The sequence below is a fragment of the Neovison vison genome, chromosome 4, assembly GCF_020171115.1.
Source record: "Neovison vison isolate M4711 chromosome 4, ASM_NN_V1, whole genome shotgun sequence".
Classification (NCBI taxonomy): Eukaryota; Metazoa; Chordata; class Mammalia; order Carnivora; family Mustelidae; genus Neogale; species Neogale vison.
This window is the reverse complement of record NC_058094.1, coordinates 86,254,901-86,399,079: the sequence shown is the minus strand read 5'-3', so window position 1 is coordinate 86,399,079 and position 144,179 is coordinate 86,254,901. Positions and strand designations below refer to the sequence as shown.

The following is a 144,179-nucleotide window of genomic DNA, read 5'->3' as shown; positions in this document are numbered from 1 at the left end:
TTGGATATCATCGTGATAAAAAGCTTTTGCAAAGGAAACAGTCAACAAAACTAAAAGGCATTCCTATGGATTGGGAGAAGATATTTTCAAATACCTTATCAGATAAATGGCTCATATCCAAAATCTACAAAGAACTTATCAAAATCAGTACCCCCAAACCAAAAAATCCAGTCATGAAATGGGCAAAAGACATGAAGAGACATTTCTCCAAGGAGCACCTATAAATGGCCAATAGACACATGAAAAGATACTGAACATCACTCACCAGCAGGGCAATACAAATCAAAACTGCAATGAGATTCCACTTCACAGTGATCAGAATGGCTAAAATGAACAACTCAGGGAAAAACAGATGATGGTAAGGTTGTGGAGGAAGAGGAACCTCTTACACTGTTGGTGGAAATGCAAGCTGGTGCAGCCAATCTGGAAAACAGTATGGAGGTTCCTTAAAGAATTAAAAATACAGCTATACTATGACTCATCAATTGCTCTATGAGGTATTTATCCAAAGTATACGAACATAGTGATTCAAAGGGGCACCCCACTGCATATAACAGCAATGTCCTCAACAGCCAACAGATGGAAATAGCCCCGATCCATCAACAGATGAATAAATAAAGAAATGGAGGGGGGAGCCTGGGTGGCTCAGTGGGTTAAGCCTTTGCCTTCAGCTCAGGTCATGGTCTCTGGATCCTGGGATTGAGCCACGCATTGGGCTCTCTGCTCAGGAAAGACCCTGCTTCCCCCTCTCTCTCTGCCTGCCTCTCTGACTACTTGTGATTTCTCTCTTTGTAAAATAAATTAAAAAAATCTTTTTTTTAAAAAAAGAAGATGTGAGATATATATATATATATAATCAATAACACTATTATACAGTCATCAAAAAGAATGAAATCTTGTCATGTGCAACAACATGAATGGAACTAGAGGGTATTATGTTAAGTGAAATAAGTCAGTCAGAGAAAGACAAATACCATATGATTTCACTCATATGTGGAATTTAAGAAAAAAAAAAGAAGAGGAACATAGGGGAAAGGAAGAAAAACTAAAACAAAATGAAAACAGAGAGGGAAGCATACCATAAGAGGTGCTGAACTCTAGGAAACAACCTGAGGGTTGCTGGAGGGAAGGTGGGTGATGGGAAGGGATAATTGGGTGATGGGCCTTCAGCAGCACTGGATATAATGAGCAGGACACTGGATATAATGCAACTGATGAATCACTAAATTCTACCTCTGAAACTAATAAAAGAAGAGTACTGGCTCCTACTGAATTATAGATAGGGGATTGCCTCCCTTCCTCATCTTCTTAATCCCCTGTGATCTGGAGTTTTGTTCTCACTATTCCCTGAAACTATTTTGCTAAGACTGCCAACAACTTCCTAGCTCCTTAATCAAATTGGAACTTGTTCATTCTCATGTCACTTGACTTTAAAGCAGTATCATTGCCACTCTCTACTTTCTGAAACATTCTCTTAACTTTCATGAAACTACACATTGGCTTTCTACCTCTCTGTTGTTTTCTGTCTCTTTGCTGTTACTCTCTTCCTATTCCTTAGATGCCAATTTTCTTTAGGATTTGTCTCTGAATTCTTTTCCTACTTTCTGTGTTCTTCACAATCTTCCCATATGACCCCATTCACTCTTTTTTTTTTTAAAGATTTTATTCATTTATTTTGACAGACAGAAATCATAAGTAGGTGGAGAGGCAGGCAGAGAGAGAGAGAGGAGGAAGCAGGCTCCCTGCTGAGCAGAGAGCCCGATGCAGGGCTTGATCCCGGAACCCTGGGATCATGACCTAAGCCGAAGGCAGAGGCATTAACCCACTGAGCCACCCAGGCGCCCCCACTCTTTTGTTTTAAATCCAATCTACACACTATATTTCCAGCACAAACTGTGCTTTTGAGCTCCAAACTATACCTCTAGCTGGAACTGGCCATCCTCATCATATGGTGTCATAAGCATCTCAAATTCAAAATATTAAGAATTAGACTCATTTTTCCTAAACCCAGATCATTTCTCCCTTCTCTACTCTACTCCCCATCCTCATGATTGGCAGCACCTTTTGTCCTTTCAGAAAACAGGAAATTGTCCTCATTTTGTATTTTATACTCAGTGGGAGATGAAGCCTTGCAAGTTCTTGTTACTAATGTCTCATGAACTGAATCTATTCTGTGTCATCTAATTTCAAACTCACTGTCTTAGTTTGGGCCACATTTTTAGGGTTTGGCTAGTGAAATAGTTTTTTTTTTTTTTTTTTTAAAGATTTTATTTATTTATTTGACAGAGAGAGATCACAAGTAGGCAGAGGCAGGCAGAGAGAGAGGAGGAAGCAGGCTCCCCGCTGAGCAGAGAGCCCCATGCGGGACTCGATCCCAGGACCCTGAGATCATGAACAATCTCCAGCCTTGTTTCTCTCTCTCAGTTTCAGAGGTAGAGTTTAGTGATTCATCAGGTGCTTATAACATCAAGTGCCCTCCTTAATGTCCATCACCCAGTTACCCCATTCTCCCTCTTGTTTCTCTTGAATATGTTGTATACTGTTGTATTGTGCTCCTTTTTTTCTCCCCCACACCAGTTAGAAGTGTTTCATTTTATTTTTTATTTCAAAGATTTTATTTATTTATTTGACAGACAGAGATCACAAGTAGGCAGAGAGGCAGGCAGAGAGAAAGTGGAGGAAGCAGGCTCCCTGCGGAGCAGAGATCCCAATGCAGGGCTTGATCCCAGAACCCTGGGATCACGACCTGAGCCGAAGGCAGAGGCTTTAACCCACTGAGCCACCCAGGTGTCCAGAAGTCTTTTATTTTAAAAATATGAAACAGGAGCACTGGATGTGGTGCAAAAATAATGAATACTGTTATGCTGAAAATAAATAATAAATAAATTTTAAAAAATATGAAACAAATGCAAAAAACCCTTTTAATGGAAGTCTGATTAAATTTAATATTAAAGTTTTCAAAAACCCATTGGAGAAAGTCAGCAGGTATGTTAAAGAAAAGCAGGAAACTGCTGACAAGTCTTTGGTGGAAAAGCAAGTTGCATAGGTATACAAGTTATCCTAATGATTACCAAGCTCAAATTTTGTTTTTCAAAAACAGGTCTTAATGTATACCGAGAAAACCATACAGACACACCCAACAGTGCAAAGATGTAACAATGAAGTTTAAGGATAGAGGAGAAGCCATATATGACAATACACACAAACAATCTATAAAATAAAATAAACCATTCAATCCTAGGAAAAAATGGGGAAACTTCATGAATGTAAAATACAAGGAACAAGGACTAACAACAAATGGAACTTTCCTAAATATTTCCCTATTGACTAACTAAAACACAAAATGATGACCATTAACAGGTAGTTTTCATATACAATATGCATGTAAATTACAGTAATTTTTTTTCTATTCAATTACCATTTCTTCCCTTTTCCTTTTCCCCTAATTTTCTCTAGCAACTTGTTTCCCTTGGTTTGATAAGTTGAATCCAAAAGGTTTGGAACCTAAAGTGAGTACCAACTTTTACTGGAATAGTACTTGGGAAATGCAACTCTAGAAAAGGCAAAATTCAATTTTTTTTTTTTACTTAATCTAATTTCTTTTCAGTATAACAGAATTCATTGTTTATGCACCACACCCAGTGCTCCATGCAATACTTGCCCTCCATAGTACCCACCACCAGGAACCCCCCAACTTCCCACCCCCCACCCCTTCAAAATCCTCAGATTGTTTTTCAGAGTCCATAGTCTCTCATGGTGCATCTCCTCCTTCAATTTCCCACAACTCCTTTCTCCTCTCCATCTCCCCATGTCCTCCATGTTAGTTCTTATGCTCCACAAATAAGCAAAACCATATGATAACTGACTCTCTCTGCTTGACTTACTTCACTCAGCATCATCTCTTCCAGTCCCGTCCATGTTGATACAAAAGTTGGATATTCATCCTTTCTGATGGAGGCATAATACTCCATAGTATATATGGACCACATCTTCCTTATCAATTCATCCATTGAAGGGCATCTTGGTCCTTTCCATAGTTTGGCAACCGTGGCCATTGCTGCTATGAACATTGGGGTACAGATGGCCCTTCTTTTCACTACATCTGTATCTTTGTGGTAAATACCCAGTAGTGCAATTGCAGGGTCATAGGGAAGCTCTATTTTTAATTTCTTAAGGAATCTCCACACTGTTCTCCAAATTGGCTGCACCAACTTGCATTCACACCAACAGTGTGAGGGGTTCCCCTTTCTCCACAACCTCTCCAACACACAAAACAGATAATCATGTCAAAAAATGGGCAGAAGACATGAACAGACACTTCTCCAATGAAGACATACATGAAAAAAATGTTCACCATCACTAGCCATCAGGGAGATTCAAATTAAAACCACACTGAGATACCACCTTACACCAGTTAGAATGGCCAAAATTAGAAGACAGGAAACAACTTGTGTTGGAGAAAAGGCAAATTTTAACTGAAGTGACTGGACAAAGTTGAACATTTGTTCTCAATGGAACAATGTCCTCTAGGTTAATCAGTAAGTTAATGGCTTCTCTTGGCTGGATCACATGACCCAGCTTGATACTGGCATGCTCCATGGTGAGGTACTGCAACGTTATGTGCGCAAATACCTAGCCACTTAAGCTTTCAATAAAACAAAGCATCATCTTATACCATTTCAGTAAAAAAAAAAAAATAAAATAAATACTGCTTTTTTATTGGTCTGCTTTGCCTCTTGAACTGGCTTGGAGTGTTGTTCATGACAGAAGACACAGGAGTTAATTAGTTAATTAGTTAGTACTCCACACTCCTTGGGCTTCAATACTTCCTACTCTTTAAGCCTCAGCACATTTTTGCTGAAATAATGGTATTCTTTGTTAACATCGTCATTGTCATGGGACCAATATCCCTGTGGACTGGAATGCTGTAAGCAGCTTTTTTTCTGATTTCTTCAAAATGCAACCAAGGTGGCTTTAGGCATGATGGGATCTTGAACTCTTTTTATTTTCATATTGATCAGTGCAATGCCCTCATTGATCATATCTGCTATGATTGGGAATGCCTGCATCAGAGACCAAAATGTCTGCAAGAACTGTATGTCTCTTCATTTGCTCTTTGGGAGTGTACTAATGAATATTGTAATAGTGGCATCACCTCCAGGGTATTCACAAGCCCCATCTATCTGTATTGGCACTGCAATGGGCATTCCAACATTTTTTGACCTTCCAACCACAACCACATTCTTCCCTAGGGTTGGGATGTCCATTCACTTAATTATTTCCCAGACACTCCATGGGACCACTGGTAACACATTTGCTCCACATTAATTACATAAAACCATCAGCATCTTTGGAGAAAACACTACTGCAGATGTTTCTTTCATCAGTATGTTCTGGAAGAGGCAGCTGAACAAGAAGGCCATCTACGTTATAATCATCATTTTTAAAATTATGTTCAGTTAGCCGATATATAATACCTCATTAGTTTTTGATGTAGTGTTCAATGATTCACAACAGGTTCTATGCAAACAAACAATAGATCAGAGGTTGAAAATTTGAGGCTGCTGGTGACTTTCAAAGCTTTTCTATGGAAAGAGGAAAACAAAATTCTTATTGGGGTGCATTGGGTAGAAGGGGAAAGCAAGAGATTATATACAATTGCTATCAGTCAGAGTTTTATCAAAGGAGCAGCCCCACTATCCATGATTTGGAATAAAAGATTCATTTTAAATAGTGCTTTGTGCACCTGCGGGAAGAGCTGAAAGCAAAGGTCTAAAAGAAAAGTCACTACTCAGGGTTTGCTCATGGGAGTAGTTGAGAAGTCTGGGTGATTCTGTCTCTGGGTTTAGTTGTAGGGCAAAAGTCAGCAGAAGTGCTCCATCCATTGAAGTTTCCAACTCCCTGCCTTCTCACTGACTATTTTCTAATCATCCTTTGAAATTCTATTCAGACATGGCCTCCCACAGGAGCCCTTCTGGAACCTACTGGCATACCTCTTCTGGCTCTGTTGATCATTTCTATGTGATTCTATGTGATTCCATGTACCTCTCCTGTGGGCATTTCCTGGTAGAGCTCCCAGCAGTTAGTAGGTGTCCCAAATATTTGTACAATTGACTTGAACTCTGTTTCTCCTGAGATCCTGAACTCCTTGAGGGCAGGAACTGTGCTCCCTCTCTAAATATTTGCTGACTCAATACAAGGATGGACAGTTGAGTGGATAAATGAGCAGGACCAGAAGTCTGAACACAGCCTGAAGGTTCCGAACTTTGTGTGTCCTGTATTTGTTATCTACTTCTTTTACTTATGCTAAATGACCTCTTTGGTGTTCACAGTTCATCCCTCTTCCTCAGCATTCTGAAACTTGGTGAACATGTTCACATTTGGCTCCTAATAGCCTTTGTAATATTATATATTTTAATTGTTTGTGCTTTGTCATCATTTTTCCTAGTTATTCTCATATGAAAGTCCCTCTCAATACTTTAATTGACTTCCTTGGGATACTTTCAGTTTTGATATACCTTTCTTAATGTGTAGTAACATGAAATGGTGTGGCATTATAGATGCAAATGCATGATAATATTATGCAAGCTTGAGATTTTGCTGCACATAAGTTATGGGGAGGCTTGTCAAAGGATTAACCTGTATATTAATCATGCTGAATATATATATTTAACTAAGGCAACCTATAGGGTACAGCCTGCTTAATGCTTAATGCCTCTCTAACCCTGCAGGGAGCAAAGGTGCATTCTTAGGCCCCTAAAATAGAATAGAAATAACCTCTCCGCTCACCTAATATTCCCTAATGGTTGCTCTTTGCACCCATTCTGATGTCATGAAGGAAACAAAGACCTCTTCTGTGATCCTGAGGTGCCAGATTGGCTGGGCAAAGACAAAGGGGCATTTTAAATAAAGGCTCCAGACATTTATTTAGCCTCAAAATTACTTCTCCAAATTTGCACATTGTGCAACACTGCAGATCTTCAAATGTATTTCTGTAATTGGCTCCAATATGTCTTATGTTTTAACTTTTCTTTTTGTCATGGGAAGGGAGTAGGGAAGGGATTAGTTGTCTTTTTTTCCCTTCCAGAGAACTGCCAAAATAATTTTGACTCTCCCAGATGAAGTAAGTTTTAAAATTGTGGTTCTCCTGAGGTTCATTTGGAAGAAGACACAGCAATTCTGAGAAACCAATGATGGGGGCTGCCAAGATGTTCCATTTCCTTGGCTGTGGCTTCTGTTTCCTTGCATCAAGGTCAGTGTGAGAACAAAACCACGGTTTTCGAGGGTTGGAGAGGCTTGTTCAAACACTTGTCCTTGCCCACCTCAAAGTCTCCTGCCTTGCATGGCAGTATTGCCTTAAACCCAGAGTTTAGGGTTTGTTGTGGAGGTTGGATCTTCACTTCCTCTTGCTCTTTCCCAGGCTCAGCCATTTCTACTGGCTGAGTTGCACCTGGGAAAATTGGGATACACACTTGGCTCAGGCTATTTTTGAGGTGTGCAGTTTCTAGGAAATTGGAGATTGCCATCTCATACCGTTCTGTGTCTCCATCCTGGGTTTTGAGATAAAGTATGAAGGGTTGGAGCAAAGGACTGAATAAGAATTATTCAGGGATTATATAAGAACCATAGAATTTCAGAGCTGTGAGTTCCTTTTAGACAGAATTGCAGAGAGGAAGGAGCAGAATTAACTGAATCAGACTGACCTGGGAGGCCTGGCACAATTTGACCATCAAGTGTTGACTCCTGAACTGTCAGCCTCTTCATAACTTTGGGAAGATTGGTAAAGTAGCAGTTTTTTGAAATGGAATTTTAGTGATGTACAGAGAAGAGGAGTGAGGTACAACAGCGTGTGCCACTTTTCCAAGCACTGCTTTACCAGAACCAGATGGTACAAATATTTAGCCTCTGAGTCTCACTTTAGTTGTTTGGGAAAGGGGTTGTTTGGGGTGGGGAATGAGATCATATGTTGAATGAAGACTGAAATGTAGCAGGTGGCTATAGTGAGTGCATACATTATTATCACCAGTTAGTACAGTCTTTATTTGAAAGATAAATGCACCAAAGCCCCCCAAATTTAGATGATTTGTCTAACAACACAGAGCATTAATGGCAGCATTTAATGGCAGCACAAGAACAGAGCCATTTTTCCTGACATTCAGAGGGGTACTTTTTACCATTTCACTACCCTGTAATCTTTTAGGTAAGCTCTCATGAGAAAGTAAAATGAAATGGTTTGAATAAAAGCTTTTCATGATTGTATTTTCGATATCAAAATACTTTTATGTGAAAATGAAAGATTTCATGGTTGAGCTTTCTGCAGGCTGGAGCCAAAGGGATGGTCTTTCTGCCTGCCCCGGTTCCCATGTCATCTGGGCACTTTCCCTATGAAACCATTTATAAACATTGCTCTATGTGAGTCCCTTAAGCTTGGTGCTAAAAACAAAGCATGAAAATTGCTGTCCCTGTCCCCAAGTTGTTCATTGCTTTTGGGGGAAGAAATTAGGAAGTAAATCAATGATATACAGTTTAATGAACTCTGTGATTGATGTTAGCCCAGAGGAAGGCACTTAATTAAGGTGAATGTGTTTAGGGTCATTGAGAGTCATCAGCCCTGCACTGAGCCTAGAAGGCTGGTAAGAGATGGGCAGAGGAGAGGGAGAGGTGTGGAGGTAGAAGGGAGAGACTAAGGGAAGTGCCAGGAAGAGCTAGAGGCCCTAAGGGAATGCTGATGAGTGTGAATGGAACCCTACAAGAACTGGAGGATTTCCCTTGGTGTGTATGTGTTTGTGACAACAATCACATATTATGTATGCATGTATGTATGTATGTTAGTCACCATAGAATATATCATTAGTTTTTGGTATAGTGTTCTCAGATTCATTGTTTACATATAAGACCCAATCATTCATGCAATACATGTCCTCCTTAATACCCACCACCAGGCTCACCCATCCCCCACCCTCCACCCCTCTAAACCCCTCAGTTTGTTCCTTGGAGTCCACAGTCTTTCACGGTTTTTTAAAGATTTTGTTTATTTGAGAGAGAGAGAGAGAATGAGTGGGGTGAGGGGGAGAGAGAGAGAGGAAGAGGCAGACTCTCCGCTAAGCAGGGATCCCAACAGAAGGTTTTATCTGAGGACCCTGGGATCATGACCTGAGCTGAAGGCAGATAGTTAACATACATAGCCACAGTGAGACACTCAGTCACCTCAACAATTTGCATTTTTGAAAGATTGTTGGCTCCTCTTGAGAGGCTAGATGGTCAGAGAGAAGGAGTGGAACTGAGGGACCTGAAAGTTATAGGGTCTCCAAAGTAGAATTGACTTAGGAGGGAAGAAGAGAGAAGACACTTGTGGCAGGCCTTGCTTGGGATCCTATGTGGAGAGAGGTCAGAGGAGGGCTCAGGTGACCCTCAAATTAGTGGCTCAGGCTCCCAGGCCAAGGGATGGCCCACAGTGAGACACAGAAGTCGGGTGGCTATAAAGCCCCACTTTCAGAAGGAGTTCAGGCTCCAAGGTGATATTGTCCTAAAATTAATAGATTTCTATTAATGGGATGATGGAATGTACTTGTGAGCAAAGGAATTTGGGGCTCTTCCTTGCTGACCCATTGGCAGACAGAGTTGACATGCCCCATGAACGCAGAATCTCAGTGGACCCACTCGAAGTGAGGACACAATAAGCACATTTTATCTATGACCCATGGCACCAGAGGCTACACTTGCTGATCAAATCAGAGCTTGCTGAGAACACAGAAAGAAAGCAATGAGGTTCCAGGAGACACAAATGACCAAGAAACTCTATCATATCATTGTTTGTGCTCTTCCCTGTATTTGGTGAAAATAGCATTGAAGGAAAGAGAAAGTCCTTCCTTACTCATCAGTAAGCCAAAGGTAGAGGGTTGGTAGAATGTACACATATCAAGAAGTACAATTAAAAGCAGTTCAATTTGTTTTGTGTAGTGTTGTCACAGAAACATGTAAGAATAAAGTACATGTGTACATACAAGTTACAAAATGTAAATTGTGTAATTTCTGTGATTCTACATATGAGTTAAATGCACCTGTATTTGCATTTAAAACTGGCATTCTATAACATAAAGATGAGTGGTAAAATTCATTCTAATAATTAAAAATTGTGCTTTTTTTTTTTTAACCTAGGACAGCTTTAAATAGGAAATAACAAACACATTTCATGTACATATTGGCCATCAGTATAGCTTCTTTGGAAAAAATGTCTGTTAAGTCCTTTGCCCATTTAAAAATCAGGTTATTTAATTTTGTTGTTTTTGTTGTCATTGAGTAGTATGAGTACAACTCATTTGGGGGTATTAAATCTTTATCAGATATTTGATTTGCAATTTTTTAAACCATTCTATAGGTCACTTATTCATTTTGTTGATGGTTTACTTTGAAGCATTTTAGTTTGATGTAGTCCCAACATGTTTTTTTAAAAATTATTATTTATTTATTTATTTTCAGAAAAACAGTATTCATTATTTTTTCACCACACCCAGTTCTCCATGCAAGCCGTGCCCTCTATAATACCCACCACCTGGTACCCCAACCTCTCACCCCCCCCGCCATCCCAACATGTTTATTTTTGTTTTTGTTGCTTGTGCTTTGGTATCATATCCAAAAAAATCATTGCCAAAACTAGTGTCATGATTTTAACCTATGTTTTCTTCTAGGAGTTTTAAGATATCAAGTCTTACATTTAAGTCTTTGATCCCCCATCCCCCTTTTTTTTAGGAAGGGATGGAAATAGGAAAGGAGGTAGAGAGAGAAAGAGAGAGAGAGAGAGCTGAGAGAGAGGGAGAGAAAGAATCTTAGGCAGGTTCCACACCTAGTGCAGAACTTGATGCAGAGCTTGATCTCACAACTCTGAGATCATGACCTGAGCCGAAATTAAGAACCAGGTGCTTAACTGATGGAGACACCTAGGCGTTGCAAGTCTTTAACCTATTTTAAGTTAACTTTTTTATGTGGTGTAATTTTATTCTTTTTCATTTGATATGGATATTCAGTTTCCCTAACACCACGTTAGAAAGGCTATCCTTTCTCCATCATGTCTTCTTGTCACCATTGTTAAAGATTAGTTGACCACATGTGTGTGGGTTTATTTCTGGGTTCCCTATTCTGTTGTATTGGTCTACATGTTTTTATGCCAGTACCATACTGTTTTGATTACTAAATTTTTGGAAAACAAATGGATAAAGATATATTTTTTTCCAGTCATATAAAAGGAGGAAATTCTGCTGTTTGCAACAACACAGATGAACTTGGAGGACATTATGCTAAGTGATATAAAGCAGACACAGAAAGACAAATTTTTAAGCTCACTTAAGGTAGAATATGAAAAAGTCTAATTCACAGAAGCAGAGAGAACAATGGTGATTGCAGTGAAGTGGCTGGGGGATGAGGGAAATGTGTACCAACTCTCAGTTATAGGAGGAGTAAGTTTTGAGGAGCTAATGAATAGCATGGTGGCTATTGTTGATAATTCTGTTATATTTGATCTTAAGTGTTCTCACTACACACAAAAATAATTATGAGGTGGTGATGGGTGATGGATGTGTTAATTAGCTTGACTATAGTAATCATTTCACAATATATATGTATATCAAGTCACCACAATGTACACTTCAAATACATATAATTTTGTTTGTCAGTTATATTTCAATAAAGCTGGATGAATATAGGAGAATGCTTAAAGTACACAAGCTACAAAGTTTTATAAATCTACAATGATGTCATACCATAGCACAATTAAAAAGTGTTTTTATGATTGTGAAATAATTATTATAAAGAACAAACATTATAGTTGACAGAAACTTCCTTCCCCTTCCCTTGAGTGATGATTAAACCCCCTGATCAATTCTTCTGTTCCTAACAGACTCAGTTGTGAAACTGGCGCCATAAGTTATTCCATGAAAAAATGGTTACCTGGGCAAATAATTTGGAAAATTCAGCTAGAAGTTTCCAATCTAGAAATTCAGTAACTCATTTTAAGCATCTGGGTTGAAAGTTAGGCCGAATTTCATTAAACCCAGGTTTTTTTCCGAGTTATTTGTCACAGGACTGTATTCCATTTTGTACCTGTGTTATCCTCTTAAGCTAGTGCTGAGTACACCTTGGGAAAAACCGTGGGCCTGATTTACCTCATGTGCTAGACCCCAAATTGCATGTTAACCCATTCACTCATTCATTCTATAAATAGTAATGGAATATATGCCCTGCACCAGGCCCTATACTTGACACTGGGAGTGCTACAGTCAGTGATGTAGGCATATTTTAATAGTATTACACTTATAGCCTTGTGCTCTCCAGGGATTAATAAATAATCAAAGTAAATCTACAATCAAAAACTTAGATAAGAGCTATGAGGAAACTGTTCTATAGTAATGTTCAAAAAAGGAAGTCAATGTGTAAAGGGGAGTCAGAGGAAGGTCTTGCAGGGAGAGAGAGCCTTCTGTGGTGAGAGAAGAAATGTGTACAGAGGCTGTGGATGGGAGGGAGTGCATTAGAGGCCAAATGACAGTAGCAGAGAGGACAAGGACAGTGGCACCTGGGATGTGGCACCTGGAAGGATAAGCACAGGGCCAACCAGGCCCACTGAATTCTTGCATGGCTGTTGGAAATTTTTGCCCTTTAAGAATCATGCTAATGAATAGGTCAGTACTTCGATTATGAGGAAGTGAATGAAGCACTTGCTTCAGGCACAAAATTTAAGAGGTATCAAAAACTGAGTAATCAAAATAAATAATGTAATATTTAAAGAAATCAATATTGATGCAAAAAGTCTCCTAAGATAGAGATGCCTAGGTGGTTCAGTCAGTTAAGTGTCTGTCTTTGGCTCAGGTCATGATCCCAGGGTCCTGGGATGGATCCCTGCATTGGACTTCTTGCTCAGCATGGAGTCTACTTCTCCTTCTCCCTCTGCCTACCACTTCCTCTGCCTGTGCTCTCTTTCTCTCTGACGAACAAAATCTTAAGAAATTACTTCTAAGATGAACAAACTATGAAAAGTCTAGCCATTTGTATGTCTTCTTTGGAGAAGTGTCTGCCACAACAACTTTCAAGACATGTCTCCAAAGGCAAAGGAAACAAAAGTGAAAATGAACTTTTGGGACTTCATCCAGATCAAAAGCTTCTGCACAGCAAAGGAAATAGTCAACAAAACAGAGAGGCAACCCACAGAATGGGAAAGGTATTCACAATTGACACTACAGACAAAGGGCTGATCTCCAAGATCTGTAAAGAACTCCTCAAACTCAACACTCAGAAAATAAATAATCATGTCAAAAAATGGGCAGACACAATCTGAGGGTTTTGAAGGGGCGGGGGGTGGGAGGTCGGGGTACCAGGTGGTGGGTATTATAGAGGGCACAGATTGCATGGAGCACTGGGTGTGGTGCAAAAATAATGAATACTGTTATGCTGAAAATAAATAAAAAATAAATTTTAAAAAATGGGCAGAAAACATGAACAGACACTTCTCTAAAGAAGATTTCAGAGGAGTCAAGATGGCGGAGAAGTAGCAGGCTGAGATGACATCAGGTAGCAGGAGATCAGCTAGATAGTTCATCAAACCATTCTGAACACCTGCAATTCCAACAGGAGATTGAAGGGAAGAAGAACAGTAATTCTAGAAACAGAAAATTGACCACTTTCTGAAAGGTAGGACCTGTGGAGAAGTGAATCCAAAGTGTCAGGAAGATAGACTGTGGTGGGAGGGGCTGGCTCCTGGCAAGTGGTGGAGCAATAGAGCACAAAATCAGAACTTTTAAAAGTCTGCTACACTGAGGGACATTGCTCCAGAGGCTAAGCTGGGGTGAAGCCCATGTGGGGACAGGGTGGTCTCAGGTCCCACGGGGTCACAGAAGGATTGGGGGTGTCTGAGTGTTACAGAGCCCACAGGCATTACAACAGGGAAGCCGGCTACAGAGATGGAACCAAGGAGTGAGCACTCTGCTCTGTGAGCTGAGGCCCCACAAGATCTGGGGAGACCCTCCTGGAAGAGTGCAGGGATCTGCAGGGTTTGGAGACTCTGGGCAGGGCTGTGTGCCAGAGACAGCAATGCTTGGTCACAGGGTGGGTGAGCTTGGAGCATGGCCAGAAGCCAGGGAGAAGGGAGTGATTGAGCACTTTTCTCTGAGGGTGCACTGAGGAGTGGGGCCCCAAGCTCTCAACTCCTCTGGGCCAGAGATTGGGAGGTTGCTCTTTTCATTCCTGTCCTCCAGAGCTCTGTGGAAAAGGTTCAGGGAAGAAAACTCCCGAAAGCAAACCCGAGTGGATTACTTAGCCCAGCCCCCGTAAGGGCGGTGCAATTCTGACACTTGAGAATCACTACAACAGGCCCCTCCCCCAGAAGATCAGCAAGAAATCCAGTCAAGACCAAGTTCACTTACCAAGAACAGCAGAATTCCAGAGGAGGAGAAAGCAAAGCACGGAATTCATGGCTTTCTCCCCATGATTCTTTACTCCTGCAAAGTTAATTAATTCTTTTAAATTTTTTCTTAGGGTAAAAATTTTTTAAACCTTTACTCTCCCTTTTTAACGTTTTTTAAACTAGTTTATCTTAGCAATACCTTTCATAAAAAAACATTTTTGGGCCTTCATTATTATAGTCAGTTATTATAGTCATATATATCCTTCATTGATCTAACTTTATTTTTTGTATACACATAGGGTTTTTTTCTTCTAGAAGAATTTCGGATACAACTTCTAATAGATCAAAATATACCCTAAATCTAGCACAGGGTTTTGTTCCAGTCTTCAGCCTGAGCAACTTCTCTCCACTTTATTTTTTTTTTTTCCAACTTATTTATTTTCAGAAAACATTATTCATTATTTTTTCACCACACCCAGTGCTCCATGCAAGCCATGCCCTCTATAATACCCACCACCTGGTACCCCAACCTCCCACCCCCCCGCCACTTCAAACCCCTCAGACTGTTTTTCAGAGTCCATAGTCTCTCATGGTTCACCTCCCCTTCCAATTTACCCAAATTCCCTACTCCTCTCTAATGCCCCTTGTCCTCCATGCTATTTGTTATGCTCCACAAATAAGTGAAACCATATGATAATTGACTCTCTCTGCTTGACTTCTTTCACTCAGCATAATCTCTTCCAGTCCCGTCCATGTTGCTACAAAAGTTGGGTATTCATCCTTTCTGATGGAGGCATAATACTCCATAGTGTATATGGACCACATCTTCCTTTGTTTTTTTTTTTTTTGAGATTTTATTTTATTTATTTTTTTTCCAATTTATTTATTTTCAGAAAAACAGTATTCATTATTCTTTCACCACACCCAGTGCTCCATGCAAACCGTGCCCTCTACAATACCCACCACCTGGTACCCCAACCTCCCACCCCCCCCGCCACTTCAAACACCTCAGATTGTTTTTCAGAGTCCATAGTCTCTCATGGTTCACCTCCCCTTCCAATTTACCCAAATTCCCTACTCCTCTCTAACACCCCTTGTCCTCCATGCTATTTGTTATGCTCCACAAATAAGTGAAACCATAGATAATTGACTCTCTCTGCTTGACTTCTTTCACTCAGCATAATCTCTTCCAGTCCCGTCCATATTGCTACAAAAGATGGGTATTCATCCTTTCTGATGGAGGCATAATACTCCATAGTGTATATGGACCACATATTCCTTATCCATTCATCCGTTGAAGGTTATCTTGGTTCTTTCCATAGTTTGGCTACTGTGGCCATTGCTGCTATAAACATTGGGGTACAGATGGCCCTTCTTTTCACAACATCTGTATCTTTGGGGTAAATACCCAGGAGTGCAATTGCAGGGTCGTAGGGAAGCTCTATTTTTAATTTCTTGAGGAATCTCCACACTGTTCTCCAAAGAGGCTGCACCAACTTGCATTCCCACCAACAGTGTAAGAGGGTTCCTCTTTCTCCACATCCTCTCCAACACATGTTGTTTCCTGTTTTGTTAATTTTGGCCATTCTAACTGGTGTAAGGAGATATCTCAATGTGGTTTTAATTTGAATCTCCCTGAGGGCTAATGATGATGAGCATTTTTTCATGTGTCTGATAGCCATTTGTATTTCTTGATTGGAGAAGTGTCTCTTCATATCTTCTGCCCATTTTTTGATGTGTTTGTCTGTTTCGTGTGGGTTGAGTTTGAGGAGTTCATTATAGATCCTGGATATCAACCTTTTGTCTGTACTGTCATTTGCAAATATCTTCTCCCATTCCGTGGGTTGCCTCTTTGTTTTTTTGACTGTTTCCTTTGCTGTGCAGAAGCTTTTGATTTTGATGAAGTCCCAGAAGTTTATTTTCGCTTTTGTTTCCTTTGCCTTTGGAGACGTATCTTGAAAGAAGTTGCTGTGGCTGATATCAAAGAGATTACTGCCTATGTTCTCCTCTAAGATTCTGATGGATTCCTGTCTCACGTTGAGGTATTTTATCCATTTTGAGTTGATCTTTGTGTACGGTGTGAGAGAATGGTCGAGTTTCATTCTTCTACATATAGCTGTCCAGTTTTCCCAGCACCATTTATTGAAGAGACTGTCTTTTTTCCACTGTATATTTTTTCCTGTTTTATCGAAGATTAATTGACCATAGAGTTGAGGGTCCATATCTGGGCTCACTACTCTGTTCCACTGGTCTATGTGTCTGTTTTTATGCCAGTACCATGCTGTCTTGGTGATCACAGCTTTGTAATAAAGCTTGACATCAGGTGAGGTGATGCCGCCAGCTTTATTTTTGTTTTTCAACATTTCCTTAGCGATTCGGGGTCTCTTCTGATTCCATACAAATTTTAGGATTATTTGCTCCAGCTCTTTGAAGAATGCCGGTGGAATTTTGATTGGAATGGCATTAAAAGTATAGATTGCTCTAGGCAGTATAGACATTTTAACAATGTTTATTCTTCCGATCCAAGAGCATGGAATGGTCTTCCATCTTTTTGTGTCTTCTTCAATTTCTTTCATGAGTGTTCTATAGTTCCTCAAGTACAGATCCTTTACCTCTTTAGTTAGGTTTATTCCCAGGTATCTTATGGTTCTTGGTGCTATAGTAAATGGAATCGATTCTCTAATTTCCCTTTCTGTATTTTCATTGTTAGTGTATAAGAAAGCCACTGGTTTCTGCACATTGACTTTGTATCCTGCCACGCTGCTGAATTGCTGTATGAGTTCTAGTAGTTTGGGGGTGGAGTCTTTTGGGTTTTCCATATAAAGAATCATGTCATCTGCGAAGAGAGAGAGTTTGACTTCTTCATTACCAATTTGGATACCTTTTATTTCTCTCTGTTGTCTGATTGCTGTTGCTAGGACTTCTAATACTATGTTGAACAAGAGTGGTGAAAGTGGGCATCCTTGTCTTGTTCCTGATCTCAATGGGAAGGCTGCAAGCTTTTTCCCATTGAGGATGATATTTGCTGTGGGTCTTTCATAGATAGATTTGATGAGGTTCAGGAATGTTCCCTCTATCCCTATACTTTGAAGCGTTTTAATCAGGAACGGATGTTGGATTTTGTCAAATGCTTTTTCTGCATCAATTGAGAGGACCATGTGGTTCTTCTCTCTTCTCATATTAATTTGTTGTATCACATTGATTGATTTGCGAATGTTGAACCATCCTTGTAGCCCAGGGATGAATCCCACCTGATCATGGTGGATAATCTTTTGAATGTGCTGTTGGATCCTGTTGGCTAGGATCTTGTTGAGAATCTTAGCATCCATATTCATCAGTGATATTGGTCTGAAATTCTCCTTTTTGTTATGGTCCTTGCCTGGTTTGGGGATCAGGGTAATGCTGGCTTCATAGAAAGAGTCTGGAAGTTTTCCTTCTGCTTCAATTTTTTGAAACAGCTTCAGGAGAATAGGTGTTATTTCTTCTTTGAAGGTTTGGTAGAATTCCCCAGGGAATCCGTCAGGTCCTGGGCTCTTGTTTTTTGGGAGGTTTTTGATCACTGATTCAATCTCGTTATTAGATATCGGTCTATTCAGGTTGTCGATTTCTTCCTGGCTCAATGTTGGTAGTTTATATTTTTCCAGGAATGCATCCATTTCATCTAGGTTGATAAGCCTATTGGCATATAACTGTTCATAATAACTTCTGATGATTGTTTCTACTTCCTTGGCGTTAGTTGTGATCTCTCCCTTTTCATTGATAATTTTATGAATTTGGGATTTCTCTCTTTTCTTTCGGATTAGTGTAGCCAGTGGCTTATCGATCTTATTGATTCTTTCAAAAAACCCGCTTTTAGTTTCATTGATACGATCTACTGTATCTCTGGTTTCTCCCTCATTGATCTCAGCTCTAATCTTGATGATTTCCCTTCTTATGTGTGGAGTTGGTTTGATTTGTTGTTGATCCTCCAGTTCTTTAAGGTGTAGAGACAGCTGGTGTGTTCTAGATTTTTCAATTTTTTTGAGCGAGGCTTGGATGGCTATATATTTTCCCCTTAGGACCGCCTTTGCTGTATCCCATAGGTTTTGGACCGAAGTGTCTTCATTCTCATTGGTTTCCATGAATTGTTTCTGTTCTTCTTTGATCTCCTGGTTGATCCAAGCATTCTTAAGCAAGGTGGTCTTTAGCTTCCAGGTGTTTGAGTTCCTTCGGGACTTTTCCTTGTGATTGAGCTCCAGTTTCAAAGCATTGTGATCTGAGAATATGCAGGGAATCATCTCAGTCTTTTGGTATCGGCTGAGTCCTGATTTGTGACCCAGTATGTGGTCTATTCTGGAGAAGGTTCCGTGTGCACTTGAGAAGAATGAGTATTCTGCTGTTTTAGGGTGGAATGTTCTGTATATATCTATGAGGTCCATCTGGTCCAATGTGTCATTCAATGCTCTTGTTTCTTTATTGATTTTCTGCTTCGATGATCGAATTCTGAAAGAGGCATGTTAAGATCTCCTACGATTAGTGTATTCATATCAATATGACTCTTTATCTTGATTAACAGTTTTCTTAAGTAATTGGCTGCTCCCATATTGGGAGCATAGATATTTACAATTGTTAGATCCTCTTGGTGGATAGTCCCTTTAAGCATTATGTAGTGTCCTTCTGTATCTCTGACTACAGTCTTTAGTTTGAAGTCTAATTTATCTGATATGAGAATCCCTACCCCAGCCTTCTTTTGAGTCCCATTGGCATGAAAGATGCTTCTCCACCCCTTCACTTTCAGTCTGCGTGTATCTTTAGGTTCAAAATGGGTCTCTTGTAGACAGCATATGGATGGGTCCTGTCGTTTTATCCAAACTGCAACCCTGTGCCGTTTTACGGGTGCATTTAGGCCATTCACATTGAGAGTGATTATTGATAGATACGTTTTTATTGACATCGAGTTACCTTTGAAGTCTTTCTTTCTGTAGACCGTCTCTATATTTCTGTTCAATGCTATTCTTGGGATTTTTCCTCTTTTATAGAACCCCCCTTAATATTTCCTGCAGTGTCGGCTTGGTGGTTGCATTGTCTTTTAAGCCTTGCCGGTCTTGGAAACTCTTTATCTCTCCATCCATTTTGAATGTCAGTCTTGCTGGATAAAGTATTCTTGGCTGCATGTTCTTCTCATTTAGTGCCCTGAATATATCTTGCCAGCCTCTTCTGGCTTGCCAGGTCTCTGTGGACAGGTCTGATGGGCTTCCCTCTGTAAGTAAGGAGCCTCTTTGCCCTTGCGGCTTTCAAGAGATTATACCTACAATTATAATTCCTCAATTTGACTATCAGGTGTTGTGGTGTTTTTTTGGAATGTATAATCTTGGGTGGATACCGTTCAGCCTCTAGTACATGAACGCTGGTTTCATTCGCGAGATTCGGAAAATTTTCATGAAGGACTTGTTCCACGATATCTTCTAGACTTCTTTCTTTCTTCTCCCCTTCAGGAATTCCAATAATTCTGACGTTGGAACGCTTCATGGCATCATTTATTTCCCTGATTCTGCTTTCGTGGGATCTAAGCTGTTTGTTCCAGGCTTCCTCCTGATCCTTTCTCTCTATCTGTTTGTCTTCCAGATCACTAATTCTATCTTCTTTCTCAGTTACCCTAGCTTTGAGAGAGTTTAGATTAGATTGGAACTCATTGAGAGCATTGTGGACCTCCTCCCTGGTATCTTTGAGCTCCGCCCTAACATTGTGAATATCCTGTCTGGTCACTTTCAGTTTGGCCCTAATCAATTCTGTTTGGTCATCCATGGCTTTCTCCAACCTAGCTATTGCCTGGATAATTGTTAGCCTGAATTCTCTTTCGGACATATTGTCTATGTTGATATCCGTTAGCTCTGTTGCAGAAGGTCCATCCTCTGTATTTTTCTTCTGTTGGGCATTCCTCCTCCTAGTCATTTTGGTGGGAGAAGACTGAACAGATGTAGCTGGATGTATCAACTCTGGTGCAGTCAAGGTGCACCCTGGAACACTTCTGAGCAATCAGGATTCCCCACCCAAACGAGAGACAAAAGAAAAGAAAAAGGTAAAGAAGAAAAAGGAAAAGAAAAAGAAAAAAAAAAGAGAGAGAGAGACAGGAAAGAAAGGGAAGATGAAAGAGAAGGTTCAGCCCAGATGGGCCCCAAGGTAAGATTTATGAAGTAGAGAAACAAAAAGAGATAAAAAGACTGATACAATTATATGGCAAGAGAAAGAAAAAAAATATATATGCAAATAAAGAAAGAACCTCGTTAAAAAGAACCACAAGTGTAAAATTTATATGCTATCAGGACAAACTCAAAAAACACAGAAACACTGGTGAAAGAAGATGGGAGAATTCTTATAAATTCTCAGTGTGTGCGAGGAAGGTTGTTTTGATTCTTCCTGGATGTATCTTGATATCTTTGGTAAAGGACTCAACTTTCGAAAGATAAAGGGGATTAAAAATTGGTTTACCTATAGGGGTAGTATTGATTGGGGAAAGGGGATTACTTTGAAGTTAACTCTATATGAATATTAGAGGATAAAAATAAAAAGGAATATACTAGACTAAACTAAACTAAAATTTTAAAAAAAGGAATTCAAAAAATAAAAATGCAAAAGAAAAACATAGGTGTATGTATCAAAAAGTTCAGGTTAGAAAGGTATTATGGAATTTGATGTACCGTACAGCTCGCTGTGATGGTAAATAGGTTAAAAAAATTACCTATGTGTAAAAAAAAAAAAAATATATATATATATATATATATATATATATATATATATGAACTGGAATAGTGGAAAAGAGTGAATAATACAAGTTTTCCTATGAAGTAGTGGTGGTTCTCTTGTAGTCCTTTTTTTTGTCTTTCTTGGTTTGTTTTCTGGGGGAGGGGCCTGCCACGTGGGTTGTCAGTCAATGATGTTTCCTGAGTTGAGTCCCCCCGCCCCCCTCAAGGGGGTGGGCTCTGGGGAAACTGGTTTTTTTCAGGCTTTTGTTCTCTGGCGGTTTTTTTTGCTTGTTCACTTTTTTCCCTCTCACCTTGACCGCCTTTGATGGTTTTTGTAGTATTAGAAGAAATCAAACCGCACCCTGATCTCCGTCTCAGAGAGAAGCCTCAGTCTGGGTGCAGAAGCTGAATAAATTCCCCCTTGGCCGCTGGCAGCGCAGGTTCCAAGTTGCAGACCCTGGGGGCGCAGGATCTTTTGCTCTTCCCCAAAGCCAAGGCAGTGGCAGCTGTCTGGGAGCTCCCGACCACCAGAGAGGTTCCAAGCAGCGATCACACAACTGAGGTTTTGCCGCCAGCCCGGGCTGGGAATGCCCAGATTGCACGCACCTCTTTTCAGAGGTGGCTGTGGGTCAGGTGCGCGTCTGGGGCACTGAGAACGGGTTGCTGGTCCGTAAGCCCCTGGCTGGGCTTTTGCCCGCCTCTGTCTGGGGAAGAGTTTCGCGCGCCCGTGGCTTAGGCTTTGAAACAATGGCGCGGGTCAAGGAGCGCCCGCCGGGCCTCAGTAACCCAGGGGAGCTCGAGGGATGTGCGCACGCATCTCAAGCTTTGTGGTAGGGCTAGCGCGCGTTCTGCAGATTGGTGCAGCTCCCATCCCCTCACAGGAGCCGGAACCCCCGCGCTCTGGGGCGCGCTGGCGGCTTAGGGACCAGGAGCCGGTTTCTCCGCCGCACACTCTCTGCCTCAGCACCGGGGAGGCCGTCTGGGACCGGGGACTTAAGCCCCTGTCCCTAGCCGCCCCGATTCCCACAATTTGCCCCCGCGATCCTTTGCTCTTTTGGAGTGCTTTCAACCAGTCTCCAAGTTAATGCTGGTCCCCAGACGCAGGGCACTCTCGCTCGTATTGGGGTATTACTTTCCCACTGGTCGCCACTGGTGGCTCCCTCCCCCTTTTGTTTATCTTCTGGTATCAGTCCGCCGTTCCCATTCCGCTTTACCTGCTCACTGGCATCTTCTGCCCCTGTAGAGATCCAGACGTGTATAATTCTGATCTCAGGCTGATTTCATGGGTGATCGGAGTTCTTTGGTAGGTAATCAGCTCACTTTGGGGTACCAGCTGAAAAGACACCTCTTCCTACTACCCCGCCATCTTGTCCCCCCCTCCTCTCCACTTTCTTTTACTTTATTTTCTCAAACTTATCAACTCTCTTTTTAGAAATTAAAAAAATTTCTTTTCATCTTTATAGTCATAGTCCATCCCTTCATCATGTTTCCCTTATTTTGTGTATATACATATATTTATATACATATACATGTATATATATTTTTTCATTCTTTAAAATTTTAAGAGGTAGTTTCTTCTAATAGAGCAAAATACTCCCAGAATTAAGAGGGTGACTCTGTTCTATTCACCAGCCTAATATATATATTTTCTTTTTATATTTTTTCTTTTCAAAATTCTTTTCCCTCAACTTCTTTTTACCTCCTTTCTTCCCCCCACAATTTGGGGTCTCTTCTGATTTGGTTAAAACTCATTTTCCTGGAGTCTTTGCCACCCTTTCAGTATTTTATTCACTCCTTCATATATTGTTATCTGGATAAAATGACAAGGTGTAAAAACTCACCACAAAAAAAAAAGAACAAGAGGCAGTACCAAAGGCTAGGGAGCTAATCAATATGGATATTGGTAATATGTCAGATCTAGAATTCAGAATGACGATCCTCAAGTTGCTAGCCAGGCTCAAACAAGGCATGGAATATATTAGAGAAACCGTGTCTGGAGGAATAAAAGCCTTTTTGGAGAAATACAAGAACAAAATTCTAACCAAGTTGAAATAAAAAAAGCTATTAATGAGGTACAATAAAAAAATGGAGGCTCTTCTTGGATAAATGAGGCAGAAGAGAGAATTAGTGATATGGAAAACCAAATGACAGAGAATAAAGAAGCTGAGTGAAAGAGAGACAAACAACTACTACCACGAGGGGAGAATTCAAGAGATAAGTGACACCATAAGATGAAACAATATTAGAATAATTGGGATTCCAGAAGAAGAAGAAAGAGAGAGGGGAGCAGAAGGTATATTGGAGAGAATTATTGTAGAGAATTTCCCTAATATGGCAAAGGCAACAATCATAAAAATCCAGGAAGTGCAGAGAACCTCCCTCAAAACCAATAAGAATAAGTCCATACCCTGTCATCTGATAGTAAAATTTACAAGTCTTAGTGAGAAAGAGAAAATCCTGAAAACAGCCTGGGACAATAAGTCTGTAACATATAATGGTAAAAATATTAGATTGGTAGTGGAATTATCCACAGAGACCTGGCAGACCAGAGAGAACTGGCATGATATATTCAGAGCACTAAACAAGAAAACCGTGCAGCCAAGAACACTATATCCAGCCAGGCTATCATTGAAAATAAAAGGAGAGATTAAAAAGCTTCCAGGACAAACAAAAACTAATAGAATTTATAAACACCAAACCAGCTCTACAGGAAATATTGAAAGGGAGAGCCTAAAAGAGAGAGAGCAAAGAGAGAGCCTAAAAATAGTAGACCAGAAAGGAACAGAGACAATATACAGTAACAGTCACCTTACAGGCAATACAATGGCACTAAATTCATATCTCTCAATAGTTACCCTGAATGTTAATGGGATAAATGCCCTAATCAAAAGACACAGGGTATCAGAATGGATTAAAAAAACAAGACCCATCAATATGCTGCCTACAAGAAACTCATTTTAGACCCGAAGACACCTCCAGATTTAAAGTGAGGGGGTAGAAAACAATTTACCACGCTAATAGACATCAAAGGAAAGCTGGGATGGCAATCCTTATATCAGAACAATTAGATTTTAAGCCAAAGACTATAATAAGATAAGAGAAAAGACACGACACTATATCATACTCAAAGCGTCTGTGCAACAAGAAGCTCTAACAATTTTAAATATCTATGCACCTAACATGGGAGCAGAAAACTACATAAACCAATTAATAACAAAATTAAAGAAACACATTGACAATAATACAGTAATAGTACGGAACTTTAACACCCCTCTAACTGAAACAGACAGATCATCTAAGCAAAAGAACAACAAGGAAATAAAGACTTTAAGTGATACACTGGACCAGATGGAATCACAGATATATTCAGAACATTTCATCCCAAAGCAACAGAATACACTCTTCTCTAATGCACATGGAACATTCTCCAGAATAGATCACATCTTGGGTCATAAATCAGGTCTCAACCAGTACCAAAAGATTGGGATCATTCCCTGCATATTTTCAGACGACAGTGCTCTGAAGCTAGAACTCAATCACAAGAGGAAACTTGGAAAGAACCCAAACACATGGAAACTAAACAGCATCCTTCTAAAGAATGAATGGGTCAACCAGGAAATTAAAGAAGAATTGAAAAAATTCATGGAAACAAATGAAAATGAAAACACAATGGTTCAAAATCTGTGGGATATAGCAAAGGCGGTCCTGAGAGGAAAATATATAGTGATACAAGCCTTTCTCAAGAAAAAAGAAAGGTCTAAATACACAACCTAACCTTACACCTAAAGGAACTAGAGAAAGAACATCAAAGAAAGCCTAAACCCAGCAGGAGAAGAGAAATAATAAAGATCAGAGCAGAAATCAATGAAATAGAAACCAAAAAAAAAAAAAAAAAAAAAAGAACAAGTCAATGAAACAAGGAGCTGGTTGTTTGAAAGAATTAATAAGATTGATAAAAACCTGGCCACACTTATCGAAAAGAAAAGAGAAAGGACCCAAATAAATAAAATCATGAAAGAAAGAGGAGAGATCACAACCAACACCAAAGAAATGCAAACAATTTTAAGAACATATTATGAGCAACTATATGTCAGCAAATATGACAATCTGGAAGAAATGGATGCATTCCTAGAGACATATAAACTACCACAACTGAACCAGGAAGAAATAGAAAACCTGAATAGACCCATAACCAGTAAGGAGATTGAAGCCATCATCAAAAATCTCCCAACAACAAGATCCCAGGGCCAGATGGTTTCCCACGGGAATTAATTCTACCAAACATTTAAAGAAGAATTAATTCCCATTTTCCTGAAACTGTTCCAAAAAAATAGAAATGAAAGGGAAATTTCCAAACTCATTTTATGAGGCCAACATTACCTTGATCACAGAACCAGGCAAGGATCCCATCCAAAAAGAGAATTAGAGAACAATATCCTAGATGAACACAGATGCGAACATTCTCACCAAAATACTGGCCAATAAGATCCAACAGTACATTAAAAGGATTATATACCACGACCAAGTGGGATTTATTCCAGGGTTGCAAGGTTGGTTCAACATCCACAAATCAATTGATGTGATACAATACATTAATAAAAGAAAGAACAAGAACCATATGATACTGTCAATAGATGCTGAAAAAGCATTTGACAAAGTACAGCATTCTGTCCTGATCAAAGCTCTTCAAAGTGTAGGGATACAGGGTACGTACCTCAATATCATCAGCCATCAATGAAAACCCACAGCAAATATCATTCTCAATGGAGAAAAACTGAGAGCTTTTCCACTAAGGTCAGGAACATGGCAGGCTGTCTATTATCAGCACTGCTATTCATCGTAGTACTAGAAGTCCTAGCCTCAGCAATCAGACAACAAAAAGAAATTAAAGGTGTCCTAATCGGCAAAGAAGTCAAACTATCACTCTTTGCAGATGACATGATACTATATGTGGAAAACCCAAAAAACTCCACTCCAAATCTGCTAGAACTCATATAGGAATTCAGTAAAGTGTCAGGATATAAAATCAATGCACAGAAATCAGTTGCATTTCTTTACACCAACAACAAGACAAAAGAAAGAGAAATTAAGGAGTCAATTCCATTTACAATTGCACCCAAAACCATAAGATACCTAGGAATAAACCTAATCAAAGAGGCAAAGAATCTATACTCAGAAAATTATTAAGTAATCATGAAAGAAATTGAGCAGGACACAAAGAAAGGGAAAAATGCTCTATGCTCATGGATTAGAAGAACAAATATTGTGAAAATGTCTATGCTACCCAAAGCAATCTACACATTTAACACAATCCCAATCAAAATACCATCTATTTTTTTCAAAGAAATGGAACAAATAATCCCAAAATTTATATGGAACCAGAAAAGACCTCAAATAGCCAGAGGAATATTGATAAAAGAAAGTCAAAGTTTGTGGCATTACAATTCCAGACTTCAAGCTCTTATTACATAGTTGTCATCATCAATACAGTATGGTACTGGCACAAAAACAGACACATAGATCAATGGAACAGAATAGAGAGCCCAGAAATAGACCCTCAACTCTACAGTCCACTAATCTTTGACAAAGCAGGAAAGAATATCCAATGGAAAAAAGACAGTCTCTTCGACAAATGGTGTTGGGACAATTGGACAGCCACATGCAGTAAAATGAAACTGGACCATTTCCTTACACCACACATGAAAATAGACTCCAAGTGGATGAAGGACCTCAGTGTGAGAAGGGAATCTATCAAAATCTTTGAGGAGAACACAGGCGGCAACTTCATTGACCTCAGCCACAGCAACTTCTTCCTAGAATCATTGCCAAAGGCAAGGGAAGCAAGGGCAAAAATGAACTATTGGGACTTCATCAAGTTGAAAAGCTTTTTCACAGCAAAGGAAACAGTCAACAAAACCAAAAGACCGCTTACAGAATGGGAGAAGATATTTGCAAATGACATATCAGATAAAGGGCTAGTATCCAAAATCTATAAAGAGCTCAGCAAACTCAACACCCAAAGAACAAATAATCCAGTCAAGTAATGGGCAGAGGACATGAACAGACATTTCTGCAAAGAAGACATCCAGATGGCCAACAGACACATGAAAATTTGTTCCGCATCACTTGGCATCAGGGAAATACAAATCAAAAGCACAATGAAATACCACCTCACACCAGTCAGAATAGCTAAAATTAACAAGTCAGGAAACGACAGATGCTGGTGAGGATGTGCAGAAAGGGGAACCCCCGTACATGTAGTTGGGAATGCAAGCTGGTGCAACCACTCAGGAAAACAGCATGGAGGTTCCTCAAGACATTGAGAATAGCGCTAACTTATGACCTAGCAATTGCACTACAGGGTATTTATCCTAAAGATACAGATGTAGCGATCCAAAGGTGCATGTGCACCCAGATGTTTATAACAGCAATGTCCACAATAGCCAAACTATGGAAAGAACCTAGATGTCCATCAACAGATGAATGGGTAAAGAAGAGGTGGTATACACACACACACACACACACACACACACACACACACACACACACACTGGAATACTATGCAGCCATCAAAAGAAATAAAATCTTGCCATTTGCGATGACGTGGATGGAACTAGAGGGTATTAGGCTTAGCGAAATAAGTCAGAGAAAGACAATTATCATATGATCCCTCTAATATGAGGAATTTGAGAAGCATTGTGGGGGGTTTGGAGGTATTTAAAAAAAAAAGAGAACAAGATAGGATTGGGAGAGAGACAAACCATAAGAGACCCTTAATCTCACAAAACAAACTGAGGGTTGCCAGGGGAAGGGGTGTAGGGAGAGGGTGGTGGGGTTATGGACATTTGGGAAGGTATGTGCTATGGTGAGTGCTGTGAAGTGTGTAAGCCTGATGATTCACAGACCTGTACCCCTGGGGCTAATAACACATTATATGTTAACAAGAAAATAAAGAAAATTTTAAAAATGAACATTTCATTCCTTTTTATGGGTGAATAATATTTCATATATATATATATATATATATATATATATTATATATATGCACGGCAAATACACACACACACACACACACACGCATACCACCCCTTCTTTATCCATTTATCTATCAATGGACATTTGGGATGTTTCCACAGTTTAGCTATGTAAACAATTCTACTATAAACACAGAGTTGCATATATCCCTTTGAATTAGTATGTTTGTAGTTTTTGGGTAAATACCCACTACTGTGATTATAAGATTATAGGGTCATTCTATTTTTAACTTTTTGAAGAACTTCCACATTATTTTCCAGAATGTCTGCATTAGTTTACAGTCCCACCGACAGTGGGACTGAGGGAGGGTTCCTTTTTCTCTATAACTTTACCAACACTTGTTTCCAGACTTTTTTCTTTTCTTTTCTTTCTTTCTTTTTTTTTTTTTTTTTTGCTTTTCGCCATTCTGACAGGTGTGAGGTGTTATTGTAGTTTTGATTTGCATTTCCCTGACAGTGAGTGATAATGAGTTAGCTTTCATAAAGTTAGAAAAGTAAAATTATATTCAATTCTGTTGTGGTATAAATAAAAGATTAAACTTAAAATACCGTTATGAGTATTAGAAACCTGCATTTTAAATTTTCAATATTTTTTCACTACTTGTTCTAGAAAAATGTAACCATTAAAGAATACAAAAATCTTATATATTGAAACACGGATTTTTTTTCCTTTCACCTAGACTCCAATGTTGCTTGGCACATCACTGAGAAAGGGGCTGATTCATCAGATGTGACTTTTCCAAGGGTTTCTCTTATTGCACCACAGGGAAAAGGTTGGTGAAGGGAGAAAACTCATTGAGAATGGCTCCATTGTACAATTAGAGAGTGGTACTATTCTCTGAGATGGGGAAGGCTGGTGGAAGTGCAGATGTTTTGAGGAGGGGGAGCACAGATATTTTTTTTCTTTAGTATGTGGATTTCTGAGGTACCTTTGACCCCCAACTGTCTGATAGTCTCAACGTCTCAAAAAAGAATTATTTAAGTAGGCAGCTGAATATATAGGTCTACAGCTCAGAGGAAAAGTGTGGGTAAAAGGTATAATTTGGGAGTTATGAACTGGCTTACAGATGACAATTGAAAGAGATGAGGCCATCTATGGCAGGTCTTAGCTGTGGGTGCACATCGGAGTCACCTGGAAAGCTTTTAAATTTCTTCACGTCCAGGTACCATTTCTGCCAATTATATCTTTAGAGGAGGGGTCCATGTGTGGGTATTTTTGAAAAAGCCTCCCATGAACTTCTGCTTCAGAGAGATGGAGTAGATGTACTTTCCCTTATTCCTCCTACTAACTGGAACTAAAAGCATTGCACAGTGTATGCAAAACAAATACAAGAAGGCTCTGAAAGATAGAGATAAAACTCCCTGGATAGGAACTTCAGAACCCAAGGAACAACATGATGGTGAGTTCCCTGGATTTTCTTTCTGCTTCATATGTCCCAGACTTGTAGCTTAAGAGGACAGCAACTTGGAAATTACAATGAGTGCAGACAAACTATAAGCCCAAATGAAATCCTACCATCCTCAATCAAAGGACCAGGGAGTGGGCACTCAGCAAAACAAAAACACTTTTGGACAAAATTTACTTTTTTCTGGCCAAACAGGACAGAAAAAACTGTGGTGCCATGGACACCTGTGCCAGAAAGGCTGAGTAGCGAGCTAAGATGTCTACCCTCATGAAGCTCTAATGATGTACTCTAACATTCCAGCTGATAAGGAGCTCCCCTCACCCTGCACTGTCAGTGGAGGCCACATGGAGAAACTGGAGTCTCACCCCCACTTGACAGTAACTGTTGGGTCCCCCCAAAATGGGTCCCCCCAATAATGGGTCCGTGATTAAAGGAGCGAGACTGATACAAAGCAAAAGTCAAGCAAAGCTTTATTTCATGCTAATCATCACAAATCAAACTGACCATCAAACAGACCAGTTGGGGCCGCTCCTTACAGAAAGGACGACCCCCCTCTGTTTCACAGGCTAACTCTTATAGAGCAAAGGCCATGTGGTTGGGCCTGGCCATGAACAGGTGGCCAATGAAACTGTAACACACAGAGAAAGCTGCACAGTCATGCTAGGTGACCAATTGAATTATAATTTACCCTGGTAGACATTTGAACCAGCCTATCACCTTGGTCAGAATTGGTGCCCAAAAGGTGCCTAAAGAGTGGGGCCCATACTCCTTGGTAGGTAGGAGATAGTATGCACCCCCACTGATTGAATACCTCCACCTGGCCTGACCCACCCTTGTATTTGGACTTTGTTACCTGGGACTGGTTTCCAGGAATTGTTTTTAAGTAAGTTCCCCTGGGGCAGGGTGGGTAGAGTCAATTTAAGTTTTACAACAAAATGGCAGTTCAACCGGGGTGAGGCTGCTCTGGCTGAGCATAACTAGTGTCCCTTCCTCTGCCTGCTGGGTATTGTCAAAGGAGGCCTAGTAAAGAGTCAGGACTTTACCCATTGCTCAGTGAAGCCACTCTCCAGTAGTGTTAGTGGAGTCAGTAAGCTGGAAACCCCATCCAGCAGTAATAAGGAACACTTCTTCAACTTGGGTGTCAAGGGTGACCAAATAGGGAACCTGGACTTCTATCTTCCAGTCATGGTGCAATACTAGCACCCTTGCTGGATTGGTGTCAGAGACATCCAGCTAAAATAGAGCTTCAATGAGATTTGGAGTCTTATGATATAATAATGATATGATATAAAAATGATATGCTATAAAATGGTCTGATGTTTAATAAAAAATATCGTTCACCATACCAAGAGCCTGATGATGGATGACCAAAGACAATATATGCCGAAACCAAGATGATAAAGATGTTGGAATTATCTGAAAAAGCATAATGTCATCAAAATGATGAAATAGGAATCCCTGGGTCCTCCCTACCTCACCCCACAACTCATTGATTCAATAACAATATATGGACATATTCTCTCTGTGAAAAATTCAGAAACTAGTTGAAAGGCTTCTGCACCCTGGGCAAATATGAAATCAGCCTTATCAAAGCTGGTAGCAATATCTGAGACCTTTTCCATAATCCTTACCCCTGGCATAGTGCCATACAATAGTAAGGAACCCTTTAGCAAATGCTTCTTCCTCAAGGGAGAAAGAGTTGGATGATGGACACATCCAGAGTTCCAACTTTTCCCGGGGTGCCTGAAGAATTAGTTTCTGTCTTATATGTCTTGGAGTGCTGATAGACAGAAATTCGAGAGAATAAAGACAGCAGTCTGGAATGGCACAAAAATAGTTGTCCCTCCCCCAGTTTATCACAGAGTAAGCGAGACCTCTGTATGAGGTCACTATGAACACCAGGAGAGGTAGCTGGTTTTTGTTTGTTTGTTTGTTTGTTTTTAATGTGCAGATACCAAGAAAAAGGTCAAGGAAAAGGAAGAAACAGGGAAATGTGTCCCAGACAAAGGAAAAAGATAAATCTTTAGAAACTGACCCTAAAGAAATGGAGATACATAATTCACCTGGCATATTATTCCAAATAACCATCATAAAGATATTTAATGAGGGAGGGGGAATAATATATGAACAAAAAAAGGATTTCAACAAAAAAAAAAATGAAGAAAATATACCAAGCTGAAATCTTAGACCTGAAGAACACATAACAGAACTGGAACATTCACTAGAGGGGTTTAACAAAAGACTGGATCAAGCAGAAGAAAGGATCAGCAAACTGGAAGTGAGACCACTAGAAATTTTCCAGTCAGAGGAGAAAAAAGAAAAAAGAATGAAGAAGAGTGAATAAAGCTTCAAAAATTCTGGGTCACTGAGATCAGATCATTGCATTATAGGGGTCCTTCTGGAGGAGGTTCTGGGCAAGGAGCTTGGGGGCATGTCCTGGACCAGGGGAACCAGAGGATGCAGGGAGAATAACTGAGCAAATTAGCTAGGAGACCCATGAAAGCTGTCTGTGCTCCTGGAGGGTGACAGACACACAGATGTGCAATACCGGCTTCAAGGAAGCAGCTCAGAGGCACATGGAGGCTCTCTGGGAGTGTAAGAAAGGCATAATTCAGTGCCAGCTGCATGAGCTAAGGTGCCCACGCAGGTCTTCAGGGACAGGACTGGGAGCTCCATGGTCCCAGGCAGACAGCCAGTGGGCCAGGCTGACTGAGACTCTTGTGGGTACCCCCTCTGCCTGTGCCACAGTGCACATCCACATGTGTGTATGTGTATGTAAGGGGCATGTAGGTGGGTATGTATACATCTTTATTGCAATGGCCCTGGCTTTCCCATGCCCCAGCATGTGCGATCATGGGTTCATCAGGATGACTGGGTTGAGATAGGCAGCAAGAAAACCCATTGGTGAAGATAACTGTTAAACCATAAGGGGAGGTGAACCATGAGAGACTATGGACTCTGAAAAACAATCTGAGGGGTTTGAAGGGGCAGGGAATGGGAGGTTGGGGGAACCAGGTGGTGGGTATTGGAGAGGGCACAGATTGCATGGAGCACTGGGTGTGGTGCAAAAACAATGAATACTGTTACGCTGAAAATAAATAAAACAAACAAACAAACAAACAAACAAACCATAGTCACTTTAGAATGTAGGGAAATAAATGGTAATCCAGTTAAAACAACCTCCCTGAAAATCCAGAGGTGGCCCCAATGAGTCAAGGGGCATACCTGTTCCACAATTATATATACCACCTGTACACACAGCAAAAGGCCATTTATTTCAGATTTCAAAAACAACAAATACACAGTGTAAGTAAAAACAGAAAAGTATAAAATTGCAGGAAAAAAACCCCCTCATTATCCCATTCTCACAAAGCAGCTGGGGTAAACATCTTCACATATTTTCTTATTAAAAAAAACAGCTGTAATGAAGTATTATCAATACTTTACAAAAACCCTGCACATATTTAATGTATACAATTTGATGGGTTTGGACATATGCATACACTGTAAAACCTTGACCACACTAAGGTAATAGACATATCCATCACCTCGAAAAATTCCCTTGTTGGTATCCTTGTTTTATGCAATTAAGCAAAGTTACTAGTTGAGAGGCTTCTGATGTTTATAAATGGCTTTTGTATCTTATATTTTTATAATTTTATTGAAACATTTTCTCACGGTCTTAAAAGTGTACGTGGACAATGATTTTAATGATGCAGTAATAGACCATTCTGTGAAGATTCTGTATTGATATCACCGGTTTCCAACAGTTAAACATCTAGTTCTCTTGGATTCTTCACTATTATAATTGCACTGGGACAGAGCAGAAGGGGCCAGAGTCTTAGTGACTAGGAGCACATACTCCAGACCAGGGGGATCTAGGTTCAAATCCTGCTCTTGTCTGTGGATCCTTAGGCAAATTATTTAACTTCTTTGTGCCCGAGTTTCCTCATTTACAAAAATGGGGGTAATAATAGTTATGTTCCAATGGTGAAATTAATGATGATGGGTTAATATTTTAGAGCACTTAGTCAGAAACATAATGAGAACTATATGTGCTTATTAAATTAAAAAAATCCAATAATCTTTCCTACAAGTTAGTTTATTTCCTTAGATTGTATTCTTGGAAGTGGAATTCCTAGGGCAAGGGCTATAAATATTTTAAAGGTCCATCTGGGCCAGTTGCAGTCTCTGAAGTTCCTCCTGATGCCCTCTTCCCCTGGCAGCCTTTCAGTGGGTCGTGCTCACTTTTACTTCTTGTTCCTTGGATAGCATTAGCATTGCATTAGAGTTTAAAATACTTTTTGCAAGTTTGATATATGAAAAATATTTTCCTCATCAATTAGGGACATTGAACATTTCCCAAATGTTTTAATTATTTGTGTTTGACCTTTTGTGAATTGTCTGCTGCTATCCTTTACCCACTTAAAAAATTGAATTCCAAAGACTTTTCTAATCTTTATATTTTTATATTTTATATATAGAATAAATTTATAAATATATAATATAAATTATATATAATTATATTATAAATATGTAATATAAACATATAATATAAATTTATATATATTTTATATTTATATTTATATTTTTCTGATCTATTTTCTGGGGCTTTATAGTGAAGGCTATTAACCTATATATTTAGTGTTATTTTTTCATTTTGAATGCTCTTCTTATAGCAACTCTGGACTCCATATTCTTTTTTAAAGTTAACATGTACTGTATTATTTGTTTCAGTGGTACAGATCTATGATTCATCAGTCTTACACAATTCACAGCACTCATCATAGCACATACCACCCCTGATATCCATCATGGATTCCATATACTAGGTAATATTTATTTGTCTCTCTCTCAGTTTTTTGGTTTTTTTTTTTTTTTATTATTCATCATGTCAAACACAGGGCTGCTCCAGCTCTCTTTAGTTTAATCCATGCATTTTTTTTTCAATTTATTTATTTTCAGAAAAACAGTATTCATTATTTTTTCACCACACCCAGTGCTCCATGCAAGCCGTGCCCTCTATAATACCCACCACCTGGTACCCCAACCTCCCACCCCCCCCCCCCCGCCACTTCAAACCCCTCAGATTGTTTTTCAGAGTCCATAGTCTCTCATGGTTCATCTCCCCTTCCAATTTACCCAAATTCCCTACTCCTCTCTAACACCCCTTGTCCTCCATGCTATTTGTTATGCTCCACAAATAAGTGAAACCATATGATAATTGACTCTCTCTGCTTGACTTATTTCACTCAGCATAATCTCATTTTTGCCTTCATTGTCATTGTCATGACTTCTAGGGGGTACAGGTCTTCTGCTCTTGGATTACTACCTGGTTGCTATACAAAACGAGGGACAAAAAGAAAGGTCTGAAAAATGGGAATAGGGTACAAAATATTACTATGCAGAAAAGTTGATACTGTTCATATTATTTATTGCATTCATTTCCAAAGATGCCTTAGTTTCTAAGTGCCATCTCTAGGGAAAAGCAAGTTAGTGCTGAGCTGCCAAGACTGACAAGAGAAAATAAACAAAAGAAGAAATGAGGCATCAGAGTACTGTCTACGCTGGGCTGCAGTAAGCCCTAAAATCCCCTAGATGTCACGATATAACTCTGATACATTGTTTTTGCATGGGAGACAGGTTTCAATTTACACCCATCCAAAGTAAACAGCTGCACTGCTTAAGGAAATATTAGTTTTTGAGAAGAAAAAAATGTCTTGGATACGATAACATAAAAACAGTTAACAAACAAAACAAACAAACAAACAAACAAAAAAGTTTGGCCCCTAGCTCATAAACTGCAGATAATTTTCCTATATTGTTTGATAGGTTCAGAAAGAATTCAGAATGTTTGTCTTGGCATTTCATAACACCTTCCATTTGGAAAAACTTATGAATGTGAACAGGTTGGTAAAATGCTTTTTTCTTTTTGGGACCATCCACTGGGGCATCCACCAGCCTCTTTGCCTTAAGCTGTCCTTCCCACTCCTCTCCCTGCTTTGTTCAGCTCTTTAGCCACCACCCCTGATAGGAGTAGCTGGCTTAATAGGTCTTCTGTCTTAGATGCTTTGGAGAGGGGTTCTATTCTTGGCTCACTCTTCTGGTCCAAACTTACTCATTAAATGCCTCATTGAAGTTCATTTAAATTAGAACAATTGTTTCAGGGTCTGGCCTTAACTAACAACTGATTGCTTCTGGAGCTTCCTCCCTAAAGGGGTCTCTGGATTGGTCCCCCATTGTCTGGTTCTCATCTTCCAGTCTAGGCTCCCTCTAAAACCCTTGAAGCATTTTGTCATCTCCCACTGTAAATGCTTGTTGAATGAAGGGCCTGCATATAAGAAGGGCTTGGCTCACCCCTTTTCTTCCATTTTCTTTGTCAGGGAGGTTTGGGCCTGGTAGCTCTGAGACATGAGTGGTCTTTCTATCCTCACCAGTTTCACATCTAGCTTTACAGAAAAGCTGGTGGAAGGATGGCAATCATAGGATCATGTGTGTGTGTGTGTGTGTGTGTGTGTGTGTAAAATTAAGGGGTAGTTCAGGTGACAGCCTGTCTTTCTTCAGGCTGTTATAACAGGATACCATAGACTGGTGGCTTAAGAACAGAAACTTATTTCTTACAGATCTGGAGGCTGGGAAGTCCAAGATCAAGGGGGTGCCAGCATTGTCAGGTTCTGGTGAGAGCCCTCTTACTGGTTTGTAGATGGCCACTTTCTTGCTGTGTCCTCACCTGGCAGAGACCAGAGTGGAGTGGGGAGTTAGGGAGGGGGGAAGGGAAAGATAGGGGTTACAAAAGAAGCAAACTCTCTTGTGCTTTTTTATAAACAATTTTTAAAATTTGAGTATAGTTGACACACAGTGTTACATTAGTTTCAACATATCTGTATGTTTTGTATGCTTACCACATGTGTTACTAACTACCCTCTGTCACCATTCAGCACTGTTACAATACTATCTACTCTATTCCTTGTGCTGTAACTTTCACCCCTGTGAGTTATTCATTCCATAACAGGAAGCCTATACTTCCCACTTTCCTCCACCCATTTGGCTCATCCCTCTACACCCTCTTTGGCAACAACCAGTTTATTCTCTGTATTTATAGGTCTGATTTTTCTTTTTGTCTGTTTTTCACTTGTTTTGTTTTTTTTGGATTCCACATATAAGTGAAACCATATAATATTTGTCTTCCTCTGACTAACATTTTACTTAACATAATATCTTCTAAGTCCATCCATGTCATTACAAATGACACAATCTCATCTTTCTTTATGTCTGGGTAATATATATATATATATATATATATATATATATTATATACATACATACTCATACATAAGATTTATATTGTTCATATCTATCTATCAACTTTAATCTATCTATCATCTATCTATCTGTTATCTATCTATCATCTGTCTATCTCACATCTTCTTTAACCATTCATCAATGGATGGACACTTAGGTTGTCTCTGTATCTTGGTTATTATAAATAATGTTGCAGTAAACACAGGGATGTGTATATCTTTTTGAATTAGTGCTTTCATTTTTTTTAAAATTTCTTTTCAGCATAACAGAATTCATTGTTTTTGCACCACACCCAGTGCTCCATGCAATATGTGACTTTCATTTTTTTTTGGGTAACTATCCAGTAGTGGAATTATTAGGACATATGGTACTCTATTTCTAATTTTTAAAAAGATATTTATTTATTTATTATTTATTTATAGGAGGTGGGGCAGAAAAAGAGGGAGAGGGAATCTTATGCAGACTCTATGATGAGTGTGGGGGCTGATGTCAGGCTTGATTCCACAGCCCCTGAGATCACAACCTGAGCTGAAACCAAGTGCTGGACAGACTGCACCACCCAAGGGTCCTTATTTTTAATTTTTGAGGAACATCCATATTGTTTTCCACAGTGGTTGCACCACTCTACCTTCTTACCACTAATCATTAGGGAAATGTAAATCAAAGCCACAATGAGATATGATCTTGTATCTTTTCCTGTAAGGGCACTGATCCCATTCATGAGGGGTCCAACTTCAAGACCTAATTACCTCCCAAAGTCCCCACCTCCTGATATTGCATTATGAATTTGGATTTCAACATATGAATTTTGGGAGAGATAAACATGCAGTTCATAACATAACCATAGACAGAATTTATTTTCATAAAGCAATTCTACAATATGCTGAGTTGCCATGTCTCCTCCCTGACCCCTGCCAAGTTTTGAAAGTGGTTTAGAGTAGCTGATGGAAAATGAGTATATAGTCAAAGTATTTATGGTGAATGGGTCAGTTGACGTGTCTTTACTCACACTGATATTTTTCTGTATCAAGCTCTTGCTAGTGGTTTAATGACTAAGATTATTGAGTTAATTAATTATGTAGATTCTCATTCAAGCAATCACTTTTTCAAGTGGGAGAAATCCATTTTTATCATGAGTTGGATAAATATGGACATCAGATTCCAGAATTATTTCGGACTTTTGGATTTTTTTAACTTTGCTCTTTTCACATGAACTATATTTTTGTTTTAAGGTACAACAGAAAAGATTTATGAGTATATAGAGGAAATAGCCTTGAGCTGAGTTGGTATGCTGGGATTCTTATCCCAACTCCACTCTGAGCTTCTGCTTCTGAATCTGAAAAATGGAAATTATAATACTTATTCTATGTATAGTACAGAACTGTTGTGAAGGTCAAAGGGATGATGTGTGTGAAAGTGTTTTATAAACTGTAGGTTAGATAAACTATAAAAGTCATCTGAATAGTTATCTGGCAATATCATACCCCAAAATAGTCAATTTGGCAAAATCATACACCAATTTGCATTATAAATTTACTTTTGTGTTATTATTTTCAAAGAATGCATCAGGAGGTGTATCAGTGAAAGAATGTGAGTGGTTTCTGAAAGTGCTGAAGTATTTATTTTCTCATCATTAGGAGAAATTGACTTTGATTCTTTACTTTTTCTAAAAGTAAAGATGTTGCTCATTTTGTGGTTCTGTCTTCTTCTTAAAGCCAGGAAGAAACTTTAGTGAATATGCATGTGGCAGGAGCAGAGGAGTGATTAGTACAGATACAGCCCTTAAGGACCTAGAGGGTTATTTGTAAACTTAGTGCGGAAGTTTGTTGGTCTAGATGGGATAAGGGAGGAGGGATCATGAGGTTTGGGGATGTGTGTGTATGTGTGCATGTATGTGAATGTGTATGTATATGGTGTGTGTGCATATGTGAGTGTCTGTGTGTGTGGGTGTTATTGGTAGAAATGATCTTCTAGGTTTACTGAGTCTTGAGGTCTTGAGCACTAGGCACCTGTATTCATGACCAGAAGTGTTACCATGGAGGCCCAAGCCTCTGACACCTCCATCTAGCACAAGGCTTTGTGTTACCACTAACTACAGTGCAGTGTCAGGTATTCTATTAGCACAAGGTGGCCAAGAGAAGATGCCAGGTCTCTGGGGGCATCAGGAAGGCTACTCATAGCAACGCCATCTCTGCCCCCAGTGTGGGAGCTGGTCACATGCAGTGAGGTGGGTGGGCACGTGGAGCGGGTGGGAAGTGCAGGACAACTGAGGCTGAGTTAGGTGCCAGTAGGGAGCACCATGTGAAACTGGTGGTGGGCTGTGTGCTGGGCCAAGGCTGTGCAGTGCTGCTGAAATAGTGTGTCAGGACAGTTGGGCCTAAGTCTGCTGGGGGAGAGGGTAGCTGCAGTGAAGAGTCACTGCCCTGGCAACTCTGGGTCCTATGGAGGGAGGGAGGGAAGAGTGGGGCAGTGGTGGGTGCTGCCAGCCTGTTGGGTGGTTTAGTGCACATGGAATGGTGAAGCTGGTGTTGGCTGGCTCTCTGACTTCAAGGTTTAGCAAATGTTATATGCTAGCTTAGACACTTACAATGTCCAACTATTTAATTTACATTTGTTAATTCATGTTTTAAATCTCTTCCTTCTTCATTGGTAAGCTTCTAGTACACAGAAACCATTTATGCAGCTTATTTTGTGTAGCACTGAATAGAGAGCCCTGTGTAGGATCTCAATCTAATTTTTCTCCTGACTTGAGCAGTCATTTGAGTAAATGCCACATGTTGATTTCTGAAATGTTTGGTAAAATACTGTGGTTGGTTAGGTAATTTTCTGTGACTGAAGAGATCATCTCTTAGGCTTCATCTAAGTTACTAATTTCCTTATGAAAATGCATGAGAATTTACTGTATAGCTGTTAATTTATTAATCAAAATACTTTGTGTCTGTTTTTTATTTTGTTATTTAAAATTGAAAAAGCAATTAGACCCTTTTATGGTCTAACTGTATGCCAAATGTAACTTGTTTTCAGACTAAAATGTTTTGGAATTGTATTACCACAAGGAGTGTTTGCAACCAGTAAGCTGTATTTATTTTTAGCTTTTAAAACAGTCAGATAGTTTTCCCTCAATTTTCAGATGGAAAAAAAATCCCTCTGGGCTAAACCGTGGTGCACTGAGTATCTTTATGCTGGACTCTTCCCATCCAAAGTCCAGATTGTGGAAAACAAAGGTTTCTAGTGATTCAGTCTTAATAACAGTTTGGCTAGTGTTGGTGCTTATTAAATGCCAGTTTCTTAAATTATAATGAAGGAGGTAGTTATAGACTGAGGTGGGTTTAGCCAAGCACATGGAACCACAAGAACTTACCACATGTAAGTATGTCGGGGTGGGGTTCCGTGGCACCAGGTTGGAGCAGCTTGTGCAGCATTTGAGTCTCAGGGTTTCATGCTGGGAGGCTGCTTTTGTTTTGACATTGGGTGCATGGATTTGAGTCAGACACATGGTCAATCTGATTCCAGATTGGGTGAGTAGGGGGAAAGGAGCACATATGTCTGAGCACTGTGGTCTGGACGTATCCGTATGTGTCATCTCTTTCAGTCTCACTTTTACAGGCAGGTACTGTCAATCTTCTTGTTAGTACAAGGGCAGGCTGAGTGAAGTAAGTAACTTGGGTGTCACAAAACTGGCAAGTAGCAGCTCTGGGACTCAAACTAGATCTATTCAACAACAAGGGTCATGCTCATTCCTTGCTACTTGCTGTCTATATGAAGAGGTAGTTTCACAAGTTTTATCAAAGTTTTAGTATGTTTTGAATGTATTTGGATTTATACTGGTTGACTAAAAAATTAACAAACTAAGTATATATTTTAAAAAACAAAATTTTGGCTTTGTACAGCTAAGTGAAGTTTGACTTTGACCTTTGACCTGTGGGTTAGAGTGCATTGCTCTAATTTCAGATTCACAGTACATTAGGTCGTGGCCCGCATCTCCCTGGTTCCATCCAGCATGGCCAGCCTAAATTCTTATTACCCTTGGGCCTGTGTTTTGCTTCTGGAACTCTGAACTTGACCCCCTGACACTCAGGCAAATCACAGAGACAGGCTCCTCTCTCTTCTCATTCTGGGGTTGCATTTCTTTCAATCTGTATCAGAAAATTTCCACTGCAAAACTGCGGTTAGCACCAAAGAGTAAATAGCCACATTTGGATTTAGTTGGGTGATGGATGTATCTACATTCATGAATGGTCTATGGGAATTAGGTAGGTTTGAGCCGACAATCCCATCTTTCCTTCCTCATGCTTCTTGATGTAATTTTTCACTAGTGAAGTGTTTAGTCTTATTCACTTAAATGAAAATTCCAGGGAAGAGGCCATCATATCACATTCTGCCAGAGTAAGGCCACGGACCCTACTGTCATCCTAGATCTGAATTTTAACTCTGTGACTTCCTAGCTGTGTGTTCTTGGGCAAATTACCCCATTCTCTCAGCCTCAGCTTTCTCAACTGTAAAATTAAAAATAATACCTGCCTCATTGGGTTGTTGTGAAAAATAAAATGTCTATAAGTCTCTCATGATAGTACCCAAAACATATAATTATATGCAATTATAGTTTTCTTGGTATTTTTATTTTATCATATTATACATCCTTTAGGTTAGGCTAGTATATTTATTCTTTGAAGGCATCATATGCAGAGGGCAAGAAATATCATCCTTTTGAGTTCTAATGCTACTGCTGTGTTCTTCCATTACTAAAACTCTTTTTCAATATCTCTGGCTTAACTGTAGCACCTGCCACATTCATCTTGCCTGGAATTTGGATATGTGACAGTAAGTCAGTATCCTGTGAGTAGCTCTGTAGGACTGCTCTTCATCTTTTCTTAACCCTAGCACCAGGTTTTTGGTGCCAAGCATGTGGCATCTCCTCAGAGACACCAGAAGGAGAAGTAGCTGAGAGGTTCTCATCAAATGTAAAAGAGCCAGACTCTGTAGAGCTGTGAAGATTTTGTGGTCGTGTTCTGGTGGGATGAGAGACCTCAGAAACCTAGCAGCACTTACCAAGAATGTTAGAGTACTCTCATGTCCTGTAGGAAATACAATGGCTGAGCAGTATGGGTGGGAAGACCAGGATCCAAGGTCACTATACTCCAAGGGCTGGTGTGACTACAGAGGGCTTTGCCCATGTGGCTTAATAACTGAGGACTCAGTATTTGTACCTGGCTCACAATTCTGGGGGCATGAATGTTAGTGGTCTTTGATGTTGCTGAAGCTGGGCTCCTTAGAAGGCCAGAAACTCAGAGGAAAGGCAGATGCTGTTACTGAAACACATCTATCTCTTCCTCACATGCAGAGCATTTACTAAGAATGCCTTTAAGAGAATTATTGTTACCATGTTGCTATGGATGACTCACTTTCTTTAAGCACTGACAATGTTCCTGTCTGTGTGTTAACTGCCTTACGCGTACATGGACAGGGGTGACATGGCCAACCCAAGTTGCACAGTCAATGGTTGGTGAAGTCATAGCTTCAGGTATACCTTGTCCAAATCCTGGGCTCTCAATATGGGGCCAGATTGGTGAAATCTTTTAGCAAAGGTATTAAGGGCAGAGGTCAGAACAGTGTGGCTAGTAGGAAGCACTGTCTCTTATTATTTGAGTTTTGGGTTTTAGGGCTTTCTAATCTTGGTGTTCTAAGAGGGTACCTGTGAAGAAGATTGCCTTCATATTTCAATTGTATAGATAAACATTGCTGTACATTTATTACTTATAGAACTCTGGCTTTCCTTCCTTTATTCTTTTTCTGCTTTTGATAATAAGATTTAGAAATGTCTAAAGATGATTTCATGGTGGCAGGGTCCAATGAGATTACTTGAGATCTATACTACAGGTGAGAAGTTGAAACTAATTTTCAAAGTCAACAGAGCTGTATGTGTGTATGTATAATATAATGTTTGAGTTCTTGTTTTGTCCTTTTATGGGTCATATTTACTGAGGATATTAAAAAAATCTGTAAATATTTGTCATGTAATAAAGCCAAATTCAAATACATGAAACAAAAATGTTGTAATATAGTGAAATCTGAGACAGATAAACAGTTGACAAGAAAGAAAGATTTCAGAATTCTAGAACAAACACACCGCAGAAGAATTACCTTTTGAAACAGTGTGGAGTGTGGGAGAAGTCATTTTGAAAAACACGGTGGTACTTCTGGATCACAACCCCAAACTTTCTGTCTCTTTGCACTGTCTTTATTCAGCACATGTATGTCTGTGTGATTAAAGTATAGATGCATAATGCTCCCCAACATTTTTCTTCTGTCATAAGTGGCATTAAATCTCATCATATTCTAAATTTTTCACAGGCATATCTATGTCTTTCTCTTCAAATTCTTGCTATGGCTTTAATTCTCACTTCCATATTGATATTACCTATGGTTGGAACCCCTCACCCTCATTTACAAATGCAGGTTGAACATTTCTGTTCCGATTCTTTTCTGTGCTTCAAATTGAACACAATCAAATTCTAATATCATTGTTTCTGCCAAGCTCTTTAAGCTAGAAGATTTGTCTGGATGTTTGAAATGTTGCTTGTTCCTTACCCATGCCAGCCCTGCTGTTCTATCCCCTGCGCTGTCTCCTGTCCCGGCCAGCCTTAACGGCCTGTAGCATCTCACTCAGCCTGCTGATAACTTGTTCCTCCTTCAATAGATGGCTCCCATTCACTTGTGCATCAGCCCTGCAGGTGCCAGGGATACAGCAGTGGGTTGTCCCTGCCCAGTCATGGAACTTGCTCCTGTGGTGCCATTCCCCAATGATCTCCTGCCAGACTGACACTGCTGTACCAACCAAGATGACACACCTCACACTTACAGTTGAACTCTGCAGTGTGTAAAATGACAATGTATTCATTGTTTATTTCTTGGTCATGGAAAAATATTTTTTTTTTAAGAAGGACTTGACATTTCTTATTTTGATTAAATGAGCAAATTAATTTCTGTCTTTTATGCCCAAGACTATATTTTTGTTTTAAGTAAAGGTTTTAACCAGAGATGATAATTTGGCTCTTTGCCCTGACATTTGAGACTTGAGATATTTTTCAAAGATATAACCAGGGTTAGAAGACTAGTTAAATGCACAATTAATGCTAGGAAGAAAAAGATAGAAAAACACTACATTTGTCAATTGTTTTTGGTGACATATGTCTAATGAGCTCTCTCTAACCTTGATTTATTTTCTTTATTTTCTTGATTTATTTATTTGATTTGCTTAAGGGTAGAGCATTTGACTGCATTTGATTTGCTTAAGGTCGAGTTCTTAACCTAACCAAAATTGAAAGACAAAAAACCCAAAACAACCCCTCCTCCAAAAATCACTGCAAGACACAGGATGAAGAAAATGATTTAAAAAAAAAAATGGGCTTGGGGCGCCTGGGTGACTCAGTGGTTTGGCCTCTGCCTTTGGCTCAGGTCATGATCCCAGCATCCTGGGATCGAGTCCTGCATTGGGCTCTCTGCTCAGTGGGGAGCCTGCTTCCCCCCTCTCTCTCTGCCTTCCTCTCTGCCTACTTGTGATCTCTGTAAAATAAATAAATAAAATCTTAAAAAAATGGACTTGAAAAATTTTTTTCATTGTAAGAGAAATTTTAATGCATAAGAATTTGTCTTTTACTTTGACTCATAATCTATTAACAATGAAAAAATATAAAGTGGTTATTACCTTGTATGTTCATAATAAAGAATTCAGAGGCTACCAATGAGGGAGAATTAACTAGGTCAAACCATAAAGCAGTCACATGTTCTGCTTCCCAAAGTCCAGGAAATTTGAGAGAACTTCTTATAACAGCTTTCTGTTTTGTGGTCTTTCAACCTAACCTTAAATTACAACTCACAATAACATGGAAACTAAAGCAGGAGATGGGGAGGAGGGTATGGGGAAATCAAGAAAAACAACAACAATATTTTTGCAATTCATATTACGGAAAATGGTTTCATTAATATTCTGGAAAACTAAGAGAGAGTTTGAAAAATTAGTATTTTTTAATATTTCTCAAAATAAGTTTTACTTTATAGATTTAGTTATCATGGCATACTAGTTTTCCCACCATTGTTCTGACAAATTGCCACAAACTTAGTGGTTTAAAACAACAGAAATTTATCTTGTATTTTTGTGTATCAGAAGTCCAATGATAGCTTTACTAGGCTAAAATCAATTTGTCAGCAGCACTGCACTCCTTTCTGAAGGATCCAGGGGAGAGCCTTGTTTTCTCCAGCCCTTAGAAGATGACTGCACTCATTGGCTCATGGCCCTCATCCTCCATCTTCTAAGCCAGCAACAGAATGAGTCCTCCTCACAGTGTCTCATTCTTGCATTTGTTCTCCAGCCTCCATCTTTCACATTTAAAGGCTTTTGTGATTATGTTGCGACCACTCACATAATCTGAGATTATCTCCCTATTTTAAGGTCGGCTGTCTAGGAAACTTGATTCAATTCCATCTGTTACCTCTATTCCCCATTGTCACATAGCATAATGTATTCCTGGGTTCTGAAAATTAGGATGTGGACATTGTTGGGTGCTATTAGTCTACTTACCTCACATGGTATTGTTCAGACTTTCTGTGTGATCTGTAATTAAAAATAGAACTACAAAACATAAATGTATTTCAGAAAACTTTAGGTATTTTTCCTTTTTCCAAGATTTTAGATGACATATGTGTTTGTGATGTTATTTATTTATTTATGATGTTTTGAGAGAAGTATATTATTTCAAAGGTTTTTCCACCTCTGACCCAGACTAACTATTCTAATTTGGTGGGTATATAGAATAAAAGAACACTTTTTTCATTTGATTAGAATGATTAGAAAAACAGACATAATTAGGTCCTGGAGAAACTCATCTATAAACAGATACATATAAATATATATAAATACCCTATAGTGCAATTGCTAGGTGATAGGGTAGCTCTATTCTCAATGTTTTGAGGAACTTCCATGCTGTTTTCCTGAGTGGCTGCACCAGCTTGCATTCCCACCAACAGTAGGGGGATTCCCCTTTCTCTGCATCTTCGCCAGCATCTGTCGTTTACTGACGTGTTAATTTTAGCCATTCTGACTGGTGTGAGGTGGTATCTCATTGTGTTTTTGATTTGTATTTCTCTGATGCCAAGTGATGTGGAACAAATTTTCATGTGTCTGTTGGCCATCTGGATGTCTTCTTTGCAGAAATGTCTGTTCACATCCTCTGCCCATTTCTTCACTGGATTATTTGTTCTTTGGGTGTGGAGTTTGCTAAGTTCTTTATAGATTTTGGATACGAGCCCTTTATCTGATATGTTGTTTGCAAATATCTTTTTCCATTCTGTCAATTGTCTTTTGGTTTTGTTGACTGTTTCCTTTGCTGTGCAAAAGCTTTTGAACTCGATGAAGTCCTAATAGTTCATTTTTGCCCTTGCTTCCCTTGCTTTTGGCGATGTTTTAGGAAGAAGTTGCTGTGGCTGAGGTCAAAGAGGTTGCTGCCTGTGTTCTCCTCAAGGATTTTGATGGATTCCTTTCTCACATTGAGGCCCTTCATCCATTTTGAGTCTGTTTTCGTGTGTGGTGTCAGGAAATAGTCCAGTTTCATTTTTTCTGCATGTGGCTGTCCAACTTACCCAACACCATTTGTTGTTTTTTTCCATTGGATATTCTTTCCTGCTTTGTCAAAGATTAGTTGACTGTAGGATTGAGGGTCTATTTCTGAGCTCTCTATTCTTTTCCATTGATCTATGTGTCTGTTTTTGTGCCAGTACCATACTGTCTTGATGATGACAGCTATGTAATAGAGCTTGAAGTCTGGAGTTGGGATGCCACCAACTTTGGCTTTCTTTTTCAACATTCCTCTGGCTATTCAAGGTCTTTTCTGGTTCCATATAAATTTTAGGATTATTTGTTCCATTTCTTTGAAAAAATAGATGGTATTTTGATAGAGATTGCATTAAATGTGTGGGTTGCTTTAGGTAGCATAGACATTTTCACAATATTTGTCTGTCAATCCATTAGCATGGAACATTTTTCCATTTTTTGTGTCTTCCTCAATTTCTTTCATGAGTGCTTTATAGTTTTCTGAGTATAGATTCTTTGCCTCTTTGATTAGGTTTATTCCTAAATATCTTATGGTTTTGGGTGCAGTTGTAAATGGGATTGACTCCTTAATTTCTCTTTCTTCTGTCTAGTTGTTGGTGTAAAAAAATGCAACTGATTTCTGTGCATTGATTTTATATCCTGACAATTTACTGAATTCCTGTACGAGTTCTAGCAGATTTGGAATGAAGTCTTTTGGGGCATACAGTGTCGTTATCATCTGCAAAGAGTGAGAGTTTGGCTTCTTAGTCGATTTGGATGCCTTTAATTTCTTTTTATTGTCTGATTGCTGAGGCTAGGACTTCTAGTACTATGTTGAATAGCAGTGGTGATAATGGACATCCCTGCTGTGTCCCTGACCTTAGGGGAAAAGTTCTCAATTTTTCTGCATTGAGAATGATATTCGCAGTGGGTTTTTCATAGATGGCTTTAATGTTATTGAGGTATGTACTCTCTATCCCTGCACTTTGATCAAGAAACAATGCTGTACTTTGTCAAATGCTATTTCAGCATCTATTGACAGTATCATATGGTCCTTGTTCTTTCTTTTATTAATGTATTGTATAACATTGATTGATTTGCAGATGTAGAACCAACCTGCAGCCCAGGAATAAATCCCACTTGGTTGTGGTGAATAATCCTTTTAATGTACTGTTGGATCCTATTGGCTAGTATTTTGGTGAGAATGTTAGCATCTGTGTTCATCAAGGATATTGGTCTGTAATTCTCTTTTTTGATGGGGTCTTTGGTTTTGGGATCAAGGTAATGCTGGTCTCCCTCATAAAATGATTTTGGAAGTTTCCCTTCCATTTCTATTTTTTGGAACAGTTTCAGAATAGGAATTAATTCTTTAAATGCTTGGTAGAATTTCCCTGGGAAGCCATCTGACACTGGGCTCTTGTTTGTTGAAAGAATTTTGAGGACTGCTTCAATCTCCTTACTGGTTAGGGGTCTGTTCAGGTTTTCTCTTTCTTCCTGGTTCAGTTGTGGTAGTTTATATGCCTCTAAGAATGCATCCATTTCTTCCAGATTGTCAAATTTGTTGGCATAGAGTTGCTTGTAATATGTTCTTATAATTCTTTGTATTTCTTTGGTGTTGGTTGTGATCTCTCCTCTTTCATTCATAATTTTATTTATTTACTTACTTTTATTTACGCTCTACTATATATTTATTTACTTTCTCTTTTCTTTTTGATAAGTGTGGCCAAAGGTTTATCAATCTTGTTAATTCTTTCAAACAACCAGCTCCTAGTTTCATTGACTTGTTCTATTGTTTGTTTGTTTCCATTTCATTGATTTCTGCTCCGATCTTTATTTCTCTTCTCCTGCTGGGTTTAGGCTTTCTTTACTGTTCCTTCTCCTGTTCCTTTAGGTGTAGGGTTAGGTTGTGTACTTGAGACCTTTCTTATTTCTTAAGAAAGGATTGTATTGCTATATATTTTCTTCTCAGGACTGCCTTTGCTGTGTCCCACAGATTTTGAACCATTGTGTTCTCATTTTCGTTTGTTTCCATGAATTTTTTCAATTTTCTTTAATTTCCTTGTTGACCCATTCATTCTTTAGAAGGATGCTGTTTAGTTTCCACATATTTGGGCTCTTTCCAAATTTCCTCTTGTGATTGAGTTCTAGCTTTAGAGCATTGTGGTCTGAAAATATGCAGGGAATGATTCCAATCTTTTGATACTGGTTGAGACTTGATTTATGACCCAGGATGTGATCTATTCTGGAGAATGTTCCATGTGCACTAGAAAAGAATGTGTATTCTGTTGCTTTGGGATAGAATGTTCTGAATATATCTGTGAGATCCATCTGGTTCATTGTGTCATTTAAGGCCTTTATTTCCTCGATCTTTTGCTTGGATGATCTGTCCATTTCAGTAAGGGGGGTGTTAAAGTCCTCTATTTTTACTGTATTATTGTCAATGTGTTTCTTTGACTTTGTTACTAATTGGTTTATGTAGCTGGCTGCTCTCATGTTAGGTGCATAGATATTTAAAATTGTTAGAGCTTCTTGTGGCACAGACCCTTTGAGTATGATATAGTGTCCTTTCTTATCTTTTATTGTAGTCTTTGGCTTAAAATCTAATTGATCTGATATAAGGATTGCCACCCCAGCTTTCTTTTGATGTCTATTAGCAAGGTAAATTGTTTTCCACCCCCTCACTTTAAATCTGGAGGTATCTTTGGCTCTAAAATGAGTTTCTTATAGACAGCATACTGATTTTTTTTAAATCCATTCTGATACCCTGTGTCTTTTGATTGGGACATTTAGCCCATTTACATTCAGGGTAACTATTGAGAGATATGAATTTAGTGTCATTGTATTGACTGTAAGGTGACTGTTAGTGTGTATTGTCTCTGTTCCTTTCTGGTCTACTACTTTTAGGCTCTCTCTTTGCTTAGAGGACCCCTTTCAATATTTTCTGTAGAGCTGGGTTGGTGTTTACAAATTTTTTTTAGTTTTTATTTGTCTTGGAAGCTTTTTATCTCTCCTATTTTCAACGATAGCCTAGCTGGATATAGTATTCTTGGCTGCATGTTTTTCTCATTTAGTGCTCTGAATGTATCATGCCAGCTCTTTCTGGCCTGCCAGGTCTCTGTGGATAAGTCTTCTGCCATTCTAATATTTTTACCATTGTATGTTACAGATTTTTTCTTCTTCTTCTTCTTCTTTTTAAGATTATTTATTTATTTATTTGACAGAGATCACAAGTAGGCAGAGAGGCAGGCAGAGAGAGAGGAGGAAGCAGGTTCCCTGCAGAGCAGAGAGTCTGATGTGGGGGTTCAATCCCTGGATCCTGAGATCATAACCTGCGCTGAAGGCAGAGGCTTTAACCCACTGAGCCACCCAGGCGCCCCTGTTACAGACTTCTTGTCCCAGGTTGCTTTCAGGATTTTTTCTTTCTCACTGAGACTTCTAAGTTTTACTATTAGTTGACGGCTGTGGACCTATTCTTATACATTTTGATGGTGGTTCTCTGTGCCTCCTGGATTTTGATGCTTGTTCCGTTTGCCATATGAGGCAAATTCTCTACAGTAATTCTCTCCAATATACCTTCTGTCCCTCTCTTTCTTTCTTCTTCTTCTGGAATCCCAATTATTCTAATCTTGTTTCATCTAATGGTATCACTTATCTCTCGAATTCTCACATTGTGGTTCAGCAGTTGCTTGTCTCTCTTTTGCTCAGCTTCTTTATTCTCCATCATTTGGTCTTCTTTATCACTAATTCTCTCTTCTGCCTCATTTATCCTAGCAGTAAGAGCCTCCATTTTTTATTGTACCTCATTGAATAGCTTTTTAAATTTCACCTTTGTTAGATTTTAGTTCTTTTATTTCTCCAGAAAGGGATTTTATTTCTCCAGATAGGGTTTCTCTAATATCTTCCTTTTTCCAGCCCAGTTAGCACCTTGAGAATCATCATTCTGAACTCTAGATCTGACATATTACCAATGTCCGTATTGATTAGGTCCCTAGACTTTGGTACAGCCTTTTTTTTTTTTGGGGGTGGTGAGTTTTTCCACCTTGTCATTCTATCCAGTTAAGAATATATGAATGAGAGAATAAAATACTAAAAGGGTGGCAAATACTCCAGAAAAATGTGTATTAACCAAATCAGAAGAGATCACAAATCATGGGGGGAAGAAACAGGATTAAAAGAATTTCAAAATAAATTTTTTAAAGAGATAAAAGAAAATATAGATATTAGACTGATGAATAGAATGAACCACACACTTAATTTTGAGAGTACTTTGGTCTCTTAGAAGAAACTACCTCTCAAAATTTTAAAGAAAGAAAAACGTGTGTATACACACACAGACACAGACACACACAGACACACACACAGACACACACACAATAAGGATAAACATGATGAAGGAATGTAATATGACTGTAAAGATCAAAATTTTTAAAAAATTCTAAAAAAAGAGTTGATAAGATAAGTTCATTGAGAAAAGAAAGAAAAAGAAAGTGGAGAGAATTTGCTCAGGCTGGAGACTAGAACAAATCCCTGTGCTAGATTAAGGGTATATTTTGATCTTTTAGAAGTAGTATCCCAAAATTTTTTAGATGAAAAAACCCTATGTGTATACAAAAAATAGTTAGATACAATGAAGGATAAAATATGAGTATAATAATGAAGGTTCAAAAAGATTTGCCTTTTAATGAAAGGTATTGTTAAGATAAACTAGTTTAAAAAGTTAATAGAGGAAAGAATAAGAGTTAAAAAATAGAATTGGAAAAAAATAAAATTAAAAAGAATTAATTAACTTTGCAAAACTAAGGAATCAAGGGGAGAAAGCCATGAATTCCATACTTTGCTTTCTCCTCCTCTGGAATTCTGCCCTTCTCCTTGATAAGTGAGTTTGGTCTTGGCTGGATGTTCTTGCTGATCTTCTGGGGGAGAGGCCTGTTGTAGTTATTCTCAAGTGACTTTGCCTGAGGTGGAATTGCACTGCCCTTGCCAGGTGCTGGGCTAAGTAATCTGCTCTGGTTTGCTCTCAGGAGCTTTTGTTCCCTGACCACTTCCCATAGAGTTCTGGAGTATGGGAATGAAAATAATAGCCCCCCAATCTCCAGTCCAGAGGAGCAGAGAGCTCAGGACCCAACTCTTTGATGCGCCCTCAGAGAAAAGTGCTCAATCACTCCCATCTCCCTGGCCTCTGGCTGTGTGCTGAGCTTACCCGGCCTGTAACTGAGCATCTCTGTCTCTGGCACACAGCACCACCTGGAGTCTCAAAACACAACAGATCCCTGCTGCTCTTCCAGAGAGGTCTCCCCAGATCTGCCACTTTTGGGGGTCCCTGCTCCAAGAGCAGTGGCCTGATTGTGGCATGGATCACAGTTTAAGGTAACCTTGAGCTGAGAGCTCACCCCTCAGTTCCATCTCTTTCACTGGCTTCCTTGCTCTAAAACCTGTGAGCTCTGTGATACTCAGACATCCCTGATCCTTCTGTGACCCCGCAGGACCTGAGACCACGCTGTCCCCATGAGGGCTCCACTGTTGCTTAGCCTCTGAAGTGATGTCCCTCAGTTCAGTCCCTCAGTCCCATTGCTTTGCTGGGAACTGGCCCCTACCCCCACGGTCTATCTTCTCATTGCTTTGGATTCACTTCTCCACAGGTCCTACCTTTCAGAAAGTGGTCAATTTTCTGTTTCTAGAATTGCTGCTCTTCTTCTCTTTGATCCCCTGTTGGATTTTTAGGTGTTCGGAATGGTTTGATAAACTATCTAGCTGATCTCCTGCTACCTGATGTCATCTCAGCCTGCTATTCCTCTGACATCTTGACTCCTCTCAAAGCTTTTTATCTCTCCTTCTATTCTCAATGACAGTCTAGTTGGATATTTTTCCCCATTTAGTGCTCTGAATATATCAGAGTCCTTTCTGGCCTGCCAGGTGTCTGTGCTGCTAATCTAATGTTTCCACCTTTGTATTGTTAGGTCCGTTATTAAACAAAATGAGACAGAGACAAAGTGGAAGTTATTTAAAGCTTTATTTTATGCCAAGTGTTAGAAATCAGACTGATCAGCCAGGGGAACAAGACTGAAACAAATTTAAAGTTATGCAAAGCTCTATTCTATGCCAAGCATTAGAAATCAGACTGACCCAGCCAGGGCTGTCTCCAAAGAGAGTGACCACCCCCAGCTTACAGACTCAAGAATTGACTGACTGACCAGTCAGGGCCTTCTCCAAAGACAGCGACCCCTCCCAATCTTACAGGCTACCTTTTATTGGGTGAAACTGCAACCCGTATCTTGGTATCTCAACCCACCAGGTTTGTGTGTCTCTTGTTGATTGGCTAGTTTCATCCAGTCTGGTGATGTGTTATTCAAGATTACTCCATACTAGGACAATTACAAACAGTGCTTTCTGGGAAGGCTTAGTCAGTTAACATATTCAGTGTGAATAATAAGACTGTCGTCCTTTCCAAGATGGAGTCATTTAGGTTTGGCAAGACCTTCTCACTGTTACAAACAGTACTTCATACTGATTAGAGTCTCCATCTGGCCTGACTTGTCCTTGTATTCTGGGCTATTATCAGGAACTAGCTGACTACATTTTACTGGTTTCCTGGACTTGTTTCTAAGTAACTTTCCCTGGGGGGGGGAGGGGAGTCAATTTAAGTTTACTGCACAAACAACAAAATGACTATTTACCCAAAATGGAGTCGCTCTGGCTAAATAGGTCTTTACAGTATGTTACAGACTTCTTGTCCTAAGCTGCTTTCAGGATTTTCTCTTTATCTCTGAGACTTGTAAATTTTATTATCAGATGATGGGGTGTTGACCTATTTTTATTGATTTTGAATGGAGTCCCCTGTGCCTCCTGGATTTTGATGCCTGTATCCTTCCCCAAATTAGGGAAGTTCTCCCCTATAATTTTCTCTAATATACCTAGCCCCCTTTTCTTCTGCCTCTGGTATTCTAATTATTCTAATATTGTTTCATCTTATGATATCACTTATCCCTCAAATTCTCCCCTTTCAATCCAGTAGTTGTTTATCTCTCTTTTTCTCACCTTCTTTATTCTCTGTCATTTGGTTTTCCATACCACTAATTCTCTTTTCTTCCTCATTTTTCCTAGAAGTTAGAGCTTCCATTTTTTTTAAACATTTTATTTATTTATTTGAGAGAGACACAGTGAGAGAGAACATGAGCGAGGAGAAGGTCAGAGAGAAGCAGACTCCCCGTGGAGCTGGGAGCCCGATGCGGGACTCGATCCCGGGACTCCAGGATCATGACCTGAGCCGAAGGCAGTCGTCCAACCAACTGAGCCACCCGGGCATCCCTTAGAGCTTCCATTTTTGATTACACCTCATTAATAACCTTTTTAATTTTGACTTGGTTATATTTTAGTTTTTTATTTCTCCAGAAAGGGATTCTCTAGTATCTTCTATGCTTTTTTCAAGCTTAGCTAGTATCTTTATAATTGTCATTCCTAAATCTAGTTCTGACATCTTCCTAAGGTTTGTATTGATTAAGTCCCTTTTTTTCCCGTTTTGTCATTTTGTTCAGAGAGTAATAAATGAATGAAAGAACAAATGCTCAAAGTTAATAATGACCCCAGAAAAATATACACTAAACAAATTATAAGAGACCTTCCAAAATGTGGTTGCTTTTCTGTTCATAGAATTTCTGCTGTCCTTTTTTTCGATCTCCATTGAGTTTGTTGTTATTCAGAATGGTTTGATAATTGTCCAGTTGAATTCCTGGGACCAGAGAAAATTTAGCTCTCCGACTCCCCTGCCATATTGCTCTTCTCTGTCATCTTTTCTGAGGTATAATTGACAAGCTGTAAGTTATTTAAGTGTACAACATGAGGGTATGTATACATATACATTATGAAAGAATCCCTCCCCCATCAAGTTAACACTTCCATCATCTCACCATACCTCACACATTTACTTTTCCTGCGTGAGAACTTTTAAGTTCTAATTTCTTCACAAATTTCAGTTATGCAATACAGTGTTACCCACTATAGTCATCATGTTACACATTAGATCCTCAGAACTTTGTCTTATTACTGAAAGTTTGTATCTTTTTACCAAACTGTCCCCCCATCCCTAGCTATCACCAACCTACTGTTTCTATGAATTTAACTTGAAAAAATTTAACATTATTATTTTTAGATTCCACATATAAGTGCTACCATGCAGTATTTGTCTTTCTTTGTCTGGCTTATTTCCCTTAGCATGACACTCTCCTTGTCTTAAGTATCAGGATTCTTTTTGTTTTCTAGAGCTAAATTTTATATATATATATAAAATTTATATATAAATATTTAAATATAAATAAATAATAATACTGTTTAAAATATAAAATAATATATATAATATAATAATAATAAATAAATATATAAATTATATATATAAAATATATAATTTATTCATCCACTGATGACATTTATGTCATTTCCATTGCTTGGCCATTGTGAATAATGCTGCAATGAACATTGGAATAAAGCTATCCCTTCAATATAATGGTCTCATTTCCTTTGGATATAGACTTAGAAATGGTACTGCTGGATCATATAGTAGTTCTATTTTTAATTTCTTGAGGAAACTTCATACGTTCCATAGTGGTCATACCAGTTTACATTTTCAGCTACAATATACAAGGATTCTATTTTCTTTCTATCCTTATTTGCATTTGTTATTTTGAATCTTTTTGTTAATAAACATCATAATATAGCATAATTATCTCATTTTGCTTTTGATTTTTGTGCCCTTGATTACTAGTGATGTTGAGCACCTTCTCATATACCTGTTGGCAACTGTATGTGTCTTTCAGAAAAATGTCTATTCAGGTCATTTGTACATCTGTAGTAAGGCTGTTATCTTTGCTATTGAGTAAGTAAGCACTCTACATATTTTGAGTATTAATTCCTTATAAAATATATGGTTTGCACATATTTTCTCTTTTTTCATGTGTTATCTTTTTATTTTGTTGATGGTTTCCTTTGTAATGCAGAAATTTTTTAGTTTGATGTAGCCTCTCTCATTTTTTTAAAAAAGATTTTATTTATTTATTTGAGAGAGAGACAATGAGAAAGAGTATGAGCAAGGAGAAGGTCAGAGGGAGAAGCAGACTGCCCATGGAGCTGGGAGCCTGATGCGGGACTTGATCCCGGGACTCCGGGATCATGACCTGAGCCGAAGGCAGTCGTCCAACCAACTGAGCCACCCAGGCGTCCCGCCTCTCTCTCTCTCTCTCTCTCTTTTTTTTTTTTTTTTGCTTTTGCTGCCTTTGTTTTTGGCATCAAATCCAGTAAATCATCCCCAAGACTGATGTCAAGGAGCTTACCCACTCTGTGTTCTTTAGAAGTTTTAAGGTTTTAGCTCTTATGTTCTAGTGTTTAATCAATTTTGAGTCTATTTTTGTGTTGGTGTAAGATAGGGTTCCATTCTCATTCTTTTGCATGTGGCTGTCCACATTTCCCAGTATAATTTATTAAAGAGACTATTTTTTCCCCATTGTGTATTCTTGGATCCTTATAAATTACTTGAATATATATGCATGGTTTATTTCTGGGTTCATTATTTTGTTCCATTGATTTATATTTCTGTTTTTATGCCAATACTATATACTACACTACTTTAATTACTATAGTTTTTTAATGTCAGAGAGTGCAATGCCTCTACCTTTGTTCTTCTTTCTCAAGGGTGTTACAACTATTTTGGGTCTTTTGTGGTTCCAAACCCATTTTTGGATGTTTTTCTATTTCTGTGAAAAATGTCATTGGAATTTTGATCAGAATTGCATTGAACGTGTAGATTGCTTTGGGTAGTATGGGTATTTTAACATTGGTTTTGTAACCTGCAACTTTACTGGATTTGTTTATTACATAATTTTCTTTTTCTGGTGACATTTTAGGATTTTCTCTATATAATATCATCTCACCTGCAAACATCTCATCTGTTAATTAATAATATCATCTCACCTGTTAATTAATTTTACTCCTTTTTTTTAAAAATCATTTGGATGCTTTTAATTTCTTTTTCTTGCTTAGTTGCTTTTGCTGGAAATTCCAGTACTATGTTGAAAAAAAGTGATGAGAGTGGGCACCCTTATCTTTTTTCTGATCTTAAAGGAAAAGCTTTCAGCTTTTTACCATCAAGTATCATGTTCATTGTGGGCTTGTTATTATGGCCTTTATCATGCTGAAGTACATTCCTTCTATACCCTATTTGTTGAGAATTTTTATTATAAAAGGATGCTGAATTTTGTCAAATGCTTTCTGTCTTCTATTGAGATGATCATGTGATTTTCATCCTCTAATTTGCTAATGTGGTATATCACATTTATTGATTTAAGTATATTCAACCATCCTTGTATCTCAGGAATAAATTCTATTTGATCATGGTGTTAATTCCTTTTATATATATTTCAACATTATGAACTGTTGAATTTGATTTATTAATATTTCTTTGAGGATTTTTGCATCTGTGTTTATCAAAGATATTGGTCTTCAAATTTATTTTCTTGTAGTGGGTCAAAATAATTTTTAGTCTTTTTCTTCCTATTCATTTATTAATTCATCTAACATTTATTGGATATGTACTGTGTGCCAGGCATTATATCACCATGGGTACTAGGGGAAATAAATGAATAGGATGAAACCTTTTCTTCATGTAAGGAACACTGCTTATTGATGAAAAGGGAAGAGACAGGCACATAAATATATTTATTCCTTCAATCAGGCAATAAATATTTGTTGAACCCTTATTATATGCTGTTAGGGATATGACAGAGAACAAAACAGTTAAATTTTATTTTTGCCTTCATAGAACTTATGTACGAGGTGGTAACAGCAATATGATGCCACAAGTCACCACCAGGTTTCATGCTTCTGTCAGGAAAGGTTTCACAGGGGAAGAGACATCTCAATTACTACTTAAATGATTGGTAGATCTATTTCCTATCTCTCTATATTTGCCCATTCTGGAAATTTTTTATTAATAGAATTAAATAATATGTAGTCTTCTGTGACTGGCTTCTTATATGAAACATACTGTTTTTGATGTCATAGCATGTATCAATACTTCATTCCTTTTTATAGCTGAATAATATTATATAGATCATTGTAATTTTATTTGTTCATTCATCAGTTAATGAGCATTAAGGTTGGTTCTACATTTTGGCTATTATGACCACTGCTACTTTAAACATTCCTGTACTACTTTTTATGTGGATATATGTTTTCTATTTTTGTTGGTGTATAACAAGCAGTGGAATTGCTGGCTCATATGGTGATTCTATGTTTGACATCTTGAGGAATTGCAAGACTGTTTTCCAAACATAACTGTTTTAGAGAGTGGTCAGTTTGAATCTTTTGCCATTTTTAAACTGGTTATCTAACATTTTTTTACTTTTTTCACTGTGAGAATATATATTCTCACACACACAAAGATTCAAACTGACCACTCTCTAAAGCAGTTATGTTTGGAAAACGTATGTATGGGATATATCCCATACATATATATACACATGCAGACACACGCATACACACACATATACTAGATACATGTCCTTTATCAGATATATTTTTGTAAATCTCTTCTCTCAGTCTGTGGGTTGTCTTTTCACTTTCCTGGTGGTGTCTTTTGAATTTGTTGATTTTCATCAAGTCCAGTTTACCTATTTTCTCTTTCACCAGTTTTGCTTTTGATGTCATACCTAAGAAATTACTGCCTGATCCAAGATTATGAAGATTTTCTTCTGTGTTTTCTTTTAACAGTTTTATGGCATAAGTTGTTATATTTAGGTCTATGTTCTCGTGAGTGACTCTTTTGCATATGGTATGAGATATGTCCTGTTATTTTATACTTATAATTTTTCACCTTCTAACATACTACATTATCTATTTGCGTATCAGTTTATTGTGTTTTTACCTGTTTGGATATATGCTTTACAACGGTTAAGTGATTTTTCCTTTCTTATTGTTATACGGACAGAACAAGTATGTGCTCAATGAACGTATATTTAAAGACTAGTGAAGTGGTGCCTGGGTGGCCCAGTCATTAAGCGTCTGCCTTTGGCTCTGGTCATGACCCCAGCATACTGGGATGGAGCCCTCATCAGGTTCAGGAGAAATAGGGAAGCCTATTTCTCCCTCTCCCACTCTGCCTGCTTGTGTTCCCTCTCTTGCTGTCTCTCCCTCTAGCAAATAAATAAAGTCTTAAAAAGTAGACTAGTGAAGATCCTACTGTAGTTAACAACATGATATTTTAGAAGAAGGGCTAGTAATTGTGCTAGAAAGGATAGCCTGGCTGTAGTAAAAAGTTCATATTAACATTACTTGTTGCAATTTAAAAGGATTTATCTCATCCTAGAAACCAGTACAGACAAAGCCTCAGTGGAAGCCCAGATTTCTGGTGAATAAGATTGTTTGGGTGCAGGGTTTTGGTTTGTGGATTCCTTGTACCATATTTGTTTAAGTTTTTTGTTATTTGAATTTTTATGGATTCATTAATAAATAAATACGGATGGCGAGAGTAAGAGTATATATCTTATTTGCTGGAAATTCTGGTGATTAGCAGCAACTTTAAATATAACTGACAATCCTAGAACCTTGAAAAGTGCATTTTCCAAAAGGTTAATTTGGAGTTTTCCCAAAAGCATAACTTGCAAATTTTCAGTGTCCAGAGATGAAGGATAATTAACAATTAATAGTTAATCAATCAATGACATATAATGATTTTTTCTTATATGTAAAGGTGTTAAGTTAGAGGCTTCTTGGGATTCAGAAGGGAGTGATATATGTTCTCTGACCTCAAGTAGCTCACAGTCCCTAGAGACAAATATGTAGCACAGTGCAGGGCAGAGCTTGCTTATGCCACAGAGGAGATATAAAGTCTATGTGGGATTTATAAGAAAAAGAAATAAAGTTTGGGAAGAAACTGGAGAAAGTTTTATGGAAAGTGTTTACTTGAGATGGACTTTGGAGAATGGGTAGAGTCACCTGGAAGAAGTTGTGAGGATGGGTGTCATATGAGCCAGGGTGGAAAGCAGGAAAAAGGCAAGGCCAGCCCTAAGAACTGTGAGCTGTGCAAGGGAGTGGTGAAGGAGGACAGCAGGAAAAGAGGTTATGGGGGTGAATAAATATCAAGTGAATATATGGAAAAGAGGTTATGGGGGTGAATAAATATCAAGTGAATATATGGGCCCAGGTTCATCTAATAGCAGCAACAAGGTGATTCTAACAGATAATTCCATCACTATTCATTAATTGTATTGACTGGCTTATTGGAATCTGCATACAGTACCCCTGGAGACTCTTAATTTATTTGTGATATGGTTGTATGCTGGAATTCTTACAAAGCAGATGAAGCTGTGGCCAGAAAAATTCAGTTGTGTGGCTTTAACTTGGGGTTCTTATATTGCACAGAAATGTTGAAAGTATTTGTGTATCTGTGTATGTCTGAGATGAGTGTGTGTGTGTGCGTGTGCATGTGTGTGTGTGATTGCTTGAAGATAACTAGACACTGCAACCTGCTAATAATAACCTTAAATACTTAGCAGAAGGTTAAGAGTTTTCTAGGAAGTTGGCATTTCTTGGGTGACTTTGGAAAACTGTTGGAAAGAATATGTCATGTCGGACCTTCAAGATATTTCATGACAAGAAACTTTGGCCAGGGTTTTGCAGATGATGAAACCAACATTTGGCTAAAGATACCACATTTCCAGAGATGTCTGTTGCCCCAAATCTTCCTGTCCACAGGGATTTTTTACTCCCTCTAGACAGGACCTGACCACTAGTTCATGTTGTGCAGAACGCAGTGACTATTGGAAAGTGTGTAGGGTGGGACTCAATAAAATTTGAATCCCTGTATTGAGTCCATTTTAATTCCTAGACAGTCTCACTCTTCCATCTCAGGGAGATTCTTTTGCTTGTTGTAATAAAGGGACTAATCTAGAGGCAGAAGGAATGAAAGGAAGATTTCTGACAGCAATGGAGGTAGAAAATTCAACTCTGAGAGATGATTGAATAGAAAGGGAGAACCAGTGACAGAAAGGCAGACCCCAGGCTTAGGTGAGGGCCTGGAAGGAAAGTGTCTTACAAAAGGAAAAAGGGGAACTTTGCCCAGGGAAGGGCTATGGACAAGCATCCAGGGAGACCCAGGGAGAGGAGTGGAGCCCTCCTCCTACAATGCCACCCTCAATTTCCCTGCCTCCAAGATGAATGAATTGGATTGCATCACTTTTCACCCACAACATTCTGAAATTCAGCAATTACACATTGTGTTGAGATTAAAGCAAAGCAGAGCATGTCTCTGTGCTCAGTAGCAGGGCAGACACAAAAGGTTTGCCTGTATTGTGATGGTATCCCCAGTGCTGGACAGACAATGAGTGCTTCTCTGCATGGGGGTTTCTTTTTCTTTTTCTTTTTTAATTGTGTTATGTTAGTCACCATACAATACATCATTAGTTTTTTATGTAGTGTTCTTTGATTCACCATTCACATATAACACCCGGTGCTCCATGCAATACATGCTCTCCTTAATATCCATCATCAGGAGCACCCATGCCCTCAATCCCATCCCCTCCAAAACACTCAGTTTGTTTTTCAGAGTCTCTCATGGTTCGTCTCCCCCTCCGATTCTCCCCTTTCACTTTTCCTTTCTTTCTCCTAATGTCCTCCATGTTATTCCTTATGTTCCACAAGTAAGTGAAACCATATGATAATTGACTTTCTCTGCTTGACTTATATCAATTAGCGTAATCTCCTCCAGTCCCATCCACACTGATGCAAAAGTTGGGTATTCATCTTTTCTGATGGCTGAGTAATATTACATTGTTTATATGGATCACATTTTCTTTATCCATTCATCATCTTCTTTATCCATCCATTGAAGGACATCTTGGTTCTTTCCACAGTTTGGTTATTGTGTACATTGCTGCTATGAATATTGGGGTACAGATGGCCCTTCTTTTCACTACATCTGTATCTTTGGAGTAAATACCCAGTAGTGCAATTGCCAGGTCATAGGGTAGTTCTATTTTTAATTTTTTGAGGAATCTCCACACTGTTTTACAAAGTGGCTGCATAAACTTGCATTCTCATCAACAGCGTAAGAGGGGTCCCCTTTCTCCACAGCCTCTCCAACAATTGTTGTTTATTTCCTTGTTAATCTTTGCCATTCTAACTGGTGTAAGGTGGTATATCAATGTGGTTTTGATTTGAATTTCACTGATGGCTAATGATGAATATTTTTTCATGTGTCTGCTAGCCATTTATATGTCTTCATTGGAGAAGTGTCTGTTCATTTCTTCTGCCCATTTTTTGACTTGATTATTTGTTTTTTGGATGTTGAGTTTGAGAAATTCTTTTTTTTTAATTTTTTCAATTTATTTATTTTCAGAAAAACAGTATTCATTATTTTTTCACCACACCCAGTGCTCCATGCAATCCGTGCCCTCTATAATACCCACCACCTGGTACCCCCAACCTCTCACCTGCCCGCCACTTCAAACCCCTCAGACTCTTTTTCAGACTCCATAGTCTCTTGTGATTCACCTCCCCTTCCAATTTACCCCAACTCCCTTCTCCTCTCTAACACCCCTTGTCCTCCATGCTATTTGTTATGCTCCACAAACAAGTGAAACCATATGATAATTGACTCTCTCTGCTTGACTTCTTTCACTCAGCATAATCTCTTCTAGTCCTGTCCATGTTGCTACAAAAGTTGGGTATTCATCCTTTCTGATGGAGGCATAATACTCCATAGTATATATGGACCACATCTTCCTTATCCATTCATCCGTTGAAGGGCATCTTGGTTCTTTCCATAGTTGAGAAATTCTTTTTAGTAATCTTGGATATCAGCCCCTTGTCTTTAGTGTCATTTGGGAATATCTTCTCCCATTCCATGGGTTGCCTCTTTGTTTTGTTGACTGTTTCCTTTGATTTGCAGAAGCTTTTGATCTTGATGAAGTCTCGAAAGTTCATTTTTGCTTTTGTTTTCCTTGCCTTTGGAGATGTGTGTTGAAAGAAGTTCCTGTGACTGATATTAAAGAAGTTACTATGTTCTTCTCTAGGATTTTGATGGATTCCTGTTTCATGTTGAGGTCTTTCATCCATTTTGAGTTTATCTTTGTGTATGGTGTAAAAGAATGGTTGAGTTTCATTCTTCTGTACATAGCTGTCCAATTTTCCCAGCACCATTTATTGATGAGACTATTTTTTCCCCCACTGGATATTTTTTCCTGCTTTGTTGAAGATTATTTGACCATAGACTTGAGGGTCCATATCTGGGCTCTTTACTCTGTTCCATTGGTCTATGTGTCTGTTTTTGTGTGTGTGGATGGCTCTTAGTTTAAAAAGCCTTCTTCAGATTCCCAGATTTTTCTTCGAAGGGCTCCCTCTGTTTCCCAGTAACTTCACTTCTAAAGGATAGCTAAGGGGGAAGCTTTTCTAAGCTAAATAATTTTCCTTCAATTGATTAAAAAACACCTTCTATATTATAGTTACCTCAGAATGAGTTTACTTTTTTTGTACTTTTTGATTAAGGAGAGGATTAAGTTAGCATGGGACAGATGACATTTGAAATTCTGTTGGGCTGGGAGGGCATACAGTAAGTATTCAAAATTTACAATATTGGGTGATCAGATTTAGAGACTTACTATAAATGACATATAAATATGTAATTAATGAATTTCAAACTGAGGACTGAGGGCACCAGGGAATTCTAGGTAAAGTAACAATTTCTTTTTGGTCAAATATCATATGAATTTCCACAACTGGCTTCAACCCTGCATTATCCCTCCAAAAACGATAATTTCCACTTAGCAGTGCAGTGATTAAAAAATATGACATATAAGTAAGTTATCGAATGTAGACCAAAGTCACTGGCTAAAAAGATGCACGTTTCCATAAGAATATGGACTTGAAAAAATTTAAATAAAATATTTGACGGTCTTAGTAATGTTGAAATTATTGGTCTGGTGCCAACTCCGTTTTTACTAGACAAAAATTAGTCATTAAAAAAAGTGGCACCATGGGGCACCTGGGTGCCTCAGTGGGTTAAAGCCTCTGCCTTCAGCTCAGGTCATGATCTCAGGGTCCTGGGATCGAGCCCCACATTGGGTTCTCTACTCAGCAGGGAGCCTGCTTCTCCCTCTCTCTCTCTGCTGGCCTCTCTGCCTACTTGTGATTTCTGTCTGTCAAATAAATAAATAAAATCTTAAAAAAAAGTGGTACCATGTTGATACAAAAGTTGGGTATTCCTCTTTCTGATGGAGGCATAATACTCCATTGTATATATGGATGATATCTTCTTTATCCATATGTCCATTGAAGGGCATCTTGGTTCTTTCCACAGTTTGGAAGTGATTATGCTGAGTGAAATAAGTCAAGCAGAGAGAGTCAAGTATCATATGGTTTCACTTACTTGTAGAGTATAAGGAATAACACGGAGGACATTGAGAGATGGGGTGGAGAAGTGAGTTGGGGAAAATTGGAGGGGAGACAAACCATGAGAGACTGTGGACTCTGAGAAACAAACTGAGGGTTTTGGAGGGACAGGGGATTGGGGGTTGGGTGAGCCTGGTGGTGGGTATTATGGAGGGCATGCATTGAATGGAGCACTGGGTGTGGTGCATAAACAATGAATGCTGGAACACTGAAAAGAAATAAAATAAGATTAAATGGAAAAAAATATGCAGAATAGGCTTTGGCTCCTTAAAGATCAATTAGAAACTATATAATAAAATAATGATAATACTAATAACAAAACAAACTGTATAATAAGCATATGCACATATAGGCTAAAATAAATGGCATCAGGGTTCTAACCGAATGCTTGCCAATAAATATTTATGGGAGGCACCACCTGAAGGGGCATGCCTCAATGTGATTAAACGCTGTCCTTTGCTTTAGCTTTGTCGGCAGTTTGAGAAATGTTACAGGACTGTCTCTGTTTTAATTTTTCTTTTCTTTCCTCTCTCCTCACTCCCAGCCTTCCTCCCTTTTCTCTCACCCTCAGTTGCTCCTCCCTCCCTTCCTCCTCCTTCCAGCCTTCTCTCATTTCTTCCCCCCTCTTCTTACCTCTTTTCCTTTCCTCTTCACATTTACTCTCTTCTTCCCTTCCTTCCTTTCTTTCTTTCACATGTTTATTGAGTACTTACTATGTACCAGAGAAAGACAAGAAAGACCCTGCCTTCTTGTAGCTTAACTTCTAGCAGGTGAGAAAGAAAATAACCTGTAAACAAATAAATTACATAGTTACAGAGAGTGATTGGTGTCTGATGAAAATGGGATGTAGAGAGAGTAAAGAGGGCCTCATTTAGGAAAGGTGATTAGAGAATGCATTCCAGTGGAATGTCTTAGAAGGGTTTAAAGATTATCCAGGGCTGCCTCTGGATAATCTTGCACAACATGAGTGACTGCCCACATGTTCTACATGAGGGCACTAAAGGGCCCCCAGCTTCCCAGACTTCTCTATCCTTCCTACTGGAGAACTTTATTGTAGCTTCAGGTATGTATGATGTATATGCCCCTTTCCCATATGATGGAGCCATTTCAGCATTAACAGTATAGACTCATTTAATCCTTAGTGAAACTTTATGCAGTGAGTACAGTTATTATTCCCATTTACCTTTGAGGAAATTGAGGCATAGGGAACCCAATTCAGCCACAGAGACAGCCTGGCCCTGGAGGCAAGCTCTCTGGTGCTCCATGCCACCTGCCAGTCTCATCTGCTCACCTTCTGCCTCCTGCAGGGCTCACATTGGATCACACTATGTACTATTCCTAGCCATGGTCTCTTAATTCTTCAATTCATTAAGGGACAGTCACAAGCAACCCCTCTGAACTGCAAAATCCTCCCAACTTCCATTTATGCAGTGCTAATATGGGTGTGAACATACAGGATGGAGTGGGAATAATCAGCAAGTCCCCAAATATCAAACCATGTCTAAGAGTCTACAGATGTTCTAATACCCATTACTCATCCCAGAAATGCATTTTGGTTCAGCTGGAACCTGATGGGTTAGAAAAGGGGTGGGTGATGGAGAGCTTTCATTTTAAAGGGAGATACAGAGGGAAATCAGATGGTGTCATTTTCCATTTTGGAAGTCTGTTCATCTCTGAGTCAGCTGCAGCTGTTTAGCTCTGCCCCATGTGTTCAGAATTATGTGCAAGCCTCCTGTGGCATGACTGCATCAGATGTTGTGTGCTCTGGACAATGGAGGAAGGGTGCAGGAAGGTTTGGGCAGGATTGAAGCAGTTCTGTGAGGTCTCAGAATGTCTCTGTTAGATTTAGATTTGGATTCTCTTGCATCATGGAACCATGTGTTTAAAGAAACCAGTTTGGGGAATCAGGATAATTAAATTCACCATGGTCCAGTCTTTTAACATACCAGAGGACTCCTAGTTTTTGTTTGAACCTAGAGGTTAGCTATCAAGTCCTCTGCCACCCATTAAGAAATGTATGATTTGGGCACCTGGGTGGCTCAGTGGGTTAAGCCTCTGCCTTCAGCTCAGGTTATGATCTCAGGGTTCTGGGATCGAGTCCCACATTGGGCTCTCTGCTCTGCAGGGAGCCTGCTTCCTCCTCTCTCTCTCTCTCTGCTTGCCTCTCTGTCCACTTGTGATCTCTCTCTTTCAAATAAATAAAAAATTTTTAAAAAATGTATGATTCATACAATCTCTGGAGTAACACACACTGAGGGCTATGCCACACTCTGGATAATAGTAAAAAAAATAATATCTGGCATTTAATGAGTGCTTTTTCTATGCCAGATATTTCACTAAGTGCTTTAAATACATTATTTCATTCATTCCCATAATGGACCTCTGAGGTAGGTACTATTATTAAACTTATTTTTTATAAGTGAGGAAACCAAAGTGATTTATCCAAAGGTTATACAAAACATCCCCAAAAGAAGATTGAGGTGAGACTAGAAGTAAACTGATTTTGGCAGGCCGGTCTTGTAGCTGCTGTCCTGAGTTGAGCACACAGTAAAATTATTTTTAAAGGTATTTTTACTTAAAAATAAGAAGCACATGGGAGAGCCATCCACAACCTGCTATGGTAACAGGCCTCCCTACTACATACCCTCCCCCCAGCCCACCATGCCCCACTGAACCCAGAGTGAATTCTCATTCATGTTCAGGATGTGCATGTCCAGGGGACAGCATCCTGTCTGCAGTTAGTTTCTGGGTGAATGTCTAAATCACTTATGGTGCCTTTCTCCCCACATATATAAATGATCTTACTTACCAAGGGGAGCCTTGGAAACTACCCAGTGGAAAAACTGAATCTCAGCATGTTTAGACCAAATTTAGTGAAAAATTACCTTGATATTGTCAGCTTTTACTTATTTATCAAGTCTTTCTTTTTTTTCAATTTATTTATTTTCAGAAAAACATTATTCATTATTTTTTCAAGTCTTTCTTTTTTAAGAAGATTTTATTTATTTATTTGACAGGGAGAGAGAGAGATCACAAGCAGCCAGAGAGGCAGGCAGAGAGAGGGGAAGCAGAATCCCCACCAAGAAGAGAGCCCAATGTGGGCTAGATCCCAGGAACCTGAGACCATGACCGGAGCCAAAGGCAGAGGCTTAACTCACTGAGACACCCAGGTGCCCCATTTATCAAGTCTTTGAGAAGGGAGGATGTTTCATTCACTTCTTTATCAATTCAATAATTATTTATTGTTTGTTATTCATGTGTCAAATTCTGGCATATAAAAGTGAGCAAATTTTGAGGCACTTGGCTGACTCAGTTGGTATAGTATGCAATGATTGATCTTTAGCTTGTGAGTTCAAGCCCCATGTTGGGCATAGCATTTACTTATTAAAAAAATATTAAAAAGTATTTTTAAAGGACTCTAGGCAAGATGGCAGAGAATTAGGAGACCCTATTTCAACTGGTTTGCTGAGTTGAGCTAAATAAAATCAGCCCGAGATGTAAGACTATACACTTCTGGATCTCTACAGGGGCAGAAGATCATCAGTGGAGAGGTAAAGTTGAGTGGGAGCTCTCAAACTGATATTGGACAATAAACAGAAGCCGGGGAGAGCCACTTGAAGCGACCCATTGGAAAGTAATACTGCAATATGAAAGTGCCCTGCGCTTGGGGACCAGGATTAAGTTGGAGTCTGGTTAAAAATGCACAAAAGAATAAGGGCCTTAAAGGGCAATTGGTGGAATCTGGCAGCCACAGGTACCAACCTAAACCCACAGTCCCAGCACAGTAACAGCTGGCACCTACCCATGTCGGAGAAAGCCTTCCAGGGGCTCCAATTGGTGGTCTCTGAGCCTGCAGTTTTCTGCTGCTTGCACCACCACTGGAGGTGCACACACTCCCACCCATGCCTGAGAAAGCCAGGTGCAGGCTCCTGTCAGAGGTCCTTGGACCTGCAGAATTCCACTACCTGAGCCACAGCCGGGTCTAAACGCAACCAACATGGGCGTGGACTCCAGACAGCAGTCCCAGCAATGGCAGCCAGTGGGATTGGACTCGCCTGGACCAATATCAATCTTGGTTTTAGTGGCATAGAGGTGCAGAGACAAGCGGAAGCCTTGGGCAACCACTGAGATGGTGGCTGGGAGTGAAAACTGCCTGTAGGAGGTTGCAGTGTTCCGCAGAATTTGCAGAGGGAGAATATGTGTTTTTTGGACATCCAGAGGGGAGCAGACTATCTTATCTCTAAGGCAATGGACTGGGGGCAGGACAGTTTACTTTGCACTAACCCTCAGAAAAGCCACAAAAAGCCACCAAAGAACAAAAACCTCCAGAGAACCAGAACCTGAAAAACCAGTTTCCACAGAGCCCAGCCCCTTGGTAGAGGGCAGGGCGACTAAGCCCAAGCAATACTGACTGAAAAACAATGTTTGTATGGAATCAGAAGAGACCCCGAATGGCTAAGGAAATGTTGAAAAACAAAAATAAAGCTGGCGGCATCACCTTACCTGATTTCAAGCTTTATTACAAAGCTGTGATCACCAAGACAGCATGGTACTGGCATAAAAACAGACACATAGACCAGTGGAACAGAGTAGAGAGCCCAGATATGGACCCTCAACTCTATGGTCAATTAATCTTTGACAAAACAGGAAAAAATATACAGTGGAAAAAAGACAGTTTCTTCAATAAATGGTGCTGGGAAAACTGGACAGCTATATGTAGAAGAATGAAACTCGACCATTCTCTTACACCGTACACAAAGATCAACTCAAAATGGATAAAAGACCTCAACGTGAGACAGGAATCCATCAGAATCTTAGAGGAGAACATAGGCAGTAATCTCTTTGATATCAGCCACAGCAACTTCTTTCAAGATACTCCAAAGGCAAAGGAAACAAAAGCGACAATAAACTTCTGGGACTTCATCAAAATCAAAAGCTTCTGCACAGCAAAGGAAACAGTCAAAAAAACAAAGAGGCAACCCACGGAATGGGAGAAGATATTTGCAAATGACAGTACAGACAAAAGGTTGATATCCAGGATCTATAATGAACTCCTCAAACTCAACCCACACAAAACAGACAAACTCATCAAAAAATGTGCAGAAGATATGAACAGACACTTCTCCAATCAAGACATACAAGTGGCTATCAGACACATGAAAAAATGCTCATCATCATTAGCCCTCAGGGAGATTCAAATTAAAACCACATTGAGATATCACCTTACACCAGTTAGAATGGCCAGAATTAACAAAACGGGAAACAACATGTGTTGGAGAGGATGTGGAGAAAGGGGAACCCTCTTACACTGTTGGTGGGAATGCAAGTTGGTGCAGCCTCTTTGGAGAACAGTGTGGAGATTCCTCAAGAAATTAAAAATAGAGCTTCCCTACGACCCTGCAATTGCACTCCTGGGTATTTACCCCAAAGATACAGATGTCGTGAAAAGAAGGGCCATCTGTACCCCAATGTTTATAGCAGCAATGGCCACAGTCGCCAAACTATGGAAAGAACCAAGATGCCCTTCAACGGATGAATGGATAAGGAAGATGTGGTCCATATACACTATGGAGTATTATGCCTCCATCAGAAAGGATGAATACCCAACTTTTGTAGCAACATGGACGGGACTGGAAGAGATTATGCTGAGTGAAATCAGTCAAGCAGAGAGAGTCAATTATCATATGGTTTCACTTATTTGTGGAGCATAACAAATAGCATGGAGGACAAGGGGTGTTAGAGAGGAGTAGGGAATTTGGGTAAATTGGAAGGGGAGGTGAACCATGAGAGACTATGGACTCTGAAAAACAGTCTGAGGGGTTTGAAGGTGGTGGGTATTATAGAGGGCACGGCTTGCATGGAGCACTGGGTGTGGTGAAAAAATAATGAATACTGGTTTTCTGAAAATAAATAAATTGGAAAAAAAAATGTGGTAGGTACTTACCCCAGAAGATAAGCCTGAAGAACAAGAAGACAATAACCACAGGGTCCCCACAAAACTGTAAAACCCCAACATCAGGGGAAAACAATATATTAAGTCCCAAGTATTGCTCCAAAACCTGTGCATTTCATAGATACAACTTAAAAAAAATTCATTCTAAAAAAAAATCATTTTAGTGATTCATTTTTTTTACCTTTTATTTTATTACCATTACAACTAGATATTTAATACAATATATTACATAATACCTTTTTAAAAAGATTTTATTTTATTATTTTTTTATTTGACAGACAAAGATCACAAGTAGGCAGAGAGGAAGGCAGATAGAGAGAGGAGGAAGCAGGCTCCCTGCAGAGCAGAGAGCCTGATGTGGGGCTTGATCCCAGGACCCTGGGATCATGACCTGAGCTGAAAGCAGAGGCTTTAACCCACTGAGCCACCCAGGTACCCACAAAATAACTTTTTAACTTGAACTTTTTTCATACATATACCTGTGTTTGTGGTTTTTTTTTTCTTTTTTAAAATTATATATATATATATATAATATATATATTTATATATATGTATAAGTTTCAAGGTAATCCTTTTTCCCTATTTGGTACTACCCCTATATATAAACCATTTTTAATTTCCTTGTATCTCTGGAAAGTTGAGTCCTTTAATATAGATAACAAGATACACCCATGAAGAACTGAAATAACTTTCCTCACCCACATTGAGGGTTTATAACCACCTTTCCATCTTATTCTTCTGTCAGTATTTCTGTGTACTTGTTTTTGTTTTTGTACTATATAACTCTTATTCTTGGGGTTCATTTTGGCTGGGCTTTTCTTTCTTTCTTTCTTTCTTTCTTTTTGCTTTTAGTTTTGTCAGTCTTTTTGCTTGTTCATTTTTGTTTACGTATCTTATAAACCTCACTTTTGGGGCTCATTTTGTCTGGGTTTCTTCTTTTTTCCCCTCTTTTTCTCTCTCTCTTTTTTTCTTTTTTTCTTTCTTTTTGTTGGTGACTCTGATTCCTTTGAAACTGTCCAAGGTGCACCTTGACTGGACTGTGGTTGATATATCCAGATATACATCCCCTCAACCACCTCTCACCAAGATGACTAGGAGGAAGAACACTCAACAGAGGAAAAAATCAGAGATTGTGACCTCTGCCACAGAACTATTGGATTTTGACATAAACGATATGTTGGAAATGGAATTCAGGGTAACAATTATCCAGGCAATGGCTAGGTTGGAGAAGACTGTTAGTGGCAACATAGAATCTCTAAGGGCTGAAGTGAGAGCTGAACTGGCAAAACTTAAAAATGCTACCAATGAGATCCAATCTAATCTAAATACTCTAAAATCTAGAGTAAGTGAGGCAAAAGATAGAATTAGTGATCCAGATGACAAACTAATGGAAACGAAGGATCAGGAGGAGGCCTGGAACATATAGCTTAGAAACCATTAAAACAGAATTAGGGAAATAAATGGTGTCATGAAATGTTCCAATATCAGAATGATTGGGATCCCAGAGGGGGTGGAAAAAGAAAGAAGACTAGAAGATATAGTTGAACAAATTCTGGATGAAAATTTCCCTAATCTGGGAATGGAACAAGCGTTCATGTACTAGAGGCAAAATGGACACCCCCTGAGATCAACAAGTCTAGAAAGACATCCAGACACTTAATTGTGAAATTCACGAGTCATAATTTCAGACAGGAGGTCTTAAGGGAAGCTAGGTGGAAGAGAATCCTTATGTACAGAGGAAGGACCAACAGAATAATATCAGATCTATCTTCAGAAACCTGGCTATCCAGAAAGAGCTGGAAATACATATTCAGGGCACTAAATGAGAAGAACATGCAGCCAAGAATACTTTATCCAGCAACGCTGACATTCAGAATGGATGGACAGACAAAGAGCTTCCAAGAATGGCAAGGTTTTTTTTTTTTTTTTTTTTAAAGATTTCATTTATTTATTCGACAGACAGAGATCACAAGCAGGTAGAGGGGCTCGATCCCAGGACCCTGGGATCATGACCTGAGCCAACGGCAGAGGCCTCAACCCACTGAGCCACCCAGGCGCCCCCCAAGAATGGCAAGGTTTAATAGATTATGTGACCACCAAGCAGACACTACAAGAAATATTAAGGGGGGTTCTACAAAAGAAAAAGAAACCAGGAGTGACATAGAACAGAAATTTACAGAGACAATCTATAGAAACAAGGGCTTCACAGGAAACATGATGTCAATAAAAACTTATCTTTCAATAATTACTCTCAACATGAATGGCCTAAATGCTCCCATAAAACAGCACAGGGTTGCAGTCTAGTTAAAATGATAGGACCCATCCATATGCTATCTACAAGAGACACATTTGGAACCTAAAGATACATCCAAACTGAAAGTGAAGGGATGAAGAACTGCCAAATGGCCTCAAAAGAAAGCTGCAGTAGTGATTATCATGTCAGATAAATTAGGTTTTTAAGCTAAGGATTGTAATCAGAGATATGGAAGGACACTACATCATTATTAAAGTGTCAATCCACCAAGAAGATCTAACAATTGTAAATATTTATGCCCCCAATGTGGGAACAGCCAACTACATAAGCCAACTGTTAATCAAAATAGTCATTTCGATATGAACACATTAATTGTATTCATCTTGGATATTAACACAGCACTCTCAGTAATAGATCATCCAAGCAGAAAATCAATAAAGAAACAAGAGCATTGTTTCCATGTACCAGATGACCCTCATAAATATATACAGAACATTCCACCTTAAAACAAAAGAATACTCATTCTTCTCAAGTGCATGTGGAACTTACTGCAGAATAGACCATATACTGGGTCACAAACCAGGGCTCAAAAGATACAAAAGACTGAGATTATTCCCTGCATATTCTCAGACCACAATGCTTTAAAACTGGAACTCAACCACAAGGAAAAGTTTGGAAGGAATTCAAACACTTGGAAGCTAAAGACCATCCTTCTCAAGAATGTTTGGATCAACCAGGAAATCAAAGAAGAACTTAAACAATTCACAGAAACCAGTGAGAATGAAGACACAATGGTCCAAAACTTATGGGATATGGCAAAGGTATTCCTAATCAGGAAATATATAGCCATCCAAGCCTCACTCAAAAGAATTGAAAAATCCTGAATACACCATATCTCTTTACACCTTAAAGAACTGGAAAATCAACAACAAATTGAGCCAACTCCATGCACAAAAAGGGAAATAATTAAGATTAGAGCAGAGATCAATGTGATAGAAACTAGAGATAGAGTAGAATGCATCAACGAAACTAAAAGTTGATTCTTTGAAAGAATTAATAAGATTAAGAAACCAGAAGCCAAACTAATCCAAAAGAAAAGAGAGAGAACCCAAATTAATAAAATTATGAATGAAAGGGGAGAGATCATGACTAACACCAAGAAAATAGAAAATATTATCAGAAACTAGTATCAATAGTTACATGCTAATAAGTTATGCAACCTAGAAGAAATAGATGCATTCCTGGGAACCTATAAACTTCCAAGATTGAATCAGGAAGAAATTGACAACCTGAATAGATGAATATCTACTAATGAGATTGAAGCAGTGGTCAAATACCTTTCAAAAGACAAGAGTCCAGGACCTGGCATATTCCCTGGAGAATTTTACCAAGCATTCAAAGAAGAAATAATACCTATTCTCTTGAAGATGTTTCAAAAAAATAGAAACATAAGGAAAACTTCCAGACTCTTTCATGAGGCCAGCATTACCCTGATCCCCAAACGTGGCAAAGCCCCCATAACAAAGGAGAATTTCAGACCAATATCCCAGATGAATATGGATGCCAAGATTCTCAACAAGATCCTAGCTAATAGGATCCAACAGTACATTAGAAAATTTATCCACCATGACCATGTGGGATTTATCCCTGTGGTGCAAGCGTGGTTCAACATTTGCAAATCAATTAATGTGATAGAACAAATCAATAAGAGAAGAGAGAAGAACCACATGGTCCTCTCAATTGATGCAGAAAAAGCATTTGACAAAATACAGCATCCATTCCTGATTAAAGCTCTTCAGAGTATATGGATAGAGTAACATTCCTCAACTTCATAAAACCTATCCATGAATAACCCACAGAAAATCTCATTCTCAATGGAGAAAAACTGACAGCCTTCCCTTTGAGATCAGGAACATGACAAGGATGCCCACTCTCACCACTGTTGTTCAACATAGTACTAGAAATACTAGCAAAAGCAATCAGACAACAGTAAGAAATAAAGTGTATTCAAATTGGCATGGAAGAAGTCAAACTCTCTCTCTTCACAGATGACATGATACTTTATATGTAAAAACCAAAAGACTCCACCTCCGAACTACTAGAACTCATACAATAATTCAGTAATGTGGCAGGATACAAAATCAATGTACAGAGATCAGTTGCTTTCTTATACACTAACAATGAAAATATAGAAAAGGAAATGAAAGAATTGATTCCATATACTATAGCACCAAGAACCATAAGATATCTGGGAATGAACCTAACCAAAGAGGTAAAGGATCTGTACATGAGGAACTCCAGAACATTCATGAAAGAAATTGAAGAAGGCACAAAAAGATGGAAAATCATTCTATGCTCATGGATCAGAAGAATAAACATTGTTAAAATGTCTATACTGCCCAGAGCAACCTATATTTTCAATGTCATCCTGATCAAAATTCCACTGGCATTGTTCAAAGTGTTGGGATAAAGAATCCTAAAATTCAGAGAAAAGACTCTGAATTGCCAAGGAAATGTTGAAAAAGAAAAACAACATCACATTGCCTGATTTCAAGCTTTTTACAAGGCTGTGATAGCTGTGACAGCATGGTACTGGCACAAATACAGACACATAGGTCAATGGAACAGAGAGCCCATATATGGACCCTCAGCTCTATGGTCAACTAATCTTAGACATAGTAGGAAAAAATATCCAGTGGAAAGAAGACAATCTCTTCAATAAATGGTGCAGTGAAAATTGGACAGCCCTGTGTAGAAGAATGAAACTTGATCATTCTCTTAGGCCATACACAAAGATAAACTCAAAAGGAATAAAGGACCTCAACATGAGGCAGGAATCTATCAAAATCCTAGAGGACAACATAGGCAGTAGCTTCTTCGACATCAGCCACAGCAACTTCTTTCAAGACATGTCTCCAAAGGCAAAGGAAACAAAAGCAAAAATGAACTTTTGGGACTTCATCAAGATCAAAACCTTCTGCATAGCAAAGGAAAGAGTCTACAAAACAAAGAGGCAACACACGGAATGGGAGAAAATATTCACAAATGATGCTACAGACAAAGGGCTGATATCCAAGATCTTTAAAGAACTACTCAAACTCAACACCCAAAAACGAGATAATCATGTCAAAAATGGGCAAAAGAAATGAACAGACATTTCTTCAAAGAAGACATTTAAATGGCTAAGAGACACATGCTCATCATCATTAGCCATTAGGGAAATTCAAATCAAAACCACACTGAGATACCATCTTACACGAGTCAGAATGGCCAAATCAAGACAGCAAACAACAAGTGTTGGAGAAGATGTGGAGATAGCGGAACCCTCTTACACTGTTGGTAGTAATGCAAGTTGGTGCAGCCACTTTGGAAAACAGTGTGGAGATTCCTCAAAAAATTAAAAATAGAGCTACCCTATGACCCAGCAATTGCACTACTGCGTATTTACCCCAAAGATACAGATGTAGTGAAAAGAAGGGCCATCAGTACTCCAATGTTCATAGCAGCAATGTCCATAATAGCCAACTATGGAAAGAGCCAAGATGCCCTTCAATAGATGAATGGATAAAGTAGATTTGTCCCTATATATAATGGGATATTACTCAGCCATCAGAAAGGATGAATTCCCAACTTTTGCATCAATATGAATGGAACTGGAGGAGATTATGCTGATTGAAGTAAGTCAAGCAGAGAAAGTCAGTTATCATATAGTTTCACTTACTTGTGGAACATAAGGAATAACATGGAGGACATTACGAGAAGGGAAGGAAAAGTGAATTGGGACAAATCAGAGGAACAGATGAACCACGAAGGACTGGGACTCTGAGAAACAATCTTAGGGTTTTGGAGGGGAGTGGAGTTGGCAGATGGGTGAGCCTGGTGGTGGGTATTAAGGAGGGCATGTATTGTATGGAGTACTGGGTGTGGTGCATAAACAATGAATCTTTGAACACTAAAAAAATAAAATTTAAAAAATTAATGCGAATTTATACATGGTAAAAAAATTTTTGAAAAAGTTAGCAAGTTTTATTATGATCTCTTTATGGGAGAGTTTTTTCAATTGATGTGAAGGATTTCCAGGGTTGCTTGCATTTCAGGCCTTTTATTTTGTGTTCTTGATTTTTTATTAGCATAGCACAGAAAAGGCTTTGGCCAGTCTTAACATTTAAGTAAGGAGGCTTTTTCATTTGCAGCGGTCTGGGAGAATGTAGGAGAGCCAAAATGCCTTTTAAAGCAGCTTCCTAATATTATATGAAAACATATGATCTCTTTTAATAGATGTCTTTTAGATGAGTAATTTCCCAATTTGGCTTCTCCAAAGTAATAATCTCAGACAGAGTAAGTGAACTTATTTTTTGAACTTCGGGATATGCAAGGCTGTTGTTAAATATTCCAGTGATCTAAATCAAGGTTATTAAGCTCTTAGGAAAGAATAAGCTGCCAGTATGTGCCTGTGTATGACACAGCTTCAAGGAGGACATGAAGGTGCATACAGGAAAACAGGAAAGTTTCAAAACTGGTCCAGGTCATCATACACAGGAGAGGTGGAGGGCTGGGGTCAGCCTCTTGCTGCTGGCTGGCTGGAGACAGGGGGGCATCAACTACTCTGTCAGCCTTCTTTGGCTCAGGACAACTCTGAGGTATCCAAATATAGTGGATCCTTAGGGTTTCCTTTGGGTTATTTAGATCCAGAGGTTTTTGTTTGTTTGTTTATTTGTTTGTTTTTAAAGATTTTATTTATTTATTTGACAGAGAGAGAAATCACAAGTAGGCAGAGAAGCAGGCAGAGGGTGATGAGTAAGCAGGCTTCCCACTGAGCAGAGAGTCTGATGTAGGGCCCAATCCCAGGACCCTAAGATCATGACCTGAGCAGAAGGCAGAGGCTTAACCCGCTGAGCCACCCAGGTGCCCCTAGTTCCAGAGCTTTTTGTTTTTGAATGTTTAAAATCTATTTTTATTACAACTAATAATGCTTTTAATTCTATTTTTATAATAATTATTTTAATAATTTTAGATTCTGAGGGCTCCGGGGTGGCTCAGTATCTTAAGTGTTTGTCTTCATCCTGTATCATATTCTCGGGGTTCTGGGATTGGCCCTGCATTGGGCTCCCTGCTCAGTGGGGAGTCTGCTTCTCCCCCTCTCCCTGCTTGTGCAAACTCTCTCTCTCTCTCTTTCAAATAGGTAAATAAAATCTTTAAAAATTTAGATGTTCTATTCACATTAAAAATTTTTATTATAAATATATAATGTATTTTTAGCCCCACGGGTACAGGTCTGTGAATCATCAGGTTTACACACTTCAAAGTACTCACCACAGCACACACACCCCCAATGTCCATACCCTCATCACCCTTTCCTGACCCCTAGCTATCTTTCTCCAATTGACTTATTTTGCTGAGCATAATACCCTCTGGTTCCATCCACGTTGTTGCAAATGGCAAGATTTCATTTCTTTTGATGACTGCATAGTATTCCATTGTGTATATATACCACATCTTCTTTATCCATTCATCTGTTGATGGACATCAAGGTTCTTTCCATAGTTTGGCTATTGTGGACATTGCTGCTATAAACATTCGGGTGCATGTGACCCTTCGGATCACTACGTTTGCATCTTCAGGGTGAATACCCAGTAGTGCAATTACTGGGTCATAGGGTAGCTCTATTTTCACCTTTTTGAGGAACCTCCATGCTGTTTTCCAGAGTGGTTGTACCAGCTTGTATTCTTACCAACAGTATAGGAGGGTTCCCCTTTCTTTGCATCCTCGCCAGCATCTGTCATTTCCCGACTTGTTATTTTTAACCATTCTGACTGGTGTGAGGTGGTATCTCATTGTGCTTTTGATTTGTATTTCCCTGATGCCGAGTGATGTGGAGCATTTTTTCATGTGTCTGTTGGCCATCTGGATGTCTTCTTTGCAGAAATGTCTGTTCAGGGGCACCTGGGTGGCTCAGTGGGTTAAGCCTCTGCCTTCAGCTCAGGTCATGATCTCAGGGTCCTGGGATCGACCCCCCCATCGGGCTCTCTGCTCAGCAGGGAGCCTGCTTCCTCCTCTCTCTCTCTGCCTGCCTCTCTGCCTACTTGAGATCTCTTTCTCTGTGTGTCAAATAAATAAATAAAATCTTTAAAAAATGTCTGTTCATGTCTCTGCCCATTTCTTGATTTGATTCTTTGTTCTTTGGGTGTTCAGTTTGCTGAGCTCTTTATAGATTTTGGATACTACCCTTTATCTGATATGTCATTTGCAAATATCTTCTCCCATTCTGTCAGTTGTCTTTTGGTTTTGTTGACTGTTTCCTTTGCTATGCAAAAGCTTTTGATCTTGATGAAATCCCAATAGTTCATTTTTGCCCTTGCTTCCCTTGCCTTTGGCGATGTTCCTAGGAAGATGTTGCTGCGGCTGAGGTCGAAGAGGTTGCTGCCTGTGTTCTCCTCAAGGATTTTGATGGATTCCTTTCTCACATTGAGGTCCTTCATCCATTTTGAGTCTATTTTTGTGTGTGGTATAAGGAAATGGTCCAATTTCATTTTTCTGCATGTGGCTGTCCAATTTTCCCAACACCATTTATTGAAGAGAATGTCTTTTTTCCACTGGACATTCTTTCCTGCTTTGTCGAAGATTAGTTGACCATAGAGTTGAGGGTCTATTTCTGGGCTCTCTATTCTGTTCCATTGGTCTATGTGTCTGTTTTTGTGCCAGTACTATGCTGTCTTGATGATGACAGCTTTGTAATAGAGCTTGAAGTCCGGAATTGTGATGCCACCAACTTTGGCTTTCTTTTTCAATATCCCTTTGGCTATTCGAGGTCTTTTCTGGTTCCATATAAATTTTAAAATTATTTGTTCCATTTCTTTGAAAAAGATGGATGGTACTTTGATAGGAATTGCATTAAATGTGTAGATTGCTTTAGGTAGCATAGACATTTTCACAATATTTATTTTTCCAATCCAGGAGCATGGAACATTTTCCATTTCTTTGTGTCTTCCTCAATTTCTTTCATGAGTACTTTATAGTTCTCTGAGTATAGATTCTTAGCCTCTTTGCTTAGGTTTATTCCTAGGTATCTTATGGTTTGGGGTGCAATTGTAAATGGGATTGACTCCTTAATTTCTCTTTCTTCTGTCTTGTTGGTGTAGAGAAATGCAACTGATTTCTGTGCATTGATCTTATATCCTGACACTTTACTGAATTCCTGTACAAGTTCTAGCAGTTTTGGAGTGGAGTCTTTTCAGTTTTCCACATAGAGTATCATATCATCTGCAAAGAGTGATAATTTGACTTCTTTGCCAATTTGGATGCCTTTAATTTCCTTTTGTTGTCTGATTGCTGAGGCTAGGACTTCTAGTACTATGTTGAATAGCAGTGGTGATAATGGACATCCCTGCCGTGTTCCTGACCTTAGTGGAAAAGCTTTCAGTTTTTCTCCATTGAGAATGATATTTGCGGTGGGTTTTTCATAGATGGCTTTGATGATATTGAGGTATGTGCCCTCTATCCCTACACTTTGAAGAGTTTTGATCAGGAAGGGATGCTGTACTTTGTCAAATGCTTTTTCAGCATCTATTGAGAGTATCATATGGTTCTTGTTCTTTCTTTTATTGATGTGTTGTATCACATTGACTGATTTGCGGATGTTGAACCAACCTTGCAGCCCTGTGATAAATCCCACTTGGTCGTGGTGAATAATCCTTTTAATGTACTGTTGAATTCTATTGGCTAGTATTTTGGTGAAATTTTCGCATCTGTGTTCATCAAGGATAGTGGTCTATAGCTCTCTTTTTTGATGGGATCCTTGTCTGGTTTGGGGATCAAGGTGATGCTGGCCTCATAAAATGAGTTTGGGAGTTTTCCTTCCATTTCTATTTTTTGGAACAGTTTCAGGAGAATAGGAATTAGTTCTTCTTTAAATATTTGGTAGAATTCCCCTGGGAAGCCGTCTGGCCCTGGGCTTTTGTTTGTTTGGAGATTTTTAATGACTGTTTCAATCTCCTTACTGGTTATGGGTCTGTTCAGGCTTTCTATTTCTTCCTGGTTCAATTTTGGTAGTTTATATGTCTCTAGGAATGCATCCATTTCTTCCAGATTGTCAAATTTGCTGATGTATAGTTGCTCGTAATATATTCTTAAAATTGTTTGTATTTCTTTGGTGTTGGTTGTGATCTCTCTTCTTTCTTTCATGATTTTATTTATTTGGGTCCTTTCTCTTTTCTTTTTGATAAGTGTGGCCAGGGGTTTATCAATCTTATTAATTCTTTCAAACAATCAGCTCCCAGGTTCATTGACTTGTTCTATTTTTTTTTTTTTTGGTTTCTATTTCATTGATTTCTGCTGATCTTTATTATTTCTCTTCTCCTGCTGGGTTTAGGCTTTCTTTGGTGTTCTTTCCCCAGCTCCTTTAGGTGTAGGGTTAGGTTGTGTATTTGAGACCTTTCTTGTTTCTTGAGAAAGCCTGTATCACTATATATTTTCTTCTCAGGACTGCCTTTGCTGTGTCCCACAGATTTTGTACTGTTGTGTTTACATTTTCCTTTATTTTCATGAATTTTTTCAATTCTTCTTTAATTTCTTTAATTAATTTAATTTCTTCTTTAATTTCCTGGTTGACCCATTCATTCTTTAGAAGGATGCTGTTTAGTCTCCATGTGTTTGGATTCTTTCCAAATTTCCTCTTGTGATTGAGTTCTAGTTTCAGAGCATTGTGGTCTGAAAATATGCAGGGAATGATCCCAATCTTTTGGTACTGGTTGAGACCTGATTTGTGACCCAGGAAGTGATCTATTCTGGAGAATGTTCCATGTGCACTAGAGAAGAATGTGTATTCTGTTGCTTTGGGATGGAATGTTCTGAATATATCTGTGATGTCCATCTGGCCCAGTGTGTCAGTTAAGGCCTTTATTTCCTTGTGATCTTTTGCTTGGATGATCTGTCCATTTCAGTGAGGGGAGTGTTAAAATCCCCTACTATTATTGTATTATTGTTGATGTGTTTCTTTTATTTCTTTATTAATTGGTTTATACCATTGTCTGCTCTCATGTTAGGTGCATAGGTATTTAAAATTGTTAGATCTTCTTGTTGGACAGACCCTTTGAGTTAGATATAGTGTCCTTCCTCATCTCTTATTATAGCCTTTGGCTTAAAATCTAATTGATTTGATATAAGGATTGCCACCCCAGCTTTATTCTGATGTCCATTACCATGGTAACTTGTTTTCCACCCCCTCACTTTATTTTTTATTTTTTTATTTTCAGAAAATCATTATTCATTATTTTTTCACCACACCCAGTGCTCCATGCAAGCCGTGCCCTCTATAACACCCACCATCTGGTACCCCATCCTCCCACCACCCCCGCCACTTCAAAACCCTCAGATTGTTTTTCAGAGTCCATAGTCTCTCATGGTTCACCTCCCCTTCCAATTTACCCAAATTCCCTTCTCCTCTCTAACGCCCCTTGTCCTCCATGCTATTTGTTATGCTCCACAAATAAGTGAAACCATATGATAATTGACTCTCTCTGCTTGACTTATTTCACTCAGCACCACCCCCTCACTTTAAATATGGATGTGTCTTTGGGTCTAAAATGAGTTTCTTGTGACAGCATATCGGTGGCTTTTCTTTTTTTATCCATTCTGATACCCTGTGTCTTTTGATTGGGGCATTTAGCCCATTAACATTGAGGGTAGCTATTGAGAGATATGAATTTAGTGCCATTGTATTGCCTGTAAGGTGACTGTTACTGTGTATTGTCTCCATTCCTTTCTGATCTACTATTTTAAGGGTCTCTCTTTGCTTAGTGGACCCCTTTCAATATTTCCTGTGGAGCTGTTTGGTGTTTGCAAATTCTTTCAGTTTTTGTTTGTCCTGGAAGCTTTTTATTTCTCCTTCTATTTTCAATGATAACCTAGCTGGATATAGTATTCTTGGCTGCATGTTTTTCTCGTTTAGTGCTCTGAATATATCATGGCAGTTCTTTCTGGTCTGCCAGGTCTCTGTGGATATTTCCACTGCCAATCTAATATTTTTTTACCATTGTATGTTACAGACTTCTTGTCCTGGGCTGCTGTCAGGATTTTTTCTTTGTTGCTAAGACTTGTAAATTTTACTATTAGGTGGCAGGGTGTAAATCTGTTCTTATTGATGTTTATGGGGGATCTCTGCGCTTCCTGGATTTTGATGCTCGTTGCCTTTGCCATATTAGGGTGATTCTCTACAGTAATTCTCTCCAATATACCTTCTGCTCCCCTCTCTCTTTCTTCTTCTTCTGAATCCAAATTATTCTAATGTTGTTTCATCTTATGATGTCACTTATCTCTTGAATTCTCCTTTTATGGTCCAGTATCTGTTTGTCTCTCATTTGCTCAACTTCTTTATTCTCTGTCATTTGGTCTTCTATATCACTAATTCTTTATTCTGGCTATTATACTATCCGTAAGAGCCTCCATTTTTGATTGCACCTCATTAATAGCTTTTTTATTTCAACTTGGTTAGATTTTAGTTCTTTTAATTCTCCAGAAAGGGCTTTTATCTTTCCAGAGAGGATTTCTCTAATATCTTCCATGCCTTTTTTGAGCCCGACTAGATCCTTGAGAATTGTCATTCTGAACTCTAGATCTGACATATTACCTATGTCTGTAATGATTAAGTCCCTAGCCTTCAGGACTGCCTCTTGTTCTTTTTTCTTTTTTTTTTTTTTTGTTCTTTTGTGGTGAGTTTTCCTGCCTTGTCATTTTGTCCTGATAAGAATATACGAAGGAACAAATAAAGTACTAAAAGGGTGGCAAAGACCCTATGAAAATGTGGTTTAAGCAAATCGGTAGAGACGCAAAATTGTGGGGGGGCGGGGCGGGGGAAGAAAGGGGATAAAAAGAAGGTAAAAAAAATTAGAAAAAGAAAACAAATAATGAAAAAAAAAATATATATATATAAAAGACTGGTGGCTAGAACAGGGTCACCCCCTTAATTTTGGGAGTATTTTGGTCTCTTAGAAGAAAATACCTCCCAAAATTTCAAGAATGAATAACATATATAAGGGTATACACAATGAAGTGATGGAATATGCTTAAAAAGATGAAAAAAAATTTTTTTGAATTTCTAAAAAAGGAGTTGATAAAGTAAGTTGGTTGGGGGAATAAAGAAAAAGGCAGTGAAGAGAATTTGCTCGGGCTGGAGACTAGAACAAGCCTGGAGCTAGATGTAGGGTATATTTTGATCTACTAGAAGAAGTTGTACCCCAAATTTTTAGAAGAAAAACTTCTATGTGTATACAAAAAAATAAAGTTAGATACAATGAAGGATAAAATATGACTATAATAATGAAGTTTCAAAAAAGATTTTTATTATTATTTTTTATGAAAGGTATTGTTAAGATAAACTAGTTAAAAAACGTTAAAAGAGGAAAGGGTAAAAGTTAAAAAAATAGCAGAATAAAAAAATGAAATTAAAAAAATTAACTGCAAGACTAAAGAATTATGGGGCGAAAACCATAAATTCCAGGCTTTGTTTTCTCCTCCTCTGGAATTCTGCTGTTCTCTTTGGTAAGTGAACTTGGCCTTGGCTGGATTTCTTGTTGATCTTCTGAGGGAGGGGCCTGTTGTAGAGATTGTCACGTGTCTTTGCCCCAGGTTGAATTGCACTGCCCTTACCAGGGGCCAGGCTAAGTATTCTGCTCGGGTTCACTTTTGGGAGCTTTTGTTCCCTGAATGCTTTCCATAGGTTTCTGGAGGATGGGAATGAAGATGGCGGCCTCCCAATCTCTGACCCAGAGGAGCCAAGAGCTTGGGGTCCCACTTCTCTGTGCACCCTCAGAGAAAAGCTCTCAATCACTCCTGTCTCCCTCACCTCTAGCTGCATTCTGAGCTTACCCAGCTTGTGACCAAGTGTCTCTGTCTATGGCACACAGCTCCTCCTGGAGTCTCCAAACCCTGCAGATCCCTGAGCTCCCCCAGGGGGTATCTCCCTGAATCTTGTGGGGACCTCACTCACAGAGCAGTGGCCTGTGCCATGGATTACAGTTCAAGGTAACCCCGAGTTGAGAGCTCACTCCTCAGCTCTGTCTCTGTAGCCAGCTTCCCCACTCTAATACCTGTGAGCTCTGTGACACTCAGATACCTTCGATCCTTCTGTGACCCCGCGGGGCCTGGGGCCACACTCACCCCACCTGGGCTTCACCCTGGTTTAGTGTCTGGAGTGATGTCTCTCAGTGGAACAGACTTTTAAAAGTCCTGATTTTGTGGTCCATTGTTCTACTGTTTGCCGGGAGCTCCCCACCCCCCCCAGTCTATCTTCCTGTCGCTTTGGATTCACTTCTCTCCCAGTCCTACCTTTCAGAAAGTGGCCAATTTTCTTTTTCTAGAATTGTTGCTCTTCTTCTCGTCAATCTCCTGTTGAATTTGTAGGTATTCACAATGGTTTGATAAGCTATCTAGCTGATCTCCTGCTAACTGATGTCGTCTCAGCCTGCTACTTCTCCACCATCTTGACTCCTCCTCCCAGACGTTCTATTCACATTTAAAAATAATTTCATGTTGTATAGTTTTTTATTGTGATAAAGAACATAAAACATCAAATTTACCTTCTTAACCATTTTGAATTGTATCATCAGTAGTGTTATGTATATTCACATAATTGAGCAACAGATCTCTAGAACTTTTTCATCTTGTAACACTGAAATTCAGTGCCCACTCAACACTTACTCCCCTCCCCATACCCTCTACAATCACCTTTGTACTTCCTATTCCTATGAATTAACAACTTTAGATACCGCATATAAATGGAATCATACAGTAATTGCTCTTTTGTGTCTGACTTCTTTCATTTAACATAGTGTCCTTAGGGTTTATCCATATTGTAGCAAAAATGAAAATTTCAGGAAGTGCTACTATGTTGTAGCATGCACAATGGCTTCAAGGTTATTTTGCAGAATTGGATCATCGGGGCCCTGCAGGCCCTCAGGGCCTGCCATCTCAATTGAATTGCTTCAGTGTGCTCCATGGCCTCTGGAGGTGGTGTTCTCACTGCTGACCAGCAGGTTCCTGGGCTGGAAAGGGAAGTCATGATGGCTGCATGGAAGGGACTGTACTAATATATTATGCTAGGCCCAAGGGCAGCTTTAGGCACCAAGGAAGATTAGAATTTAGTCCCATCTATCACCAACAAGTGAACAGAGGCTTGCATCTGTGAAGAGGACAATAGTGCCATCATCTGGTTCTGGCTGCACAAAGGAGAGACCCAGTGATGCCCTAGCTGTGGAATCCATTATAAGCTGTTGCCCCACCAGTTGGCCCACTGAGACTTGCTCTAACTTACTGAAAATATGCTGTAAAGTTTCTTTTTTCCAATAAAGACTAGCTATTTCATTGGCTCCTTCTCCAATTAAAAAAAAAGGGAGAAATTCTTTCATTTTTAAGGCTGAATAAGATTGTGTGCATGCACCTCATTTTCCTTATCAATCTGTAGATGGACATTTGGATTGCTTCCATCATCTCTTGGATGCTAAAAATAATGCTTGTGATGAACATGGGCATGCAAATATTTTTTGAGGTCCTGCTTTGAGCTATTTTGGATTTACACTGGTGGGAATTACTGGATCATAAGATAATTTTATTTTTAATTTTGGAGAACAGAGGTTTTTGTTATTTAACAAAACATTTTTCTTTTTACAGAACTGGTTTAGATTTCTAAATTTCCAGTACTACTTTAAAAATCTTCCATTTGGGACGTTTTTCCTTTTGCCTTTTGTCCCATCATTTTGAACTTTACTTATTGGCAGTTAAACTCCTACTTTTGGATATAGTTTCTCAAATACATCTCTATTTTTCTTTGTTTATACTTCCTTCTGACTTTATACTTGTTTATTTTTCTGTAATTTGTTGCCCTATCTTCATTTGTCTTGACTCTTTTCTATTCATATATATCAGTAGCTCTTTATTCTGTGATGACTGTATCTTAGGGTTAACCAGCAACTTAGGTCTGCTAAAATGGTGTTTATAAGGTCAATATTTTCTCCTCCAAACTGAGGGGGGACTCATGTTGATGAATTGGCAATATTCTCAGTAAATTGTGGATTAGAAAATTGTTAGTTATTCGAGGCCACAAGTTTCTGTCTTTGAGCTCTAGATAAGACTTCAAGTCATTCTGGGCTCTGAGTTTGCATCTGATGTTCATAGGGCCTGTTTCAACCCTCTATCACATTTAGAGACCTGAAGATTCATTCAGAAATTTAAAATTTCTGGGTCCTTCTCATCTTGCCCTTCTTGTGGCTTTTGGGAACATCCAGGCAAAATGTCCATTCAGACCCTTCCTTCCAGTGTGGAGCACTCTGGGTATTGATAGCACCCAGTGACTTCTGAGATTTGAGATCTTACATTTAAAAGCTTATATGATTAATTGTGTAGGACTGATGAATCACAGACCTGTACCCTTGAAACAAATAATACATTATATGTCAATAAAAAATTAAAAGCTTATGTGATTTATCTCAACAGTGTAGAGCATTTTTTAATGTGTTATGTTAGCCATCATAAAATAAATCATTAGTTTTTGATGCAGTGTTCCAAGAATCATTGTTTGTGTTCAACACCCAGTGCTCCACGCAATACATGCCTTCCTTAATACCCACCACCAAGCTCACCCATCCAACAACTCTCCTCCCATCTAAAACCCTAAGATTGTTTCTCAGAGTCCACAGTCTCTCATGGTTTATCTGTCCCTCTGATTTGCCCCAATTCACTTTTCCTTCCCTTCTCCTAATGTCCTCCATGTTATTCCTTATGTTCCACAAGTAAGTGAAACTGTATGATAACTGACTTTCTCTGCTTGACTTACTTCAGTCAGCATAATCTCCTCCAGTTCCATTCATATTGATGCAAAAGTTGGGAATTCATCCTTTCTGATGGCTGAGTAAAATCCCATTGTATACAGGGACCACATCTACTTTATCCATTCATCTGTTGAAGGGCATCTTGACTCTTTCCATAGTTGGCTATTATGGACATTACTGTTATGAACATTGGAGTACAGATGGCCCTTCTTTTCACTACATCTATATCTTTGGGGTAAATACCCAGTAGTGCAATTGTTGGGTAATAGGGTAGCTCTATTTTTAATTTTTTGAGGAATCTCCACACTGTTTTCCAAAGTGGCTGCACCAGCTTGCATTACTACCAACTGTGTAAGAGGGTTCCCCTATCTCCACATCCTCTCCAACACTTGTTTGCTGTCTTGTTGATTTGGCCAAAGGACAACTGGGGACTGACTTTTCAGTGATTAGTAATGTGGAGTGATGGTGTGGCCTTTAAATGCTGTAGGTTTGTCTTTGTCTTGTGAGCTGCCATCAAACCAACAGATTGCTTACTGTGGTGAGTGTTTGCCAGTCCACTACCCACAGGATATCTTGTTTTGGATGCTATTGGATTTTACTTGGACTTCCTGTAAATTTGTTTTGTTATCCCTAGCAGCTATTGGATCTTACATAAATAATTCTCAGGGGTTTACTCTGTGTTTGCTTTGTATGTGTAATGACTGATACCCTCCAAGAGGACAACCCTATAGATGGAGTTGATGTATTGATACAGGTAATTTGGTTGCACATGCTGCCAAGACCCCAAGAGCTTTAGTAATTTTTTTCCCTTTAATTACTTATGCTTATAGGTTCCTCTCTTGTAGTTTGTGTGGCTAAGCTGAGTTCATTTTTTAGTGGGTTTCTCTTTGTGGTTGTTGGAATACTAAGCTGCTTATTATAACAGAATTAAGATATGTCTAAATGTTTGTAAACCATATTATTCTGGAAGTTTGGGGTAAGAGATGGATTTTTGTGTTTCTTTATGTAAGTCAACATGGTCTTTGGATAGAAATAAATCACAGAGAAGCCCAAGAATATTTTCCTGTATGTGTTTCCACACAATTAAGACTTTCATTCTAGTTTATCCTTATTTCTCCTGGCTGTTGCTGGGGATCCTTGCAGGTTGTTTCCCATACACTGGGATACAATTCTCTGAGTTACCTGATGGCTGCTATTTCCCAATTTTCTGCCCTGGCTTTCAAGGAAATTTCTCCTGTGGTTGCCAGAGCTGTGTGAGTCCTAACGTCTTAGAGTTTAGGAGTCTCTGAGTCCGTGTATACAAGCTGCTATAATAGTTGGGCTCACAGATGACATGTGTAATATTGAAAGTTATAATTCAAACTAATAAAGAGTTAACAAATGCTTTTATTCTATTCTTCTTCCTCCTCCTCCTCCTCTTCTTCTTGTTCTTGTTCTTCTTCTTCTTCTTTGTCTATCTCTCAGAAGCAGAGAGAGCACAAGCAGGAAGACAGCAGGCAGAGCAGGCAGAGGGAAAAGCAGGCTTTCTGCCAAACAAGGGCCCTGAAGCAGTACTCTATGCCAGGACCTGGGATCATGACCTGAGCCAATGGCAGCCACCCAACAGACTGAGCCACCTAGACATCTCTTATCCTATTTTCATAAATGTCTTCATAATGACAAAATAAATACATATATAAAGCTACAATTTTTATATGACTAAAGACAAATATCAAAGATGAATTTAACTATTATTTAACATATCTGGTAGTGATTTAGATGTCTTAATAAATAATAAAGTAAAATATACAAAATTAATAGGTATTTGTCATATAAATATATTTTTCTTGCTTCACTTTAGCAAAATCACTAATTATATAGATGTAATAAAAATTTTTTACATAGTTTGTGTTCAATTGATAGTAATGAGCTAAAGTATTGAAATGGAAAGATTTTTATAAAAATACAAATTAAAACAAGTGTAAAATTCTTAAAAATTAACTTTACTTTCATTTTTTAAAAAATCATTTTTCTTTCAAAATATTAAAAATTTAAGTTAGGATGTAAATACAAATTACAAAAAATAATATCTGATTTTAAATCAAAATTATTGAAGAAAGTCAAATTTAACTTTAATTAAAAAAATCTTATATCATAAATTCTTTATAGATCTCGGATCCCTTTATCTGATATGTCATTTGCAAGTATCTTCTCCCATTCCATAGGTTGTATTTTAGTTTTGTTGACTCTTTCCTTTGCTGTGCATAAGATTTTATCTTGATGAAGTCACAATAGTTGATTATTGCTTTTTTTCCCCTTGCCTTTGGGGATATGTCTAACAAGAAGTTGTTGTAGATGAGGTTGAAGAGGTTGTTGCCTCTGTTCTCCTCCAGGATTTTGATAGATTCCTGTCTTACATTGATGTGTTTCATTCCTTTTGAGTTTATCTTTGTGTATGGTGTAAGAAAAAGTCCAGTTTCATTCTTGTATGTGTGACTGTTCAATTTTCTCAACACCATTTGTTGAAGAGACTGTCCTTTTTCCATTGAATATTCTTTCCTGCTTTGTCAAAGATTAGTTGACCAAAGAGTTGAGGGTCCATTTCTGGGTTCTCTGTTCTGTTCCACTGATCTATGTGTCTGGTTTTGTATCACACTCATCAACCAAATCATCATCATCATCATCATCATCCAGTCAAGAAATGGGCAGATGACATGAACATCTTTCTTTCTCCAAAGAAGACTTCAAATGACTAATAGACACATGAAAAATTACTCCACATCACTTGGCATCAGGGAAATACAAATCAAAATCACAATGAGATACCACACCACATGAGTCAGAATGGCTAAAGTTAAGTCAGTGAACAACAAATTTTGGTGAGGATGTGGAGAAAGGGGAACCCTCTTACACTGTTAGGAATGCAAACTGGTACAGCCACTCTGGAAAACTGTATGGAGGCTCCTCAAAAAGTTAAAAATAGAGATAACCTATGACTCAGCAATTGCACTAGTGGGTATTTATTCCAAAGATACAAATGTAATGATCCAAAGGGATAACTGCACTCTATTATTTATAGCAGCAATGTCCACAATAACTAAACTGTAGAAGGAACCTGGATGTCCTTTGACAGATGAATGGATAATGAAGATGTGGTTTTATACATACAATGTATATACAATGAATGTGTGTTTACACACACACACACACACACACAATTACTCAGGCTTCAGAAAGGATGAATACTACCACTTACATCAATGTAGATGGAATTGGAGGCTATTATGCTGAGTGAAATAAGTGGCTCAGAGAAAGACAATTATGTTTCACTCATATGTGGAACATAAGAAACAGTACAGAGGATCTATAGGAGAAGGGAGGGAAAACCAAATGGGAAGTCAGCAGAGAGGGAGAAAAACCATGAGAGACTCTTAACTACAGGAAACAAACTAATGGTTGCTGGAGGGGAGGTGGCTGGGGGGATGGGGTAATTGGGTGATGGGCATTAAGGAGGGCATGTAATGTGATGAGCACTCGTTGTTATAAACAACTGTTGAATTATTGAATTCTACATCTGAAACTAATGATGTATTTACATGTTGGTTAATTGAATTTAAATAAAAATTTAAGAAATCTTATATATTTTCCATTATACTTATATTTTTGTAAACATAAGACAATTCACAGTGCCCATGTAGTTGTTGATGTAAAGAATCTGTATTGTGCTTCATGCATGTTATGTCTAAACCAACCTATATAGATTTAAGAGTAATATAAATTTTTTAATGTTGCAAAATATTTCTCAGCCACTCTGTGGTTTCTCAGTAATTATGGTGAATACTGTGCTGACATGTGGATCCCTTGGGAACCATGAATAGGCACACACAAAAAAGCAAGAATATGGACTCTTAGCAATATAGGGTGGCAATGGGAATTGATCTTGTTATGCAAGAATCAGTTATATTTATGCTAAAGAAGGACTGAAAAGTAAATGAACTTTACAAAATATGTTCTTTATCATACCTAAGCATTCTCCTTATTAATTTTCTTCTGCATGCAAAGACAGTGTTGGGCCCAGTTGTGGACAATAATACAATCCACAAGTCTTCACAGCATTTGGACACAGTCACCTTCTGCATTGAAGGTGTTTGGTAAAAGATGGAGAAAACTGTGCCTTCACCTCAGTGGTTTAACATCATGAGGGGGTCATGTTCTGCCAGAAAGGCACCAATTCTGAGGTGAATGTCCCTATTGCCTATGTCTAGTTCTTAAGCTGCCAGTCTTACTTTGTGACAAAGTGGGGTAGAATTTCTCTCCTTAACTTGCATTTTATTATGTAAACTCAAGTATAAAACAGAGCATGCTTGTATCTTTGATGTCCCAAGGAAACTGAGTGAAATAACTTTTATTTCTACTTCCCCTTTATTTCATTATCTTATTTATTTCAATCCCATTCTCATTCATCTCTCCCTGAGTGGAGGGAGCTGGGTGGAGGACAACCTGAGTAGCAAATATCACTATATTATACTCAAAGAAACTCTTACTCTCTGACTTGTACTCATTAAATTTGGCCACATATTTAAATCTTGGCTCCCTCTTCCATTATGAAGGATCCTTCTAAGAAGCTTCTTGAACCCTCATGCAACTATCCTTCTAATGGGTTCCTCTGTCCATCTTCCAAAAATACTGTGTCATATCACATTTAAATCATGCTATAGCATATGTAAATGAGAAAGCAATATAAACCAACAATTTGGTCTTCATGTAATACCTCTTTAATTAGTTAGAATTAGTAGCTTTGGGGAAAAGGTTCATAGTCTAGGTTATATTCTTTTTTTTTTTTTTCTAGTGAAGGGAACTTTTTACTCAGTATTATGATTTAATATGTGATCTCTTATATAATTTTCATGGTATCCTCTGCAAGGCAGTTGTTATTTTCCCCTTCTTCTCTTTCTCCTCCCCCTCTTTCCTCCTCCTCCTCTTCTTCTTTTTCTTCTTTTTCTTTTCTTCTCCTTCTCCTCTTCTTCTTTTTCTGTTCTTCTCCTTCTCCTTCCTTCTCCTTCTCCTTCTCCTTCTTCTTTTTCTTCTTCTTCTTCCAAATGAGGATACAGAGTTTAGTAGCAGTTAAGTAACTGGCTTAATTTGTATTAACTTGAATATTGGTCTGTTTGATTTAAAAGCTTTCACTTTTTCTGATAAACGATCTGGTTTTCACTGCCACAAGTAAAATTCCACTTAAAACATTAAATGGGGAGGGGAGGAGTCAAGATGGCGGAGAAGTAGCAGGCTGAGACTACCTCAGCTAGCAGGAGATCAGCTAGAGAGCTTATCTAAAGATTGCAAACACCTGCAAATCCATCGGCAGATCGAAGAGAAGAAGAACAGCAATTCTAGAAACAGAAAAACAACCACTTTCTGAAAGGTAGGACTGGCGGAGAAGTGAATCCAAAGCCACGGGAAGAGAGACCCCATGGGGGAGGGGCCGGCTCCCGGCAAGCGGCGGAGCAACGGAGCACAAAATCAGGACTTTTAAAAGTCTGTTCCGCTGAGGGACATCGCTCCGGAGGCTAAACCGGGGCGAAGCCCACACGGGGTCGGCGTGACCTCAGGTCCCGCGGGGTCACAGAAGGATCGGGGGTGTCTGAGTGTCGCAGAGCTTGCGGTTATTGGAACGGGAAAGCAGGCTGCAGAGACAGAGCCGACAGTAAGCTCGCAGCTCGGAGTTGCCTTGAACCGGTCGCAAGCTTGGTGAGCTCGGAGCGCGGCCGGAGGTTAGGCAGACGCGAGTTACCAGGAGCAGTTCGCTGAGGGCGCACAGGGGAGCGGGGCCCTGGGCTCTCGGCTCCTCCGGGCCGGAGACCAGGAGGCCGCCATTTGTATTCCCGTCCTCCGGAACTCTACGGAAAGCGCTCAGGGAACAAAAGCTCCTGAAAGCAAAGCCGAGCAGATCACTCAGCCTGGCCCCTGGTAAGGGCGGTGTAATTCCGCCTGGGGCAAAGACACTTGAGAATCACTACACCAGGCCCCTCCCCCAGAAGATCAACAAGAAATCCAGGCAAGACCAAGTTCATCTACCAAGGAGTGCAGTTTCAATACCAAGGAGAGAGCAGCAGAATTCCAGAGGAGGAGAAAACAAACCACGGAACTCATGGCTTTCTGCCGGTGATTTTTTAGTCTTGCAGTTAATTTATTTTTTTTTCTTTTTCATTTTTTTTCTCTTCTTCTGCTAAAATTTTTTATAATTTTACCCTTTTCTTTTTTAACGTTTTTTAACTAGATTATCTAATATATATATATTTTGCTTTTTTATACTTTTCTTTATTCATTTTCTTTTTTTTAATTCTTTTTTTTTCTTTCTTTCTTTTTGAACCTCTTTTTATCCCCAAATCAGAAGAGATCCTAATCTCTTCAATCTTTTTTTTTCTTAACTCTTTTTTAAATTCTTGATTGAATTTTTAATTCAATCTCTTTTTTTTAATTCTTTTTTTCTTTTTTTCTTTCTTTCTTTTTGAACCTCTTTTTATCCCCAAATCAGAAGAGATCCCAAACAGAAGAGATTGGGAGATCCCAATCAGAAGAGATTGGGAGATCCCAATCAAAGGAGATCCCAATCAGAGGAGATCCCTCACCCAATCATGAGGGGCGAGAAATCCCCCCACATGATTTGGGATCTCTTCTGATTTGGTTAAAGCATATTTTCCTGGAATTGTTGCCACCCTTTTAGTATTTTACTTGCTCCCTCATATACTCTTAGCTGGACAAAATGACAAGGCGGAAAAATTCACAACAAAAAAAAGAACAAGAGGCAGTACCGAAGGCTAGGGACCTAATCAATACAGACATTGGTAATATGTCAGATCTAGAGTTCAAAATGACAATTCTCAAGGTTATAGCCGGGCTTGAAAAAGGCATGGAAGATATTAGAGAAACCCTCTCCAGAGATATAAAAGCACTTTCTGGAGAAATAAAAGAACTAAAATCTAACCAAGTTGAAATCAAAAAGGCTATTAATGAAGTTCAATCAAAAATGGAGGCTCTCACTGCTAGGATAAATGAGGCAGAAGAAAGAATTAGCGATATAGAAGACCAAATGACAGAGAATAAAGAAGCTGAGCAAAAGAGGGACAAACAGCTACTGGACCATGAGGGGAGAATTCGAGAGATAAGTGACACCATAAGACGAAACAACATTAGAATAATTGGGATTCCAGAAGAAGAAGAAAGAGAGAGGGGAGCAGAAGGTATACTGGAGAGAATTATTGGGGAGAATTTCCCCAATATGGCAAAGGGAACGAGCATCAAAATTCAGGAGGTTCAGAGAACGCCCCTCAAAATCAATATGAATAGGCCCACACCCCGTCACCTAATAGTAAAACTTACAAGCCTTAGTGACAAAGAGAAAATCTTGAAAGCAGCCCGGGAAAAGAAGTCTGTAAAATACAATGGTAAAAGTATTAGATTGGCAGCTGACTTATCCACAGAGACCTGGCAGGCCAGAAAGAGCTGGCATGACATTTTCAGAGCACTAAACGAGAAAAACATGCAGCCAAGAATACTATATCCAGCTAGGCTATCATTGAAAATAGAAGGAGAGATTAAAAGCTTCCAGGACAAACAAAAACTGAAAGAATTTGCAAACACCAAACCAGCTCTACAGGAAATACTGAAAGGGGTCCTCTAAGCAAAGAGAGAGCCTACAAGTGGTAGATCAGAAAGGAACAGAGACAATATACAGTAACAGTCACCTTACAGGCAATACAATGGCACTAAAATCATATCTCTCAATAGTTACCCTGAATGTTAATGGGCTAAATGCCCCAATCAAAAGACACAGGGTATCAGAATGGATAAAAAAACAAAACCCATCTATATGTTGCCTCCAAGAAACTCATTTTAAACCCGAAGACACCTCCAGACTTAAAGTGAGGGGGTGGAAAAGAATTTTCCATGCTAATGGACATCAGAAAAAAGCAGGAGTGGCAATCCTTATATCAGATCAATTAGATTTTAAGCCAAAGACTATAATAAGAGATGAGGAAGGACACTATATCATACTCAAAGGGTCTGTCCAACAAGAAGATCTAACAATTTTAAATATCTATGCCCCCAACGTGGGCGCAGCCAACTATATAAACCAATTAATAACAAAATCAAAGAAACACATCAACAATAATACAATAATAGTAGGGGACTTTAACACTCCCCTCACTGAAATGGAGAGATCATCCAAGCAAAAGATCAACAGGGAAATAAAGGCCTTAAATGATACACTGGATGAGATGGACATCACAGATATATTCAGAACATTTCATCCCAAAGCAACAGAATACACATTCTTCTCTAGTGCACATGGAACATTCTCCAGAATAGATCACATCCTCGGTCCTAAATCAGGACTCAACCGGTATCAAAAGATTGGGATCATTCCCTGCATATTTTCAGACTACAATGCTCTGAAGCTAGAACTCAACCACAAGAGGAAGTTTGGAAAGAACACAAATACATGGAGACTAAACAGCATCCTTCTAAAGAATGAATGGGTCAACCGGGAAATTAAAGAAGAATTGAAAAAAATCATGGAAACAAATGATAATGAAAATACAACGGTTCAAAATCTGTGGGACACAACAAAGGCAGTCCTGAGAGGAAAATATATAGCGGTACAAGCTTTTCTCAAGAAACAAGAAAGGTCTCAGGTACACAACCTAACCCTACACCTAAAGGAGCTGGAGAAAGAACAAGAAAGAAACCCTAAGCCCAGCAGGAGAAGAGAAATCATAAACATCAGAGCAGAAATCAATGAAATAGAAACCAAAAAAACAATAGAACAAATCAACCAAACTAGGAGCTGGTTCTTTGAAAGAATTAATAAAATTGATAAACCCTTGGCCAGACTTATCAAAAAGAAAAGAGAAAGGACCCAAATAAATAAAATCATGAATGAAAGAGGAGAGATCACAACTAACACCAAAGAAATACAAACTATTATAAGAACATACTATGAGCAACTCTACGCCAACAAATTTGACAATCTGGAAGAAATGGATTCATTCCTAGAAACATATAAACTACCAAAATTGAACCAGGAAGAAATAGAAAGCCTGAACAGACCCATAACCAGTAAGGAGATTGAAACAGTCATTAAAAATCTCCAAACAAACAAAAGCCCAGGGCCAGATGGCTTCCCGGGGGAATTCTACCAAACATTTAAAGAAGAACTAATTCCTATTCTCCTGAAACTGTTCCAAAAAATAGAAATGGAAGGAAAACTCCCAAACTCATTTTATGAGGCCAGCATCACCTTGATCCCCAAACCAGACAAGGATCCCATCAAAAAAGAGAGCTATAGACCAATATCCTTGATGAACACAGATGCGAAAATTCTCACCAAAATACTAGCCAATAGGATTCAACAGTACATTAAAAGGATTATTCACCACGACCAAGTGGGATTTATCCCAGGGCTGCAAGGTTGGTTCAACATCCGCAAATCAGTCAATGTGATACAACACATCAATAAAAGAAAGAACAAGAACCATATGATACTCTCAATAGATGCTGAAAAAGCATTTGACAAAGTACAGCATCCCTTCCTGATCAAAACCCTTCAAAGTGCAGGGATAGAGGGCACATACCTCAATATCATCAAAGCCATCTATGAAAAACCCACTGCAAATATCATTCTCAATGGAGAAAAACTGAAAGCTTTTCCACTAAGGTCAGGAACACGGCAGGGATGTCCATTATCACCACTGCTATTCAACATAGTACTAGAAGTCCTAGCCTCAGCAATCAGACAACAAAAGGAAATTAAAGGCATCCAAATCGGCAAAGAGGAAGTCAAATTATCACTCTTCGCGGATGATATGATACTCTATGTGGAAAACCCAAAAGACTCCACTCCAAAACTGCTAGAACTTATACAGGAATTCAGTAAAGTGTCAGGATATAAGATCAATGCACAGAAATCAGTTGCATTTCTCTACACCAACAACAAGACAGAAGAAAGAGAAATTAAGGAGTCAATCCCATTTACAATTGCACCCCAAACCATAAGATACCTAGGAATAAACCTAAGCAAAGAGGCTAAGAATCTATACTCAGAAAACTATAAAGTACTCATGAAAGAAATTGAGGAAGACACAAAGAAATGGAAAAATGTTCCATGCTCCTGGATTGGAAGAATAAATATTGTGAAAATGTCTATGTTACCTAGAGCAATCTACACATTTAATGCAATTCCTATCAAAGTACCATCCATCTTCTTCAAAGAAATGGAACAAATAATTTTAAAATTTATATGGAACCAGAAAAGACCTCGAATAGCCAAAGGGATATTGAAAAACAAAGCCAAAGTTGGTGGCATCACAATTCCGGACTTCAAGCTTTATTACAAAGCTGTCATCATCAAGCCAGCATGGTACTGGCACAAAAACAGACACATAGACCAATGGAATAGAATAGAGAGCCCAGAAATAGACCCTCAACTCTATGGTCAACTAATCTTCAACAAAGCAGGAAAGAATGTCCAATGGAAAAAAGACAGCCTCTTCAATAAATGGTGTTGGGAAAATTGGACAGCCACGTGCAGAAAAATGAAATTGGACCATTTCCTTACACCACACACAAAAATAGATTCAAAATGGATTAAGGACCTCAATGTGAGAAAGGAATCCATCAAAATCCTTGAGGAGAACACAGGCAGCAACCTCTTCGACCTCAGCCGCAGCAACATCTTCCTAGGAACATCGCCAAAGGCAAGGGAAGCAAGGGCAAAAATGAACTTTTGGGATTTCATCAAAATCAAAAGCTTTTGCACAGCAAAGAAAACAGTTAACAAAACCAAAAGACAACTGACAGAATGGGAGAAGATATTTGCAAACGACATATCAGATAAAGGACTAGTGTCCAAAATCTATAAAGAACTTAACAAACTCAACACCCAAAGAACAAATAATCCAATCAAGAAATGGGCAGAGGACATGAACAGACGTTTCTGCAAAGAAGACATCCAGATGGCCAACAGACACATGAAAAAGTGCTCCATATCACTCGGCATCAGGGAAATACAAATCAAAACCACAATGAGATATCACCTCACACCAGTCAGAATGGCTAAAATCAACAAGTCAGGAAATGACAGATGCTGGCGAGGATGCGGAGAAAGGGGAACCCTCCTACACTGTTGGTGGGAATGCAAGCTGGTGCAACCACTCTGGAAAACAGCATGGAGGTTCCTCAAAATGTTGAAAATAGAACTGCCCTATGACCCAGCAATTGCACTACTGGGAATTTACCCTAAAGATACAAACGTAGTGATCCAAAGGGGCACGTGCACCCGAATGTTTATAGCAGCAATGTCCACAATAGCCAAACTATGGAAAGAACCTAGATGTCCATCAACAGATGAATGGATTAAGAAGATGTGGTATATATACAGAATGGAATACTATGCAGCCATCAAAAGAAACGAAATCTTGCCATTTGCGACAACATGGATGGAACTAGAGCATATCATGCTTAGCGAAATAAGTCAAGCGGAGAAAGACAACTATCATATGATCTCCCTGATATGAGGGAGTGGTGATGCAACATGGGGGCTTAAGTGGGTAGGAGAAGAATCCATGAAACAAGATGGGATAGGGAGGGAGAGAAACCATAAGTGACTCTTAATCTCCCGAAACAAACTGTGGGTTGCTGGGGGGAGGGGGGTTGGGAGAAGGGGGGTAGGGTTATGGACATTGGGGAGGGTATGTGCTTTTGGGTAAATTGGAAGGGGAGATGAACCATGAGAGACTATGGACTCTGAAAAACAATCTGAGGGGTTTGAAGTGGCGGGGGTGTGGGAGGTTGGGGTACCAGGTGGTGGGTATTATAGAGGGCACAGCTTGCATGGAGCACTGGGTGTGGTGAAAAAATAATGAATACTGTTTTTCTGAAAATAAATAAATTGGAAAAAAAAAACATTAAATGGGAACCAAAATTCTTCCTTTAGTAGAATTTGGGGAATGAATGAGTCTCTGTCAGTTAAAAAGCCATCAGCAATTATCTCTTTGACTTTTAAAGCTTCTAGCATCTGTAAGACATCTATTGACTGCAATCCCTGAGGAGATTCCATGGCTTGAAAATTTTAATTTATGATTTATTAAAAAAACAATATAGCTATAATACATGGTTTTGATTCTGGGTAGATGCTGATGAGACCATTAAGGGGACAGGGAAGAGACTGTGGGAACACTGTGATTGATCATGCTATTCTTTTAAAACTTAAAATAGAGAATTGAAGAACAGGAAGCTGGTGGGAATATAGGACATATAGGATGATATCATCTGAAAGTTAGAGTGATGAAAATCCAATAAACTAAAATAATATAAATAATTGACAATTTCTGTATTTAGTTTCAAAATATCACCACACTAGAAGTTTAAGAAATGTGAATGAAAACAGTAAAATTTAAAAAGAATGGGGAGAGTGATTGAGATTAGCAAATGGTGAACAATGAAACTCCAAGCTCTTATTCCCCCAATGAAATATTGAAACAGACAAACAAAAATTTTCTCAATTAACTTTGTTAGAGCCTTGGAAATTAGCCACTTTTGCAGCCACCAAGTAAACATCCAATCAAGAAAAAGCCATACTCAGAATGAAAAAGTTTTGTGTCATTTTTACTTACTCTTATCCAAACCTTTCCCCAGCATGGTGGCAGTCTTAATCTTGAAGCAATAGTAGCGCAGTTCCCAGTTCCTTCCCTTAAACTGGATGGATCAGTGTAGAATTTATTAACAAATTATTGTGCATGTCTATTCTAAACTACCTGGGGGATAAAAGACTAATATAAGGTGCTCATCTCTTGTTTTGCCCAGCTCAGAACTCAGGAGAAAAAACTGTGGCCTGTGCTCCTCATAATGAAAATGTTGACTACAGATTTATTCTAAGGGTAAGAGATCACCGGGAGGAGAAATAGAATAGACAATCTAAAGCATGGGGGAAAGTCGAAGGTGAGAATCTTTGGCAATTAAGGCATTTGAAGGCAGCTGTGTTTACAAGGAAAACTAGAAATTCAAATGCATGCCCAGGCAAGACACAGACTCAGAAAAGACATGAGAAGACATCAAGCTTTCACCTTGGGCTGATTCTTATGCTCAAAGCAAGGCTAACTAGGTATTGAAGAAGTTCCCCATTACAAAGCCAACTGCCAAAGTCTGGGAGAACTTTTGTCATTCAAGGAAGTCTTTGCCACAACAGTAGCTGAACAGAGCTAGAAGGGCAGAGACTTGAGTGATCACATAAGACAAGGACTGTTCTTTGCAAATATGGTTTGGAAGTCTCAAAACTATTGGGGTAAAACACTTTTTGGCAATCACAAACAGAGAAGGAACTCTTGAAGTGGGGCAATCTGAAATCTAGAGATACCACATTGTAATATTCAAAGGCTCAATTTTCAAGAAAACTATCACAAGTCATACAAAGAAAAAGGAAGACATGACACGTTCAAAGAAAAGAAATGGACAGAAACTGTCCCTGAAGAAGCTCAAAATAAGACTTCCTGGGCAGAGACTTCAAAACAAAAGACCTAAAGGAAAACATGAGCAAAAAATTGAAAGAAACCAGGGAAACAACGTATGGACAAAATGAGAATATTAACAATAGAAGTTGGAGGTGAGGAGAGAAGTGTGTTGGGGGAAATTGGAGATTTCCATGAGAGATTTCCACAAACCGTGAGAGACTGTGGACTCAGAAACAAACTGAGGGTTTTGGAGAGAAGGGGGTTAGGGAGTTTGGGTGAGCCCAATGGTGGGTATAAAGGAGGGCACGTATTGCATGGAGCACTGCAATGTGATGCATAAACAATGAATTTTGGATCACTGAAAAATAAAATAAAATTTAAAAAGTGGTGATTAAAAAAAAAAGAAGGCAGAGGTGAAAAATACTATACAGAAATGAAAAATTCACTAGAGGAGTTCAAGCAGGAGATTTGAGCAGGCAGAAGAATCAGTGAATTTGAAGATAAAACAATTGAAATTATGGGTAATGGAACAGAAAAAAAGTAAAGAGAAGTGAATGAATCTAAGGCACCATCAAACTGACAGATGTTTGCATTATGGGAGTCTTGCAAAAAAAGAGTGAGGAAAAAGACAGATTATTTGAAAAAATAATGGTCAAACTCCCCAAATGTGATGAAAGAAATGAATGTACAAGTACAGGAAGCTCAGTAATTCCAAGTAGTAGAAACTCAAAGAGACCCACATGGAGATATATTCTAATCATACTGTCTAAGGTTCGAGGGCAAAAGAGAATACTGAAAGCAACAAGAATAAAACTGATTCATCATACATAGTATAACCTAAACATCTCCTCCCATTCTGCTGCCAGCCAACTCCTTGTGAACACTTCTAAATTTATCTAGGTGTGTCAGCTCCTTGGGAGAAAACACAAACTTGAGCGATAGTGCCACCTTCTGGGATACAAAAGAAAGGTTTCTAAGTGCTATGCTGTTGAACAAATATCAATCCTTAATTAAGGAAAAGTGCCTGTTACTTCAAATGCAAAAGTAGAAGCACACATCAAACACTATGAAAAACCAAGGGTATACAGTATCACAAAAAGAAAATGATAATTCTTCAGCAACCAAAGTAAAGGGTGTGCAATATTGTGATTGAACTGACAAAAAAATTCAAAATAGCTATTATGAGGAAATTTAACAAGGTAAAAGAAGATTCAGGCAATTCAATGAACTCAGGAATAAAATTAATGAACAGAAAAGTTCTTTATCAAAGAGACTGAAATGATAAAATTAAATGAAATTCTGGAGCTAAAGAATTCAATAAAGGAGATCAAGAATGCATCAGTGACAAGGCAGACCAGGTGGAAGAAAGAATAAATGACTTGGAGGATAGGTAAAGAGAAGTAATTCAGAAGAAAATAGAAGTTTTAGACGTAGGTGAATAAACCCTTAAGAGAACTACCAGATATGACCAGAAAGTTAAATATAATAATTGCCATACCAGAAGGAGAAAAGAGGGAGGAGGGGGCAAAAAGTTTATTTAAAGAAATATGAGAATTTCCAAAACCTGGGAAGGGACTTGGACAGACAAGTCTCTTTCAAGACAGACAAGTTCATGAAGCTAATAGATCATTCCATTATCTCAGGGTGAAAAGACCTTATCCAAGACACATTATAATGCAACTTAAAAATCAATGATAAGAAAAAATATCTTAAAGGCATCTGGGACAAAATAAAGAAATTTGCAAAGGAAACCCCCGTCATGGTATCAGCAGTTTTCTCAGCAGAAACTATACAGCCAGTATAGAGTGTAATAATTTATTTGAAGTGTTGGAAGATAAAAATTACCAGCCCCCCCCCAAATTACCAGTCAAGAATAATTTGGAGAACCAAAGGCTTATCCATACAAACAAAATCTTGAGGGAGTTTACCACCACTACACATTATAAGAAATGGTGAAAGGAGCTCTTCAAGTTGAAATGAAAGGGTGATAATCAGTGGCTTAAAAATATATGAAAGTACACAACCTTCTGGTAAAAGTGATAGACAGAATTGGTGAAAACCTAATTCTAAATTAGAATGGCATGTTAGCCACCTAACTATTGTATAAAGGTTAAAAGAAGCATTAAAAAAAAAAACTATGGCTACCATAATTTGTTAATGAATCCACAGCACATAAAAGGCAAATTATGACACTAATAATATAAAAGGAGTGGAGCAAAAAGGTGGCGCCTTTATAGACAATTGAGATAAGTTGTTAGCATAAAATGAAGTGGTTTATCTTTGAGATGTCTTTCATAACCACAAGGCAAAAATCTAGAGTAATTTTACAAAACATAAAAAAAGGACACTGAGCATACCATCATGGAAAACTACCACTTTACAAAGATAAGCAGAAATGGAAAACAAAGCAAAGCAAAGCAAAACAAAACAAAACAAAAAAACCGCGATGGAGATACACAACAAGGAAGCAAACATTATGGTGGCAGTACTAAGTCCTTACATAGCAATCATCACTCTAAACATAAATAGACTGAATTCACCAATCAAAAGGCACAGAGTGGATAGATGGATAAAAAGAGAGGACCCAACTATTTGCAGCTTACAGGAGATTAATTTCTCCTCTAAAAATACACAGGCTCAAAGGGAAGGTGGGAGATATTCCACATAAGTAGCAACCGAAAGATAGCAGGGATAGCCATACTTACATCAGAGAAAATAGACTTTAAGCCAGAAGTGATAAAAGAAAAAAAAAAAGGTCATTCTTCAATGATAAATTCATCAAGAAGAAAGAATAACTATAAATATATACATATCCAACATTAAGGCACCAGATGTATTAAGCAAATAGTAACATATGAAGGGAGAAGTTGACTACTATACAACAATAGCAGGGGGTTTCAGTATACCACTGTCAGAAATGGATAGATCATCCAAAATTCAACAAGGAAACATTGGAACAGAACCATACTTTAGACCAAATGGACTTAATAGACATATATAGAACATTCCATCCAATAACAGAGAATACACGTTCTTTTCCAGTGCACATGAAACATTATCCAGAATAGATCATATGATAGGACACAAAACAAATCTTAGCAAATTTAAGAATATTTTCTGACTACAATGATGTAAAATTAGAAATCAACCTCCAAACTTGAGAATCTATAAATACACGGAAACTAAAACACACCTTTGAACAACCAGTTAGTCAAGGAAGAAATAGAAAGGGAAATAAAAAAATCTCAAACAAATAAAATATGAATACAATATATCAGAACTCGTGGGATGCAGCAAAAGCAGTTTTGAGAGGAATGTTTATAGTCATAAGTGTGCATATGGAGAAATTAGAAAGAGCTCAAATAAACAACCTAACTTTATATTTTAAGAAACTAGAAATAGAAGAGTAAATCAAGCCAAAAATTGGCAGGAGGAAGGAAACAATACATATCAGAGTGGAAATAAATGAAACAACAAACAAAACAAAACAAAACACACACACACATGCAAGACAGGATCAAAGAAACTAAGAGCTCATTTTTTAAGAAGATAAAACTGACAAAAGTTTAGTTACAGTAAGAAAAAGAGAGAGAAGATGCACATAAAATTAGAGATGAAAGGAAACATTACAAGTGACACTACAAAATATATAGGCTCATAAGAAACTACTTTGAACAATTATATGCCCACAGATTACATAACCTAGAAAAGTGAATGATGTCTAGAAACACATAATCTACAAAGACCAAAATCAGGAAGAAATAGAAAATCTGAACCAAATGATAATGAATAAAGAGATTGAATCAGTAATCAAAAATCTCCTAACAGAGAAAACCTCAGGACCAGATGGAGGATTCTATCAATTAAAGAAAAAAATAATGCCAATATTTCTCAAACTCTTCCAAAAAGTTGAAGAAAAGGGAACACTTCTACACTCATTCTACAAAGCCAGAATTACTCTGAAACTAAAATGAAATGGGAACACTATAAGGAAAAAAAAAAGCCTATAGGGTAATATCCCTGACTAACATAGATAGATAAATTCTCAACAAAATATTAGCAAACTGAATTTAAGTGGGTTTATCCCTAAGATGCAAAAATGGTTAAACAGACACAAATCAATAAATGTAAATATACCACATTAATAGAATGAAAGATGAAAATACATGGTCATCTCAATAGATGCAGAAAAAACATTTGACAAAATACAGTTTTCTTGCATGATAAAAATCCTTGGCAGTTTGGACACAGGAGGAACACTCCTCAACATAATAAGGGCCACATATGAAAACCCACAGTTAACATCATACTCAACAGGAAAAAAAACCTGAAAATTTTTTCTCTAAGATCAGGAGCAAGACAAGGATGATTTCTGTCATTACTCTTATTCAATATAGTATTGTAAGTTTTAGCTAAAGCAACTAGGCAAGACAAAGATATAAAAGACATCCAAGTGGAAGGAAGAAATGAAGTTGTTGCTATTTGCAGAGGATATAATTTTGTACAGAAAAATCCCCCAAACTCACGAAAAAAGAACTGTTAGAATTAATCAATAACTTAATGAAAGTTGTAGGATACAAAATCAACATATAGAAATCAGTTGCATTACTATATGCCAATAATGAAACATGTGAAAGAGAAATAAAGAAAACAATCCTATTCATAATAGCACCCAAACCAGTAAAATACTTAGAGGAGTCAGTTTAGCCAAGGAAATGAAATATCTTCCCAAAAATATAGGACTATGCTTAAAGAAATTGAGGAAAACACAAACAAATGGAAAAACATATCATGTTCATGTGTTGGAAGAATTAATATTGTTAAAATGTCCATATAATCCCCATCATAACACCAATGACCTTGTTCATAGAAACAGAAAAAAAATTCCTAAAATTTTTATGGAACTACAAAAGATCTTGAACAGCCAAAGCAATCCTGGAGGAAAAGAACAAAGCCAGAGGTATCACAATGCCTGATTTCAAACTATACTATAAAGCAATAATAATAATAATACTGGTACTAGCATAAAACTAGACACTATGAAATATAATAGCCCAGAATTACATCCCTGTATATATGGTCAACTAATATTCAACAAAGGAGCTAAAAACACCCAGTGGAATAAGATGGATAAGGAAGATGTTGTCCATATACACTATGGAGTATTATGCCTCCATCAGAAAGGATGAATACCCAACTTTTGTAGCAACATGGACAGGACTGAAAGAGATTATGCTGAGTGAAATAAGTCAAGCAGAGAGAGTCAATTATCATATGGTTTCACTTGTTTATAGAGCATAACAAATAACATGGAGGACAAGAGGAGATGGAGAGGAGAAGAGAGTTGAGGGAAATTGAAAGGGGAGGTGAACCATGAGATACTATGGACTCTGAAAAACAACCTGAGGGTTTTGAAGGGGTGGGGGGTGGGAGGTTGGGGGAACCAGGTGGTGGGTATTAAGGAGGACATGGATTGCATGGAGCACTGGGTGTGGTGCAAAAACAATAAATACTGTTATGCTGAAAAGAAATAAAAAATTAAAAAAAAAGAATGGTCTCTTCAACAAATCATGTTGGGAAAACTGGATAATCATAGGAAGAGGAATGAAATTGGACCCCTATCGTATACCACTAACGTAAATTAACTTGAAATGTCAAAGACTTAAATATAGATCTGATACATAAGTTCCTAGGAGAAAAGGTAAAGAAGAAACTTATTGATGTTGACCTTAGTAATGATTTTCTGGGTATAACACCAAAAGTACAAACAGCAAAACAACAAATAGAACTTCCTCTAACTTAAAAGCCTCTGCATAGCAAGAGAAACAACAAAATGAAAAGACAACCTATAGAATAAAAGAAAAATTTTGCAAACCATATACTGGATAAAGGGTTAATGCCATATATATATAAAATTTTCTCATGCCACTCAACAACAACAACAACTAATCTGATTAGAAAAGGGAAGAGGAATTAAACAGTTATTCTGTGAAAGAAGACAACCAAATGGCCAAATGGTCAACAGGTACATGAAAAGATTCTCCACGGGACGCCTGGGTAGTTCAGTGGGTTAAAGCCTCTACCTTGGGCTCAGATCATGATCCCAGGGTCCTGGGATTGGGCCCTGCATTGGGCACTGCATCCAGGTCTCTGCTCAAAAGGGAGCCTGTTTCCCTTCCTCTCTCTCTGCCTGCCTCTCTGCCTACTTGTGATCTCTGTCTGTCAAATAAAATCTTAAAAAAAAAGAAAAGAAAAGATTCTCCCCATCGCTAATCATCAGGGAAGTGCAAAGCAAAACCACAATGAGATATCATCTACTGTTATTAGAATGGTTATCATGAACAAGAAAAGATATTTCTAGAGCTGGCAAGGATGTGGCAAAAGGCACCCCTGGGAATGTAAAGAGATTCAACCACTATGGAAAACAGTACAGAGGTTCCTCAAAAATTAGAAATAGATCTACCATATGATCCAGTAATTCCAATTCTGAATATATGCCCAAGGAAATGAAACAGGGTATTGAAGAGACATATGCACTCCCATGTTTACTGCAGCATTTTTCAAAATAGCCAAGATATGGAAACAATCTAAATGCTCATCAATGGATAAAGAAGATGCAAGATTATATATATATATATATATATATATATATATATATATATATACATACATGTGTTGGAGAGGATGTGGAGAAAGGGGAACCCTCTTACACTGTTGGTGGGAATGCAAGTTGGTGCAGCCTCTTTGGAGAACAGTGTGGAGACTCCTCAAGAAATTAAAAATAGAGCTTCTCTATGACCTTGCAATTGCACTCCTGGGTATTTACCCCAAAGATACAGATGTCGTGAAAAGAAGGCCCATCTATACCCCAATGTTTATAGCAGCAATGGCCACGGTCGCCAAACTAGGGAAAGAACCAAGATGCCCTTCAATGGATGAATGGATAAGGAAGATGTGGTCCATATATACTATGGAGTATTATGCCTCCATCAGAAAGGATGAATACCCAACTTTTGTAGCAACATGGACGGGACTGGAAGAGATTATGCTGAGTGAAATAAGTCAAGCAGAGAGAGTCAATTATCATATGGTTTCACTTATTTGTGGAGCATAACAAATATCATGGAGGACAAGGGGTGTTAGAGGGGAGAAGGGAGTTGGGGTAAATTGGAAGGGGAGGTGAATCACGAGAGACTATGGACTCTGAAAAACAGTCTGAGGGGTTTGAAGTGGCAGGGGGGGTGGGAGGTTAGGGTACCAGGTGGTGGGTATTATAGAGGGCACGGATTGCATGGAGCACTGGGTGTGGTAAAAAATAATGAATACTGTTTTTCTGAAAATTAATAAATTGAAAAAAAAAAGATATATATACATGGAATATTACTCAGCAGTCAGAAAGAAAAACATCATGTCCTTAATGACAAGATGGATGAAACTTGAGCACATTGTGCTAAGAGATATAAGTCAGACAAAGACAATACTTTATATCACTTATATGTGGACACTAAAAAGCCAGACTCATAAAAAGTAAGTAAGGTGATTATGAGGGGTTGATGGGCGGATGGATAGGACAGATGTTTAGAAACACAAACTTGCAGAGAGTAGTAATTATGCCCTAGAGATCTAATACACAGTATAGTGAATATAGACAACAATATTGTATTTTAATCATACTTTCTAAGAGACTAGAACTTAATTATTCTACCCACTAAAAAGAAAGGGTAATTATATAATGTGTTAGAAGTGCTAATTATTGCTACCATGGGGATCATATTATAAAAGATAAACATATCAGTGTAACAGGTTTATACACTTTAAATTTTCAGAAAGTAATATACAAAATATATTTCAATATAAGTGCATAAAAACAATTTAAAAAAGAAAGTAAGATGATGGAAAGGACTTTTTTTTTTTAGATTTTGTTTATTTATTTGTCAGAAAGAAAAGGAGGGAGAAACAGAGAACAAGCACAAGCAGGGGGAGTGGCAGGCAGGGGGAGACACAGGCTCCCCACTGAGCAAGAAATCTAATACTGGACTCTATCCCAGGACCTTGAGACCATGACCTGAGCCAAAGGCAGCTACTTAACCAACTGAGCCACTCAGGCATCCCGGAAATGTTATTCTATACAAATTGTAAGCAAACTATAAGCAAATTATAAGGGAGCTGAGTCAGCTATACTAATACCAGATAAAATAAATTTCAAGTCAGAAAGTGTTCTGAAAGACAAAGAAGGACATTGATATTGATAAAAGAGTCAATTCATCAATAAAATATAAAAATTATAAACATATATGCATTAACATTAGAGCACCAAAGTATATGAAGCAAACGGACAAAATCGAAGGGAGTAATAAACAGTTCTACAGTAATCATTGTAGACTTGAGTACCTACTTCCAAGAGTAGAGAGAAGAGTTAAGACACAAGACCGGGGGGGGGGGACAAGATGGCGGGGTACTAGGAAGAGGCGTCTTTTCAGCTGGTACCCCAAAGTGAGCTGATTACCTACCAAAGAACTCTGATCACCCATGAAATCAGCCTGAATCAGAATTATACACGTCTGGATCTCTACAGGGGCAGAAGACGCCAGTGAGCAGGTAAAGCGGAATGGGAACAGCGGACTGATATCGGAAGATAAACAAAAGGGGGAGGGAGCCACCAGAGGCGACCGGTGCAAAAGTAATACCCCGATACGAGCGAGAGTGCCCTGCGTCTGGGGACCAGCATTAACTCGGAGACTGGTTGAAAGCACTCCAAAAGAGCAAAGGATCGCGGGGGCAAACTGTGGGAATCGGGGCGACTAGGGACAGGGGCTTGAGTCCCCGGTCCCAGACGGCCTCCCCGGCGCGGAGGCAGAGAGAGTGCGGCGGAGAAACCGGCTCCTGGTCCCTAAGCCGCCAGCGTGCCCCAGAGCGCGGGGTTCCGGCTCCTGTGAGGGGATGGGAGCCGGCCTGCAGAACGCGCGCTAGCCCTACCACAAAGCTTGAGATGCGCGTGCACGTCGCTCCAGCTCTCCTGGGTTTCTAAGGCCCTGGGGCGCTTCTTGACCCGGGCCATTGTTTCAAAGTCTAAGCCTCGCGCCCGCGAAACTCTTCCCCGGACAGAGGCGCGCAAAAGCCCAGCCTGCGGCTTACGGACCAGCGCCCCGCTCTCAGTGCCCCAGACACGCGCACGACCCACAGCCGCCTCTGAAAAGAGGTGCGCGCAAGCCGGGCACTCCCAGCCCCGGCCGGCGGCAAAATCTCAGTGTGCGATCGCTGCTTGGAACCTCTCTGGCGGTCAGGAGCTCCCAGACAGCCGCCACGGCCTTGGCTTTGGGGACGAGCAAAAGATCCTGCGCCCCCAGGGTCTTTAACTTGGAACCTGCACTGCCAGCATCCAAGGGGGAATTTATTCAGCTTCTGCACCCAGACTGAGGCTTCTGAGACGGAGATCAGGAAGTGATCCAGGGTGCACCTTGACTGCACCAGAGTTGATACATCCAGCTACATCTGTTCAGTCTTCTCCCACCAAAATGACTAGGAGGAGGAATGCCCAACAGAAGAAAAATACAGAGGATGGACCTTCCGCAACAGAGCTAACGGCTATCAACATAGACAATATGTCGGAAAGAGAATTCAGGCTAACAATTATCCAGGCAATAGCTAGGTTGGAGAAAGCCATGGATGACCAAACAGAATTGATTAGAGCCGAACTGAAAGTGACCAGACAGGATGTTCACAATGTTAGGGCGGAGCTTAAAGCTACCAGGGAGGAGGTCCACAATACTCTCAATGAGTTCCAATCCAATCTAAACTCTCTCAAAGCTAGGGTAACTGAGACAGAAGATAGAATTAGTGATCTGGAAGACAAACAGATAGAGAGAAAGGATCAGGAGGAAGCCTGGAACAAACAGCTTAGATCCCACGAAAGCAGAATTAGGGAAATAAGTGATGCCATGAAGCGTTCCAACGTCAGAATTATTGGAATTCCTGAAGGGGAGGAGAAAGAAAGAAGTCTAGAAGATGTCGTGGAACAAGTCCTTCATGAAAACTTTCCGAATCTCGCGAATGAAACCAGCATTCATGTACTAGAGGCTGAACGGTCTCCACCCAAGATTATACACTCCAAAAAAACATCACGACACCTGATAGTCAAATTGAGAAATTATAATTGTAGGTATAATCTCTTGAAAGCTGCCAGGGCAAAGAGGCTCCTTACTTACAGAGGGAAGCCCATCAGAATAACGTCAGACCTGTCCACAGAGACCTGGCAAGCCAGAAGAGGCTGGCAAGATATATTCAGGGCACTAAATGAGAAGAACATGCAGCCAAGAATACTTTATCCAGCAAGACTGACATTCAAAATGGATGGAGAGATAAAGAGTTTCCAAGACCGGCAAGACTTAAAAGACTATGCAACCACCAAGCCGATACTGCAGGAAATATTAAGGGGGGTTCTATAAAAGAGGAAAAATCCCAAGAATAGCATTGAACAGAAATATAGAGACAGTCTACAGAAAGAAAGACTTCAAAGGTAACTCGATGTCAATAAAAACGTATCTATCAATAATCACTCTCAATGTGAATGGCCTAAATGCACCATAAAACGGCACAGGGTTGCAGATTGGATAAAACGACAGGACCCATCCATATGCTGTCTACAAGAGACCCATTTTGAACCTAAAGATACAAGCAGACTGAAAGTGAAGGGGTGGAGAAGCATCTTTCATGCCAATGGGACTCAAAAGAAGGCTGGGGTAGCGATTCTCATATCAGATAAATTAGACTTCAAACTAAAGACTGTAGTCAGAGATACAGAAGGACACTACATAATCCTTAAAGGGACTATCCACCAAGATGATCTAACAATTGTAAATATCTATGCTCCCAATATGGGAGCAGCCAATTACTTAAGAAAACTGTTAATCAAGATAAAGAGTCATATTGATATGAATACACTAATCGTAGGTGATCTTAACACGCCTCTTTCAGAATTAGACAGATCATCGAAGCAGAAAATCAATAAAGAAACAAGAGCATTGAACGACACATTGGACCAGATGGACCTCATAGATATACACAGAACATTCCACCCTAAAACAGCAGAATACTCATTCTTCTCAAGTGCACACGGAACCTTCTCCAGAATAGACCACATACGGGGTCACAAATCAGGACTCAGCCGATACCAAAAGACTGAGATTATTCCCTGCATATTCTCAGATCACAATGCTTTGAAACTGGAGCTCAATCACAAGGAAAACTTCCGAAGGAACTCAAACACCTGGAAGCTAAAGACCACCTTGCTTAAGAATGCTTGGATCAACCAGGAGATCAAAGAAGAACTGAAACAATTCATGGAAAAAAATGAGAATGAAGACACTTCGGTCCAAAACCTATGGGATACAGCAAAGGCGGTCCTAAGGGGAAAATATATAGCCATCCAAGCCTTGCTCAAAAAAATTGAAAAATCCAGAACACACCAGCTGTCTCTACACCTTAAAGAACTGGAGGATCAACAACAAATCAAACCAACTCCACATATAAGAAGGGAAATCATCAAGATTAGAGCTGAGATCAATGAGGGAGAAACCAGAGATACAGTAGAACGTATCAATGAAACTAGAAGCTGGTTTTTTGAAAGAATCAATAAGATCGATAAGCCACTGGCTACACTAATCCAAAAGAAAAGAGAGAAATCCCAAATTCATAAAATTATCAATGAAAAGGGAGAGATCACAACTAACACCAAGGAAGTAGAAACAATCATCAGAAGTTATTATGAACAGTTATATGCCAATAAGCTTAGCAACCTAGATGAAATGGATGCATTCCTGGAAAAATATAAACTACCAAAATTGAACCAGGAAGAAATCGACAACCTGAATAGACCGATATCTAATAACGAGATTGAAGCAGTGATCAAAAATCTCCCAAAAAACAAGAGCCCGGGACCTGACGGATTCCCTGGGGAATTCTACCAAACCTTCCAAGAAGAAATAACACCTATTCTCCTGAAGCTGTTTCAAAAAATTGAAGCAGAAGGAAAACTTCCAGACTCTTTCTATGAAGCCAGCATTACCCTGATCCCCAAACCAGGCAAGGACCATACCAAAAAGGAGAATTTCAGACCAATATCACTGATGAATATGGATGCTAAGATTCTCAACAAGATCCTAGCCAAAAGGATCCAACAACACATTAAAAAGATTATCCACCATGATCAGGTGGGATTCATCCCTGGGCTACAAGGATGGTTCAACATTCGTAAATCAATCAATGTGATACAACAAATTAATAGGAGAAGAGAGAAGAACCACATGGTCCTCTCAATTGATGCCGAAAAAGCATTTGACAAAATCCAACATCCGTTCCTGATTAAAACGCTTCAAAGTATAGGGATAGAGGGAACATTCCTGAACCTCATCAAATCTATCTATGAAAGACCCACAGCAAATATCATCCTCAATGGGAAAAAGCTTGCAGCCTTCCCATTGAGATCAGGAACAAGACAAGGATGCCCACTTTCACCACTCTTGTTCAACATAGTATTAGAAGTCCTAGCAACAGCAATCAGACAACAGAGAGAAATAAAAGGTATCCAAATTGGTAATGAAGAAGTCAAACTCTCTCTCTTCGCAGATGACATGATTCTTTATATGGAAAACCCAAAAGACTCCACCCCAAAACTACTAGAACTCATACAGCAATTCAGCAGCGTGGCAGGATACAAAGTCAATGTGCAGAAATCAGTGGCTTTCTTATACACTAACAAGGAAAATACAGAAAGGGAAATTAGAGAATCGATTCCATTTACTATAGCACCAAGAACCATAAGATACCTGGGAATAAACCTAACTAAAGAGGTAAAGGATCTGTACTTGAGGAACTATAGAACACTCATGAAAGAAATTGAAGAAGACACAAAAAGATGGAAGACCATTCCATGCTCTTGGATCGGAAGAATAAACATCGTTAAAATGTCTATACTGCCTAGAGCAATCTATACTTTTAATGCCATTCCGATCAAAATTCCACCGGCATTCTTCAAAGAGCTGGAGCAAATAATCCTAAAATTTGTATGGAATCAGAAGAGACCCCGAATCGCTAAGGAAACGTTGAAAAACAAAAATAAAGCTGGCGGCATCACCTTACCTGATTTCAAGCTTTATTACAAAGCTGTGATCACCAAGACAGCATGGTACTGGCATAAAAACAGACACATAGACCAGTGGAACAGAGTAGAGAGCCCTGATATGGACCCTCAACTCTATGGTCAATTAATCTTCGACAAAACAGGAAAAAATATACAGTGAAAAAAAGACAGTCTCTTCAATAAATGGTGCTGGGAAAACTGGACAGCTATATGGAGAAGAATGAAACTCGACCATTCTCTTACACCGTACACAAAGATCAACTCAAAATGGATAAAAGACCTCAACGTGAGACAGGAATCTATCAGAATCTTAGAGGAGAACATAGGCAGTAATCTCTTCGATATCAGCCACAGCAACTTCTTTCAAGATACGTCTCCAAAGGCAAAGGAAACAAAAGCGAAAATAGACTTCTGGGACTTCATCAAAATCAAAAGCTTCTGCACAGCAAAGGAAACAGTCAAAAAAACAAAGAGGCAACCCACGGAATGGGAGAAGATATTTGCAAATGACAGTACAGACAAAAGGTTGATATCCAGGATCTATAATGAACTCCTCAAACTCAACCCACACGAAACAGACAAACACATCCAAAAATGGGCAGAAGATATGAACAGACACTTCTCCAATCAAGAAATACAAATGGCTATCAGACACATGAAAAAATGCTCATCATCATTAGCCCTCAGGGAGATTCAAATTAAAACCACATTGAGATATCACCTTACACCAGTTAGAATGGCCAAAATTAACAAAACAGGAAACAACATGTGTTGGAGAGGATGTGGAGAAAGGGGAACCCTCTTACACTGTTGGTGGGAATGCAAGTTGGTGCAGCCTCTTTGGAGAACAGTGTGGAGATTCCTCAAGAAATTAAAAATAGAGCTTCCCTACGACCCTGCAATTGCACTCCTGGGTATTTACCCCAAAGATACAGATGTCGTGAAAAGAAGGGCCTTCTGTACCCCAATGTTTATAGCAGCAATGGCCACAGTCGCCAAACTATGGAAAGAACCAAGATGCCCTTCAACGGATGAATGGATAAGGAAGATGTGGTCCATATACACTATGGAGTATTATGCCTCCATCAGAAAGGACGAATATCCAACTTTTGTAGCAACATGGACGGGACTGGAAGAGATTATGCTGAGTGAAATCAGTCAAGCAGAGAGAGTCAATTATCATATGGTTTCACTCATTTGTGGAGCATAACCAATAGCATGGAGGACAAGGGGCGTTAGAGAGGAGTAGGGAATTTGGGTAAATTGGAAGGGGAGGTGAACCATGAGAGACTATGGACTCTGAAAAACAGTCTGAGGGGTTTGAAGTGGCGGGGGGGTGGGAGGTTGGGGTACCAGGTGGTGGGTATTATAGAGGGCACAGCTTGCATGGAGCACTGGGTGTGGTGAAAAAAATAATGAATACTGTTTTTCTGAAAATAAATAAATTGGGGAAAAAAAAAAAGACACAAGACCAATCAGGTAATAGAGAACTTGAACAACACTATGGACAAATTAGACTCAATAGACAGATACAGGTCATTTTCCCCAACAACAGCAGAATATACATTTTTCTCAAGTACATTTGGAACACTCTCCAAGATAGATAATATTTTAGGCCACAAAGCAAGTCTTGGAAATTTTAATAAGATTGAATGAAATCATATAATGTATCTTTTCTGTTCATAATGAAACAAAACTAGAAATTAATAGATGGAAAAGTGGAAAATTCACAAATATGTGGAAATTAAAGAACACACTCTTACAAAACCAGTAGGTCAAACAAGTAGTCACAAGGGAAATAAGAAAATGTCTTGAAACAAACAAAAATGAAAACACAACATATCAAAACTTAAGAGATGAGCAAAAGCATCCTGTAAGTTATAGTTATATGGGATGCTGTTCTATAAGCATCTCAAACTTATAGCTGTGAAAGTTTACAAACAGAAGAAATATCCCAAATCAACAAATTAAATTAACTAGATGAAGGGCACAAATTCTTAGATGCACAAAACTTACCAAAAGTGATTCATGAAAAAAAACAAGAAATCAGAATAGACCTACAACTAGTAAGCAGATTGTATAGGTACTCTAAAACCTTCCAACAAAGAAAAGTCCTGGATCAGGTGGTTTCACCGGTGAACTCTGCTAAATATTTAAAGAACTAATAATGAGATTTTTCCAAACTCTTCCAACAAAGTGAAGAAAGAACATATTCCATAAGGTCAGAATTGCCCTGATTCCAAAGCCTGACAGATACTACAAGAAAGAGCTACCTTATGACCCAGCAATTGCACTACTGGGTATTTACCCCAAAGATGAAGATGTAGTGAAAAGAAGGGGCACCTGCACCCCAATGTTCATAGCAGCAATGTTCACAATAGCCAAACTGTGGAAGGAGCTGAGATGTCCTTCAACTGATGAATGGATAAAGAAGATGTGGTTTATATATACAATGGAATATTACTCAGTCATCATAAAAGATGAATATCTGCCATTTACATTGACATGGATGAAACTGAAGGGTATTGTGCTAAGTGAAATAAGTCAATCAGAGGAACACAGTTATCACATGGTTTCATTCATATGTGGAACATAAGGGCTAGTGTAGAGGAGACTAGGGGAGTGGAGGGAAAACTGAATGGGAAGAAATGATTGAGGGAAACAAACCATGAGAGACTCAATTCCAGGAAACAAGCTGACGATTGTAGAAAAGGGACTGGGTGGGGGGATGGAGTAACAGGGTGATGGGCATTAAAGAGGGCATGTGATATGATGAGCACTGGGTGTTATATTCAAATAATGAATCATTGAATGTTATATAAAAAAACCAATAATGTATATACAATGGAATATTACACTCCATGAAAAGATTGAATACCCAACTTTTGTATCAACATGGATGGTACTAGAAGAGATTATGCTGAGTGAAATAAGTCAAGCAGAGAGAGTCAATTGCCACATGATTTCACTTACTTGTGGAGCATAGGGAATAACATGAGGACATTAGGAAAAGGAAAGGAAAACTGAATTGGGGGAAATTGGAGGGGGAGATGAATCATGAGAGACTGTGGACTCTGAGAAACAAACGGGGTTTTGGAGGGGAAGAGGATGGGGGTTAGGTGAGCCTGGTGGTGGGTATTAAGGAGGACACATATTGCATAGAGCACTGGGTGTGGTGCATAAATAGTGAATCTTGGAACATTGAAAAAATAAAATTAAAATTAAAAAAACCTGATGATATACTATACCTTGGTCAATTGAATTTAAATAAAAAAGTACAGAACAATGTATCTTATGAATACTGATGTAAATATCCTTATTCAAATACTAGCATACCAAATTTGGGTATTCCTGAGTTTATTCCTGGGATGTTAAAAATGGTTCAACATACAAAAGTCAATCAGGGTAATGCACTACACTAACAAAATGAAGGAGAGAAACACATGATTACTGCAATAGATTGGAAAAAAACATTTGATAATATTCAATACACTTTCAGGGCACCTGGGTGCCCTGATCTCAGGGTCCTGGGATCTAGTCCCACAATGGGCTCCTTGCTTGGTGGGAATCTGCTACTCTGTCTCTGCTCCCCCTGCTTGTGCCCTCTCCCTCTCTGACAAATAAATAAATAAATAAATAAAATCTTTAAATAAATATTAAATACCCTTTCACAATAGAAACATTCAACAACTGTAAAGAGAAGGAAAATACCTCAGCATAATGAAGGCCTTATATGAAAAACCCTCAGCTAACATATTTGATTGTGAAAGACCAAAAGCTATCTCCAAATCAGAAAGAAGACAAGGATGCCTGGTTTTGTCACTTTAAAAAAAAATTAAAATATTTTGTGTATTTGACACTCCCACCCACCTCCTTTCTAGAAACCCTCAGTTTTTTTTCCTATAGTTGAGTCTTTCATGGTTTTTCTACCTCTCTGATTACTACTCATTCAGATTTTGTCTTTCTCTATTTAACATAATATTGGAAGTTCTAGTTAGAGCAAGAAAAGGCAAGAAAAAGAAATAAATGGCATCCAAGCTGGAAAGGAAGAAGTAAAACTTTCTCTGCCTGCAGATGGCATGATATTACATGTAGAAAGTCAAAATGATTCCACAAAATACTGATAGAACTAATAAATGAATTCAGCAGTTACACAATACAAAAATCAACATGCAAAAGTCAGTTGTCTTTCCATAACAATCTGAAGAGGAAATTGAGAAAATCTATTTCAATAGCATCAAAAATTAAAGTTATTTAGAAATTAACTTAATCACGTATGTTAAAAATCATACATGGAAAATTTAAGAATATTCCTGAAAGAAATGAAAGAAAATTCAAGTAAATGGAAAAACATACCTGTTTATTGATTGGAATATTTAATATTGTTTAGATGACAATACTGCTTGAAGTGATCTATGGATTCAATGCAACTTCTATAAAATCCCAACAATGATTTTGCAGAAATATAAAAATCTTCTGTAGAATTCATATAGAATCTTAAGGGACTACAAATAACCAAAACAATATTGAAAAAGAAAAACAAAGTTAAGAGATTCACTTACTGATTTCAAAACTCACGGTAGAGTTGGAGTAATAAAAACAATGTGATTCTGTGAGATTAAGAGTCACTTATGGTTTGTCTCCCTCCCTATCCCATCTTGTTTCATGGATTTTTCTCCTACCCACTTAAGCCCCCATGTTGCATCACCACTTCCTCATATCAGGGAGATCATATGATAGTTGTCTTTCTCTGCTTTACTTATTTCGCTAAGCATGATAAGCTCTAGTTCCATCCATGTTGTCGCAAATGGCAAGATTTCATTTCTTTTGATGGCTGCATAGTATTCCATTGTGTATATATACCACATCTTCTTTATCCATTCATCTGTTGATGGACATCTAGGTTCTTTCCATAGTTTGGCTATTGTGGACATTGCTGCTATAAACATTCGGGTGCAGAAACAAACTGAGGGTTGCTGGGGGGAGGGGGGTTGGGAGAAGGGGGTAGGGTTATGGACATTGGGGAGGGTATGTGCTTTGGTGAGTACTGTGAAGTGTGTAAACCTGGCGATTCACAGACCTGTACCCCTGGGGATAAAAATAAATGTTTATAAACAATAAAAAATTAAAAAAAAAACCAATGTGATTCTGGCATAATGATAGAGATACAGACCAATGAAATAGTGTCTAGAAGTAAGTCTTTGCATACACAGTGAGATGATCTTTGATAAGAATACCAAAACCAAAGGGAAATGAGTCTTTTCAATAAATGGTTCTTGGAAACTTGATATGCAAAAGAATTAATTTGACACCCATATCCTATGCCCTATGTAAACATTAACTCAAAATAGATTTTAAAAAATTGCCACTAAAACTAAATAAACTCTTAGAAGAAAATATAGGGCAAGAGATTCATAATAATTGGATTTGGTATTGCTTTCTTGGTATGACACTAAGCTCAGAAACAATAAAAAATATAGGTACATGAGAGACTATGGACTCTGAAAACAATCTGAGGGGTTTGAAGTGGCGGGGGGGGGGTGGGAGGTTGGGGTACCAGGTGGTGGGTATTATAGAGGGCACGGCTTGCATGGAGCACTGGGTGTGGTGAAAAAATAATGAATACTGTTTTTCTGAAAATAAATAAATTGGAAAAAATATATAGGTACATTGGATTTCATCAAAATTAAAAATTTCTGTGCATAAAAAGACAGTATCAAAATAGAGTGAGAAGGCAACCTACAGAATGGGAGAAAACATTTGTAAATCATATCTGATAAGAGACTAATATCCATTATAAATAAAGAACTCCAAAGATACAGATGTAGTGAAAAGAGGGAACACATGTACCCAATGTTCATAGCAGCAATGTCCACAATAGCCAAACTGTGGAAGGAGCTGAGATATCCTTTGGTAGATGAATGAATAAAGAATACATGGTTCATAGATACAATGGAATATTACTTAGCCATCAGAAAGGATGAGTATCTACCATTTACATCAACACGGATGCAACTGGAGGGTATTGTGCTAAGTGATAAGTCAATCAGAGAAAAATAATTATCATATGGTTTCACTCATGTATGGAAAGTGGAAAATAGTCCAAAGGACAGCAGGGTGGGGGAGGAGAAATGGGGAGGGAGACAAACCATATGAGACTCTCAAATTTGGGAAGTAGGGGTGAGGGTTGTGGAAAGGAAGGTGGATGGAGAAATGGGGTAAATAGGTGACAGGCATTAAAGAGGGCATGTGATATGATGAGCACTGGGTGATATGCTCATCAATTGATGAATCATTCATTGAACATTGCATCAAAGACTGATGATGTAGTATACCTTGGCTAAATGAATTTAAATTAAAAAGAACTCCTAAAACTCAATAAAATACAAAACAAAAAACCCAATTAAAAAATGGTCAGTTAAAAAAAAATGGTCAGTTAAAAAATGGTCAAAGGACTTGAGTCACTCAATGCATATCTTCCAAAGAAATATACAAATAGCCAATAAGTACATAAAAAGATGCTTAATATCTCTAATCATTACTTATTAGGATAATGCAAATTGAAAACATGAGATACCACCAATCATTAGGATTGCTATGCAAACAAACAAAAACAAAAGCAGAAAATAACAAATGTTGGTGCAGATGTGGGGAAATTGGAGCCCTTGTACCTTGCTGGTGGGAATGTAAAACGCAGGCTCTGTGGAAAACAGTATAGTGATTCATCAGAAACTAAATAAGGAATTACTACATGGTCTGGAAATTCCACTTCTAAGTTTATGTCCAAAAGAATTGAAAACAGGGACTTGAGTCGATAGTTGTGCACTCATGTTCACAGCAGCATTGTTCATAATACCCAAAGGCTGAACAGCCCAAATGTCCATAAACAGATGAATGGATAAACAAAATGTGGTATGTATATACAAGGGGATATTAGTTTAGTTTGAAAATGGAATGAAATTCTTATACATGCTATAACTTGGATGAACCTTGAAGACATGGGCTATGTGAAATAAGCTAGACACAAAAGGACAATATTGAATAATTCCAGTTATATGAGGTATATTTTTAATATAAATTCAATTAACCAACATACAGTTCATCATCAGTCTCTGATGTAGAGTTCAATAATTCATCAGTTGCCTGTAACACCCAGTCCTCTTCACATCATGTGTCCTCCTTAATGCCCATCATCTAATTTTATAGAGTAGTAAGTTTATAGAGACAGAAAGTAGAATTGTGGTTACCAAGGCTGGAGGGAATGGGGAGGGGATGGGAAGTTATTGTTTAACCTGTGTTACTGTTTACTTATTCTTTTGTCATCCCACACAGACTTGATTACTATACATTTTTAAAAGATTTTGTTTATTTATTTGAGACAGAGAGAGAAGGAGAGAAAGCATGAGCAGGGGGAAGAACAGAGTCAGAGGGAGAAGCTGACTCCCTGCTGAGCAGGTAGCCTGACATGGGGCTTGATCCCAGGACCCTGGGATCATGATATGAGCTGAAGGCAGATGCTTAACTGTCTGAACCACCCAGCTGCCCCAGCCCCATTCTCTTTTAGAGTCCACTTACTTTACTAGTTTTGAAGAAGAGGTCATTTGGCATACTTCTTTTCTTGGGTGGTACCTCTGGCAGGTGCTTTACCATACCATATTATTTCTCACTCAAGTTATAACTGCACTTAGGGTCACTGCTTAGCTGGCCTTTACTCCTGGATCACCCTTACTTTCATAGAACATTCCCACCTTAGCATCAGGGGAGGGGCAATTGCAGAGTGAAGAGTATTTGCATTTACCAATCCATCCCTTAAAGGAAAAAAGTTTGAAGGTCCTCTTCATATTGATGCCTTTCATGGACCAGTGGAGAACATGAACAAGTTTAAACTATTAACTATTGAAAGTAAGGTCTCTTTGGAGACTGGGTTTCTACCTTTCCTCTCTATAGCTTCAAATCCACTCTCATCTTAAGGCTTCAGATCATGATTTTGTCAGTTTCTCCCATTAGCATTGCCCTATGTATTTACTTTAATAAAAATATCTGGGGGTGGGATGGTGTGTTGATAGGATGTTCTTCTTAAATAAGAAGTCTAGTAGTAAGCTGCTTCAGATTAGTTGGTGAACCACTGTGCACAAAGCTCCCTTTCTGCTCCAACATCCTTGACATATTGGCTTGGCTCTTAAGTTCACCCCTCAATGAGACAGGACAGCTTCTGTAGTTCAGATGTCATGTGTAGTTATAATAAGATTTGGACAAAGAGGCGGGTATCTCTTCCCACACTTCTTTCATTATTTATTAGAAGGAAAATCATTCTCAGATTCTTACAGCAGAATTTCCCCCAGGACCTCTTGACCAGGCCAGTTGCAAGGAGGTTGGAAAAGTAAATATATAGCATATCCTGCCCCTCTCTTGGGAGGTAGATACAGCTGGCAATGAATAAGAGAGTGAAAGATAGCTTTTGGGTAGAATAGCAACAATACTCAAAGGGAAGAAAATGTTTTCCCTGCTGTTTATGAATGAATTTGAAGTTACTTAAATTTAGAGTTTCAGAAAATTGGAGAGGAGGAATAGCTACCAACTCATTGTATGTACTACTCTGTGGTATTCATAACTAGTCTGATACTAAAAATAGATAAAAATATGGAGGAGACCATGAATATTAGAATATTAAATAGTAACACTATAGTAACTTTAATGATACTCATCTTATTGATATGATAGTACTATTTGCTTCTGGATGAAAATAAGTATGAAGTAAATTTATGATTAAAGATGGAAATTATAGTGAGTTCTGAAAGGAGGATAGAAAACATTGCATTTGGACTAAGAGGGAATTTAGGTTAAACCATTATGACAGTAGTGTTGAACGAGAATGCAATGAAGTTAGAAATCAACAGTGAAAATACAGCCAACACTGTAAGCTCAGAAAATTGAAATATATCTAAATAATACATGACTTAAAGGAGAAATAACAGTGAAAAATATAAAATATTTAGAAATTAACAACAAAATATTACACTTTCAAAACTAAAGTAGTATTTAAAGGGAAATTTATACTTCTAAGTAAAATTTTGGACAAAGACCAAAAACTAAGAACCTATAAATGAAGAGCAGAACAGATATGAGAAATCTGAGAGGCAGGGCAGGGGGCCGTGGGGGGCAGGCAGGGAAAAAATGAAACAAGATAGACAGGGAGGGAGACAAACCATAAGAGACTCTTAATCTCAGGAAACAAACTGAGGGTTGCTGACGGGGGAGGGATAGGGTGGCTGGCTTATGGACATTGGGGAGGGTATGTGCCATGGTGAATGTTGTGAATTGTGTAAGACTGATGATTCACAGACTTGTACCCCTGAAGCAAATAGTACATAATATGTTAATGAAAAAATAGCAGAACAAACCCCAAACAACTTAAGATAAAGAAATAATAATGACAAAATTATAAGCTAATGAAATATGAAATAATAAAAAGACATGTTAATGAAGTCATGATATGATTTATTTGAAAGACTAAAATATTGGCAAACCTTGACATGACTTAAGAAGAACTTAAATAATATTAGGAATGAAATAGATGATATTGCTAAAAATATCATAGAAGATTAAAGTCATAAAAATTCTATGAATATCCTTATATCGGAAAATTGGAAATTTAGATAAAGTAGACAATTTTCTACCCAACTCATTCATACTATTGTATGAATACTACTATGAGTACTACTATGTACTATCAAGAAGTCTCTGATGTTAAAACTGGAAAAAAAAATTACAACAAAAAAAACCCCTGACATGTTCTCATCATGAACATAGATGAGAACACTCTTAACAAAATTTTAGCAAATTGAATACAATATTATATTTAAAAGATTTTATCAAGTGGGATTTATCCACTTGATAACATATGCAATGTTAGGTTAATGTTAGAAAAATTAATAATTATCAGTTCATCCTATTAACAAATGGATGTAAAACCATCTATATTTTAATCCCAGCAGATGTAGGAAAAGCAGCTGGCAAAACCCAACATCATTTCTGATAAAAACTCTTAGCAAACTAGGAATAGAGGGAAATTTCCTCAACCTAATAGAAGATACCTAAAAAAAATCCTTAATTCTGAAGGAACGAATGGTTCCTTTTCAGATAACAATTTTTACTTTACCATTTCTATTCAACATCGAACTAGAGCCAGTGTGGCCAGGTAAAGAAAAGAAATAAAACCCATTTAGATAGGAAAGGAAAAAGAAAAACGTCTTTATTCACAATGTGATCATCTACATAAAAAATCTTATTAAATCTGTAAAAATAGCTACTAGAACTAATGAGTATAGTAAGCGTGTACAGTACAACACCAATATAGAGAAATCAATTGTATTTCTATGTACTTTAAACAATTGTTGCTATAAAATAAATGAGATAAATTTAAAGAAAAAGAGCAAAATGAAAGGACTATTCTATCAAATATTAAGATTTGTCACTGGGCTTCAATAACTAAGACACTATAAAGAGATACAGACAAATTAGTGGGTAAGACTAGAGCATTCAGAAAGAGATGTATACAAAAAGGAGAACTTGGTATATAAAACAGGGGGATTACAAATAAGGTGTGGTACTAGGATAGTTGGTTATAAAAATGAAAAATTTAAATTCCTACTCCATACTATTCTCAAAAATTCAGTTTACAATTTTTGAAAGAAAATAATGGTGAGCATCTTTATGACTCAGAGGAGAGCCATATTTTCAAGACACATAAATCAAAGATTGTCAAAGAAAATTCTGTACATTTTATTAATGGAAAAATGAAAAGTTTTATGCATCACAAAGTGAAATGAAAAGTCAAGGACTGGGAGAAAATATTTGCAATGCATAGACCAAACAGATTTTTGATCCAAAAGGTACAGAGAATTGGACTAAAAACCCAGTAGAAAATTGGATAAAGTGTATAAAGAGAACCCAGAGGTTTACTAAGCACATGAAACTATTCTCAAAGTCAAGATTATGCAGAAGACAATGTATAAGTTGAGAGAAATTGGTTGATTCTGGGAATTTATTCTACACAGGAGCACTGTCTCACAGCATGTGTGAAGCTGCATTCCAAATAAAACAGAAGTGGGAACATGTTAAACTATTTCTAATAAAATCTATTGATATTTATGGAGAGCTCACCGTGTACAATGTAGCTTGAGTGGTGGGTCAGCTATGTCAGCCCATCCTCAGAAGAGCTTAGAAGGGCTGCCTTGGGAAGTGGAGAAAAGGGGAAACAGAGGAGGAAAGAGCTTTGTTTCCCATTCCTGCAGCAACTCAACCACTTCAACTTTTATCTCCTTTATATATTGAGTTTTACATTAGTTTTTGTTGGAAGATGGTGTTCTAATATGGGAAATGCTATCATAGAAGCACATGGGCATCTGTAGTCTCTGTGGGCTGGGAGCTTGAGCCAAGGCAGGGGCTGTGAACTCCCACATTCTTTATGAAGATGGGCAACCATTTCTCTCAAGTGTCTGAAAGCATCTCCCTGCAGAGGTGGGGAGGGTGCCTGGAACTGGAACTAAGCTTTCCACCACCTCTATGTGCAGAGTCCACCAGGCCCAGGATATGAGCATCAGAGCAGCATCCTGAGTGATAGAGCCAACACCCACAGGCCACACAGGCCAACACCTAAAGGCACACATTCCCCAGCCTAGAAGCCTATAGAAAATTCCCATTAAGAGAAGTCCCCAAGCTCTCTGGCAATGTCCATTGGAAGCCCACTGCACAAGGCAATTTCATATCCAATATTCCCTATAATCAAGAATCTGATAAGATTGCCTATGTTTGCATCCTGTATGCAAATGAGAATTCATTAGCTACATGACCATGGTAATGAGCTAAAGTTTCTCCATCTGTGGAGTAAAATTAATAGTGGTGCCCATTTGAAAGTATTTCTGTGGCAATTCAGTGAAATCACATGTACAACACTTAGAATGGTGTCTGGCGGGACAAGATGGTGGGGTAGTAGGAAGAGGAGCCTTTTCAGCTGGTACCCCAAAGTGAGCTGATTACCTACCAAAGAACTCCAATCACCCATGAAATCAGCCTGAGATCAGAATTATACACGTCTGGATCTCTACAGGGGCAGAAGACGCCAGTGAGCAGGTAAAGCGGAATGGGAACTGCGGACTGATATCGGAAGATAAACAAAAGGGGGAGGAAGCCGCCAGTGGAGACCAGTGGGAAAGTAATACCCCAATACGAGCGAGAGTGCCCTGCGTCTGGGGACCAGCATTAACTTGGAGACTGGTTGAAAGCACTCCAAAAGAGCAAAGGATCGCGGGGGGAAATTGTGGGAATCAGGGTGGCTAGGGACAGGGGCTTAAGTCCCCGGTCCCAGACGGCCTCCCCGGCGCTGAGGCAGAGAGAGTGCAGCGGAGAAACCAGCTCCTGGTCCCTAAGCCGCCAGCGCGCCCCAGAGCGCGTGGGTTCCGGCTCCTGTGAGGGGATGGGAGCCGTGCAGGTCTGCAGAACGCGGGCTAGCCCTACCACAAAGCTCAAGAGATGCGCGCGCACGTCCCTCAAGCTCCCCTGAGATACTGAGGCCCGGCCGGCGCTCCTTGACCCACGCCATTGTTTCAAAGCCTAAGACACGCGCGCGTGAAACTCTTCCCCTGACAGAGGCACCAAAAGCCCAGCCTGGGGCTTACGGACCAGCGCCCCGTTCTCAGTGCCCCAGACGCACGCCCGACCCACAGCCGCCTCTGAAAAAAGGGGCGCACAAGCCGGGCACTCCCAGCCCGGGCCGGTGGCAAAATCTCAGTGTGCGATCGCTGCTTGGAACCTCTCTGGCAGTCAGGAGCTCCCAGACAGCCGCCACTGCCTTGGCTTTGGGGAAGAGCAAAAGATCCTGCGCCCCCAGGGTCTGCAACTTGGAACCTGCGCTGCCAGTGGCCAAGGGGGAATTTATTCAGCTTCTGCACCCAGACTGAGGCTTCTCTCTGAGACGGAGATCAGGGTGCGGTTTGATTTCTTCTAATACTACAAAAACCATCAAAGGCGGTCAAGGTGAGAGGGAAAAAAGTGAACAAGCAAAAAAACCACCAGAGAACAAAAACCTGAAAAAAAACCAGTTTCCCCAGAGCCCACCCCCTTGAGGGGGGCGGGGGGACTCAACTCAGGAAACATCATTGACTGACAACCCACGTGGCAGACCCTCCCCCAGAAAACAAACCAAGAAAGAAAAAAAAATAAAAGGACTACAAGAGAACCACCACTACTTCATAGGAAAACTTGTATTGTTCACTCGTTTCCACTATTCCGGTTCATATTTTTCTTTTTTTTTTTTACACATAGGTAATTTTTTTAACCTATTTACCATCACAGTGAGCTGTACAGTACATCAAATTCCATAATACCTTTCTAACCTGAACTTTTTGATACATACACCTACGTTTTTCTTTTGCATTTTTATTTTTTGAATTCCTTTTTTTAAAATTTTAGTTTAGTTTAGTCTAGTATATTCTTTTTATTTTTATCCTCTAATATTCATATAGAATTAACTTCAAAGTAATCCCCTTTCCCCAATCAATACTACCCCTATAGGTAAACCAATTTTTAATCCCCTTTATCTTAGGAAAGTTGAGTCCTTTAACAAAGATATCAAAATACATCCAGGAAGAATCAAAACAACCTTCCTCGCACACACTGAGAATTTATAAGAACTCTCCCATCTTCTTTCACCAGTGTTTCTGTGTTTTTTGAGTTTGTCCTGATAGCATATAAATTTTACACTTGTGGTTCTTTTTGACGAGGTTCTTTCTTTATTTGCATATATATATATATATATGTTCTTTCTCTTGCCATATAATTGTATCAGTCTTTTTATCTCTTTTTGTTTGTCTACTTCATAAATCTTACCTTGGGGCCCTCTGGGCTGAACCTTCTCTTTCATCTTCCCTTTCTTTCCTGTCTCTCTCTCTCTCTCTCTCTTTTTTTCTTTTTCTTTTTCTTCTTTTCCTTTTTTTCTTTTACTTTTTCTTTTCTTTTGTCTCTCGTTTGGGTGGGGAATCCTGATTGCTCAGAAGTGTTCCAGGGTGCACCTTGACTGCACCAGAGTTGATACATCCAGCTACATCTGTTCAGTCTTCTCCCACCAAAATGACTAGGAGGAGGAATGCCCAACAGAAGAAAAATACAGAGGATGGACCTTCTGCAACAGAGCTAACGGCTATCAACATAGACAATATGTCCGAAAGAGAATTCAGACTAACAATTATCCAGGCAATAGCTAGGTTGGAGAAAGCCATGGATGACCAAACAGAATTGATTAGGGCTGAACTGAAAGCGACCAGACAGTTCACAATGTTAGGGCGGAGCTTAAAGCTACCAAGGAGGAGGTCCACAATGCTCTCAATGAGTTCCAATCTAATCTAAACTCTCTCAAAGCTAGGGTAACTGAGACAGAAGATAGAATTAGTGATCTAGAAGACAAACAGATAGAGAGAAAGGATCAGGAGGAAGCCTGGAACAAACAGCTTAGATCCCATGAAAGCAGAATCAGGGAAATAAATGATGCCATGAAGCATTCCAACGTCAGAATTATTGGAATCTCTGAAGGGGAGGAGAAAGAAAGAAGTCTAGAAGATATCGTGGAACAAGTCCTTCATGAAAATTTTCCGAATCTTGGGAATGAACCCAGCGTTCATGTACTAGAGGCTGAACGGTATCCACCCAAGATTATACATTCCAAAAAAACATCACTACACCTGATAGTCAAATTGAGGAATTATAATTGTAGGTATAAGCTCTTGAAAGCCGCCAGGGCAAAGAGGCTCCTTACTTACAGAGGGAAGCCCATCAGAATAACGTCAGACCTGTCCACAGAGACCTGGCAAGCCAGAAGAGGCTGGCAAGATATATTCAGGGCACTAAATGAGAAGAACATGCAGCCAAGAATACTTTATCCAGCAAGACTGACATTCAAAATGGATGGAGAGATAAAGAGTTTCCAAGACCGGCAAGGCTTAAAAGACTATGCAACCACCAAGCCGACACTGCAGGAAATATTAAGGGGGGTTCTATAAAAGAGGAAAAATCCCAAGAATAGCATTGAACAGAAATATAGAGACGGTCTACAGAAAGAAAGACTTCAAAGGTAACTCGATGTCAATAAAAACGTATCTATCAATAATCACTCTCAATGTGAATGGCCTAAATGCACCATAAAATGGCACAGGGTTGCAGATTGGATAAAACGACAGGACCCATCCATATGCTGTCTACAAGAGACACATTTTGAACCTAAAGATACATGCAGACTGAAAGTGAAGGGGTGGAGAAGCATCTTTCATGCCAATGGGACTCAAAAGAAGGCTGGGGTAGCGATTCTCATATCAGATAAATTAGACTTCAAACTAAAGACTGTAGTCAGAGATACAGAAGGACACTACATAATCCTTAAAGGGACTATCCACCAAGATGATCTAACAATTGTAAATATCTATGCTCCCAATATGGGAGCAGCCAATTACTTAAGAAAACTGTTAATCAAGATAAAGAGTCATATTGATATGAATACACTAATCGTAGGAGATCTTAACACACCTCTTTCAGAATTAGACAGATCATCGAAGCAGAAAATCAATAAAGAAACAAGAGCATTGAACGACACATTGGACCAGATGGACCTCATAGATATACACAGAACATTCCACCCTAAAACAATAGAATACTCATTCTTCTCAAGTGCACATGGAACTGTCTCCAGAATAGACCACATACTGGGTCACAAATCAGGACTCAACTGATACCAAAAGACTGAGATGATTCCCTGCATATTCTCAGATCACAATGCTTTGAAACTGGAGCTCAATCACAAGGAAAAGTTCCGAAGGAACTCAAACACCTGGAAGCTAAAGACCACCTTGCTTAAGAATGCTTGGATCAACCAGGAAATCAAAGAAGAACTGAAACAATTCATGGAAACCAATGAGAATGAAGACACTTCGGTCCAAAGCCTATGGGATACAGCAAAGGCTGTCCTAAGGGGAAAATATATAGCCATCCAAGCCTCGCTCAAAAAAATTGAAAAATCCAGAACACAGAAGCTGTCTCTACACCTTAAAGAACTGGAGGACCAACAACAAATCAAACCAACTCCACACATAAGAAGGGAAATCATCAATATTAGAGTTGAGATCAATGAGGGAGAAACCAGAGATAGAGTAGAACGTATCAATGAAACTAGAAGGTGGTTTTTTGAAAGAATCAATAAGATCGATAAGCCACTGGCTACACTAATCCAAAAGAAAAGAGAGAAATCCCAAATTCATAAAATTATCAATGAAAAGGGAGAGATCACAACTAACACCAAGGAAGTAGAAACAATCATCAGAAGTTATTATGAACAGTTATATGCCAATAAGCTTAGCAACCTAGATGAAATGGATGCATTCCTGGAAAACTATAAACTCCCAAAATTGAACCAGAAGAAATCAACAACCTGAATAGACTGATATCTAATAACGAGATTGAATCAGTGATCAAAAACCTCCCAAAAAATAAGAGCCCAGGACCTGACGGATTCCCTGGGGAATTCTACCAAACCTTCAAAGAAGAAATAACACCTATTCTCCTGAAGCTGTTTCAAAAAATTGAAGCAGAAGGAAAACTTCCAGACTCTTTCTATGAAGCCAGCATTACCCTGATCCCCAAACCAGGCAAGGACCCTACCAAAAAAGAGAATTTCAGACCAATATCACTGATGAATATGGATGCTAAGATTCTCAATAAGATCCTAGCCAACAGGATCCAACAGCACATTAAAAAGATTATCCACCATGATCAGGTAGTATTCATCCCTGGGCTACAAGGATGGTTCAACATTCGCAAATCAATCAATGTGATACAACAAATTAATATGAGAAGAGAGAAGAACCACATGGTCCTCTCAATTGATTCAGAAAAAGCATTTGACAAAATCCAGCATCCGTTCCTGATTAAAACAATTCAAAGTATAGGGATAGAGGGAACATTCCTGAACCTCATCAAATCTATCTATGAAAGACCCACAGCAAATATCATCCTCAATGGGAAAAAGCTAGCAGACTTCCCATTGAGATCAGGAACAAGACAAGGATGCCCACTTTCACCACTCTTGTTCAACATAGTATTAGAAGTCCTAGCAACAGCAATCAGACAACAGAGAGAAATAAAAGGTATCCAAATTGGTAATGAAGAAGTCAAACTCTCTCTCTTTGCAGATGACATGATTCTTTATATGGAAAACCCAAAAGACTCCACCCCCAAACTACTAGAACTCATACAGCAATTCAGCAATGTGGCAGGATACAAAGTCAATGTGCAGAAATCAGTGGCTTTCTTATACACTAACAATGAAAATACAGAAAGGGAAATTAGAGAATCGATTCCATTTACTATAGCACCAAGAACCATAAGATACCTGGGAATAAACCTAACCAAAGAGGTAAAGGATCTGTACTCAAGGAACTACAGAACACTCATGAAAGAAATTGAAGAAGACACAAATAGATGGAAGACCATTCCATGCTCTTGGATCGGAAGAATAAACATTGTTAAAATGTCTATACTGCCTAGAGCAATCTATACTTTTAATGCCATTCTGATCAAAATTCCACCGGCATTCTTCAAAGAGCTGGAGCAAATAATCCTAAAATTTGTATGGAATCAGAAGAGACCCGGAATCGCTAAGGAAATGTTGAAAAACAAAAATAAAGCTGGCGGCATCACCTTACCTGATTTCAAGCTTTATTACAAAGCTGTGATCACCAAGACAGCATGGTGCTGGCATAAAAACAGACACATAGACCAGTGGAACAGAGTAGAGAGCCCAGATATGGACCCTCAACTCTATGGTCAATTAATCTTTGACAAAACAGGAAAAAATATACAGTGGAAAAAAGACAGTCTCTTCAATAAATGGTGCTGGGAAAACTGGACAGCTATATGTAGAAGAATGAAACTCGACCATTCTCTTACACCGTACACAAAGATCAACTCAAAATGGATAAAAGACCTCAACGCGAGACAGGAATCCATCAGAATCTTAGAGGAGAACATAGGCAGTAATCTCTTTGATATCAGCCACAGCAACTTCTTTCAAGATACGTCTCCAAAGGCAAAGGAAACAAAAGTGAAAATAAACTTCTGGGACTTCATCAAAGTCAAAAGCTTCTGCACAGCAAAGGAAACAGTCAAAAAAACAAAGAGGCAACCCACGGAATGGGAGAAGATATTTGCAAATGACAGTACAGACAAAAGGTTGATATCCAGGATCTATAATGAACTCCTCAAACTCAACCCACACGAAACAGACAAACACATCCAAAAATGGGCAGAAGATATGAACAGACACTTCTCCAATCAAGACATACAAATGGCTATCAGACACATGAAAAAATGCTCATCATCATTAGCCCTCAGGGAGATTCAAATTAAAACCACATTGAGATATCACCTTACACCAGTTAGAATGGCCAAAATTAACAAAACAGGAAACAACATGTGTTGGAGAAGATGTGGAGAAAGGGGAACCCTCTTATACTATTGGTGAGAATGCAAGTTGGTGCAGCCTCTTTGGAGAACAGTGTGGAGATTCCTCAAGAAATTAAAAATAGAGCTTCCCTACGACCCTGCAATTGCACTTCTGGGTATTTACCCCAAAGACACAGATGTCGTGAAAAGAAGGGCCATCTGTACCCCAATGTTTATAGCAGCAATGGCCACAGTCGCCAAACTATGGAAAGAACCAAGATGCCCTTCAACGGACGAATGGATAAGGAAGATGTGGTCCATATACACTATGGAGTATTATGCCTCCATCAGAAAGGATGAATACCCAACTTTTGTAGCAACATGGATGGGACTGGAAGAGATTATGCTGAGTGAAATAAGTCAAGCAGAGAGAGTCAACTATCATATGGTTTCACTTATTTGTGGAGCATAACAAATAGCATGGAGGACAAGGGGCGTTAGAGAGGAGTAGGGAATTTGGGTAAATTGGAAGGGGAGGTGAACCATGAGAGACTATGGACTCTGAAAAACAGTCTGAGGGGTTTGAAGTGGCGGGGGGGGTGGGAGGTTGGGGTACCAGGTGGTGGGTATTATAGAGGGCACGGCTTGCATGGAGCACTTGGTGTGGTGAAAATATAATGAATAATGTTTTTCTGAAAATAAATAAATTGAAAAAAAATAAAAAAAAAACGATGTCTGGCATAAAGTAGGCACATGATATATTTTAGTGATTATTATCAAATATAATAAATAATATATATTATAATAATATATATAATATATAATAATAATAATATAATATAATAAAATATACCCAGCTTGCTCATGTATATCTGAACATGTGTGGAGACCCATTGTGGCAAGAGTGCCAGGAGTGTACATTTTTCATGGAGGATGTAAAAACCATTCATTCATTTGTCCATCCATCCATCCACTGAACAGTGTCTATCAATAGCTTCACATGTACTAGAGATTTTTCTAGGCGCTGGGAGATGGTAGTGAGAAAAACACACGAAGCTTCTATCCCCATGGAGCTTCCATTCTAGCCAGGGTATGTGGGGGACTGATTCAAAGTAAACAAACAGAAATATGTTATAGTATATATGTGTATGTATAATGTGTTAAGTGGTGGTGTGGAGAAAAAGCAGAATCAATGTAACTTCTTTGGGGTGGTTTCATTTTAGGGTAAGCCACCATAGAAGCCCTCAACACGGACTATAGTTTGAAGAGAACAAAGCTTCCAGTCCTGGTTTCACTGCACCTGAAGTTTTTAGAGTTTAAAAATGTGACCTGTAGCAATTTTTGTGTTGTCATTCTAGTGTCTGATGAAGCTTTTAGCACTCTCAGACAAGACTTCAGTTCAGTTCAGGACCCCGCAAACCGGCAGTTTCTTCTCTTGGCCTTAAGACCAGCCAGTGGAAAGGAATGGCTGTTACAGGGGCTGCGCCAAGGCCTGTGCATAGGCTTACATGCTAAGTAGCAGCCCTGGACATTACCTTTCTTTTTGGTTGTGAGGAAACAACTGTTTTTCTTTTTAAAAACACACTCAACATTTGCTGTGGAAAGAATTCATTGTTAACACCGAGTTGTATATTTTTTCTTGAAAATGTTGTAGATGTTTGATTTTTATCATGTGAGACCAGACCTCTAATCAGCAGATGTGCAGTTGCCTGCAGGTGATGCACACAAGAATTTTATCTCATATTTGGTCTTATTCATTACTTTTTTTTCTGGTTCCACAATGAGAATTTTTAGTGAAATGGAAAATAGATATGAACTGGGAGTCTACCTCTAGTTGACAGGTCTGAATGAGAAAGAGCCCATCTTGTGGCCAAAGGATGTTCATTTTCCTTTAAATATGTGTCAGGGAAGTGACAGCATTATCAGGCAGCATCAGAATAAGATTGGTGTTTGAGTTTTCCATTGTTTTTGGCAGAGGAAAAAACACATGGAATTAGGAATGAGAATTAGCTATGTGATTTGGGGGCATCACAACCTTTTCAGGTTTCAGTTTCCCTTGCTGTAAAATGTAGCCTTCACACTCTGACTCAAAGTCTTCAGTTTGGGTGACTGGTTCATCCTTGTGTTAGAAGCGTGGTTTTTATGCTTCAAGCTACATTTAGGTAGCCCAGTTGAAAGCTGTGGATATGGAGAAGGGCTAGTGAAAGTGGTAGAGCTTGATCCAGCCAAAGTCAGAGGTTGGTAGTGAGGAAGTGGGATCACATCTGAGGAAGTGGAATTCTCAAATTTTGTTGAAACTAAGATGATGCTTTTGGAGAAAGCATCAAATAATGTGCTGTCTGTGTAAACAAGGACTGTGAGTTAACCTAGCTCTGGCCAGTGGTCCCAGTGGGGTTTCCCAGTAGAAGTTGTGTTTCTTTGTGAAAGAGTTGATTTTCTTCCTGGAAGTGACTGAGTCACATTTATGTCCCTTCAAAGACCTTTGTTTGGTGGACTTTCCTTCATTCTATCCTAACTTCCACCACTTAGAAAGTGCTGTGTTCCAGTTGTTTTACCTAATTTATTTCAAATGATCACAGGTGATTTGTCCGGAGCCAATAAGAAATTTAAACAAATTCCCTAACATAATACAACAAGACCAAAACAATCATTTCTACCTTAAAGTGTAAGGGGTTGAGAGCAGTAAAAAGAGAGATTTTTCTTTAAGTATTTTATTTGCTTATTTGAAAGAAAGAGAGGGAAAGAGAACATGAGCAGGGGGAGGGTCAGAGGGAAAGGGAGAAGCAGACTCCCCACTGAGCAGGGAGCCCAACATAGGTCTCAATCCTAGGACCCCAGGATCATGACCTGAGCAGAAGGCAGATGCTTATTGCACAAGCCTGGACATATATTACATGCCTTAGATGTGTAGTCACTGAAATTGATAAAAATTTCTTAAATCCTTGAAGATCAACCCATAGGGAAACTATTACTCACCTTTGGTATGAATCTGGGCTTGTATATTGACAAGGTTAGAAGCCTCAGATATTCTACCAGTTTGTCTACAAATGAGGCTACCTTTTTGAAAGTTACCTTGTATAAAATCTTCATTTCCTAAATGATGGACACTGAGTGCCAATGCTTAGGTCAACCTTGTTTTCACTGGCAAAGAACACAGCTTCTGTTTGACCTACTCAAGCAATTGTTCACACTGATCACATCCAAAAGGGATGTGAGGAAACAGGGCAAAGTGGGTGATTTCTTCTCATTTAGTTACATAGGGTTTTCTGAGTCAACAAAGCCAGCTGCCTGAATGGTTCACCTGGATTTCCAAATGATTTTTCCTCCTTTGTGTCCTGCTCATGCACCACAGTCATTCTTAGAGTCTTAGTGTTGGGTGGGGGTGGCCGGTGGGGACATCATTCTCCTCTTCTTCAGTTGCAAGCTGGGCTAAAACATTTAGGGTTTGTCTTTCTTTCTTTCTTTCTTTTTGGTGTTTAGTTTTTATTCTCAAATTAAGGTGCTTTTAAACAGAATTGACATACCACATTTAAACGTGACTACTCTCCCATTCCAGATCAAGCCTCACTGACAAGTATACTTTCCTTTAATCTTTTTTTTTAGATTTGTTTTTTAAATTTAATTTTATTTTTCCAGTATTCCAAAATTTATTGTTTGTGGACCACACCCAGTGCTCCCACCAACAGACCATCCCAACCCCCAACTCCCTTCCCCTCCAAAACCCTCAGTTTGTTTCTCAGAGTCCACAGTTTGATAAAGAAGACATGGTCCATATATACAATGGAGTATTATGCTTCCATCAGAAAGGATGAATATCTAACTTTTGCATCAACATGGACGGGGCTGGAGGAGATTATGTGAGTGAAATAAGTCAAGAGGAGAGAGTCAATTACCATACAGTTTCACTTACTTTTGGAGCATAAGTAATCAGAGGGGGAGACGAACATTTAGAGTTTTAATGATCAATCACTTGGAAAATTTTTTTCCCAGATGGTTACATTTCTGGTCTTTGAGATTTGTAGATGACACTTTCTTAAACTTTTGATACCCATCCTACCCCCTTTTTATTTATTTTTTTAATTTTTAAAAATTTATTTTCAGCATAACAATATTCATTATTTTTGCACCACACCCAGTGCTCCATGCAAGCCGTGCCCTCTATAATACCCACCACCTGGTACCCCGAAGTCCCACCCCCGCGCCTTCAAAACCCTCAGATTGTTTTTTCAGAGTCAATAGTCTCTCATGGTTCACCTCCCCTTTCATTTTCCCCCAACTCCCTTCTCCTCTCTATCTCCCCATGTCCTCCATGCTATTTGTTATGCTCCACAAATAGGTGAAACCATATGATAATTGACTCTCTCTGCTTGACTTATTTCACTCAGCATAATCTCTTCCAGTCCCATCCATGTTGCTACAAAAGTTGGGTGTTCGTCCTTTCTGATGGAGGCATAATACTCCATAGTGTATATGGACCACATCTTCCTTATCCATTCGTTGTTGAAGGGCATCTTGGTTCTTTACACAGTTTGGCGACCGTAGCCATTGCTGCTATAAACATTGGGGTACAGATGGCCCTTGTTTTCACGACATCCGTATCTTTGGGGTAAATACCCAGGAGTGCAATGGCAGGGTCCTAGGGAAGTTCTATTTTTACTTTCTTGAGGAATCTCCACACTGTTCTCCAAAGAGGCTGCACCAAATTGCAACCCACCAACAGTGTAAGAGGGTTCCCCTTTCTCCACATACCCTCCAACACATGTTGTTTCCTATCTTGCTAATTTTGGCCATTCTAACTGGTGTAAGGTGATATCTCAATGTGGTTTTAATTTGAATCTCCCTGAGGGCTAGTGATGATGAACATTTTTTCATGTGTTTGATAGCCATTTCTATGTCTTCATGGGAGAAGTGTCTGTTCAAATCTTCTGCCCATTTTTTGATATGATTAACTGTTTTGTGTATGTTTAGTTTGAGGAGTTCATTATAGATCCTGGATATCAACCTTTTGTCTGTACTGTCATTTGCAAATATCTTCTCCCATTCCATGGGTTGCCCCTTTGTTTTCTTGACTGTTTCCTTTGCTTTGCAGAAGCTTTTGATTTTGATGAAGTCCCAAAAGTTTATTTTGGCTTTTGTTTCCATTGCCTTTGGAGACATATCTTGAAAGAAGTTGCTGTGGCTGATATCAAAGAGATTACTGCCTATGTTCTCCTCTAGGATTCTGATGGATTCCTGTCTCACGTTGAGGTCTTTTATTCATTTTGAGTTTATCTTTGTGTATGGTGTAAGAGAATGGTCGAGTTTCATTCTTCTACATATAGCTGTCCAGTTTTCTCAGCACCATTTATTGAAGAGACTGTCTTTTTTCCACTGTATATTTTTTCCCATTTTGTCGAAGATTATTTGCCCATAGAGTTGAGGGTCCATATCTGGGCTCTCTACTCTGTTCCACTGGTCTATGTGTCTGTTTTTATGCCAGTACCATGCTGTCTTGGTGATCACAGCTTTGTAGTAAAGCTTGAAATCAGGTAGCATGATGCCCCCTGTTTTAATTTTGTTTTTCAACATTTCCTTAGTGATTTGAGGTCTCTTCTGATTCCATACAAATTTTTGGATTATTTGCTCCAGCTCTTTGAAAAATACCAGTGGAATTTTGTTCGGAATGGCATTAAAAGTATAGATTGCTCTAGGCAGTATAGACATTTTAACAATGTTTATTCTTCCGATCCAAGAGCATGGAATGGTCTTCCATCTATTTGTGTCTTCTTCAATTTCTTTCATGAGTGTTCTGTAGTTTATTGAATGCAGATCCTTTATCTCTTTGGTTAGGTTTATTCCCAGGTATCTTATGGTTCTTGGTGCTATAGTAAATGGAATCGATTCTCTAATTTCCCTTTCTGTATTTTCATTGTTAGTGTATGAGAAGGCCACTGATTTCTGCACATTGACTTTGTATCCTGCCACGTTGCTGAATTGCAGTGTGAGTTCTAGTAGTTTGGGGGTGGAGTCTTTTGGGTTTTCCATATAAAGAATCATGTCATCTGCGAAGAGAGAGAGTTTGACTTTTTCATTGCCTATTTGAATACCTTTTATTTCCCTTTGTTGTCTGATTGCTGTTGCTAGGACTTCTAATACTATGTTGAACAAGAGTGGTGAAAGTGGGCATCCTTGTCTTGTTCCTGATCTCCATGGGAAGGCTGCAAGCTTTTTCCCATTGAGGATGATATTTGCTGTGGGTCTTTCATAGATAGTTTTGATGAAGTTCAGGAATGTTCCCTCTATCCCTATACTTTGAATTGTTTTAATCAGGAACGGATGCTGGATTTTGTCAAATGCTTTTTCTGCATCAATTGAGAGGACCATGTGGTTCTTCTCTCTTCTCATGTTAATTTGTTGTATCACATTGATTGATTTGCAAATGTTGAACCATCCTTGTAGGCCAGGGATGAATACCACCTGGTCATGGTGGATAATCTTTTGAATGTGCTATTGGATCCTGTTTGCTAGGATCTTGTTGAGAATCTTAGCATGCATATTCATCAGTGATATTGGTCTAAAATTCTCCTTTTTGGTAGGGTCTTTGCCTGGTTTGGTGATCAGGGTAATGCTGGCTTCATAGAAAGAGTCTGGAAGTTTTGCTTCTGCTTCAATTTTTTGAAACAGCTTCAGGAGAATAGGTGATATTTCTTCTTTGAAAGTTTGGTAGAATTCCCCAGGGAATCCATCAGGTCCTGGGATCTTGTTTTTTGGGAGGTTTTTGATCACCGCTTCAATCTCGTTACTAGATATCGGTCTATTCAGGTTGTCAATTTCTTCCTGGTTCAATTTTGGGAGTTTATAGTTTTCCAGGAATGCATCCATTTCATCTAGGTTGCTTAGCTTATTGGCATATAACTGTTGATATTAACTTCTGATGATTGTTTCTACTTCCTTGGTGTTCGTTGTGATCTCTCCCTTTTCATTCATAATTTTATGAATTTGGGCTTTCTCTCTTTTCTTTTGGATTAGTGTGGCCAATGGTTTATCAATCTTATTGATTCTTTCAAAAAACCAGCTTCTAGTTTCATTGATACGTTCTACTGAATTTCAGGTTTCTACCTCATTGATCTCAGCTCTAATCTTGATTATTTCCCTTCTTATGTGTGGAGTTGGTTTGATTTGTTGTTGATTCTCCAGTTCTTTAAGGTGTAGAGACAGCTGGTGTGTTCTAGATTTTTCAATTTTTTTGAGCGAGGCTTGGATGGCTATGTATTTCCCCCTTAGGACCGCCTTTGCTGTATCCCATAGGTTTTGAACCAAAGTGTCTTCATTCTCATTGGTTTCCATGAATTGTTTCAGTTCTTCTTTGATCTCCTGGTTGATCCAAGCATTCTTAAGCAAGGTGGTCTTTAGCTTCCAGGTGTTTGAGTTCCTTCGGGACTTTTCCTTGTGATTGAGCTCCAATTTCAAGGCATTGTGATCTAAGAATATGCAGGGAATAATCTCAGTCTTTTGGTATCAGTTGGGGCCTGATTTGTGACCCAGTATGTAGTCTATTCTTGAGAAGGTTCCATGTGCATTTGAGAAGAATGAGTATTCTGTTGTTTTAGGGTGGAATGTTCTGTATATATCTATGAGGTCCATCTGGTCCAATGTGTCATTCAATGCTCTTGTTACTTTATTGATTTTCTCCTTCGATGATCTGTCTATTTCTGAGAGAGGCGTGTTAAGATCTTCTACTATTAATGTATTCATATTGATATGATTCTTTATCTTGGTTAACAGTTTTCTTATGCAATTGGCTACTCTCATATTGGGGGCATAGATATTTATAATTGTTAGATCATCTTGGTGGATAGTCCCTTTAAGAATGATGTAGTGTCTTTCTGTATCCCTGACTACAGTCTTTAGTTTAAAATCTAATTTGTCTGATATGAGAATTGCTATCCCGGCCTTCTTTTGAGGCCAATTGGCATGAAGGATTCTTCTCCATCCCTTTACTTTCCGTCTGGGTGTATCTTTAGGTTCAAAATGGGTCTCTTGTAGACAACGTATGGATGGGTCCTCTCTTTTTATCCAGTCTGCAACCCTGTGCTGTTTTATGGGCTCATGCAGGCCATTCACATTGAGGGTGATTATTGATAGATACGTTTTTATTGACATAGTGTTACCTTTGAAGTCTTTCTTTCTGTAGATTGTCTCTATATTTCTGTTCAATGCTATTCTTGGGATTTTTCCTCTTTTATAAACCCCCCCTTAATATTTCCTGCAGTGTCGGCTTGGTGGTTGCATAGTTTTTTATGTCTTGCCGGTCTTGGAAACTCTTTATCTCTCCATCCATTTTGAATGCCAGTCTTGCTGGATAAAGTATTCTTGGCTGCATGTTCTTCTCATTCAGTGCTCTGAATATATCTTGCCAGCCATTTCTGGCTTGCCAGGTCCCTGTGGTCAGGTCTGACATTATTCTGATAGGCTTTCCTCTGTATGTAAGGATCTTCTTTGTCTTAGCTGCTTTCAAGAGGTTCTGCCTACAATTATAATTCTTCATTCTTACTATTAGGTGTCTCGAGGACTTTCGAGAATCTGTAATCTTGGGGGGAAACCGTTCGGCCTCTAGTACATGAACGCTGGTTCCATTCACAAGAGTCGGAAAATTTTCATGAAGAACTTGTTCCACTATATCTTCTAGACTTCTTTCTTTCTCCTCCCCTTCAAGGATTCCAATAATTCTGATGTTGGAACGTTTCATGGCATCATTTATTTCCCTTATTCAGTTTTCGTGGCTTCTAAGCTGTTTTTTCCAGGCTTCCTCCTGATCCTTTCTCTCTATCTGTTTGTCCTCCAGATCACTAATTCTATCTTCTGTCTCAGTTACTCTGGCGTTGAGAGAATTTAGATTGGATTGGAACTCATTGAGAGCATTGTGACGCTCATCCCTGGTAGCTTTCAGCTCTTTCCTAATATTGAAAACATGATCTCTAGTCGTTTTCAGTTCAGCCCTAATCAATTCTGTTTGGTCACCCATGGCTTTCTCCAACCTAGCTATTGCTTGGATAATTGTTAGCCTGAATTCTCTTTCCGACATATTGTCTATGTTGATAGCCATTAGCTCTGGTGCAGAAGGTCCCTCCTCTGTATTTTTCTTCTGTTGGGCATTCCTCCTCCTAGTCATTTTGATGAGAGATGACTGAATGGGTGTAGCTGGATGTATCAACCATGGTGCAGTCAAGGTGCACCCTGGAATGCTTCTGAGCAATCAGGGTTCCCCACCCAAATGAGATGAAAAAGAAAAGGAAAAGAAAAAAGAGAGAGAGAGACAGGAATGAAAGGTGAGATAAAAGAGAAGGTTCAGGGGGAGGAGTCAAGATGGCGGAGAACTAGCAGGCTGAGACTACTTCAGCTAGCAGGAGATCAGCTAGATAGCTTATCTAAAGATTGCAAACACCTGCAAATCCATTGGCTGATCGAAGAGAAGAACAGCAATTCTGGAAACAGAAAAACAACCACTTTCTGAAAGGTAGGACTGGCAGAGAAGTGAATCCAAAGCGACGGGAGATAGACCCTGGGGGGAGGGGCCAGCTCCCTGCAAGCGGCAGAGCAACGGAGCACAAAATCAGGACCTTTAAAAGTCTGTTCCGCTGAGGGACATCACTCCAGAGGTTAAACCGGGGCGAAGCCCACGTGGGGTCAGCGAGGCCTCAGGTCCCACAGGGTCACAGAAGGATCGGGGGTGTCTGAGTGTCGCAGAGCTTGTAGGTATTGGAATGGGAAAGCCAGCTAAGAGACAGAGCCAACAGTAAGCTCGCAGCTTGGGGTACCTTGAATCGGCCAGAGGCTCGTGAGCTCGGAGCGCAGCCGGAGGTCAGGCAGACGGGAGTAATGGGAGCTGTTCTCTGAGGGTGCACTGAGAAGTGGGGCCCTGGGCTCTCGGCTCCTCCAGGCTGGAGACCAGGAGGCCGCCATTTGTATTCCCGTCCTCCGGAACTCTACGGAAAGCGCTCAGGGAACAAAAGCTCCTGAAAGCAAAGACAAGCAGATTACTCAGCCTGGCCCCTGGTAAGGGCAGTGCAATTCTGCCTGGGGCAAAGACACTTGAGAATCACTACACCAGGTCCCTCCCCCAGAAGATCAACAAGAAATCCAGCCAAGACCAAGTTTACCTACCAGGGAGTGCAGTTTCAATACCAAAGAGAGCAGCAGAATTCTAGAGGAGGAGAAAGCAAGCACGGAACTCATGGCTTTCTCCCTTTGATTTTTTAGTCTTGCAGTTAATTTAATTTTTTTTCTTTTTTATTTTTTTCTCTTCTCTGCTAAAATTTTTATTTAACTTTTACCCTTTTCTCTTTTAATGTTTTTAAACTAGTTTATCTAATATATATATATTTTTTCTTTTTTATATTTTTCTTTATTCGTTTTCTTTTTTAAAATTCTTTTCTTTTCTTTTTCTTTTTTTTCTTTCTTTCTTTTTGAACCTCTTTTTATCCCCTTTCTCCCCTCTCACGATCTGGAATCTCTTCTGATTTGGTTAAAGCATAATTACCTGGGGTTGTTGCCACCCTTTCAGTATTTTACTTGATCCTTCGTATACTCTTATCTGGACAAAATGACAAGGCGAAAAATTCACCACAAAAAAAAGAACAAGAGGCAGTACCAAAGGCTAGGGACCTAATCAATATGGACATTGATAATATGTTAGATCTAGAGTTCAGAATGACAATTCTCAAGGTTCTAGCCGGGCTCGAAAAAGGCATGGAAGATATTAGAGAAACCCTCTCGGGAGATATAAAAGCCCTATCTGGAGAAATAAAAGAACTAAAATCTAACCAAGTTGAAATCAAAAAAGCTATTAATGAGGTGCAATAAAAAATGGAGGCTCTCGGAGGAGTCAAGATGGCGGAGAAGTAGCAGGCTGAGACTACCTCAGCTAGCAGGAGATCAGCTAGAGAGCTTATCTAAAGATTGCAAACACCTGCAAATCCATCGGCAGATCGAAGAGAAGAAGAACAGCAATTCTAGAAACAGAAAAACAACCACTTTCTGAAAGGTAGGACTGGCGGAGAAGTGAATCCAAAGCGACGGGAAGATAGACCCCGGGGGGAGGGGCCGGCTCCCGGCAAGCGGCGGAGCAATGGAGCACAAAATCAGGACTTTTAAAAGTCTGTTCCACTGAGGGACATCGCTCCGGAGGCTAAACCGGGGCGAAGCCCATGCGGGGTCGGCGTGACCTCAGGTCCCGCAGGGTCACAGAAGGATCGGGGGTGTCTGAGTGTCGCAGAGCTTGCGGATATTGGAACGGGAAAGCCAGCTGCAGAGACAGAGCCGACAGTAAGCTCGCAGCTCGGAGTTGCCTTGAACCGGTCGCAAGCTCGGTGAGCTCGGAGCGCGGCCGGAGGTTAGGCAGACGCGAGTTACTAGGAGCTGTTCGCTGAGGGCGCACTGGGGAGCGGGGCCCCGGGCTCTCGGCTCCTCCAGGCCGGAGACCAGGAGGCCGCCATTTGTATTCCCGTCCTCCGGAACTCTACGGAAAGCTCTCAGGGAACAAAAGCTCCTGAAAGCAAAGCCGAGCAGATCACTCAGCCTGGCCCCTGGTAAGGGCGGTGTAATTCCGCCTGGGGCAAAGACACTTGAGAATCACTACACCAGGCCCCTCCCACCAGAAGATCAACAAGAATTTCAGGCAAGACCAAGTTCACCTACCAAGGAGTGAAGTTTCAATACCAAGGAGAGAGCAGCAGAACTCCAGAGGAGGAGAAAACAAGCCACGGAACTCATGGCTTTCTGCCTGTGATTTTTTAGTCTTGCAGTTAATTTAATTTTTTTCTTTTTTATTTTTTTTCTCTTCTTCTGCTAAAATTTTTTATAACTTTTACCCTTTTCTTTTTTAACGTTTTTTAACTAGATTATCTAATATATATATATTTTTCTTTTTTATACTTTTCTTTATTCATTTTCTTTTTTTTAATTCTTTTTTTTCTTTTTTTTCTTTCTTTCTTTTTGAACCTCTTTTTATGCCCAAATCAGAAGAGATCCTAAACTCTTCAATCTTTTTTTTTCTTAATTCTTTTTAAAATTCTTGATTGAATTTTTAATTCAATCTCTTTTTTTTAATTCTTTTTTTCTTTTTTTTTCTTTCTTTCTTTTTGAACCTCTTTTTATCCCCAAATCAGAAGAGATCCCAATCAGAAGAGATTGGGAGA

General features: G+C 38.9%; 1 pseudogene; it reads right to left on the bottom strand.

Moving 5' to 3' along the window:
* Window positions 1-4,787: 4,787 nt before the first annotated feature.
* Window positions 4,788-7,764, bottom strand: LOC122905366 (annotated as a pseudogene).
* Between the last annotated feature and the right edge of the window lie 136,415 nt (window positions 7,765-144,179).